At 48.5% G+C, this 144179-nt stretch overlaps 1 pseudogene; it reads left to right on the top strand.

The window, feature by feature from the left end:
• Window positions 1-33529: 33529 nt before the first annotated feature.
• Window positions 33530-131158, top strand: LOC146187829 (uncharacterized; annotated as a pseudogene).
• Window positions 131159-144179: the final 13021 nt, after the last annotated feature.

Below are 144179 nucleotides of genomic sequence, written 5' to 3'. Positions count from 1 at the left end.
AAAGAACGGCCAAACGAGCCGAAGCTCTAGAGCGACGGTTCAAGAACATGGGAGCGAAGGAAGTAGTCTACGTCGATGCGGCAAGTGGCAGAGCAGGTGCGGCGGTAACCTCGGTATTCGATGGCTGGGGGGCGCCGGTATCCACGGCAGCCATCAGAGGCCGCAACATAGAAGAGACTGCGGAGGAAGTTGCGATATCGCTAACTTGCGTAGGAAGGGAAGCCAAGTTCATAATTAGCGACCGCAAAACTGTCATCCATAGTTTTAGAAAGGGGAGGATATCGCCGGAGGCATCCAAAATCCTCACCCAAAAAATGCTGAATAGGAAAATTCAGTTAATTTAGACACCCATTCAAGCTGCCGTCCCTGGTAACGAGGCGGCTCACGAGCTAGCCCGAGCTCTCTACTTCTGGGTAGCCGTCGAGCACCCCGAACATTGGGCAGTGGGCACACGACGAGTGTCTGCAAAATCACGGGGAAATCACTGACCATTATAAATTTGGACGTAGACTTGTACCCCCGCCAGAGGTTACCCTAAATAATAGAGAAGGTGTCGCGTGGAGGCGGCTACAAAATAATACCTTCATGAACCAGGTCTGGGCGTTTCACGACCAGATCTTAGGGACAATGATCTGTACAAATACCGTGGGGCGAGCGAAACCCTCGACCACATAATTTCGGAGTGCCCGCAATCCCAGAGACGACTAAATATAACATGTAGAGAAGGCAGGGGTACAGGTGGGTCACCGCCACTTGCGGCGGGAGCTAGCCTGGCACCATAATTTTTATCTGTTGTTGGCCCTCATTGCACCCGCCACCGCTGGGGGTGAACAACGGCTGTCGCGGTGCGCGTCTTTCCCTCTTCCTTTTCTTTCTTCTCTATTTCCTCTTCTGTCTGCACGAGGCAGCGGAGGTGGCTCAGCTACAGAGCCAGTAGAAGGCCCGTGCATTTTAACGCGGTAGCGTTAAGGAGCTCGTGTCGCAGAAAAGCCGGTGTCGTCGGCTGCGTTGGCCGTGAGCGATAAATCCCGGCATGCACTTCATAAATAAAAAGCAACTTCCAAGATAGGCTGGGTGGGAATCGAACCAGGGTCTCCGGCGTTTGAGACGAAGACGCTACCACTCAGCCACGAGTTTTTTTTTTCTTTATTGCCGACTTGTACATTCAAAACAAGACGATTAACAATAAAACATGCCAGCACACTTTCGCGTGATACGGCGGGTTAAAACTTTTTCAGTTTTACCGAACTGTCAAGCACATGAATCCATTGTGGCTACTCGGGGAGTGTCATATGCACTTCCCTGAGTTCGATGCTTGAAAGCGGTACAAAAGCGCTTCTATTGAATGCGGTGTTGCCTTAGAAACGTGCCGTAGAACGTTGTACTGCGGTGTATATCTGTAATTATGAGCATGTTACTTACAGAAGTCGCAGTTACACGAGTAGCGAAGTACGTTTCCGCTACATTTCTTCTGCGCTCTGGGCACATGCAGAGCCATCTTGCGGCAAACACAGAAGAACCCCTCCTCGCAATGTGCGGCGCTGCCCCGACACGTGGCGCGCCACTCGCCCCTGACGCTTAAGAGAGTGGAACGCGATAGCGTTATTGCACCTCGTTCGCACCGCCCACTCATTCGCTCGGTATGCTCGGTGCGAACGAGGTGCAATAACGCTATCGCGTTCCATTCTTGAAGGCGAAGCTTAAGCGTCCTCCAAATTTTTTTTCTATTCCTTCTTCCTACAGCCGAAACAACAACAACATACCCTACTGCGAAGCGCGGACCCTGCGATCCAGCACCGCACCGTCTATCTGGCGAAAGAGACCGCAACAAGCCAAGGGCTCCCTACGAGCCTCGAATCCTCGGGCGCATCACTCCCCGTATTACCCGGAACGCGTGCCGAGGACCCAGATTTCCGATGGAAATAAAAGTTGTGCAACCAACCGATGCGGTACACTGTGCTCGCCTTGTCGAACACAACCAGCATTTCATTGAACGCATCAAAGTTCACGGGTGTTCTAATAATAATAATAATTGGTTCAGTGGAAGGGAAAAGCGCAATATCTGTCACACTTGCTCTGTAGACACCTGAACCGCGCCCTGGGGGAAGGAATAGTTAAATATCGTTCTTTCTTTCTTCTTGTTTTCTTCAAATTTCACTTCCTCTCACGATTACATGGACCAATCAGTCTAATTGCAGAATGCCTCGGTAGTGCAGTAGGCAGCGCGCCAGTCTCATAATCTGAAGAATACAGAATTTATTTACACTATATACACATTGCAGCACAACTTCACTTCAATCAGGGTGCGGCCTCTCGTCACGGCACCCGAAACGATAAAACAGATGCTTGGGCAAGTTGGTAACTCATTTTGACCGGAACAGCGCGCACTAAGACACAGACAAGAAGAGAGACACGACACACACGAGCGCTGACTTTCAACTGGTGTTTATTGTTTGGAACGAGGCATATATACACAGTTCCAACAACACAAGGAAAACAACCATCCTTCATACATTCATAGTCAATTCATGCATGTCACACTGAACAAGGACGATAACAACCATAACAAAATTATCTTTTTCCCTTCACTAAAAATGCCAATTCTTTTGAACTGATCGATAAAGAGGGGCTACTGACGCATGCGTCTTTAGACCAGGCGATATGCGCTGCTTCGATTATTTCGCGTGTTAATTGGTCACTGTGTTTACTTAAAATTTGTGTGCTAGTGAAGTCTGGGTGGCGTTTTGTTTTCACAGTCTCTACAATGAATCCCGAGATGCCCTTTTGCTGTGTTATGCACGTTATTATTGTGCTCCTTCAGGCGTTCATTGAGGCATCTCCCCGTCTGACCCACATACAGCTTGCCGCATGACAAAGGAATGGCATACACTACACCTTCTTCACATGACACGAACCGATTTTCATGCTTGCGACAGATTGCAACAGAGATTGCGACATCAAGCATGAAAATCGGTTCGTGTCGTGTGAAGAAGGTGTAGTGTATGCCATTCCTTTGTCATGCGGCAAGCTGTATGTGGGTCAGACGGGGAGATGCCTCAATGAACGCCTGAAGGAGCACAATAATAACGTGCATAACACAGTAAAAGGGCATCTCGGGATTCATTGTAGAGACTGTGAAAACAAAACTTGCCACCCTGACTTCACTAGCACACAAATTTTAAGTAAACACAGTGACCAATTAACACGCGAAATAATCGAAGCAGCGCATATCGCCTGGTCTAAAGACGCATGCGTCAGTAGCCCCTCTTTATCGATCAGTTCAAAAGAATTGGCATTTTTAGTGAAGGGAAAAAGATAATTTTGTTATCGTTGTTATCGTCCTTGTTCAGTGTGACATGCATGAATTGACTATGAATGTATGAAGGATGGTTGTTTTCCTTGTGTTGTTGGAACTGTGTATATATGCCTCGTTCCAAACAATAAACACCAGTTGAAAGTCAGCGCTCGTGTGTGTCGTGTCTCTCTTCTTGTCTGTGTCTTAGTGCGCGCTGTTCCGGTCAAAACCCGAAACGAATCTCCCTTGTCGTCTTCTCTCGTCCCTGCGTCCACCGTGCTCCCTCCAACCCCTCTCTCCCTCCGAGAGTCCTCCTCGCCAGGTCCACGGCTATGCTCACATCCCAAGCTTCCAACTCCTCGGAGGTTCGAACATTTCCCAGAAGCCGGCGACCGTTGAAGACACCCGCTCCCAGCCGCGGGCAGCGGCCAGCTCGGATGGCACGGGCAGTGCGCCCTGCGGGAGCCCATAAATATCTCCTCTTTGCCGTCCTCCCGGCACCGGTTCTCCGATCCCCACCGCCGCTTCAGAAGGAAGGCTGCTCTGATTTCGGAAATGTGTTGAGTCCACCAACACTTCGCGGGACGCACTGCACACACACAAACGCAAACACACATATGTCGCAGTCTTTCTATTCGTTCGTGTGTTCTGCACACGATCAGGTGTCACGAAATCGGCGCACATTTTCATCAAGCCGGTACGGCGCGAGGCCCGCGCGGCGTCGCGTGCAAAAGCACGGAGAGAAAAGCCTCCTTCCCCGCGCGGGAGAGCGCGTAGCTTTGTACGCGTTGCCGTCACCCTCTTTCCCATTGCCCGGGGAGGACGGTGGTTCATCGGACTGGAATACGCCAGAAAATTCCGGAATCTTCTATGGGACCTAGCCAATGACGACGCGCGGCTCGACGGGAGGAGAAGAGAGAGCTATAACCAGCGAAGCTATGTGTGTGTGCGCGCCAGCTTTGACGCGTGCTAACAAACAGACGCGGCGCGCCCTATTTAAAGCGACCGCGCCGCTTGTTGAGTCAGTCAGTCAGTCAGTCAGTCAGTTCGTCAGTGTTTTGCGACGTGCTCGCCTGTGCTTCGGCTGGACTCCCGGGGACCACCCGCTGCTGGCAAACCCACGGACTTTCAAGGGAGCGGCGCTCGTCTCCTATGGCGGCCACATCGTGACTCTTGAGGCGTCGGACTGCAACAGGGCCCGGTGAACAATTTGGTGTTTGTTTATGTAACTCTCTCGTGTTTGATCTGTTGTAAAGCCTCTGTGTTATTGAGTCATTCTGTAGTTGCATGCTTAGCGTTTGTATTCTGTGAACCTCTCGTCTGTTGTATTTCAAGCGATCTTGTGTATTCCTTTGTATCGTCTCTTGCTGTGCATAAATTGTTTTGTTTGTTACTTCTGACTCCGATCCTTACTCTGGTTTGAACCGGCGACCACTGGGCACCAAACGACCACCCCCTTCTGTCACTACAAGGTAGTTGAATTCCGGCTGAGCTTGCCACGCAAGTCGAGGGCATCTCCTTTGCGACCGGAACAGCTACCCCCACTCACTCTAAGGGTGTCTGGGAGTGTGCGCACCGTTAAGGGCGCATCGTTAATGATAACCCCTCATAATTATTAACGGGTGACATCAGGGCGCGCGCACTTAACAGGGATGAAGGTACGAGCGAAAGTGGAGAGAAAGGGGAGCCATAGTGGAAGGCTTCGGAGTAATTTCGACCACTAGGGGATCTTTAACGTGCGGTGACATCGCACAGCACACGGACGCCACTTCGTTTCGCCTCCATCGAAACGCAGCCGCCGAGGTCGGGTTCGAACCCGGGTACTCCGGCACAGTAGTCGGTTGTTGTTGCTGTTGTTGTGGCTGTAGGAAGAAGGAAAAGAAAATGCACGGGCCTGCTACTGGCTCTGTAGCTGAGCCACCTCCGCTGACTGATTGATTTATAGGAAGGGAAAGGCGCGGTAACTGACTCACTTGTTTTTCTGTGGACACCGCAACCGCGCCGTAAGGTAAGGGAGGAAGAGGGGAGTGAAAGTGGAAAGAGAGAAAGAGGAGCCGTAGTGGAGGGCTACGGAGTAATTTCGACCACCTGGGGATCTTTAACGTGCGCTGCCTCGTGCAGACAGGAGAAAATAGAGAAGAAAGAAAAGGAAGAGGGAGAGAAAGACGCGCGCCGCAACAACAGCCGTCGTCTACCACCTAAGCGGTGGTGGGTGCAATGATGGCCTACAACAGATAAATATTTGATCGCAGGCAAGCCTCCGCTGCAAGCGGCGGTGACCTACCTATCCCAGCCCCATCAGGATTCTCAGGGGGATTCTCAGGGGGATTCTGGCGTCTTACCACTGCACCACCCCGGCGGGGCACGGGCGTTCTATAATTCGTTTACAGGAAACGAAACACGCCGTATCTGTCACTCGCAGAATCCGCTAGCCCGCCGGGGTGGTGCAGTGGTAAGATGTCCGACTACTGTGCCGGAGTACCCGGGTTCGGTGTTGGTTCAAACCAACTCATGTCCGAATCCGACCTCAGCGGCTGCGTTTCGATGGAGCCGAAACGAAGTGGCGTCCGTGTGCTGTGCGATGTGAGCGCACGTTGAAGATCTCCAGGTGGTCGCAATTACTCCGTAGCCCTCCACTACGGCTTCTCTTCCTTTCCACTTTCACTCCCACCTTCCTTCCTTCCCTTACGGCACGGTTGAGGTGTCCACAGAAAACACCTGAGACAGTTACCGCACCTTTCTCTACCTATAAATCAATCCATCAATCAATCCTCACTCTAGATAAGGGGAATTAAGAGCGTTCCACGAACTCTATCAACTTTAAGATTGATTTATTTATTTATAGGAAGGGAAAGGCGCCGTAACTGTCTCACTTGATTTCTGTGGACACCGCAACCGCACCGTAAGGGAAGGGAGGAAGATGGGAGTGAAAGTGGATAGAGAGAAACAGGAGCCGTAGTGGAGGGCTACGGAGTAATTTCGACCACCTGGGGATCTTTAACGTGCGCTGACATCGCACAGCACACGACGCCTTTTCGTTTCGCCTCCATCGAAACGCAGCCGCCGAGGTCGGGTTCGACCCTGGTACTCCGGCACAGTAGTCGGGCGTCTTACCACTGCACCACCCCGGCGGTGCTCTATCAACTTTAAAATAGCAAGACAGAGATGTACTGGCTGAGCAGGAGACGAAAGTTGACGGCGGCGAAGAGACCAGGGGCATGGTGCGACGTTTTATGTGTAGGTATTTCGCTGTCGTTAGCCACGCTGTAGGCACTTCGGCGGGCTTTATTCTTTTTCTTAAGAAGTTCCTCAGCTAGAAGTTCAAGCTCATCATTCGTGTGTGGTGGGACGATGTGTGATTGTCGACTGTAAGTTGAATGGAACTGAGTGGCGGTTTTTCTTTGTGTAGGTGTCTAATGTAGTTGACGACCGAACAGCGTTTTTTTTTTTTTTTCAAAGTATGAAGAGCGCCTCTGCACAGACAGACAGCTTTTAGTCATGGGCGATTATAATTGTGTCCTCATTGCGCGTAATGAGAAACGTACGTAGCCGCGGTTATCGAGACAAAAGTGTACAAGCGTTATTGCAAATAACTGAGAATAATAAACTGGATGCTGTGGCGGAGTGTCTCGAAGGAGCGCGTGCAGTGAAGTAAGCGAGATTCCAGGACTCTAACCATGCTCGGCTGAACCGCATTTATGCATCTGTCGACAATGTATCTAGATGTAATAATTATAAAGTAGTGCCGGTATCGTTTTCAGACCACTATTTAGTTGAATGCTCCATATGGATTGAAAAGCCAGTGAATTATTTTTGTGGGAATTGTGGAAATTCAATAATTCAAACAAACAAACAAAAATACATTTACAAACATACAATACGCACAATGCTCTAGGACCCATAGCCAGAGGCTAGTTTCAGGTCCATCACAATATTGGAAATTTTAAATGCAGCATGCCAAGACGATACATTGCATTCATAAAATAAAAAAGTCACATTCTCTAGAGATAAACAAAAGCAAGCGTACACAATACACACTTCCTCACAAGAAGAAAAACAATACACCATAACTTCACATATTCATTAGGAACGTTTTCAAAGATTGCAAAAAGTTTCTTTTCAGTTTAATATCATCAGGTATACCATTCCAAATCAAAACTCCACTGAACTCTATTAGTCTTTGCCCGTAACTATTGCGACACACTGGTAAGTTGAAATGTGTGGCACTAGCCGCCCTAGTTTCCCTTTTAGGCCGTAAATATGCTATGTGGAAGTGGGTCATTAATTTGTAAGATTTGGTAAATTGTCTGAGCTACCTTTAAAAGGCAGAATGCGGGTTGACTTAAAGAGCGGTTTGCTAGAGTCAGATAATTTGAAGAAGTAATAATTTTTACCGCTCTCTTCTGTAATCGGATTACAGGTTCGTGATATGTAGGATACCTGTTACCCCATGACTGTATGCAGTACATTATTGGATCTGTATAAAGGCAAAGTAGAGTATGCGAAGGATTGAAAGATCAAAACATTCTCGCGCTTGCAATAAAACATGGCATCCATAAGCTAACTTTGTGCAAACCTCTTTTACCTGATTTTTCCAGTGCATGTGAGAGTCAAAATGTACACCAAGATATTTGAAATTATTTACTCTTTGTAGTGGCACGCTATTTAAATACAATGCAACATCGTTGTAGTTTAACTTTTTTCCCCTTGAACTAAATACAGTGTATTTAGTTTTCTGAATGCTGACCGAAAGACTATTGTTAGTGAACCAGTTAAAGATAATTTTCAATTCTTCATTTATATTATTGTTTAGTTCGTTTATAGTGTCTCCTGTAAATATTAAAGCTGTGTCATTGGCGTACATTAATGCTTGGGAATATTTTAATATGGTTGGAAAATCATTCACATATAACGAGAATAAAATTGGCCCCAAAACTGATCCCTGGATGGATGGATGGAATATATGAGCGTCCCCTTTGAAACGGGGTGGTAGCAGTAGCTATCATGCTCATTTTTCTGCCTATATCTTAACTATTGATTTAGAATGGTTAACTAAACCATCATTCTATTTATTAAATTTTTGTTCCTACATTACTAACATTATGTCACTTCTCTGCTTTTAAGCCACCAATCTTCCAGTCGTTTTTTGCTAGTTTCCACCGCCGGTTTATTCACCCGGCCACTGGTATCTCTAAACCCCAGAGCTTCAGAAACAGTGATTGCGCCTGCATCAACTTCCGGATGGATACCATTACATTCGAGTATAATATGGTCAATTGTTTCACTGGAGTGTTCTAAGGCACCTTGATCTAGCTTCAAAAAGTAGGGCACTGCCTCTTGAGGTATCAAAGAAATCTTCCTTCCTGATCTGCATTTTCCACTTTCGGTATAATTCCACACACTGTTTCTTTTCCATCGAATTTATCCAATTTTTACCTCCTGTGTTTTTCACCTGTTGCTTAACGCTCTTTATTATCTCCGTCCTTGTGTCTAGCATACTTACTAGTTCGTTTCCCAGTTCTTTTCCTCCATTGTGAGTCAACGCTTTTTAAGTACAGGTATTTAAATACTTTAGCTGCCCATCTGTTACTGTCCAATTTCCTCAGGCGTTCCTCATATAATATTTTACTCTGAGCTTCCCGTCCTTCGAACGATGTCCAGCCCATATCTCCCTGTACCGCATCATTTGTAGTATTGCCGTCGGCACCTAGTGCTAATCGTGCAACGGATCTCTGATTTATTTCTAATGTCGACTGTACCTCTGATTTAGGCACAAAACCGGATTTCCGAAAGTAGGTCCGGGCACCATAATTCCGTTCCAAATACCCCTCAAAACCTCATACCTGTTGTATCCCCACAATGCCTTATGCTTCGTTATCCCGGCATTCCTTCGCCTTATGACCTTAAGTGATTGCTCATGCTCTCCAATGTATGCCAATCCTTCGTTTACCCATATCCCTAGATATTTATATTCTGCTACTCTAGGTATTTCATGGCCTTGTATATTAAGACCCTGATCAGTTGACCCGTTGAAAATCATCAGACCCGACTTAACTGCGCTGAAACTGAAGCCTAGAGCGTCCCCTTCCTCTCCGCAATACTTAACTAGAGTTTGCAATTCCTCCAGACTCTCAGCTAGCAGCACAATATCGTCTGCATACATCAAACCGGGGAGGCGCTGCTCTACCGCCTTTCCACCTAATCTATATGACAGGTTGAAACATAGGGGACTGTCTTGTATCCTCCGTTCCAGGTTTATCATATAAAGCATGAACAGCACCGGTGATAGAGGACAGCCTTGTCTTAATCCTTTGCATACTTTGACATCCTCCGTACTTCTTATCCCTTTCCACGTAATTTCAACTTTGTTATCCCGGTATATTTCCTGTAGGAACTCTATTATCTCATAACCGATACCTTCTTCTTTTAATATGTTCCACAGGAGTTCCCTGCTTACGTTGTCGTACGCCGCGTTTATGTCCAGGAAGGCCAAATACAAAGGTCTATTTTCCACTCTAGATATTTCGATGCATTGGGAAAGCACGAACAGGCTATCATCTAAGCGCCTACCATTTCTAAAGCCGTTCTGAAGTTCTCCGAGTATCTTGTTACTTTCTACCCATGCTTGCACCTTTAATTTCACCGCCTGCATGGCTAACCTGTACATAGCAAATGTTATGGTAATCGGCCTGTAGGATTTTATGTGCATCCTGTCTCCTTTTCCTTTATAAATCAAATTCATTTTACTCTGCCGCCAGCTGTCCGGAATTTGCTTATTCGTCATGACTGTTTCCGGAGCTTTTAACAACGTTTCCTTACTTTTTGGACCGAGTTCATTAATCAGCTTGATCGGAATTCCATCTATTCCTGTAGATGTGTTTTTAGGAATATTTCTTTCTGCCTTTTTCCAGTTTAGATTGGTCAGTTCTAAGCTGCTTTGTATTCTGCTACCTTGTGTTGCTTCCTGATTTGCGGAGATTACCCTATCGTCGCTCTTAAATGACTCGGCTATAACTGATGTAATATAGTTCACTGCGTTCATCATCATCAACATCAGCCTGATTTTACCCACTGCAGGGCGAAGGCCTCTCCCATATTTCTCCACTTAACCCGGTTCTGTGCTAGCTGCATCCACTTGACCCCTGCGAACTTCTTAATCTCATCCGCCCACCTAACTTTCTGCCGCCCCCTGCTACGCTTTCCTTCCCTTGGAATCCAGTTTGTTACCCTCAGCGACCATCGGTTGTCCTCTCTTCGCACTACATGTCCTGCCCATGTCCATTTCTTCTTCTTAATTTCCACTAGAATGTCGGTAACTTGAGTTATTTCTCTGACCCACTCTGCACGCTTTCTATCTCTTAATGTTACCCCTACCATTGTTCGTTCCATAGCCCTTTGGGTTGTCCTCAACTTAAGTAGAACTCTCTTGGTTAGCCTCCACGTTTCAGCCCCATAGGTGAGTACAGGCAAGATGCAACTGTTGTATGCTTTCCTCTTGAGCGATACTGGTAAGCTGCTAGTCATAATCTGCGAGTGCTTGCCAAATGCACTCCATCCCAATCTTATTCTTGTTATTACTGCGTTGTCTCCCTTTAAACAATTTCCCTCGTTATCTTGAATCCGATCCTGCTTTCTTTGATTCTTCTTCCCTAGCCAGCTTATATGATTCCAGAATTTTCCTGCTCCGCCTCTAGAGGCATCGTGTATGTCAGCCATCCAGCGATCGGTGGACTGCCTTATTTTACATTGGACGAGGGCCTGCACCTCAAGTTTCTTTTGTCGATATGATTCCAATTTTTGGTCCATTTCCTCCTGAGATACCTGTGCTTTCTTTGCCACTCGGTGTTCCCTTAAAGCAGCCCGTCGTTGTTAAATAGCTTCCCTGATTTGCTTATTCCACCAGCTCCGTGGCTTCCTCTTTCCATTCCAGCGGTTTGGTACTTTAACCTCCTGAATTTTCCTCCTTATGAGTAGTTCTACCTGTTTACAATCCCAGTCTTCCATGGGGCTTTTCTCTATTGCTTCCTCTATGTCTGCTGCTATCTGCGCTATTTGATCGTCGTTTAATTTTGCGTTTACGTTTTGTCTAAGTTCTATTTCTCTTTTCATCAAGGGCCCCATCTGCAGACTAATACGTTTATGATCACTTCCCAGACTACACTCCCCTTCTTCGTCTATTTCCATTTTCCGGGACTCCGGTTAACACGGCCTTCGCCTCAGAGATTACGTTATTCATTACCACCTGCTGTATTCGGTTTGAAAGATAACTATTAAAAATTCTGATATTTTCCCTGTAAACCAAAGAATTGCATGATTAACTCTATCAAATGCTTTTTTTTTTACATCTAAGTACATAACTATAACAATCTTGTTGTCATGGAGGACTCTGTTTATAGTTTGTGTTAGCACAAGAACGGCGGATCCTGTTGATCTATTCTGTGTAAACCCATGCTGACTAGGGGATGTAATCTTGTATTTGGCGATAAACTTCTTTATTTGTATACACAATATTTTTCAAAGACTGTATTGATAATACTGAGGACTGAAATTGGCCTATAATTACTTGGATCGGTCCGTTCTGCATCTTTATAGATCGGTACGACTTTAGCGACCTTTAAGCTCGCAGGATATGTTGAGCTCTCGTTAGAGTGCATATATAGGTGTAGTAGATGGACTGCTAATATGTCAATGTTGTCCTTAAATAATTTCACAGGGATCGCGTCCAGCCCTGAGGCTTTGCTGACTTGAAGTGTACCAACTACTCTTATAATTTCGTTTAACTCAAGGTCCCTCATTACAAAACTATCTATAACTGGGCAGACCAAACTACCAGGGTCAGATGTGGGGGTGAGCTGCTGCGCTAAGGAAGGCTCTATATTCACAAAATGGTTGCTAAAAGTGTCCACTACGTTTTGCTCAATCACGTGAGGTTGCACCTGGTGCTTGGAGCGAAGGCAGACAGCATCATTTACAACATTCCCCATTTCTGCTGTATTGCCGTGTGCTTGCTGGATGAGAAAAGAATAATATTCCTTTCTCCTTTTCCTCATTATGTATACTGTGCTATTCCTAAGACGCTTAAATTGGCTCAGGTAGTAGTCATTAGTTTTATTCTGTTTCCATTTCTTATACCAATACTCTTTTCTTTAAGTCATCAAGAATGGATCGTGTCATCCATGGACAAACAGGTTTCTTGTATTTTTTTACACTTGTACTTTCAGTACTTTTTGTTATTATGCTTTGAAGAGCATTAATAAAACTGTTGAATTCTGTGTCTACATTACTGTCATATAAAGCAGAAACATCAGTTTGTTCTAGCAGGCTACGAAGAAGAGCGTGGTTTATCTTTTTACGCTGTTTATTGGAGTTATGATCCGACACTTTAAGATCTCTTGACTGCACGGCAACAAATATGGGCAAGTGGTCAGCAATCGAGTGGCAGCTAACACCAGCAGAAACACTGTCATCTATGTAACAAAGCGCATGGTCAATCAGTGTACTTGTGTTCGTGGTAATACGGGTAGGTTCAGTATGTGCATGTTATGCATGTTATGCATGTGGAAAGACTGCAAAAGGAGTGTAATCATTTTGTGTGTCTGAGGTCAAGTCAATATTAAAGTCACCGACAATAACCATTCTACTCTTTTTCCCGCGGGACAAAAGGGCAAGGGATGTTTCAAACTTGTCAGTGAAACACGTCAGTGATGAACTTGGAGGGCAATACACCACGCCTATTATTAAGCCACTTGCAAGTTTGATAAAGAGTGCTTCTATAGCATTGTCACTGACAGAGGCTGCAGACAAAACCTGAAATGGGATGCTATCTGTGACAAATATTGCTACTCCGCCTCCCCTAGCAGGTGAATCCCGTGGGAGAGAGGATAATTTATACCCTGAGATGGAGATAGCCTCGTTTTCTCTCAGCGATGTCTCGCTCACAGCAACTAAATCAAAAGTGCAACTATGGCGCGAAATATACGATGTCAACTAATTAAGGTTTTTTCGTAAACTTTGGACATTACAGTAAAGAATCGAAACGGTTTCCCCATTATTTATCAGTTGGTCTATTTGAGAAATTGTGTTTGTCACTTCCTTTTCCGCAACGACACTATTTTTGATTTACTTACTCGACTATTGCTACGTCTTCCTGTGAAGCGATGTGTAGGACCGACGACTTCTCAAATTTCCTCATCAAGATTTTGCCCTGATCTACCCAGATGTATCTCCAGTCTTTGTCTTTCTTGAGCTTTCGGGCTCTACTCAGTAGGAGCTTTGTTTCTGCACAAATGTGTTCGTTAATGTACACTGGTTCCTCCCCTTCAAAGATAAGATCCCCAGTATTCAACCAGTTCTTTCTGGTCGCAGCAATCAACTCGGGCAGTCCTTCAGCAAAATTTCACAACATTAGGCTTATTCTTATCCTTCGACCGCATGCGGTGCACCACATCAATGTCGCCCTCCGAGACCGAAACTCCGAGGTTGAGCGCAATGTGCCCGACCGTCTTACGCAGGTCTTCCCCTTGAACCACTGGAAGTCCTCGGATTTCGGCATTCATACTCCTGCTATACTGTTTTAGCTCCACGACCTCTTTTCTGGATTCTGTAAGCTCATGGTTGAGCCGTTCAATCTCTGCTTTGTTACCGGTGCTTTCACACTTCACCTCATCTAACTCTCGGCGGAAGACTTCAATGTCTGTTCTGAAATCCTCAAAGGTTACATTGATGTGATTCATTAACTCACAAGCGTCGGCAAGTTCCTTACCTATCTCGACATTTGAGCTCGTCACCATTGCTACCTCGCTCTTCATTTCTTTAGCAAATCCATCAAGCCTTGTGACTAGGTCTTTAAGAACTTCAACAACTTCCTTTAAGCTATATGGCTGCTTTTCTGCAATAGTTACAGCAAAGCCAACAAGTTCTGTTCGGTCCTTTCCACTCTTATTTCAGTTAGTTACGACAGCGTAATACCGGCAACCAAAAACATCAAGGGAATTGAGGAAGACAAAAACGCAGCACAATATAACTTTGGCAGCAGCAGCGGCAGGAGGGCTCTAGGTATACTATACTGAAAAACGATACGAAGTTCCTTCAGGATGTATTGTATAAAGAAGAAATTCGTAAAGTAGACGGAAAAACGTGCACATATGGCAACAGTGGGAGCTCTGTAAAGAAACTTTAAAAATTCAAACAATAAATAGAGCTACCTATATATGGTTTGAAGAAAAACACAGAGACGGAGCGATGGGCGCTGCTACTAAAGTTGGTTCAACAAGAATCTCGAGCACCAGGGAAATGGATGGAAGATGTAAATAAAATAAAACAAAAACTAGAAATAATGGAAGAAGAATGGTATCAGCGCGTTTCTTCCCTAGAACATTTGTTTGGTGTAAAGCGGAAAACGTACCGCGATCTGTGTGGTCTTCCCAGAACCCTTGTACAGGGCCATTATAGAGTTTAGGCCCTGGCACATATGTATTAGAGTAATGAAAATGCAAGTTCCGCCAGGAGATAAGAGCTTTTTGTTTAAATTATATACCGGAACATTACCAGTAAACAAGTTTTTGGAGAGTAGGGGCTTTCTTACCATGGGGAGAACATTGTTTAATCTGTAAGCAGCCGGTAACAATAGGTCTTGTATTTTACACTGTTGGGAAGGGGTTATTTTTTGGGGATGTATTTACAACGAACCGTAAAGAATTATTTTCCACTAGACTCGCACGGCATTCAATATTTAGGCATAGATAATGAGATTGGTGTTCCGTTTGACCTAATTATGCTTATGCGCCTCTACTGTATATGGTGCTTCAGAATGGCAAGCTATCACTGTGACACGGATGCCAGACCTGCTCGAATATATTTTCAAGAGAGTATGGAGTAGTTGATTGCTATTCAAAAAGTGGCTGCAGAACCTCTCGAATGGCTTTCAAAGGTACAGCCTCTGCTGTCGCTGCGGGAGTTTTGAAGCGACGAGGCCAGTCTAACACTGGCTCATCATGACATTCATATACATTGCCTTGTGTCTCTTTTTTATGTTTTTATCGGAGTTTCCTCAGGAAGCTTACCAAGCGGGTTCGAGCAGCAACTCGTGTCAATGACATTCTAGTAGAAATAAAGAAGAAATCAGGAATGGGCCAGGCATGTGGAGCGAAGGGAGAATAACCGATGGTCGCTTAGGTTAAGGAATTGGATTCCAAGGGAAGGAAAACGTAACAGGTGGTGGCAGGAGATTTTTGGGGTGGTTGAGGTTGAGCACGAGACCGGCTAAATTGAAGCAATATGGGAAAGGGTTTAGCCCTTCAGTCAGTATAGTTCGGCTGATAGGGATGATGTGATTGAAGCTAATGCGAACATTTTAGTTAGAGATGTATGCGGCGCTTGGGGTTTAGAAGGACAACGATTTACAAGCTGACACAAACGTTTGGGCGCAATTTGCTAAATGAGGTTTGTTCACTTAAGTGGAAAAATTGAAAGTAACTAGCCTGTGGCCTTACAGTGATAAACACAAATGGGGAAAAAGATAGTAGACACCGCACAGAAAAAAAAAGTGGAAAAGGGCAGGACATGAAAGCAGACGTGTGCGACCTGGCAATCTGAGGGAGCCGTCAGGGAGCCGCAAACCGCGGATGGGGGTTCGCCGGTGCCAGGCGAACTGCGAGGCACTCGTCCGTCATTTTCAGGTACGCCAGCCTAAGGCGGTAAACACTGACTGTCTCTTGATGGCCACTCTGCAGTAGATTGGCAGTTTTCTGGGTGCAGCGAATTACACGGAACGTTCGGTCGTAGGTTGGTGTTAGCGGTGCTCGGGCAGCATCACGGCGAACAAAAACATTTGTTAAAGAGGCAGAATCGGGGTTCACAGGATGTTATTGTGGCAGCATGTGTGACTCGGAACAGGGCGCAGGTCTTTAACGCAATCCTTAAGATGCTACGTTTACTCTTGCGGTTGGTATGGTAGCTGCACAGATGCGATGAATTGTCGTACCCCAGCTCTGTTCCAGAGCACTGTAGACCTGCTCCAGAGATGGCACTTAAATAGAGGAGCACAAGCGGCAAGGCATCAGCCCAGTTGATGTAGTTAAGCCTAGGTTGGGCTAGCTTAAGCAGTTAAGCAAGGGCTGCTTTCGATTGACAGTGGGCGTTCCACCCTGCTGTTAGCGGATAGATTGTACTCAGTATGCTGCAATGCCTCGCGCAGAGAATGCAGTTAAGAGAAGGCAACAGGGAAAACAGAAATAGGTGCCACAATCTGTTGCCACGGTGCTAGGACAAGCGAAACGGGATACACGCGAAGAAACGAAGGTCCGCAAAACAGTCTCAGCGATGATATCACTGATGACACTGGGCAGAGGACCCACAATGTCGAACAGTGTCGAGCCGACGGCGAAGTGGAAGGAAGGCTGATGAGGCACCTTTTTATGACGGGAGACCTCTGTCGCCTGGCAGGGGAGACATATGTGAGCGTCCAAACAAGGACATCACCGTGAATTCTCGGCAACACAAGGCTGAATGAAAAGGCTGGGTTTGGTTTTGGGGTTTAACGTCCCAAAGCGACTCAGGCTATGAGAGATGCCGTAGTGGAGCACTCCGGAAATTTCGACCACCTGGGGTTCTTTAACGTGCACTGACATCGCATGCACAAGGGCGCCTAGCTTTTCGCCTCCATCGAAAGTCGAGGTCCTCTACATTCTTTATCACATTTTAGATCATCACCATTTCAGGCGAAACCTTTCAGTAAAGGCAAGCACATCGTGGCCGCGTGTTTGGATTAAATAGGACCTTAAAGTGCGATATTGACCTAATAAATGCGGGTTTCCACGGTTCCGTGCTGTCCACAGAAATGTGTGCTCTTTCCTTTCGAGAAAATCCAACTTCATGAAAAAGTCCTCATGCCCGCCGCGCTAGTGCAGTAGTTAGGATGCCCGACTACTGTGCCAGAATACCCGGGTTCAGTCCCGACCGCAGGCGACTGCGTTTCGATGGTGACGAAATGAAGAGGTGTCCATGCACTGTGTGATGTCAGTGCATTTCAAAGATCCCCAGGGGGTCGAAATACCCTGTAGAACTCCACTACTCCTGGGAACAAATTATTTAATTTATTGTAGCGAAAGCTACACTAGACTAGTAGAAGCCCATTTGCGGGAAAGGGCAGAGACCATTATTGCGCATGCGCCGTTATCATATCAACTAGTTCAGCCGGAACCAATGTTGTGTGCTGTGCGCAGTCACTCAGCCGCGGAGAGAGGAGCACTCTCGATCACATATTCTGGCCGACACGGCCGCACATGACGTCATCACTTCGCTATACACGCCACCGCGCATGCGCCGAAATAGGCCAAGACGCTGGGATACAGCCTGGGCGATGCGTTCGTTCCTCCGACGCGCAATGGAAGGAGGAGGATGGCCGGGCTCGTTGCCGCAAAATACAGGCTTAGGGAAATTCAATCTTCGACCCAGAATTCATCACGTGGTAAAAGCTTGACCAACAGCGTAAAAATAATGCCAAATAGGTTAAGTGGGTGGCCGACAAGCCCGCAGAACGTCTCACGAAGAGACGCCACCAAGCCGCTGAATGACTGTGCCTTGTCGCAAATGTGAAGCCTCGGACCGGGATGTCAAGGCTCCTTTCGCTGACCGCGACGGCCAAGGAGACTCCGCCACGTCCACTCCAGGCGAACAGCACTGCACGCGACGACGCTCACGATGGTCTCGCCCAACCACCGGCCGAACGCCTTTTTTGCTGGTCCAGAAAACATCTAGCATTCGAACTGGCCAATTTGGAAGCAACAGCTGGCACGAGCCTAGAAGGCCCAATAGCGAGCGCTCTCGTTTCCCGCCAAGTATCTCCCACGTTGCGAGTGAGAGAGGAGAGCGCGCTAGAGCGCGCCGCTACTGCGTCGACGCGGTAGTGGAGGCGCATGGCTGTCTGGCCCGCTTCCACGGACTTGTCCGGCGCTGAGGGTCATGAGGCGCTCGCCAGCACCTGCTCAGCTGCAGTCGTCGACCGCTGCATGAGCTGCGGGAACAACGGCTAGAATTTCGATCATAACTGCACGCCTGCCACCTGAAGTGATCCCGAAAGAGGTCACGTGCACCTCCTCGGTGTCCACAAAAGAGGCCGTATCAGCTGGGCTGGTCTCCGGTCCTCGGTTCTGTCCAGAAGGGATGTGCAAGCAGGCCGAAGTGATGGCCACTAGTGATGAGCTATACAGAATACCTCCACCCCAAGACGGCAAGAGCACCACTTCCTCCAGAGCCATGCCAGGCAAACACCCAGTTTTAGAATATCCTACAATAATTGCAGTTTCTCTCTCCTGTATTCCTTCGCAAGATTGCAAACCTACCCTACTGTGAGGCACGGGTCACATTGTCCCTTCTGTTATTATGAAGCGCCTACTTTTAAGTGCGCCCTTCTGGGTCGTAGGCTGCCTCTTTGTGACTCTGCTTGCTGACTGGTAGGTTGCTCCCGCACGCTCCTTTAGAACAATGTTGACTCTCACAATTCCTACACTGGCAGGGTGCTCCAAAACTGGGAGAGTGTCATCGCTTGCCTGATCAGCCGCTATCGCATCCCTGTCCACTACTGTCGGCTCGGAAAAGCCATCCGATCGGGAAGAGGATAGAGAGAATTTAAAGCCCTTATTCTGAAGGGTAGAAGGCGTCTTATTCTCCAAAGCAGCTGTCGCATTCTCTACGTGAGCAGTTCTTTCGCAGGGAGCATGTGTTTCAGCTTCAACTGAACTTTTTCAATGGTCCGTGATTTCTTCATTCGATGAGACAGAACGCATCTCGTTGTCGAAAGCAACTCTCTTCGTGTAGAACATTTCTTTCGCACGAAGCATGCTCTTCAGCTTCTCATAAACGTTCTGTGTGGTGCGCCCTTTCTTCACTCAGTGGTGCAGAACGTGTTTCGTTCTCGAAAGCAGCTTTCGCTGCGTGAGCATCTCGTTCGTAGTGGGCATACTTTTTAGATTCATCTGGATGTTTCGTCTGACCCGCAATTTCGTGGGCTTCAAAACGCTTAAGTGCGTGTACAGAGCGGTCCCCGTAGATCACTCCCCTTTTCTGTAGCTGGGTCTCTGAACGGTTAGAAAAGAGGTAAGACAACTGCTCCAACAAGGCGCGCGCACAGCCGCCTCTATATGCAGTGCGCCAAACGGACCGTCAATTGCGGCGCGCTCGACCGTCACAGAAAAGCTTTCCTTCCGCGCCACCTGTTTGATCCGCACGCACTCGTCGGTGAAATTCTGAGATGAAACAAATGCAGGGTGCACCACATCCGCTGTGGCGGCTGAGTCGCGTACACCCTGATACCGCTTGACCATTCACGGTCAGTTCGCGCGTATACGGCTCCAGCAGGCTCAAGTTCTTCGCGTCGAAGGTGGCGAGCGAAAAAACCGCCCTTTCTCTTCAACAGCCTCTCGCGATGTGCGCAGGTTCGTTACAGCGGAAACAGACTCCAAGTTTCCTCTTCTCAAATGCGTGAGTACGTTCCTCCTTTTTTTCTCTTCAGTTTTGTCTTTTACGGCTGTGCAGTTTCGTGGTCCTCCTCGCTCGGTTCTTTCTCTACTCACGGGGCGGCTACAGGTTTCTCATTCTGCGATGGGCCCTTTAAAATTCCTATGGGGCTCCGCCGCCGCCTGCATGCGCTCTCTGCCTGCGTCGCGCCAAAATTGGTACTCTTCTGAGAGCTCCACGGCACGTTCCAAGCATTTTTCCGGGCCTCCCTTGCACCCACAGCCACATTTCCTCATTCAAAGTGTTGCAAAACTGTTCGAGACAGATGTTTCAGCAACATTGTCCCGGTCATCACAGACCTAAGCGGCATAGAGCCAATCGATCAAGCTTGTAGCAGAACGGAGGTTTGGGCTAGTTGGTGATCATCCATGTTTAAGCAGCAGCGCAAAAGGACAGAGACGAGTGGAAGGAGGCACACAACGACAGCGCCGTCGTTGTGTACCTCCTTCCACTCGTCTCTGTCCTTTTGCGCTGCTGCTTAAACATGGTCGATCAAGTTTGCTTTCAGACTATAAGCACACTCCCGAAAAGACTCTGAAGGTTTTTGCCTGCTTTCTTGAACCGTAGACGCAACTTTGCTTATCAGTAAGCAAAGCTGCCTTTACTTACTGATAATCGTCCGCCTCCTCTTTAATAAGCCAAGCAAGCAAGTTAACCGCTTCCCAAGGTAAAACTGTCTAGAGATGCTGGGACCAGGTGGAACGAAGAATCTCGTTTTTCACACAAATGCGCTCAAAATTGAGCAGAAACAGCCCAATATCCTAGCCCATTGTGAAGACTGAGAGTAGGTATTCATTTTGGGCGGCTTGCTTGCATGTTCTAAGGGCTCGAACCAGCGACCCCGTTCGCTTTCACCATTTCTGCCTGTGCTTTCGCTAGCCTCACTTCAAGTCGCTTGCTTTTTAGCTGCATTTCATCTTTCCCTTTTCTTTCTTCCATAGTCTCGTCTTCTTGTTTTCCATTTCTTGTTTCTTCTTCCGCTCTATCTGATCCCAAAATTGTACAATATCTTCATCTTGAAAACCGTCGCTTTCGATTGCGGTGATAATATAATGCTTTCTCTCACTTTCATAAATTCAAGCGCTAATGTCTGGCATATCAAGATTAGTTCTGCTACTCGTACCTTACGCAAGTCCGCGACTGCCCTATTTGGGACCGCACTAATTTCTCACATATCAAGATTAGTTATGTGACTCTTACATTACGCAAGTCCGCGACTGCCTATTCGGGACCGCAAGTCTCTCTTTCTACTCCGGCTGCGGCGTGTTCCTACCGCCCCCATAACAATTTATCTGCACGATACTCCCATACCACAAAGCCCCAACCTCCGCATTCTTGGTCTGAACTTACAGGACACGGGGAAAAACGACCTTACCCTGAAGGAACTAAAACAGTCTACTTACTCCGTCATCCATCTTTTCGTCATCCATCTTTTGAGAAGGGTTTCACACTCACGAGCCGGCCTAGATGAAGCTGACAATTTAAAGGTAATACATGCCTTTGTGCTCAGTCGCATTCTTTACACCTCTCCTTAGCTGAATCTCTCCTGTGCAGACAAAGATAAAATCAACGCCTTAATCCCCATGGCTACCAAAGCAGCGCTCAACCTACCGAAGACCACTAGCACGGACAGGCTCTTAAAACTAGGAATGCACATTGGTACACACAGTACCTTCGGTTGGCTGGCACGCAAACAGGACGACATATACTGGACTGGCATTCTCGGCATTCGCATACCCGCACATGCTGAAGAGTTAAACCCTCTCCCTCAGGCCGTGCATTCAACGCTTATCTTCAAACCTCTTCCTAAGAACGTCCACCCAGAACACCATCAATCCCGCCGCGTCGCGCGAGCCAAAGCTCTCCATAAACACTATGGGACTGCAGAGGATGTCCGCTGGGTGGACGCCGCATGTGGTTCAGACCGTTCGGTAGCTGTGGCCTACAATCCAGCAGCCCCCCACTCACTCACTTCATAGGCCCTCCCTGTAACTCGGAAGAAGCAGAGGAAGTGGCTATAGCCTTAGCAATCGCCCAAACAGCGACTCCAAAACAGCCATACTTAACTTTGCCCGCGGACGCGTCCATCCTCCCGCGTGGCAAATATTGAGAATGTGCACCCTGAATTCTGACAGGCGTATTGAGCTGATATGGGTGCCGGCGCACTCTGGCAATCCCGGAAATGAGGCCGCCGATAACATAGCCCGGGGACTTATTAGCCGGGCAAATGGCGACCCATGCCGTGATTTCTCGAGGGAGCGGGTACATACATTTTCTGAGCTCACACAGCAAGCACGCATTGCGCGCCGACTCTACCCCCCTCCCCACTCCCAGCTGTCTCACTCCCAACAAATCCTCTGGAGGCGTCTTCAAACCCGAACGCTTCTCACCCCTCAACGCCTATCCTACTACCGACCCGTTTCCCCTGAGTGCACTCTCTGTGGAGAGTTGCATGCCACCTTGGACCACATTCTTTTCGGCTGCCCTGCCGATCCTCCCCCGCAGGGACAGCCTGCCATCGGATCATGGGAGGAATGGGAGGCCCTCCTTACGTCGCAGGACCTGGACATTCAACTTCGCTGTGTGGACCGGGGTACCAGTGCCATGGCCCTACGTGACCTGGACACATGCGCGTAATGTGAGAGCCGTGCGGTGGCCCTGGGCCCTTGAAGGGTCCAAACTCGCTCGTGAAATAAAGTTTTTTCTCCTCCTCCTCCTCTCGGGAGTAGGCTGATGCAAAGAAAGGTTCAAATTTGAAGATTTCTACAACCCGCTTTGCCTACCACGAAGAACACCTTACGTTAAGCGTGGCAAAACTCAAGGAGAGGAAGCGATACACACCACAAATCGGAGCAAGAACACCGTGCAAACCATCCCAGCGCTGTCATGCCTCGGTCCGGGAAGTCAAGCCTCCTTTCGTTGACCGCGACGACCAGGGAGACTCACCACGTTCACTGCAGTCGAGCAACACTGCCAACGATCAGAACGGTAGCGACGGTCTCGCCCGACTACCGGCCGAGCGCCTTGTTTTATGGGCAAGAAAGCCGTTGGCATTCGAACTGTCCAATCCGGAGGCAGCTGCCAGCGGCAGCTTAAAAGGCCAAATAGCGAGCGCTCTCGTTTCCTGCAGTGTACAACCCGCGTTGAAAGGGAGAGAGTAGAGTGCGCCGCTACTGCGTCGTCGACGGGACGGGGTTGACGCGTCTGGCTGTCTGGCCCGCTTGCCTGGACTTGCCCGGCGCTGAGGGGCATCAGGCGTTCGCCGGCACCTGCTTCGCTCGAGTCGTCGACCGCCGCAGGAGCCACAGAAACAGCGGCTAGTAGCCCGATCATAAGATCGGGCTACTAGCCGCCGTTTCTAGCCGCGGTTTCCGCGGCACTGCCGAAATGTTCGCAGTCGAGTGGGGTAAGACGTCAAGATCGGCGAGGAACTTTAGTGCTTCTGTTGCTCTATGTCGAAGCGCGCGCCAGTGCGGAGAGAAGGAGAAGGGTAGTTTCTGTGCAATGAATGGTAGTGCTGGTGAAAACGTTTATTGACTTTTGAGCCTTATTGACTGTTTTGATGGGTCGGCTCGATATAGCGAAGGATGGCCGGGAGCCGAGCTCGAAACAGCGATCTCCCATCGCTCTATGTTAGTTGCCAATTGCGGGATGGCTGGAGCTCAGAGTACACGTAGAGGATGTGATGAAAATATGCTTCGGGTGCCCCGCAGAGGGGGCATACAGGAGAGGAAAGGCCGGGGTGGATGTGGGCAAGGTGTGCTGGAGATAGGAAGGTACGGGCCGGGAGCTGGCGCCAGGTCACCTGCTCGAGTTTAGATAGTGATTGGTGTGGGGGCGGATAGTGGAGTCGTTGTCCCTGTAGTGGAGAGTAATTTCGTTATAGGTAACCAGGCGTTCGCGTGCACTGCCTGGATCTGTAGCTGACCCTGTTCGGTTGACGTGCGCTGGAGCTGTTATGGGCAGCTTCATACCCAGGGTTGCCCGCATGAGCAGGTGCCCATAGGAGTTCAACTGATCTGGCCAAGGGTTGAATAGAATTGAGAGTTTTGAAAGCAGGCGTGTGAATTCTACCTCGCGCAAAATTGCGGATTGCTGTTTTTGAATCACTTAACATTAGTGCGGCAGTGGTTGAGGAGATTGCCATGGCAATTGAAGCTTCTTATACCTCCAACGAGGATGCAACTTTAATCGAACCAGAAACTCTAGCGTGAAGTGTGTTGGGAACCACGCTCAAGGCATAGGCTTGATGAGTAGCATATTCTGCGGCGTCCACATAGACTGCACTGGTATCAGCGTGGCATTGTTTTTGCAGCTCCGCGGCTCTGGCTTCTCGCCGAGCTAGGTGATGGACTGGGTGGACGTTTTTCGGAAGCGGATGGATTGTTAAAAGATATTTAATTTCTTTCTGAATTGAGTGCATGGGTCTGAGGGAGCTTATAGGGTTGAGGCCTAAGGACGAGAGAATATGCTTCCGTGTTGTGGTGGATGATAGGCGTTCAACTTGTGCTATGCGAGTTGATTCGCTAAGCTCATCTCACTGGCTCAATATTGTCACAGAAGCCAGTGAACCTGGTTCAGCAGGTTTACTTACATCTAAGTAAAAGTACCGGCAAGATCAGGCACGGAACCGACTGGCGGGCAAGCACCGAGAGCGAAGAAGACGAGCGCGTGCCTGTCTCCCGAGCTCGCCACATGGCGGTGCCAGTAAGATAACATTGCGGCATTGCCCCTCCCGGTGGAAAGAGAGAAAGGGGAGCCGTAGTGGAGGGCTACGGAGTAATTTCGACCACCTTGGGATCTTTAATGTGCGCCTTCCCTTACGGCGCGGTTCAGGTGTCCACAGAGCAAGTGTGACAAATACTGCGCCTTTCCCTTCCTGTGAACCAACCAACCAACCTCCCGGTGGGAAAGGCATCGTCCCGATGCCGAGTGGCGAGGTCGAGGATAACCGTAGTCGGCGAGGATGCGCGTTCACATCAAGTAGTTAAGGGAAGCAAAGAAAAAAAACACATATGTAGCTTGACCTAGCGGGAGTAGAAGGGCTTCATCCTGGCGACATGTACGACTTCCGATTGTGCTTGCCGTTGGGATGCGCGAACAGTTCCTTGCAGTATCACTTCGTAGCTGACGTCGCTGAGTTTGCGTTGTACTTCGTACGGGCCGAAGTAGCGGCGCAGAAGCTTCTCGGAGCGACCCCGCTGGCGAACAGGTGTCCACACCCAAACCTGATCGCCAGGGTTGTAAATTACCTCCCTGTGACGAAGGTTATACCGTCGAGCATCTTTACCTTGCTGTGTCCGGACTCAGTCTAGCCAGCTGGCGAGCGGCCTCGGCATGCTGGACGAATTGGTCGGCACCGGCAATCGATGGGTGGGCAACATGTGGCAGTAGCATCGCGTCCAGCATGGTGACAGCTTTGCGACCGCACACCAAACGAAACGGTGTAAAGCGGGTTGTTTCCTGGACTGCGGTGTTATAAGCAAATGTTGCATATGGTAGTATCTGGTCCCAGTTCTTATGATCTTCGTCGACGTACATAGAAAGCATATCGGCGATGGTCTTATTGAGTCGCTCAGTAAGGCCATTCGTCTGAGGGAGGTAAGCTGTTGTTCTGCGATGACAAGTGCCACTGAGCCGCATCACTTCCTGGGTTAGAGCTGAAGTAAATGCCGTGCCTCTGTCAGTTAAAACGACCACAGGGGCACCGTGACGAAGGACTAGATTAAAGATGAAAAAGTTCGCAATATCAGTAGACGCGCCGCTGGGAAGAGCTTTCGTCTCACAATAGCGGGTTAGGTAATCTGTGGCGACTATAATGTACCTGTTGCCCAATGATGATGTAGGAAATGGCCCGAGCAAGTCCATACCGACTTGGTGAAAAGGTACTCGCGGAGGAACAATAGGCTGCAGCAGGCCGGCCAGCTTGACAGGCGGTATCTTCCGACGTTGGCAATCGCGGCACGTCCTAACATAGCACTGAACCATAGCGGCAAGCTTGGGCCAGTAGTACTTTTGTCTTACTCGTGCCAAGGTGCGCGAAAAACCGAGATGTCCGGCAGAAAGCTCGTCGTGGCATGCCTGCAAAACGTCGGTACGGAGCGGCGTTGGGACAACCAGCAGATACTGAATGTCTGTGGAAGCGTATTTCTTTTAGAGGACGCCGTCACGCAAGCAGAACGACGACAGGCCACGCGTGAAAAGGCGAGGCGGCGATGAGGCGGTTTCTTCGAGGTAATCGATGAGGGGCCGCAGTTCGGTGTCGTCTCGCTGCTGTTGAGCGAGATCTGGCGTCGAGAGAGCGCCGAGAAAGACGGAGTCATCTGTTTCACTTGAAGAACACAGGATAGGGTCTCGGGATAGGCAGTCAGCGTCACTGTGTTTCTTGCCGGACTTGTACACAATAGTGACATCGAACTCCTGTAAGCCGAGACTCCAGCGGGCTAACCTGCCTGAAGGATCTTTAAGGTTCGCTAAACAACAGAGTGAGTGGTGGTCGCTGACCAATCTAAACGGCCAACCATACAAATACGGCCGAAATTTTGTTACCGCCCACACAACTGCAAGGCACTCCTTTTCGGTAGTAGAATAATTCGCTTCGGAACGAGACAGGGTGCGGTTGGCGTAAGCAATCACCCGCTCAACGCCTTCTTGCCACTGAACGAGAACTGCACCGAGGCCAACGTTACTGGCGTCGGTATGCAATTCTGTGTCGGCCTCCTCGTCGAAGTGGCCAAGTACGGGCGTTGCTTGAAGGCGCTTGCGAAGCTCCTCGAAGGCCCTTTGCTGCTCGTCGGCCCAGATGAAAGGCTGGTCGTCCTTTGTTAGACGAGTCAATGGTTCCGCTATTCGGGAAAAGTTGTGCACAAAGCTCCTGTAATATGCACAGAGGCCCAAAAACAGACGTACAGAACTTTTATCAGTGGGGGTCGGGAAAGCACCTACGGCAGCCGTCTTCTCTGGATCAGGGCTAATTCCCTCAGCACTCACGACGTGACCCAGGAACTTCAGCTGTTGGAATGCAAAGTGGCATTTTTCTGGTTTTAGTGAGAGTCCGGCCCCGCGGATGGCATTTAGCACGGCCGTCAATCGTTTGAGGTGCTCTTCGTAGGTCGCAGAGAAAATGACAACGTCGTCAAGGTAGACGAGGCACGTCTGCCATTTCAGGCCAGCATTCTTTGAAAGGTTGCGGGAGCGGAACACAAACACGAATGGAAACACCTTAAATTCGTACAGTCCGTCAGGAGTAATGAATGCGGTCTTCTCTCGATCACGTTCGTCGACTTCGATCTGCCAGTACCCGCTGCGTAGATCGAGCGATGAAAAGTATCGGGCGTGGCGAAGTCGGTCGAACGAGTCATCGATTCGAGGCAATGAGTAGACGTCCTTTTTCGTAATTTTGTTAAGCCTCCTATAGTCGACAAAGAATCTGAGTGCTCCGTCCTTTTTAGCGACCAGCACAACTGCTGACGCCCATGGGCTTGTGGACGGCTGGATCACATCATCGCGGAGCATTTCATCAACTTGCGCTCGAATAGCCTCTCGTTCTTTCGGCGATACTCGGTAGGGGTGTTGGCGGATAGGGCGCTCGGTGGGATCAACTATAATTCGATGTTTGGTTACTGACGTCTGTTTCACTTTGGAAGTGACGACAAAGTAGTCACGGTAAGTGTCCAGAATTGCTTGAAGGCGGCGTTTCTGGGTAAGAGACAAAGCTGGATTCACGTCAGTTTGAACAGTATGTCCAGTGCTCTCGGGAGGGTTCTCGTTGGCCAGCGAAAGGGCGCAATGGGCGGATGGCGCACTGACTTTGTCAAAATAAGCGATAGCTGTACCTTGCGGTAAATGGTGGTATTCGGCACTAAAGTTCATTAAAAGCAGTTCAGTTCGTTTACTTTTCAAGGCGAAGACTCCCCGAGCGACGCAGACTTGTAGGCTCAACAATAAATTCACGTTCGTTTCCGCGAGGCCTTAAAAGGCGGGGGGGTTGTCGCACTGCACTGTAACAAACAAGCTGGTGCGTGGAGGTAGAGTTACATGGTCGTCGCACACTCGGAAAACTGGCCAGTCTGTGTAGTCATCGCTGTGCTGTCTGTACTCGTCCGAAATTGCGCGGTGAGTGGAAAACGTCACCATGAAGTCACGGAGGTCGATGATTGCGTCGTTTTCTCTAAGAAAATCAAGGCCGAGAATCAGATCCTTGGAGCACTCTGCTAGCACAACAAAGCAGCACGAGAAAGTTACGTGGTGAATCTCGACGCGAGCGGTGCACACTCCGAGCGGCGTTACCACGTGCCCTCCGGCTGTCCTTATCGGGGCTCCGTGCCAAGGAGTCAGGACTTTTCGCAGAATGGTAGCAAGGCCATGACTCATAACGCAAAAATCAGCGCCGGTATCTACAAGGGCAGTCGTGTTGTGGTTATCAACGATGATCGGTATCTCGGCGGAATGTAGCTCACCGTCGACAAAGTGCGGCGTGTCAGGGATCGTCGGGCTGACGGGTGGTTCGTTGCGTCTAATTACGGCGTCGAAGGTAAGCTTCTGTGATCGTCGGGAGGTCGTCGGACTCGTTGGTTGTGCGGTGCGTCGATTGGGGGCATCGGAGGAAAGCTTCGGCGATCGTCGAAAAGTGGTGGGATTGTTGATCGGAGCGAAGGGTCGGAGGTCGGTATGTGTGATCGAATCGGTGAGCGGAGGATGTTGGTCGTAGTGTCCATCGACGGCAGCCCTACCCCCGAGGGTCGCCGTCTTCAGTTTTCCCGGTGCGGACTTGGGGACTGCCTGAGGAAAGAACGGCGGCTAGTTGAAAACTGTCTCGGCGGTGGTGACCTGGACTGGCGTCGCTGGAGGGACGCAGGTGGGACGTGGTCGCTGAGGTATTGGTCGATGTCCCGAGGTCGTTCGCTATAGCGCGGCCGAGGGGCATCCGGGGAAAATCCGCGCAAGCCCATCCGACGGTACGGGCAGGGGCGCAGAGCGTGACCGGCTTCGCCGCAGTGAAAGCACAAAGACAGATTGTTCGGCGTGCGCCACGCGTGTGCTTTGCGAACGGGTGTTCGAGCTTCAGGTACACCAGTCGAAACTGGATATTGGGTTGAAGGACGTGCGGGAGGAGTAGGGTTGCAGGGTGCCAATTGTTCAGGCGCAGGGGTACGCAACACGTCGTACCCCTGTGGCGCAGGCGGCTGGGGTGACGGTACTGATGGCACTGCTTGGCGGAGCTCTTCCCGCACCATATCCGAGATGCCCCCAACATGTGGATGTTGTTCGAGAGAGGGCAGCTTTTGCAGCTCTTCGAGCACGATGCTTCGGATAAGTTCGCGAAGGGCTTCCCTGTCGTTCCCGGCCATTGGCAAGCGGAAGTCTATGGCAGCGATGTTCGCAGAGCGATCAAAATGTACAAATCGCTGATTCAAGGCACGCTCGATGCTTGTTGCTTCTTTCGTAAAATCAGCAACAGTACGTGGAGGGTCACGTACAAGGCCAACGAACAACTGCTCCTTGACGCCTTGCAAATGTAGCGCACCTTCTTTACCTCCGACATGGAGGGATCCGCCCGGTTGAAAAGGCGAGTCATTTCTTCCACAAACATGGCGACGCTTTCATTAGGCCGCTGTGCTCGGGACTGTAGAGCGAGTTCGGCCATCTCTTTTCTTGCGTCGTTGCCGAAAGTTGCGAGCAGCTGCCGCCGGAAATCCTGCCAGGTGGAAATGGTAGCCTCATGGTTTTCAAACCACATCTTTGCGGAGTCTTCTAGTGCGAAATAAACATTCTGCAATTTTCGCTCCTCGTCCAACGCATTAAATACAGCGACCCGGTCGTAGCTGGTCAGCCAGTCCTCAACGTCTTCGAACTTGTCGCCATGAAACGGTTTGGGCATACGTGGAGTATGGCAGATCAGCTGCTGGGCACTCACGGGAAGCTGAGTGGTCTGAATTGCCGCTGTAGTCATCGTGGTTCGCGGTGGGGAAACAAGAGGACCACACTTGGGTGCTAAGCCTCTCAAGGGACGGCTCGCCTTGTGCACAGGTGTCGTGTCCATGGTGTGTAGATGGGCGTAGAGGGCAGCCAGAGGCTCTTCGTACATGGGATCTACCCAGCACCTCCACCAAAAATGTCACAGAAGCCAGTGAACCTGGTTCAGCAGGTTTACTTACAACTAAGTAAAAGTACCGGCAAGATCAGGCACGGAACCGACTGGCGGGCGAGCACCGAGAACAAAGAAGACGAGCGCGTGCCAGTCTCCCGAGCTCGCCACATGGCGGCGCCAGTAAGATAACATTGCAGCAATATATTCGGCGCAATGAATGCGCGCGACGCCGCGAAGAGCTGGCCGACTGGAGCAGGAAACTGCCGGCATCGCAAGCGCAGGCCATGGAATGGATTCTACCAATAACGCCGGACCCCACTGCGGTGGTGCAAAGGTTAGCATGCCCGACTACTGTGCCGGAGTACCCGGGTTCGAACTCGAACGCCGGCGGCTGCATTTCGACGGAGGCGACACGAATAGGCTCACAAGGGTGGAAACTTAGGCGAGTCGGTAATGGTGATCCATGAAAAAAGTGTGTAGCGCAAAAGGACAAAGGACACAGAAAAGGCACACCACACAGGTCCTAACTTCTGACTGAATAAACTCAGGCTACCAAGGCGAAACCTGACACGCAATGACTACCAGGCGCATGCGTCCTGAAACTCCGGTGGCTAAAGAACAGGCGAAAATCCGCTCAGTGATTAATGTGCCTAAAGGATACCAGCTTACGTTTGCACAAGGAGATAGCTTGCTGACACAAATATCGTAAAAGCAGCGATCTGTGCTGCTTCTATAATCTCACAGATTAACTGATCTCCGTGTTTAGCCACAATCAGGCACTTGTCCAAAAACGGTACACAACCACTAGATTACTGCCACTATAAATATTCATGTTACTTTTGTGTGCGCGAAGCTTTCATTTAAGCAACGCCCGGACTGAGCAACGTACTGCTTACCTGAAAAATGCTCTAGCTTAGCAGTCGCTCTGAGTCATACCCTCTTACAAAGAAGGCGGGCATGCTGTTTTTCCCCACGGCTTATTCAATTAGAAAGCCGACCATGCAGTTTCTAAAGGTTTCAAATGTGGAAGTAATGTTTCATTTCCCGAACCTAAGGCTGAAGCTGCAAAACATTGTCTCAAGCTAAATCTCGGAAAAGTAGAGGATTGGCAATAATAAGCTGCTCTTTCTAGGAGCATTCTTAAGCTCAAAACCCCACATGGTTGACGTACCCTTAAGGGTTATCATTTCTGAACAGGGCATCTGGCAAACGTCAATCTGTTTTTCTAAAAGAAAAACTCAACATGTTTACCATAAATGACCCTTTTCTATTACGTAGTTTAGAGAACGTGGTAAATTTTTTGAAGCCACTTTCAGACATTGTGTTCTCTTATTAAGGAAAAGCATTCGTGTTACTCCCTGCCTCATGACAACTTGCTTACGGTAGTAGAGGATTCTCTCCACGATTTAATCGCCATGCCCTTCAAAAAAAATCCGGATTATCCGTCAAAATTGCTCATAAATGTTATACTTTTATTTCCACTCCATATTCATAGCTTTGCAAGGCGTTCCTCTCATTCAGAAACAGGAAATGTGCATTGGGTCTTGTCATGGCCCCCATAGTTAGTGATCTGTACCTGGAATATCTTGACAGGATCCTCCATGATCGCCTTACCAGCCCTCAAGTGGTGAGAATCTTTAGGCTTATTGACAATTTCCCTTTTATGTTGATGTTATGCCATCGTGCCTAGAGCAGGAGGCTTTCGGTATTTTACCCACTGTAGAAGGATGTTTTGCGGCGGTCCAACTGAGTAACGAAATGGCCACTGAACAAGAGATCCGTTTCAAGATATCTGTTTAGACAATCACGTATGTTGGAACTTTTCATCGCGTGCAAACAAATCTGTGCTGTCTTACAAATCAGCGCATTCAAAGCTCGTAAAACACGGTATAATAAACATGTGCCTTAAAAAGCCCTAGGAAACGTTGTGCCCCCCCCCCCGCCCATCAGAAGACAACGCTTTCACGAACAATTTGTAAGGTTCTTCGAAGCAAACTGCCCAGCTGGCATACGTGTATGTCTCCGACAGCCTAATGAAAAAGTGTCAAGAACAGCACCTGCTGTCTCTGCCACCAGAAAGAACGAAAGGAAAAATTACCGTCCCACAATATTAGGAAAATTGGGAATAAAGCGAATATTCATGTGGTTTTCTCAGCCCTTAAAAAATTAAGTGTACTATAAAAAGCCTCGCCCACTGATAAACGTCCCATAAAGCTGGAGAACACCGCTACGCACTGAACAAAATTTGTCGAATGCACCGAGGGCATTGTTTACAGCATCCCACGCTCTTGTGGTAACGGTATGTCGGTCATTAAAAAAGAGTTGCCATCATTAGCATCATTAAAACATCATTAAAAAGTTGCCAACAATCACCCACCCTATGGCATCCGACTCTTCTGCAATCCCCCCCCCCCCCCAAGCGCCGACCTATGCGCACTTCGCTGCATCTCCCCTGCTTTTGCCCCGCGTCCCGACCAGCACCGCCCTACAATCACATCAATGCAATGGCGACGGCTCAACTTGCACCACGCTATTACGCACCTTGGCGCACCTCCCGACCAGTCTGCTACTACTGTGGCATTAGAGGAGATATATCCCCCTTCTGCCATCGCCGCCTTCAGAACGAGCGCCATGGTTACGACACCTTCGAAAGTGGCATGTCTTCAACTTCATATTGTCAACGCCGGTCTATTCCCAGCCCACCTCAGCGATCGCCTCTACCTCCAGTATCCTCGTCTGAACCATTTGCGACCCATGTATCCCGACGTCGGTTCCCATCCCTATACCGCCTCTCAGTTCCCCTCTCCGACCCGCAACAACTCTCCCTGCCCGCCATCCGGATTCTATGTGTTGCAGTTTCCGGAAGTCAAACTGCACTCTGCGAACATACTAGAAGTCCTCCTGATCGCCCGTATAATATGATTTGTTTTCGCTGAAGGATTACCGGTCAAAGCTTTGATTGATACTGGTGCTGCAATTTATGTCATTCAAGCTGATATTTGCTACCGTTTGCGAAACGTGACGACACTATATGATGAGCCTGGACTCTGTGGATCCAATTACGTTCCTCTGCGTCCTTCAGCAAAGTGCATCGCACTAGTAGTTATCGACGGCGTCCGCCATTACGTGCCGCTTTCCGTGCTCTCATTTTGTCACATCTGGTGATTTTTGGATGAAATATTTTGTCAGCCGCTTCAGCGTTGAATTTTTGTGGCGTCCGTGACATCCATATGACAGACAGCAATTTTTCCTGCCCCAGGTTTCAAAGTCACAAATTGCTGACTTCTCCACCTGCTGACCTTCTACAACCCCTTCCCTGTCCCGCCACACCATTCGAAGTAGTCGGCATCGACTTATATGCGCCCCTGCCTATCTCTTATCGGAGCACTCATTGGATCATCAGGCTGTCGATCACCTTACCCGTAAAGCGGAGACAGCACCCGTGCCAACTGGTTCGGCAGGGAAAGGAAAGCAGGTAGGTATGAAAGCGAAAAAAAGAGAAGTGGGTGCCGTAGTGGTGGTGGTGACAAAGGTTTATTTATTCCTGTGTATAAGGGGGTGTTTGGACCGAGGTCCTATTGGCCCAGGCGCTCACAAATCTAAGGTTGAGCTCCTAATCCGGAGCCCCAATGGCGTCTAACGCCGTTCACGCCCTGGTGACCAAGGCCCGCTGGAACTGTAGGTTATGGCAGATGAGCAGCGCCACCTCCCAGGCCTCCCTAGAAGGGTGGGTAATGGAGGATTGGGTACCGTGGGGATTAGATGGACCGGCTCAGACCATGTGGAAAAACGTCCGAGAAGGTCGCTCCACACAGGCTACAGCCCCCATCAAAGTTTGTACTGAAATGCTTCAAGACTGCCGGCCACAGCATTGTGGTTTAAAAATATTTAAGAGCTTTTCGTCCGCTCTCCGGAGACCTTTACAAGGTTCCGGAAAGCGGCGGTGGCTGTCCTTATAATATGTAGTAATTTCTTTGAATATGATTAGGTACTGGGTGGGCTCAGAGTAGACTTCCCGAGCGCGTTTGAGTGCCCGGGGATAGGAAAGGGAGCAGCAAAGTATGAGTGAAAGCGGAAAGAGAGAAAGGGGTGCCGTAGTGGAGGGCTCCGGAATAATGTAGACCACCTGGGTATCTTTAAAGAGCACTGGCATCGCACAGCATACGGACGCCGCTTCGTTTCGCCTTCATCGAAACGCAGCCGCCGGCGGTCGGGATCGAACCAGGGTACTCCGGCACAGTATTCGGGAGTCTTACCACTGCACCACCGCGGTGGGACCGCTAAAATGTTGAAGATTTCTTTTTGCGATAAATTGTGTAGCGACATCGCGCTTCCCGGGTGTTCCTAAATTACCGTGGGACGACCTTCTTATCGACAGTCGTTGCCGAAGTTCTCCATGCATCATACAACCTCCAAAGACAACTTCAAGCTACCATCCCCACACTAACGGTCTGACAACGATTTCATCGTATCTTACTGATATAATCTCTATGTACGTCGCACCGGATCATCCAAATTGGGACACTTGCCTCTCGTCACAATTGCCTATAATGCAGCAGTACAGCCGACTACCGGTTACTCTCAATTTTTCCTCGTTTATGGCAGCCCACCCACCAGCCATAATCATTGACAGTTCGTTCTTCTCTACGTCCGACTGTTGCTCCACATTAGTGCCTGCTCAGCTTGTAGCCCTCGCTGCAGCACAGAAGTCTGCCTGCAAGATCGCAAGAGTCACTACGATTCTACTCATCGTGTTTTCTCCTTCCGTCCACACCACTCCGAACCCCTGGCCTTAGCGACAAATTGCACCACGGCTACCTTGCTCCCTACAAGGTCATCAATCAAACTTCCCCAGTGAACTACAGTCACACCTGGGCCCGTATTCCGAGTTTGCGTCGTTATCGAAGTGACGCTGTGACTCCGAGTCATCTGAATGATGGAAACGCCAGAACCGGGCGGAACCGGCGGAACTACGGAACCGGAACAGGTGTCAACATCATGTGCCGGCGTTTCCACCAATCAGGTGACTCGAAGTCACGTGAGATAGCGACACTTCGATAACGATGCAAACTTGGAATACGGGCCTTGTTGATACTCCAGTCGATCGACGTCACTGTGGCACTGAAATTCTTAGTGCCTCGTTTGAAGCCATTTGTGCACTGCGGTTGCTTAGAAGCGGCCAGGCTGGCCGCTTCTTACCCCTAGAGAAAATGTGTCAGCCTTCTATGGATCTTCTTCGTTCACGCGTATATACTATTTTCATCATCCCGCTGCGGCGCCGGTGCACGCGCCTCGATTTGCTAACGGAATAAACGCCAGACACGGCATCCTTGCCTAGTCTCCTTGCCGTCTCGAACTGGCCTTCTCCAACAATATTTACTTTATAAAGCATGAACAGTAGTACTGATAAAGGTGAATCAAGTCTATCATTTGTGTACCTTTTTTGCACATCTTACTCATTCCCATGTAATTTGTACTTTTCTCCCGTATATTTTCTGTGGGAATTCTCTTAACTTAGAACCTATACCAGGGCATAAAAGTGAGCGGCTCTTCAATCCCGTCTAATTTACTGCGCAATCGCGCCGCTGTGACAGATATTCTGCCCCTCGCCAAACTTCGGATGGCTGTTTTTGAATCGCTGAAGATTAAGTAAGCATTACTACTAGTAATAGCTAGTGCTATAGCCGCTTCCTCTGCAGTTTCTGGGGAGCGGGTTTTGACTGATCCGGAGGCGATCAAGCGTCCCCGCCCGTCCACCGCCGCAATTGCAAATGCGTTCTTGTCCTTATACTCGGCGACATCTACATAGACTGCCCCGTTGTACTTCCCTTACTTAGCATGTAAAGCTTTGGCTCTTGCCTTCCTGCGGTCCTCGTGATGTATTGGATGCATGTTCTTGGGCAAAGGTTTTATGTACAAGCCATTGTGCATTTCCCGCCTAATCTGAATTTTAGTGTCACCAGCTGGAGCGTCAACTCCAATGCCGATCCTTTACAATATGTCCCTTCCTGCTTTTGTTTTTGAAAGCCTACCGAGCGGCATCACCAAGTGCGCCTCCCGAAGTTCTTCTAGGGTGTTGTGCACCCCTAATTCCAGCAGCCTTTCGGCAGACGCATTGTGAGGCAACCCAAGGGCCGCTTTATACGCCTGCCTAATCACAGCCTCCACCTTGCCTTTTTCCGTCGTGTCCAAGTTCAAATAAGGCGTCGCATACACTATTCTACCGAGCACAAACGCCTGCACCAGCTTACACAAGTCCTTTTCCTTAACACCTTTCTTACAATTGGCGATTCTCCTGATTACCCTCACGGTAGCATTGACCGTATTTTTAAGCCGTTTCAAGGACTCGCTATTCTTCCTGTTAGTCTGCAGATACATACCCAGGATCCTGATCGTTTGGACCTCAGCGACCGGTACTCCCCCCACTTTTACCTCTAAAGGCGGTGGCGGCACACAGGGCCTCGCATGTATCCCTCTTTGTTTGTCCCTCAGCACAAAAAGCTCGGACTTGGGCTGAGAGCGCGAGAGTCCTGCTTCCCCTGCTAGCTCTTCCACAATATCCACCGCGTGCTGTAGAGTTTCTTCCAAATGTGCGTCACTGCCTCTTTTTACTCAAAGAGTAATGCCGTCCGCATAAAATGTATGCTTAAGTCCCAATATCCCTTGCAGCCTGGGTGGTATCTTGATCAAGGCGAGATTAAATAGGAACGGCGATAATACCGACCCCTGCGGTGTCCCCCTGCCCCCCAATGGGAATAAATGCGGACAGAAGGTAAAATAGAGAAGGAAGGAAAAAGAAGAGGGAGAGAAAGACGCGCGCCGCTACAACAGCCATCGTCCACCACCGAAGCAGTGGCGGGTGCAATGACGGTCTACAACAGATAAACATCGATGGCTGGCTAGACCCCGCCGCAAGCGGCGTTGACCTACCGTCCCAGCCCCGTAGGGCCAGGAACTACGAAGACGATCATATCATAGGATATGTGCAAGAACCTCCGGGATCTATTTGGCAAACCGACCGGACGCAAGCTCAACTTTGAAAAAAGATATTCATCCGAAGCCCATTCTTCGACATAATAATATTTACCATATATTTAGGATATACAGCCAAGTCCAAGTTCAACGAGAAGAGTCAAATATTAAAGGGAATTGCAGAAGATGCTTTAATCTTCTGCATTTATACGATTGTATGCAGTTGACTCAGTCCTCCAAATTTGTCAGCAGGTTTAGCAAGCAAAACACCCTAGTATTGCTCCCCGCGTCGACCGCTTGCCACACAGCAGTTACGTCCTCTTGCGAAGATCTCTCAACACTTCAGTAGTCATCTAAACCCACAAACTTGACCAGAAAGCTCGCCAGAAGCTAGGAGCTGTGGCACCCGCTGAGTTCACTCCTCAACCGGAAGATGCTACTGTTGCCCTAGACCAAGCCACCGTTCGCCATGAGTTCGCGAATGTGGGCCTCCACGCGAACGTGGGCTTCAACTTTGGCCAGCCTTCCGCGGCAGCTGTAGCTCCAACGTTCCAGCCGTAGCTGCTGCGCTCCTAGTGCGGCCTTCCTCACCCCCTACTCGATACCGCTAACGTCACACGGCAGAATGGCGCACCTCAGACATTGCCTCATCGTTGTCGACAAAAAGTTGCCAGCAGAGGTGTTACGCTTTCGAGAGCGAGAACAAATTAATAAACCTTGTTTCCACCGGCAATCGAACCTCCATCTCTTGGATCCCCAGCCCAACACTTTACCAACTGGGCCATGCTTTTTTCTTTCAAATTCAAACCCAGATTTTACACATAAACATTATTACGCAACACACAACATGGGTTAAAACGACGCGAGCTCAGGCTGCATGATCCATTAAAATTCAGGCATATGCAGCAACACTTCCATTCTCGGAAGCCACTCAGGCATTTCGTTTTGTGTTTTGAAAACATCGATAACGCTTGCAACAGCTTCTCAAAAATATTGCCGCATAATAATGCGGCAATGTCTCTAATCAATGTCTGCATGCCTGAAATGCATTCTGGATTGCTAGATACTGTGCAGGTCCAATACCATGATCATGTCTAGAGGTAGCCCATCCTCAACTGGTAAAAATCTAATTCCGCATGCATCAGCGGGACACGCCGCGGTGGTGCAGTGGTGAGACACCCGATTACTGGGCCGGAGTACCCGGGCCGATAACTGCTGCGGCGGCTGCTTTCGATGGACGCGAAACGAAGAGGCGTCCGTTTGCTGTGCCACGGCCGCTCCATCGAGCGGCCGTGGCTGTGCGATGTTGTTGTTGTGACTGTACGAAAAAGGAAAAGAAAATGCACGGGCCTGCTACTGGCTCCGTAGCTGAGCCACCTCCGCTGATTGATAGATTTATAGGAAAAGAAAGGCACGGTAACTGTCTCACTTGTTTCCTGTGGACACCTCAACCGCGCCGTAAGGGAAGGGAGGAAGGTGGGGGTGAAAGTGGAAAGAGAATGAGGAGACGTAGTGGAGGGCTACGGAGCAATTTCGACCACCTAGGGATCTTTAACGTGCGCTAACATCGCACAGCACACGGACGCCTCTTCGTTTCGCCTCCATCGAAACGCAGCCGCCGAGGTCGGGTTCGAACCTGGGTACTCCGAGTACTCCTGCGCTGCCTCGTGCGGACAGAAGAGAAAATAAAGAAGAAATAAAAAGAAGAGGGAGAGAGAGACACGCGCCGCAGCAACAGCCGTCGTACACCACCGGAGCAGTGGTGGGTGCAATGACCATGCTGTGTGTTAAAGATGCAGGTGGCCGAAATTACTCCGTAGCCCTCCACTACGGCTCCTCTTTCTCTCCTCCCATTTTCTCTCCCACGTTCCTCCCCAAGGCCTCAGTGCTCCCGTCGTGACGTCAGCAATCGAGGCCACCGGGCGAAGCAGATTTGCGTGAAAAAGAATTGTCGACGGAGCTTACAGCTAGACATAAAATAATGGCCTATACGAGGATTTTATTAGATTGTTGAACAAGTGTAAGAATGCTGTGGCGAAAGCGTGGCAAGCGAACTGAAGGTGGGTTGCATTTCACTTAGTTTGATAAAGATGAATTAGGAAGGGTGAGTTTCTCTTGAGTTGGACGAACGGTAAAATAACTTTGATTAGTGCAGATTAAGACCATTTAATGGTACACTGGAATGAATTAAGAGTGGATTAGAGTAGATTAGGTTAGAACAATGATGGAATGCATTAAATTACAGTGTAGCACGACATATTTACTTTCATTAGAGAGTAAATGTTTTGCATTATTTTGAAAGCATTGTATAAAGATTAAGAGAGAATAAGGTTGGCTTATGTAGAATTAAGGTTGGAGAACGTAGTATTGCTTTGGTTCTTGATAAATTGACCTCAGAAATATTTCACCGCATCACTAAACACCGCAACATAACTCAGCGACGTCCACAGTGATATGGTGAAATCTATTTGGTGAAATAAAGCTCCATTCATTTACTTTTAGGAGTTTTAGAATTTCATTTTTAAGGTACTTGTCACCAACAGTTTTTTGTTCGTGCAGGGACAAAAGTTTTCGTGTAGAACGTTGGTGCTGCACCAAAGAGTATGCATCAAAACAAATTTAAATGTGTGGCCATCATCGCAGGCACGCAATTGGCAAAGGCCCTCGTTGGTCCTAATGATATTCCTCCTGAATGATGACACCTTCACTCAAGTGAAGTTGGTAGGCCTACAATTGTTTTTCGGCCTGCGTATAAAAAAGAATGGTGATATATTCAAGAAAATATTCCTCCAAGATCCTACATGTAGCCGACAAAATACCGCTAACATGCAGCATGCCCATTGTATCTCTGTCTTCATCAAACAAAAAATTCTAAGAACAAAAGTATCTCACGCTGCAATGCGACGAACAGACCAAATCCTCTGGAGAATGACGCGCAGCCTTGTGATCTTTTATGATGCTGCGGCGTTTCTGCTTAGCGAGCGGACGCGTTTCAGCTGGGTTCCGTGTTTTTTTCATTGAACTGCCGGATTTTTTGAGTCGCACCTTAATGAAAGTGCATCGACCGGATGCATGAAGCTCTGTGGACCACCGGGAACACAAATTCTGGGGTAGGGGACCGCTTTTTCCGATTTTAAAAGACTTTTGTGTGCCGAGAGGAGCGCCCGCAGCTGGGCCTAACGTCGACTCCGGCCTTGGCCGGAGGAGCGGTAGGCCCAACCCGAGCCTCGGTGAAGCCGCCAGTGGAACATCGAATCATCGGTGATTACACAAGTGATCATTGACCTACGATAACTGCCGCTATACGAGTAGAGGTGGACGGTATCGAAATTCCGCCGGACCGGTGCACAAGATCGCAAGGCTGGAAAACTGCCGGCGAGAGGGTCAGGCACAAAGGCGTGGGCAAGTTAGTCCTAAATCTCGTACTTAAAGCGAATTAAGATGGCTCCAAGGCCATGGCTGCAGATGTGAACAGCCGGAGCAACAACCTTGGCGGAGACGCTACTGGAAGCAATGTACGTCACTCAAGGGCGAAACGTATAAACAAGGGCGGACTTTCGAACGCTGCTGGAGGAGACGGACGCCACTTTGTTTCGCTCCGCAAAAGTTCATCTGCGAATGCGGTATTTGACTTTTCACCTTCTATCCTGTGTTACCAACGGATGGCTGAACCTTGAAACACCACGGGGACACCGGACTTTCGACGGTAGGCCCAATTTTCTGGATTTTATGAGTCTTTAAAAATTTCTGACCGAGGCCTAGGCCTAGCTCGACTCCGAAGCCTCGCTGGGCGCTAGGCGTTACCCGAAGAGGCTGGGAGCAGCGTCGCGACTTGAGACGAGCAAGATGATGGAAACCGTGGAGGGAAGAGACGCTTCCGCCAGCGATATTTTGAACGGACAATGGTTCATCAGAAAGAGAAACCGAAACGTGGCAGTGAACAACGCCCAAGCCGATAACGTTGGAACGCTGAGCCTACCCAAGCCCAAGCCCCCTCAAGGGAGGAAGCTGGCCGAAAAATCGATTGAGCGACAGCAGGAGCGAATTCCCAGCACCGCTAACAAGATCATCATTCGCCCCAGAGGCGGAATTAACAGTATTATCGACATTGCAGGAAGATTGAACTTGTCGCGAGTTATCATCCAAGCCGCCGGCCTGGATCTGACGACCACGAAGGGTGACATCATCTCCCCAAACTGTACTCAGCAATCAATACTGGTCGCTACCACGGATACCGAGAGAACATACAAGTACGCAGCAAATCAAGCTCTGAAGATTGGACCCAACATAATTGAAGCCAAGTCATACATCGCCATGCCGGAAGACGGAGGCAAAGGCGTCGTTCACGACGTACCACTCGAATATTCAACGGAAGAAATTAAAGAAATGATAGAATGGAGTGGGACTAATCCGCAAATCTCCGGTATTAGAAGATTGGGAGCGGGATTCAAAACCATTCTGATACTTTTCGAAGACTGGTTTGTGCCGAAATGGCTCAATTTCCAGGGAATCAATATGAGGTGCTACTTGTATAAGAAGAAGTACGAAGTCTGCACAACATGCGGCAGGCTGGGACACAGAGCCGATGTATGCCCAGATCCAACCAACGTGAAGTGTCGCGGCTGTGGCTTGGAACATCCAGGCGCTGAACACACATGTGAACCTAAGTGTCAACTCTGCGGCAAAGACCATGTCCTAGGAGACAACAAATGCCGCGAAATATACAGGATGCCCTACCTCTCAAAGAAGAAAATGTGGGAGAAAAGGCTAGAAAAACAACAACTGCAATCAACTTCAGGAAGCCAGGGATCCATCCTCTACTCTTCGGAACAAGAGCACCGGGGACGAGAACCCCGAGGAAGGAACCGGGCAAACACGGACTCACGGTCGGGGACCCGATCGAGATCAAGATCAAGCTCGAGAACCAGAGAGACCTCGAAATCCCGGGACACGAGCCAGGGACGAGGACCTGGCCTGCCTCCCAGAGATCCTAAGAATCCATGGGGCCAACTCAAGTCAGCAGACAGCAAGACGGTAAGCTTCGTTAGCAAAACCTCCCAGGCTGAAAATAGAGAGATGGAAAAACTCAGAGGGGAAAACGCAGAACTTAGAGAGATGATCAAACAAATGAGTCGCGAAATTCAAGAACTTAAATCTAAATTCACCGAAAAGCCCACGGCTAACAGCCCGCCTGCAAATCAATCACATGAGGTACCAAAAACCACAAATTCAATTACTACTAATTCTACTTCAGAGGAATCAAACTGTATGAACTTGGAATTCACCCGGCCGCCACCCCAGAAGCGTAAAGGGGGAGAGACCGATCCATTTATAACCCTTAATAGAAAATTTGAACAACGTAATGACAAATTTGATAAGCAAATCGAGAATATTAACACGCTAATCCAGCAACTTCTAGGGGCTCAGGGACAGATGCAAGTGCAGATTCAAAATCTCACTAAACAAATGCAGGAAGCATCACTAGCCTTCTCTGAATCCAGTAACAGAATCGCAAAACTAGAAGAAACAATGGGTAACAATCATGGGCAAAAGCCATAATCAGAAAGACAACTCCACGATCTGGCAGTGGAACTGCCGAGGGTACCAGAGAAAGCGAGCGCTATTGCAACAATACATAGAACAAACTGCCGACAAACCCATAGCTATCATGATACAGGAGACTGGGAAAAACCCAACCAAATTGTTTGGATATCAAAGCCACAGCAGCGATAGGGGCGAAAAATCCAAAGTCACGACTTTTATCCAGAGAAACATAGCCGCTACTAATCACGAGATCACATCTCGGGATATAGAAGCAGTTTTAACTGAAATCATCACCGGAAAAAAGACCGAAAGAGTATCTTTCTCTTGAACATATACAGCACTCCGAAGCAAAAGAAAGTTAGGTTTCAAGCCCTATTCCGAAAAGCCCTAAAGATCGCAGGAAATAACCCGCTTATCATAGCCGGTGACTTTAATGCAGCCCATCAGGAATGGGGGTACAATCGGCAGGATCCTAAGGGCAGACAATTATGGGAAGACATGCAAACACTAGGACTCACCCTGCACACTGATCCAAATGCACCCACACGCACGGGTAATAGCGTCAGCAGGGACACCACCCCCGACCTCACCTTAAGCAAGAATGTAAGTACAGCGGACTGGAAAAACACCGAGCAAAACCTAGGTAGTGACCACTTCATTATTGCACTCACATTAGGAAAAGGAATCAAAATTAGAAAACCCAAACAACCCAAAATCACGGAATGGGAAAGATTTAGGCAAATACGAGAGACCGAGGGAATTGAGAAAATCGACGATATCGATAAGTGGTCACAAACGCTAAAGAAACATGTGGAAGAAGCAACAGTCACTCTAGAAGACGAAGATGCACCGCCGAATATCGATAGCAAACTCCTAAACATGTGGAACAAGAAACAGGACCTAGAGAAAAGCCTAAAAACACAAAGATGGAACCGTAACATTAGGAGAGCACTAGCTCGACATAATAAAGAGATGGAGACATACGCCATCAAACTAAATGAACAAAACTGGTGTAGCAGATGTGATGAAATGGAACAAGGCATGAGCCTCTCCAAAACATGGAACATTCTACGACACATGCTCGATCCGGAAAAATCTAAAGCACAAGCCAACGTAAATCAAACTAAAGTTAAGCATGCCTTCGAAGGCTCGGACGAACAGTTGATGAGTAAATTAATCGAAATCTACATTGGACAAACGGAAACCGAAACGTTACCAGCATATGAGGGGAAACCTAACCTAGACTTAGACGCCCCCATTACCAGGGCTGAAGTCCGAGCTGAGATTATTGGATTAAAGACAAGATCAGCCCCAGGACCTGACGGTATCACGAACACTATTATCAGAAATCTAGACGACGATTCAATCTAAGCCCTGACAGGATACATGAATAAGGTATGGGAGACTGGACAACTACCGCAGGCATGGAAAAATGCCAGTATAGTCCTCATACCCAAACCGGGGAAGCCGCCAAAGCTAGAAAACCTTAGACCCATATCACTGACCTCGCGCGTGGGAAAGCTAATGGAACGCGTTATTCAGACGAGACTTACCAAATACATGGAGCAAGAGAACCTCTGGCCACACGAAATGGTGGGCTTCAGGCCGGGGCTAAGCACACAGGACGTCATGATCAGACTTAGATACGATATCATAACACATGAATCTTCAGATACAAAGACTATTCTCGGCCTTGACCTAACCAAAGCCTTCGACAATGTCAAGCATAAGGCAGTGCTCGAAGGTCTCCAAGAAGTTGGGGTTGGAATCAGAACCTATAACTATATTAAAGATTTTCTCACTAACAGAGAGGTCACCATGAGCTTTCAAAGCGCCAAATCACACACAATCACCTTGGGTAGCAAGGGAACGCCACAAGGCTCTGTCTTGCCTCCCTTTCTATTTAACATTGCTATGAGGGGGCTACCAGCACAACTAAAGCAAATACCGGACTTAAAATTTAGCATGTACGCAGATGACATAAATCTCTGGATAAATAAAGGTAGCGACGCAGAAATAGAGAGCAAACTCCAGGCTGCCGCAAATAAGGTGGTTGAGTACGCTGCGAAACGCGGTCTATCCTGCTCGCCGCAAAAATCAGAACTATTCATCTACAACCCCAAATATAAGAAGAATAAAGCAGACATAAAGATAAATGTTGAAAACTACCCGGTTCCACAAGTAGAGGAAATTAGAATCCTAGGAATGATCCTCCAAGCAAGAGGGCAGAACACAAACACCATCAAAAAATTGGAGAACTACGCAGCCCAAGTTACGGGCATATTCAGAAGAGTAGCGCTTAGAGGACACGGTCTCAAGGAACGTAGTCTACTCAAAATGACACAGGCCTACATCATCAGTCGCATATGTTATGCCACACCTTTTCTCAATCTCAAAAAGACAGAACGTGAAAAAATCGACGTCATAATTCGAAAATGCGTCAAACGCGCACTAGGCCTCCCTGTCTCCACATCAACAGAGAAGCTGGAGAAAATGGGGATTCATAATACATGTCAAGAGCTCACTGAAGCTGTCAGAATCTCTCAACTGGAAAGACTAAGTCAGACGGAGACAGGCAGAGCCATCCTAGACTGGGTCGGACTCCAATCAGACAGAGGCCCACAGACGAAAACATCTATCCCACCCAACATAAGGGAACACATACTGGTACCACCCTTACCTCGAAACATGCACCCAGACTACAACAAAGAACGCAGAGAACACAGAGCCAAAGCCATCGCTAAAAGGATGAAACGCAAAGCAGTCGATGAAGTTGCTTATGTAGACGCATCATGCGGACGACATGGAGCAGCTGTCTCGGCAGTAGTAAATGGAGAAGGTGCACCTAAAATTGCGGCCTCAACACGCACCCGTGACATTAGTACAGCTGGAGAGGTCGCAATAGCGCTCGCATGCACTGGTACACAGGCCAAAACTATAATCAGCGACAGCAAAACGGCTGTCTGGAATTTTGCAAAAGGACGGATCTCAGAGGAGGCCAAAAAGATTCTGCTCACAAATCCCATTACTAGAACCATATCCATCATATGGATACCAGCACATGAATCTGTCCCTGGCAACGAAGCTGCGCACCTGCTGGCCCGAGCTCTCTACCACCGGGCAGCGGTAGAACAGCCCGAATGCAAGGGGAATTGAACGGCGGCGCAACACGGAAACGGACACAGACAAGAAGGGGACACCACATGCGCACACTACCAACTATTTATTAAACGGAAAGGTGGCATATTTATACGTCCATCTCAAGCATCACACTCATCGCCACAGTCCGCTCCAAACCCAACACGTGAACTCCGAGCAGCACCAACAGGAAATCAGACAAGATATTTCTAACCTCAGTAGATAAACTATCAAAAAAAAAAAAAAAAAAAAAAAAAAAAAAAAAAAAAAAAAAAAGGAAGGCAGGCCATATCTCATAGCAAATGCAGTCTGGACCGAAAACAGCAGAGTAAGACATTAGAAGCGACCAGCCCGAACCCTAACAAATAAAAAGTAAAACGATAAAACAATCGTAGCAAAAGCAGAGTCAAAACAGTTAAGCAAAAGCAGTCAGAACCCTAAGCCAACAACAAAAGATGATCGTAGCACAAGCAGAGTCAAAGCAAATGAAGCAACAGCAGTAAAAGAAACTAGGCCAACAACAACAAAAGACGATCATAGCAAAGGCCGAGTCAAACAAAGGAAGCAAAAGCAGTCAAAAACCTAAACCAACACCAACATTTGTAGCTCAAGGAGAGTTAAAGAAATGAAGCAAAAGCAGTCAAACACAATCGTATACCAAAGGCATAGTCAAAAAAGGGGGGGCAAAAAACAGTCAGGAACCTAAAAGCAACTAAAAACGATCGTAGCAAAAGCAGAGTCAAAACAAAAGAAAACAACAGCGGTCAAACCTAAAACAACAACAACAAAAAGCACTGGTAGCAAATGCAGAATCAAACGGGCGACGAAATTAACAACCCGCCTAACTAAACATCACAAGGCCGTTGAAAATTCCGGGCTTAAAGTCGCACAATGCAAACCATCACAAAAAATTATCAAGGAATGAAACTTCATTTCTACGAAGGGATACAGACGAGTCGCTAACGCAAATGCTACCCTTCTTTTTGATCATGAAGGCTTCAAGAATTTCCCGTGCCACCTGATCGCGACTCCTGCCCAGAATCCTTATACCGTTAAGCATTGGCTCACAGTTGCAATCTTTGCAATGGGTAGGCAAATGTAACCCGCCTCCGTTTTCTAACGATTTCTCATGCTCCCGTGCTCTGTCGTTAATACAGCGACCCGTCTGGCCTATATAGACCCCTCCACACGTCAGTGGGATTTCGTAGACCACTCCGACGGCACAGGAACAGTAATGCTTGCCGTGCCTCTTTTCGCACGGGGGTTTCTTCTTCTGCCCGATTTTCGAGCACAAACCGCTCAGCTTTTTGGGCGCGGAGAAAACGACAGGTACGTCGTACCGGCCGGCGACTTTCTTCAAGTTATGTGCCACTCGGTGAATATAGGGGACCACTTGTGGTCGCCTTGATCCCGGCTTAGCATGGGATTTCTTCTTCCCTTTTATTTTTTGTAGGAGGGTCTCCGCTACGCTGCAAACAACAGAACACGGGAAACCAGCCATTCGAAGTCTTTCGATCTGATTATTGAAACTAGCCTCAGCCATGTGAGCACAAGACTTAAGTAGTGCGGACTCTAGGCAAAGCGAAGCGATCGCCCTTTTCACAGTCTTAGAGTGTGCTGATTCGTACGGAAGCAGTTCCTTTTTGGCACGGGGAGAATACATCCAACACACCCGCCCTTGAAGAACTTTGACATTGATATCTAAAAATTGCAAGCTGTCCTTAACTGGTAGTTCATGAGTAAATGCCAGCCCTTTCCCTTGTTGTCTGAAAACAGATAAGATACTTTCCACTTTGCTGGGGAGCGTCAGTGCAGTGTTAGTTCTTTTAAGAATTACCAGGTAGTCATCAACGTATCTAAAAATTCGCAGGACTAGGTCATTGTCAAGGGAAGAAGCTAAAGCACGGTCAATAGATGATAAAAATATATTACACAGGGCAGGGGCAACACAGGAACCTATGCAAATGCCTTTTTTCTGCAAGTACATTTCTGTGTCAAAGGAAACAAACGTAGACCTGAGGTAAAATTCAAGGAGTGATAAAAAATTGTCCACACTTAGTCCAGCTGAGTTTTGAAATGTTATAACGCCATTAGATTCAATACACTCCCGTACGGATTTGAAAAGGTCGCTGTGCGGAACTGAATAGAATAAATCTTCGACGTCTACAGAAAATAAGTATCCAATGGAAGACTGGTCTTTTAAAAAAGCTGTTACGTCTGCTGAATTCCTATCTGAATTCTTATCTGTTTTCAGACAACAAGGGAAAGGGCTGGCATTTACTCATGAACTACCAGTTAAGGACAGCTTGCAATTTTTAGATATCAATGTCAAAGTTCTTCAAGGGCGGGTGTGTTGGATGTATTCTCCCCGTGCCAAAAAGGAACTGCTTCCGTACGAATCAGCACACTCTAAGACTGTGAAAAGGGTGATCGCTTCGCTTTGCCTAGAGTCCGCACTACTTAAGTCTTGTGCTCACATGGCTGAGGCTAGTTTCAATAATCAGATCGAAAGACTTCGAATGGCTGGTTTCCCGTGTTCTGTTGTTTGCAGCGTAGCGGAGACCCTCCTACAAAAAATAAAAGGGAAGAAGAAATCCCATGCTAAGCCGGGATCAAGGCGACCACAAGTGGTCCCCTATATTCACCGAGTGGCACATAACTTGAAGAAAGTCGCCGGCCGGTACGACGTACCTGTCGTTTTCTCCGCGCCCAAAAAGCTGAGCGGTTTGTGCTCGAAAATCGGGCAGAAGAAGAAACCCCCGTGCGAAAAGAGGCACGGCAAGCATTACTGTTCCTGTGCCGTCGGAGTGGTCTACGAAATCCCACTGACGTGTGGAGGGGTCTATATAGGCCAGACGGGTCGCTGTATTAACGACAGAGCACGGGAGCATGAGAAATCGTTAGAAAACGGAGGCGGGTTACATTTGCCTACCCATTGCAAAGATTGCAACTGTGAGCCAATGCTTAACGGTATAAGGATTCTGGGCAGGAGTCGCGATCAGGTGGCACGGGAAATTCTTGAAGCCTTCATGATCAAAAAGAAGGGTAGCATTTGCGTTAGCGACTCGTCTGTATCCCTTCGTAGAAATGAAGTTTCATTCCTTGATAATTTTTTGTGATGGTTTGCATTGTGCGACTTTAAGCCCGGAATTTTCAACGGCCTTGTGATGTTTAGTTAGGCGGGTTGTTAATTTCGTCGCCCGTTTGATTCTGCATTTGCTACCAGTGCTTTTTGTTGTTGTTGTTTTAGGTTTGACCGCTGTTGTTTTCTTTTGTTTTGACTCTGCTTTTGCTACGATCGTTTTTAGTTGCTTTTAGGTTCCTGACTGTTTTTTGCCCCCCCTTTTTTGACTATGCCTTTGGTATACGATTGTGTTTGACTGCTTTTGCTTCATTTCTTTAACTCTCCTTGAGCTACAAATGTTGGTGTTGGTTTAGGTTTTTGACTGCTTTTGCTTCCTTTGTTTGACTCGGCCTTTGCTATGATCGTCTTTTGTTGTTGTTGGCCTAGTTTCTTTTACTGCTGTTGCTTCATTTGCTTTGACTCTGCTTGTGCTACGATCATCTTTTGTTGTTGGCTTAGGGTTCTGACTGCTTTTGCTTAACTGTTTTGACTCTGCTTTTGCTACGATTGTTTTATCGTTTTACTTTTTATTTGTTAGGGTTCGGGCTGGTCGCTTCTAATGTCTTACTCTGCTGTTTTCGGTCCAGACTGCATTTGCTATGAGATATGGCCTGCCTTCCTTTTTTTTTTTTTTTTTTTTTTTTTTTTTTTTTTTTTTTTTTTTTTTTTTTTTTTGATAGTTTATCTACTGAGGTTAGAAATATCTTGTCTGATTTCCTGTTGGTGCTGCTCGGAGTTCACGTGTTGGGTTTGGAGCGGACTGTGGCGATGAGTGTGATGCTTGAGATGGACGTATAAATATGCCACCTTTCCGTTTAATAAATAGTTGGTAGTGTGCGCATGTGGTGTCCCCTTCTTGTCTGTGTCCGTTTCCGTGTTGCGCCGCCGTTCAATTCCATCATGCACCAACTCGCCCCCCAGGCAGTTATTCTGAATGCAAGGGAATTAAAGATTGCGCTATCACATACAATGAGATCACAGAATCTTACAAATTATATCGAAAAGTATACCCTCCCCGGATCGGTCTCTCACTAACAATGAAGCACGCATCTGGAGGCGATTACAAGCCGATAACTACATCTGCCCTGTCTGGGTTTTTTTAACACAGACCGGGGAGGAAGAAGATTCTAAATGTAAAAATTGCGGACAAAAAGGCACGCTAGATCATATAATATGGCAATGCGCCGATTCCCCAGGCGCCGGCATTAACATTGATAGTAGAGAAGCCTGGGAGGTTTGGCTGCGGAGCGGAGATCCCACCGTTCAGCGGCACGCGACCCGCCTGGCGGCTGAGGCCGTGAAGAGTGCTTGTAACCTCACCTGACCTCAGCCTGCGGGGCCCTCCTGACCCGCTACCCGGCCTGCGTGCCGGGGGCGGGAGATGAAGGGCTCCTTTTCGGTGGAAATAAAGTTTTCATTCATTCATTCATTCATTCATAAACAAGGGCAAATTGTTGAAGGGCGCGCGCAAGCCACAATTGCGCGCGGGGACATAAAGATCGTATTACGACCACGAGGCGGGCTCCACGTGAGCAATGTGACCCGCGTTGAACTAAGTCGTGCAATAGACCCCTTTCATAAATGTTAAGTCGGCTTCACCTCTATGCTGCATTCCCCACTAATGGCAGAACTTCAATGTATTGAAACCTTGTATTATGGCCATAATTCATACGATTTATGCATCGGAACATATTCGCATAACTGCCCTATTACCACTAAATGCATCTGTGTAGAAGCAATATGCGATTTCAGGTCTATATCGCCGTTTTTCTGGCAGGCTCCAGTGATGCCATGTTTGGGGAAAGAAGCAGGGTGGGAAAGCCTACTTAACGATTTTTGCAAGGGGGACTCCATTGTGGCGGCGGCACAGATCGTCGCCAATGAAGCAAGTGAAGACGTCGTGTGCCCCAACCTCCAGCAGAATATCATTGTGGCGAGCCCCTCCAAGAAAGAGAACACTGCAGTCGGAAGCATCGAGATACGCGGCACGGCACACGAAGTAAGCACCTACGAAGCGGTCCCCCACGGCACGGTGAAGGGTGTCATAAGGGTCATCCCGCTCGAGGATACGGCCCAGGATATTCACGACAATGTTGTGCACAAGCAAGCATAACCCAACGGCCCTACAGGCAAACCGGATCGGTGAGACCCGATCAGTCGTCATTGCTTTTGAAGGGCATAAAGTACCCAAATACGTGAGATATGGCAACCTGCTCACGAGTACACGTTACATAGAAAACAAATCGACGTATGCTATGCGTGCGGAAGAGTGGGCCACAGAATGGACGTGTGCCCGGATCATTCGAACACGATATGCCGAGGGTGGTGCGGAATCTCCAACCCCGCCGAAGATGACGAATGTGTCCCGAAGTGTGGCCTGTGCGGAGGCAAACACCTGACCGCGGACAAGGTCTGCAAAGCCCGCTTCAAGACACCCTACATTGTCCGCCGGCGGCGCTGGGAACGGTGCCGAGCAGAGGAAGAAGACGCCGGGAGAAGGAACCGAGACAAGAGAGGTCCTGCAGGCGGACCCCAACGTAGCGCCTCCAAACAGCGGGGCCGGTCACACATGCCGGGCCGCAACAGCAACAACAGTGGCTGTCAACAACAGTCGCCAGAGTCAACCGGGCATGGAGAGATCGCCGAGAAAACGGTGGGCCGGACCAACAGGTATCCCGTCGCTCTAACCAGCGACACCGAATTCCCACCCCTAACCCCCTCCCTACCACTTAACTCACAAGCTAATCCGAAAAAGGACAGTAGCGAAGGGATAGAGTATAAAAGAGTCATAGAGCGCCAAAACGCTCAGATCCAGGAGCAGAACGCTCAAATACAGGCGCTTATGAATAAGATCGAAACGCTAGCGAGTAACGGCAGCTTGGAAAATTCAGGACCTCAAGACAACACGGCGGCAAGCAACGCCGCAGGCTCACACAGGGTGCCGTGGAGGGCCCACCACCCCCCCCCCCCCCCTCGCCCCACCAAAGGCGGACAGCGGGAGACGCTGAGGTCACGCAACGTGCAGCAAATAACCTAGAGGCGATGGACGCCAAAGAGAGCCGCGCGAGCGGAGAGGAAGCGGCGAACGCAGAGACGGCGACCACGGTAACGACACAGATCCCGAGAGAAGGAGAGCTGATGGCCATTTTGGCCGAAATATTCCAAATTACCGAAAGTCTAAGCAAAACAGACGACCGACCTAAAGCTGTCGAGTCAGCCTCAGACGGAATCGGTGAAGCACAAACGTCAAGCGCTAAAAGTAGCCTCAACATCGGTTGTTGTTGTTGTGGCTGTAGGGAAAAGAAAAAGAAAATGCACGGGCCTGCTACTGGCTCTGTAGCTGAGCCACCTCCGCTGCCTGATTTAATTACCTGATTTATTTATAGGAAAGGAAAGGCGCGGTAACTGTCTCACTTGTTTTCTGTGGACACCGCAACCATGCCGTAAGGGTAGGAAGGAAGGTGGAAGTGAAAGTAGAAAGAGAGAAAGAGGAGCCGTAGTGGAGGGCTACGGAGAATTTCCACAACCTGGGGATCTTTAACGTGCGCTGACATCGCGCAGCACACGGATGCCTCTTCGTTTCGCCTCCGCTGCCTCGTTCAGACAGAAGCGAGAATAGAGAAGAAAGGAAAGAAAAAATTACCGACGATTACGTTACTTCCTAATGCGAAATTTGAGCGCAGCAAATAAGCTGTTTCACCTTTTCGATAGATTGAGGCAAAGAAATCGAGCAACACATGTATGCGCTATCACAGAATTTTTTTTTATTTTTCACACGTATTCCTTTAACAAAGACGCCCTTCTCGGCGGCGGCGATGAGCTTCTGCTTCAGCCTCGCTTACACCTGGTTGCTCTCGACGGTGGCGATGAGCCTCCGCTTCGGCGGTGCGAACGGCAGGGTCTTCTCGACGGCGGCGATGAGCTTCTGCTTCAGCCTCGCTTACTGCTCTGGATTCTGGCGGCGACGGCGCTGGGCCTCTGCTCTGGCAGCTCGTTTAGCAGCAGCAGCAGCAGCAGTAGCAGCAGCAGCAGCAGACGGAGGACTTCCACCGGTCGTCTCGCTCATGGCTCAGAAAGAACTGGCAGATAATTTCGCAGTGGCGAACGGCAGCGGTAATTTCGGCTCGGGCGGTGCACATATACAGATCCGCCGCCATCGATCTGGCTCTCTGCCACCGCACAGGGGTTGCATTGGAGGAGGAGCGAAGAAAGGAATTAAGTTCGAGCCGGCGCTTTGACAACCGGAGACTCGCAGGAAGAGGGAGAGGGGGGCGGCGTGTACACCCAGCGGCAAACGATGGGGGCAGAAGCGCGCGCAGCAAGCGGACAACGCTATAAAGGGAGGAGGGAAGAGATAGCAGCGACTGACTGATGCTGCTGACGCCGATAGTGAATCAACCCCAGCTGCGGAGTTGGTTTCAGGGACAACGCCGCCGATGCCGACGCAAACAATATGATACCCTCGCTTCCGCAGCGCCAAGAACCAGGTCTAGCCGTGGGAAGGTGGTCACGTATTCGTCGACGTGCCGGGGCCTAGGTGAAATAACCGGCGCGTCGGCAACTGAAGAGCACCCTATCCGCCACACAGGAACAGGGGGGGGGGGGGGGACCCTCCCCTCCTCTTTCTGCATGGCGGCGACGGTGTTCTATGCAGTCACGTTAACTTGACTCTCTAGCGGCGTCAGCGGCATCCAGTGGTATCAGTCGGTCGCTGCTAGCGCTCGGGGGATGAAAGGTGGGCGGAGCTGGTTACGAGTCCGACGACGACGCCGACGCGAAACCCAGGAACGGACGCCAAAGAGCTGCGCTCTAAAAGGGAGAGAAAGACGCGCGCCGCAACAACAGCCGTCGTCCACCACCGAAACGGTGGCGGGTGCAATAACGGCCAACAACAGATAAACATTCTGTGGCAGGCTAGCCCCCGCCGCAAGCGGCGGTGTCCCAGCCCCAGCAAAAGAGTACAATACTTCTCAACATCGGTGAGGAACCGCTTCGCATCCCTGAAAAAGGAGCGGGGCGAAAAAATAAAAAACGCGATCGCGAAAAGGCGCAATCGGCTTGAGACGGCCGGAAAGGATGATGCAGAAGCCAAGACGCACAAGAAGACCGGGGGGGGGGGGACACCACCGTAATTTACCAATGGAACTGCCATGGAATTCTCAACAAAGAAGCGCAACCAATGCGACACATTAACGGGCAAGACAACAAGCCCGATGTAATTGCTCTACAGGAGACAAACGGGAAACCAAGACTTCCGAGGTACGTCACTTACACGGACCCACGGGAACGGAACGGCGGTGCTCGTTCGCAGCAACGTGGAGGCAACTCCACATGTTAATGGCGCAGGGCGGGTGCGAGCGCACGCTGATCAAAATTCATGCAATAGAAATTGGCAGCGCGAGCAATTTATTTGTAATGAGCGCGTACTGTCGGCCGTCCCAACGGCAGTACGAATTTGACCGCATCGTAAGCCAGGCAAAAGGGATGGCGGGGACCATGCCGCTCCTGATCTTCGGCGATTTTAGCGCCCCTCACACAACGTGGGGCTATAAGTTCTAGTCAAAAACAGGAAAAGCATTGGCCAAAGCAATGGAGGATCACGAGATTGCCCTCCTGAACGAGCCAGACGTAACTGCCAGAAGAGGCAACAGTGCCGTGAGGAGCACCACACCAGACCTTTCGTGGTTTTCGGGCACGCTAGACGTCTCCTGGAGAAGCGGAGTGGACCTGGAGTCTGACTACAGCGTGATCGGCATCACGATACGAGGTTCCCGATATCGGGCTTTGTTGGGGACAGCGTGGATCACCGATTGGGACAAGATGAGGAAGTTCACACAATAACAAGCACACAATAACAAGAAGAGGCATCTGAGGAAGAATCAGGGCAAGCTGAAATGCAACAGACCTACACCATATGGTCGAGAGGCCAGAAGAAGAACCTCCAAAAATTTGCCCAAGAAATCGCAACGACGTCGCAGGCACCATACGTGGACGCCACACTGACCCACATGTGGGCGGCCCGGCACTCGTTAACGCGGCGATGGAAACGTCAGAGGCACAATAGAAAGCTGGCCAAGCGCATAGCAGCCTTGAACAAACAGATCGCCGAGCACGTGGCCAAACTATGCAGGGAGAATGGGCGGAAGACCTGCGACGGCCTCCAGGGCACGCTCTCGACGTCGAAGCCATGGTGTCTCATGAGGCATCTGATCGACCCGCTGAGTAGCAAAACTGCGACCAATCACAACCTTACCAAAGTGTTTAACATGTACAAGGGAAACGGCGGCAGGCTTCTGGAAGACCTGAAGGCGAAGTACCTAAAGACAGAGAAGGAGCAGTAGCCAGTACCCGAGAAGTACGAAGGACCCGACAACGAAGAGTATAACCGACCGTTTTTCTTGACGGAACTGTGGACAGCGATAGATGAAAGTAACAAGAGAAGTGCACACGGCAGGGATGCCATAACATACAAACTACTCGATAACATGAGCGGTAAAGCGGCCCACGGCCTCCTAGGGCACATCAACGATCGAAGCCTGGGAGAGCTCGCGGTTGCCGAAGGAATGGAAGGATGCGAGGTCTCCTTCATTCCGAAGCCCGGCAAGGCCCTCACGATAGACAACATTCGGCCCATCTCCCTCATATCCTGCGCGGGGAAGGTGATGGAACGCATGGTCCTTCGCCGCCTGCAGAAGCACCTTGAAGAAACGGATCAGATGCCGGAGGCGATGTACGGCTTCAGGCAACATCTCAGCACCCACGACGTGATGATCCAACTTCACGAACTGGTCGTCAAGCCGGCAACGAGGCACGCGCCGCGCGGGATACTCGCCCTCTACCTGAAGGGAGCGTTTGATAACGTGTCCCACGCGAGCGTGTTGCGGAATCTGAATATGACAAGGTGTGGCCAAAAAGCATTCGGCTACAGCAAAGATTTTATATCAAACCAAACAGCGATCATAAAAATAGGGGAGAAGCTCGAGCTCGGTGATAGGGGGACCCCACAGGGATCGGTCTTGTCGCCCCTGCTCTTGAATCTGACCCACCTTACCATGCCCGGTCTAGTCAAGCAAATCGAAGGCGTGGACCATGCTTTCTACGCCGACGATATTACGGTGTGGACTGCTCAAGCCGGGTCTGATGCCTGGATGGAAGCAGCCTCGCAGAAGGCTGCAACGACTGTGCACGAGTACGCAAAGTCGTTAGGAATGAGCTGCGCCCCCCAGAAATCCGAGCTGCTTGTGATCTAGCCGGGAAGATCTAGGAGCTGCCGCCGAACGTGATCGTCACCATCGATGGAACGGCCATTAAACCAACACAGCAGATTAGGATCCTTGGCCTAACACTTCACACCGACGGGAAGGCACACGCCACCGTCACAAAGATCAAGTCTACAACCAAACAGATACTCAGTATGATTTGAAGGACATCTAACAGAAACCGAGGCCTCGAAGAGGACGATGCCATGCGCCTGATACGCGCGTTCTTCGTGTCGCGGGTTACCTACTCCGCCCCTTATCTCCAGCTGACGAATGCAAATAGGGACACCCTAAACACGATACTTCGTAAGGCAACCAAGCAAGCACTGGGCATACCCATATACTCGTCCACGCAAAGACTGCTAGACATGGGTGCCCACAACACGGCGGAGGAGCTCAATGAAGCCCACCTCTTTAATCAGAGAATCTGGCTCAGTCACACGAAACACGGACGAGCCGTCCTACGCAAGATGGCTGATTGAGCCAGTGCCCCTCAAGGAAGCCCTTCCGGAAGACTGGAAGACGACCATTCAGACCAACCCCTTCCCCGGAACATGGCGCCGGCCAATGACGACTAGAGGCGCACCGCGTGGTATAAAGCCATAGCCCGAAAGCTCGAAGAGAACCCCAGGGTCCTATACGCGGACGCCTCGCTCCGAAAACACAGTGACCGTGTAGCGGTGGTGGTTACGTCAAAAGACAGGCTGATCGTCAGCGCATCCATAAAGACAACAGACCCCGCAGCTGCCGAAGAAGCGGCCGTGGCCCTCGCACTCGCACAGCCGAGCGTGGACACCGTGGTCACTGACTCAAAGACAGCCTACAGAAGCTTCCGCAGAGGATAATCCACTATGCGGCCCGAGCCATTCTATTCAAGTGCACGCCTCCGGGAAGAGCCATAGAGCTCGTGTAGGTCCCGGCTCACTTGCAGCCCGGCTCACTTGCATGGTAGCCTGCGATGGCAATACCATCGCAGGCTACCATGCACGAGCCGGAAGAGCTACCGCATCAGGTTACCAGCTTTCGGGAGATAACCTGTATGTACCGAGAGGAAAGGTGCTGACTGCAGAATCCCACCCCAAACTCATCAGGGAACAACAGGCGATCCTGCGTCGAGCGCAGGCGGGATCGCTTCCGCATCCTGTACTAATGAACCGCATGTACCCTGCGGAACACGATATGCTCTGTCCTCTTTGCAAAAAAGAGAAAGTCACTCTGCCCCACGTTTTGGCAGAATGCACAAAACCCGTTCCTGCCAATAACCCCAATCCCCAACCCCTAGAGCGATGGGAGACCTTGTTATCAATCACCACCCTATGCATCAAGCTCGCACTGACAGACAGGGAACAGGAGCTACTGGGAACATATGGATCCAGCAACTAGGCAACCACCCCGTCAGGTGCCTACATGCACCACCGAATAATTTTGGGCTAATTAATGTTTATTCCTCCTCCTGCAGCCTTGTGGCAGGAAGTTGATCCTGATGGAACAGAGACTTTCGGTACAAGTATATAGTTGCCATAACAGCTGAGCACACAGCATTAGGCATGTTCCGTCTACAGCAAGAACATGACTACTTCACACACGACTACAGCACTTGTAGCTAACCAGCATGAACGCCAGAACCGCACATCTATATTCTTCAGGAAAAGCTCTCACAGCAAAGAAACGCAGAAAACAAGCACGGGCTAGATAGACACAGCTCTACTGTGCCGGCAACAGGCTGTCAGTTTGGTGCAAATGTTGCAACAGACGACAAACAATGAAAAAAATGCACGGGCCCGCTACTGGCTCTGTAGCTGAGCCACCTAATTGGTTCAGAGGAAGGGAAAGGTGCAGTGTCTATCACACTTGCTCTGTGGACACCTGAACCGCGCCGTAAGGGAAGGGATGAAGGTGGGAGTGAAAGTGGAAAGAGAGAAAGGGGAGCCGGAGTGGAGGGCTACGGAGTAATTTCGACCACCTGGGGATCTTTAACGTGCGCGGACAAGGCACAGCACACAGACGCCCCTTCGTTTCGCCTCCATCGAAACGCAGCCGCCGTGCTCGGGTTCGAACCCGGGAACTCCGGCACAGTAGTCGGGCATCTTACCACTGCACCACCCCGGTGGGGCAACCTGATTGATTTATTTTTTAAACTGATTTATTTATAGGAAGGGAAAGGCGCGATAACTGTCTCACTTGTTTTCTGTGAACTGATTTATTTATAGGAAGGGAAAGGCGCGTTAACTGTCTCACTTGTTTTCTGTGGACACCGCAACCGCGCCGTAAGGGAAGGGAGGAAGATGGGAGTGATAGTGGAAAGAGGAGCCGTAGTGGAGGGCTACGGAGTAATTTCGACCACCTGGGGATCTTTAACGTGAGCTGACATCGCACAGCACACGGACGCCTCTTCATTTCGCCTCCATCGAAACGCAGCCGCCGAGGTCGGGTTCGAACCCGGGTACTCCGGCACAGTAGTCGGGCGTCTTACCACTGCACCACCCCGGCGGGGCAGCCTGATTTATTTATTTATAGGAAGGAAAAGGCGTGGTAACTGTCTCACGTGTTTTCTGTGGACACCGCAACCGCGCCGTAAGGGAAGGAAGGAAGGTGGGAGTGAAATGGAAAGAGAGAAATAGGAGCCGTAGTGGAGGGCTACGGAGTAATTTCCACCACCTGGGGATCTTTAACGTGCGCTGACATGGCACAGCACACGGACGCCTCTTCGGCGAGGCAGCCTTTGGTGCCTCGTGCGGATAGAAGAAAGTAGAGAAGAAGACAAAAAGAGCGAGAGAAAGACGCGCGCCGCCACAGTCGTCGTCCACCACCTAAGCGGTGGCGGGTGCAATGACGGCCTACAACAGATAAACATTCGGTGGCTGGCTAGCCCCCGCCGCAAGCGGCTTTGACCTACTGTCCCAGCCCGGTAGGGCCAGGAACAGCCACTCTTCACCACCTCCTCAAGATCCCTCTTTGGAAGGTGCACCATCGCTCCTGCCGCGTGGCGTTTCTTGGCGCGCGTTCAAGTGTGGCATTGCAGATGGCAGGGACGCATCCCGCCTCGGCCAATCCAAACGCCGCAAAAGCGGGAGACACTTTGTCCACGACACCATGAGCCATTAAACGCTTTCGCCTTAAAAAGGCTTCCCCGCAAGCTGGAAACTATTGAACCAGCTGCGCCACGCCCCGGATCGGGACTCGCGTTCCAGGCGCGGAGCTGAACGGTCATGATTTGGATGGGCTCTAGGACTTTTGACCTTTTGACCTGTTCTACCAGTTCTCCCCAACGGCACACTGAGCACGGCTAAGACATGGCGTATCCTGAAAGCCATGATGGATCCGGGAAAAGCGAGGACCGAAAGCAACAAGACAATACAAAGACTAATCCACCAGTACGAAGGAACCGAGGACCAAATGATTGAGGACCTAAAGGCCAAATGTTACGGGAAAGAAAGCCCAGAAGAATACAAAGGAAGTCATCAGGGCAAAGAGAATCCTGAGATGGACAGGCCGATCACGCTGGCAGAAGTGCACGAGGCGATGGGGGCCCTCACTAAAAACACGTCAGCCGGGGGAGATAAGATACGAAACTCCCTCATACGCAACCTCAGCGAGGGGGCAGTAAACCAGCTGACAAACTACCTCAACCAACTCTGGGCCGAGGGCACAATCCCGGCCGAATGGAAACATGCAGAGGTGGTAATGATTCCCAAACCGGGCAAAAAATTGCAAATCGAGAATCTGCGGCCAATCTCCCTTACCTCATGCTTGGGAAAGCTGTATGAAAGAATAATTACGAAAAGAATCCAGCGGTGGATGGAACGAGAGCAAATCTATCCACACAGCATGTTTGGATTCAGGTCTAAGCTATCTACGCAGGACGTTCTCCTACAACACAAGGAGGACATCCTAACCAACATCCCAAAAACAGGGGAAAACGTGGTCATGGCCCTAGACATCAAAGGGGCCTTTGACAACGTCAGCCACCCGGCCATAATGGAGGGACTCAAAAATATCAACTGCGGGGAAACAACTCACAACTATGTAAGAGCCTTTCTAGCAGGCAGAACAGCCACCATAGGGCTGGAAGAGATGAGAAGTCAGCCTTTCAGCACCCCCCACAAGGGAACCCCACAGGGGTCGGTGATCTCGCCCGTGCTCTTTAACCTAGCCATGATTGGCTTGGCCAAAAGACTGGAAGAAATCGAAGACATACAGCATGCCATGTATGCGGACGACATCACGGTATGGACCAACCGGGGCACGCTAGAAGAGAAGCAGGAAAGCCTACACAGAGCCGCAACATGCGTAGAAGAATACGTAAGGGCAAGAGGCCTAGCGTGTTCAACAGACAAGTCGGAGCTACTCAGGGTGGCGAAGAAACCTACGAAGGCGAACCTGGAAATCAAGCTCGAAGGCCAAAACATACCGGAAAAAACGTCATAAGGATATTAGGCATGTGGCTGCAGAGTAGCGGAAAGTGCAGCCACACGATCAGCCTACTGCAAAAATCAACCGAACAAGTCAGCAGAATGATTAAAAGAGTCTCCAATAGAAGGCATGGCATGAAGGAAGACGACACCCTTAAACTAGTCAGAAGCCTGGTAGTCAGCAGGGTGACATACTCCCTTCCCTACCACCCGGCAATCAAGAAAGAAAAAGAACAGGCCGAAGCTCTGATAAGGAAAGCCTACAAAACGGCCCTAAACCTACCAAGAAACACCCCAAACAACAAGCTACTAGAACTGGGAGTTCACAACACCTTTGAGGAGCTGGCGACGGCCCAACTGGAAGCACAGCTAGAAAGGCTAGAACTCACGGAAACAGGCAGAAGACTACTGAGAAGACTAGGCTACCAGGCGGAAAACACGCCAGACCCAAACGAAAACATTCCAGACGAAATCCGGCGAACCCTCAGAATTCGCCCGATACCACGAAATATTGATCCCAACCTACACGCGACCAGAAGACAGGCAAGAGCAGAATACGTGGAGAACCACCTAGCTAAAAAGGCATATACAGTATAGACAGACGCAGGGCTATACCCGAGAGACAAATACAGCACCAACACGAGGATAGCAGCAGCGGTGGTTGACTGCTCAGGCAACACGATCAGCTGCGCATCCGCGAGAGGAAGATCGGTAGTAGACGGAGAGGAGATCGCTGTGGCACTCGCAGCGGCCGAGGGTTATCGAAGAAACGAATCACAGGTTATAATAACAGACTCCAAGACAGCCTGCAGAAGGTTCCAACAAGGAAGGATCTGCAGGGAGGCCCTACGCATTCTCCTCGGCGCAGGAGCCTCGGGCTATAAAGCAACACAAGTAGTTTTCTGGGCACCGGCGCACACCAACATAGAGGGCAACATGAGGGCAGACAGCCTGGTTCGCGAAATCACGCACCGAGCCTTGCTGACAGAAGACCTCGTGGACCCCGTGATGGTGGACCCGACGTACGCAGATATTTTAAATCACTACAGAGGCAGCAGGTTAAAATACCCTCCGCCCCACAAGCGACTCACGCAAGAAGAAGCGACCAGCTGGAGAAGACTGCAGGCTGGCACCTTCCACAACTTATACATTCTAAACAAAATGTTTCCCACACAGTATAGAGATAGCTGCCCCTGGTGCGGAGACAGTCCGACCCTATACCACGTCACATGGGAATGTAAACACAACTACACTTTCCACAAACAAACTAACCCGAGTGCGGAGCAATGGGAGGGCCTGCTAACCAGCTGCGAGCTCACCGCCTAAAGGGCATTGGTGCAGCACGCATGCGAGGTAGCCAGGACCAGTGGAGCTCTGGAATGAGGGAACCACCCGTGCTAAGCAGTCTCCAACGGTGGCGAAGAAGCGGCTGCAGGAAGACTCTCCGAGACTAACCAAAAGACCTCAATAAAGTTTTTTTTTCACTCACTCACTCCACACGCATCTTCACCAATGCATCCGTGAAGGTGAGAGGATCCATTTGGCACCTTGAGTGCTCGATTCCGTCCATCTCCGAACTTTCTGGACAACGTTTTGTGCTCTGCCACGCCACCGACGCGCTAAGCCTACCGCCTGGCGTTCGAGACCGAGCCCCTGCGGAGCGCGCAACTGCGTTCCGTGATACAACTGCGTTTGTCGCGACAACCACTGCTGGCGTTCCAAACCTGGAAGCCGCTGACATGGCCTACGAAGTCGAAGGCGTTTCTATCACCCCTGCCGAGCTTGAAACACTCGCACTGGGCCAGGCCAATGAAGTACACCATGCAGCTGCGTCCCACCAGCTCAGCGTCTCACAACCGCCCGCCTCGACCTCATCCAATTCCGACACTCCACCGTCAATCGCCATAACTTCTACTGCCATTCTCTGTCGTCACGCTCCCCTCCCTCGCCTCCCTGCGGAAGGCATCAAAATAAACCCCAGTGGTAAGATGCCCGACTACTGTGCCGGAGTACCCGGGTTCGAACCCGACCTCGGCGGCTGCGTTTCGATGGAGGCGAAACGAAGAGGCGTCCGTGTGCTGTGCGATGACAGTGCACGTTCAAGATCCCCAGGTGGTCGGAATTACTGCGCAGCCCTCCACTACGGCTGCGAGATCATACAGGCATAGCCTCCTCTATGATACAGGTCATGTAGACTAACGTGACGACTGTTAAAGCCGCAGAGGCTTGTGCGAACATTAAGGAACGCCGGGAACGGAAGGAGAAAACACGGAACGTCGCGAGGCGAAAGAGGACAAGGAAGGAAACTACACAATGACAAACGTCGCGAGGTGGAAATGCGATAGCGACAGGCAGTTACAAACTAAAATCTGTAAAATATTGGGTTAAAGCCCTGTAAAAACACCCCAGCACCTAGTTTTACTTTTAGGAGAGTTACGCCTAACGGTACAGAAATCTGCCACCGTTTTCGTCGGCGAAGATATGGCTAAATTTCTCGTACAATTTGAGCATATGTGCTGACGGAAAGATATCTGTTATCATGTATTCCTGGGTTGGCATCTGACATATTTTCGTACCTGTATGTTCCTGTCAAAAGAGGCGTTTGAAAGTTACAATGAGGTGAAGAAAGCGCTACTGCGGAAGTGCATTTTGTCGCCTGAAGCGTTCCGGCAGAGCTCCGATGTTCACATAAGGGCAAGGAGTTGCATGATGACTTCGCGCTCCGTCTAAACGCCGACTTAGTTGAGTGGCTCAAGGGTGAAGAGGTTTTCAATGACCGCGATAAAGTCGTAAGATTCTTCGCGTAAGAGCAGTTCTATCATTGTACTGATGATGGTGTCAGTCTGGTTGCTAGGCAGGCTAAGGGAGGTTAAGCTAAACAAGGCATCGTTAAAACTTCAAATTGCCCTATTTGGTAATGACATTGCTGGAATTATTTTGTTAGCGGTAAAAACACACCGCCACAAAAACATGACACACAAGAAACACCCTCTAGACTGCAACTAGTATTTACTGAACACGTACATGACCAATATATACCAATAAATGCGCACACGCAGGTACCTGGTCATTAGCACATGGTTTTACTTCACCCCCCTTTCTCCCGCGTGTCATGTGATTACGAAGATAAGTATTTTCTTTTCCTTCCAACGCAGAGAAAGGCGGGCTAACACACATGTCGCCCACCCTGTCAATTTGAAAGGCTTTAATAATTTCTCTTTCCTTTTTGTGGACTCCCACATACATCACCGACGTAGCATCACATACTGGGAAACAATTTTCGCAACTCTTGCAATGCTTAAATAATTCCGATCCTCCGGGCTGTGATTCAACGGAACAACGATGCTATCTTATGCCCTCATTCACTGGCCTTCCAATTTGGCCAATATATACTTTGCCACAGGCAAACGGAATTGTGTACACGACTCCCGTTCTACACGTCACAAATTTAGATTGGTGCTTTTTGCTGCAGCATAGCCATACCAGCTAGCAGATGCTGTGAACTGTACCCCCAGAAGACACTCCTGTGCCACTTTTGTGAGGTGGTGGGAAAGGCGGTAGATAGAAGGGATTGCCACCCGCACCACCAAGGGCGATGTTAAAGGAGCGATGCCAGGGTCCTTCGGCGTAATTGCCGTTTTATACTTCTGTGAATAACATACACCGCTGTGATTCTGCTTGCAGAGCTTTAGTGCATAGCGCGCGGCGCATATTACAAACAACGCGACAGAAATTGTAATCGAGAAGCTCCTCTCAACGAGAGCGACCGCCATTTTTAAATGCTCGTGTGACATCAGAAGAGCATACGCGGCGAAGCGTCGTCAGCAATGCAGGCTGCAATATCAAAGGACACGTCTCTTTTTTTTTGTGTACACTCGACGCAGTGGTCGTCCCTCATGCAGAAGTGCTTGATGAAGATGTTATCGCGCGAAAGCGATATATAAAAAAATGCGCGTTTCCTGCAGCATGAGGAGCACGGTCGCAGTCAGTGAGCTGCACGGTAGTTTCCTTAGCTTATCGACGCACTCATCTACCGCCTTACCCCAACGAAGACGTCCGCACAACCAACGGTCGCCTATCACCCTGTTGTGAGGTTTTCGGTCCCGCGGCGCCCACGGAACTGATCAGCGAACGGTCGCCCGATCTGTTTTGGTCGGATCGGAGCTGCTGTGCTTCTCTGTAGCTTACCCGTGTTAGAAAAAGGAAAATAAGCAGCGACACTTTATATGTTCCCTCTTCGCATCAGCAAAGGCCTTGGCCAGAAATGTTAGTCGGCGCCAAGCTGCTGGCCCGTTCCGCGACGTGTAGGCCTAGCACGAGTACGCGGGGTTCGGGTCTAGATTTCGGCGATTACAGAGCGCGCATTCACAAGCTTTAACGGTCGCATGTGGCCATCAAGTGTAGTTCTGGCAATAGTGACCACAAATCGACAACTGTTTCCACCACAAAGCGCGTGCGCATTGAGCGGGAATCATCGATGTGACCCTGTCTGGCGAGAGCAACCGGGTGCTCTCTGCGCCGCTTGTGGATACCCGGCGCAGGCAGCAGACGTAGCATGCTGTCCAGCATTTTGAGCATTCAGGACAGCATACTTGTGCAGGTGGACAGATTGCAAAAAAAAAAAAAAGTGGTTATCCAAACGTCCTCCTTGCGCCAATAGCTGAAAAAAAACAATAAAAATAACTAGAGGTAAGGCCAGGTAGAACGAAAGGAAGAAGATGGTTTGCACGGTACGAGGAAGAACTGAACAAGGGTAATTAGGGTACGCCTCAGTTCGCAAATGATCCAACGTTTCGACGAGTGGACTTGTCTTCGTCTGGGTAAGGCCGCAATACAAGAGAAAGACAAGTAGCGCGTCCTATTCTTTTACCATATATGCATAAAGTATCCCATGTGTTGAACACGACTGTCGCGAGGTATGGAATTCCTGTTGTGTTCACGGTACCGCAGAAATTGATAGGCATATGCGCGGAGGTAAGCACGAATGAAAAAGAAAAAGAAACGAAATGCAAATGCAGCATCGCCCACAAAAAGAGGTACATTGAATGCAACACACGAATAATTTACCGGATCCCCATATCTTGTGGCAAACATTATATTGTAGCATGCGTTGACGACAAAGAAGCGCAGAAGTGTGAGAGGAAGAAGTGTGCTAACCTCGAGCCTGAACTCTGACGCTGTTCGTAGAACCTTTGCCACGCCTTGGACCTCGGACGCAACTGTAAAGGTCGCTGTTTACGCGACATCTGGTGGAGCTGCCGGGTACGATTTTCATGAGCCGGACGCCCCCTACAAGCCCAGGACGCACCCCTAAGGTGGAGACCCCAGTACACCAGAGCAGCCGCCGACTGCAAGGTCTGCCTCCCGAGTGTGGTCCTCTCCCTGATCACAGACCAACAAGGAGCGTTTCTCTCAGCGCGATGAATCCCCCGGTATTGACAACTCCTGTCCTGCTCAACCACCAGCGGGATCCACCACATTTCCACGGCCTGCCACATGAGGATGCTGAAGACTGGCTGGAGCAGTTCGACCGGGTGGCTGCCTTCAACGCCTGGAACGCTGACTCGAAGCTTCGCCATGTCTACTTCGCACTGGAGGATTCTGCGAGGACATGGTTCGAAAATCAAGAAGCCGGACTCCGAACGTGGGATACATTCAAGGCAGAATTCTTGCGTATGTTTACCAACACGCTTCGCAAGGAAAAAGCGCAATTGCTTTTAAATAGCCGTATACAACATCCGAATGAAACTGTTACGGCCTACGCCGAAGAGATGAAGCGACTCTTTTCGACGCGCGGACCCAACCATGTCGGAAGAGAAAAAAGTGCGCTTTTTGATGCAAGGTGTTAAAGAGCAGTTATTTGCAGGCCTGGTGCGAAGTCCACCAACAACTGTCGCCGAATTCATAAGTGAGGCGTCTACCATCGAGAAGGCACTTGACATGCGCGCCCGGCAATACCAGCGCACTACAGTGTCTATGAACGCGGCGAGTGCAGGTGAAGCCGTACAGTTTTCGTCAGAATCGCTGCGTGATACGATCCGGGCGATAGTCCGGGAAGAGGTGGCCAAATACCTGCGGATTCCTCCACAGCCACAGGTTGCCACAGTTTCCGACATCATCCGTGAGGAAGTACAACAGGCGCTGGGTGTTCCCGCACCCGTCACCGTGCACGCACCCGTCACCGGGCCCGCACCCGTCGCCGCGCCTGAACCCGTCGTAGCTACACCGCTGCCCCAGACCCTGAGCTACGCCGCGGTCACCAGCCGCTACCTGCCGCCTTCGACAGCATCCTACGAGCCTCGCGCACCGGTCGCCCATGTGTCTTCACGGCCGAGCGTACGCCGCCGAAGGACCGATATCTGGCGAACGCCCGATCACCAACCGTTGTGCTACCATTGCGGCGAAGCTGGACACCTGTGTCGCCGCTGCCCCTACAGGGAACTCGGCCTCCGTGGGTTTTCTTTTGATGCCCGTCGTCCGTTGCCTGGTCAGCAGCCACGCGAAATCGCAGAATACATTTCGCGTTCCAACACAGGCCCAAGCCGCCTCCGATCGCCGTCGCCTCGCCGTTACAGCTCTCCTGGACGCCAGGAGCAACTCCAAAGTCCCCATAGGGGAAACTAGATGCAGCAGCCTCTGGAGGTGCGGCTGCTACAGTGCGAAAATTTCAAGATCCTCCACAGACCCACGACAGTTCTTCACTGCAAACTACAGTTCGTTACATACGGCCACCAGCAGAATCGACGCCGCTACGAAATTCCGCTGATCCTCAACGTAACCACGACGCCGACAGTCGCCCCACCACTCCTTCAGAGCATCGAAGTCGAGACCGAACCCCACGAAGCTGTCGCCGCCCCACACAACAAACTGCCGACCTGCAGATCTCCGTTGATGGCGTAGACGTCACTGCTCTAGTCGACACTGGCGCTGATTATTCAATTCTAAGTGCACACTTCGCTAAAGCTCTCAGAAAGGTCACAACATCATGGGGTGGCCCGCAAATACGCACAGCTGGCGGACATTTAATTATGCCCACGGGAGTGTGCACGTCGAGGATCACTGTACAAGGGCAAACTTTTCTGGCGACGTTCATCGTATTGGCTCAGTGTTCCCGTGACGTCATCCTCGGTATGGACTTTTTAACCGAAAATGGCGCCATTATCGATCTGCAGAATAAGTCCGTGAGATTTTCAGTTGAGAATGCTATCGAATCCAACAGCCTGCTCCCCGCTGCACTCCACATTATTGATGACCATGTTAGTGTGCCCCCACGTTCAAGCATTATGGTCTCCGTGGGTTCCCTCCCAATCCAAGATACAGAAGGCGTCGTCGAGACAAAACAGAAACTGCTTATTGAAAGAGGCATCGCCGTTGCCAGGGCAGTTGTTTTTGTTGAAAATGGCAAAGTTGATGTTCTTCTCACGAACTTCAGCAATGAACATCAACATCTGAACAGAGGGACAACTGTCACATATCTCGACGCCATAACTGACACTAGTTATGAATGCAATTTCACCAGCGCTTCAGCAACAGAACCCTCCGACAACACTGAACCTCTGTACGATATAAACTCGGCCTTACCTCGAAAGTATCGAGAGAAACTACGGCACCTCCTCCGTCGCTACTCTAATGCATTTGCCAAATCATCACGCGTCGGTCGAACCCACCTTGCAAAGCACCGCGTCATTACAGACGAAACTGTTCGACCACTCCGCCAGTCGCCTTATCGAGTTTCCCCTAAAGAACGTACTGCCATCCGAGACCAAGTGAAGGAAATGCTCGAAAACGATGTCATTCGCCCTTCCCGCAGCCCCTGGGCTGCATCTGTGGTACTTGTGAAGAAAAAAGATGGCACACTTCGTTTCTGCGTAGACTATCGCCGACTGAACAACGTTACGAAAAAAGATGTTTACCCTTTGCCCAGAATAGATGACGCCTTAGATCGTCTGTGCAACACAAGATACTTCTCCTCCATGGATCTCAAGTCTGGATACTGGCAGATAGAGGTCGATGAAAGGGACCGCGAAAAGACTGCTTTCATTACACCTGACGGGCTATACGAATTCCAAGTCATGCCCTTCGGCCTTTGCTCCGCGCCCGCAACCTTTCAGAGACTCATGGACAGCGTTCTTGGAGATCTGAAGTGGACGACATGTCTTGTATACTTGGAGACGTAATTGTGTTTGCCCCGAATTTCGAGGAGCACCTCCGTCGCCTAGACGCAGTACTAGACGCCATCCAAACGTCGGGCCTCACTCTGAAAGCCGAAAAATGTCATTTTGCTTATGAAGAGCTGAAGTTTTTGGGCCATGTCGTGAACCAAGCGGGAGTTCTGCCGGATCCTGAAAAAACAGTTGCCATCGCCAATTTTCCGACGCCGCGGGACCAGAAAGAGGTGCGACGCTTTCTTGGACTATGTGCATATTATCGACGTTTCGTGAAAAACTTTTCTAAAATAGCCGCCCCCCTTACACTTCTTACTAAGGCTGATATGCCGTTCACATGGGGCGACCAGCAAATGGACGCATTTCAGGAGCTTCAACGTCGCCTGCAGTCACCTCCAGTTCTAGCACATTTCGATGAAACCGCAGACACCGAACTCCACACGGATGCAAGCAATGTCGGTTTGGGCGCTGTCCTAGTACAGATACGGAACAGTGAACAACGTGTGATCGCCTACGCTAGTCGGGCTTTGTCTAGGGCTGAGACAAACTACTCTGCCACTGAAAAGGAATGCCTGGCCATCGTGTGGTCTATTTCGAAGTTTCGACCATACCTGTACGGCAGACCCTTCAAAGTGGTGACCGACCATCACGCGCTTTGTTGGCTGACAAGCCTTAAAGATCCTTCTGCACGTCTCGCCAGGTGGAGCCTACAACTTCAAGAATACGACATCACTGTAACCTACAAGTCAGGTCGTAAGCATTTAGACGCTGACTGCCTGTCTCGTGCTCCTGTACAACCAGCTTCGGACGCCTCAGGTGACGACGACGCATTTCTGAGTGCAATTAGTTCAGACAATTTTGCCGATGCCCAACGGAATGATCCCGAACTTCGCAAGGTAATCGACTTTCTTCAAGGTGCCGGCAGCATGGTCCCTAGCGCTTTCCGTCGTACTTTGTCTTCTCTGTGTCTCCGTGATGGCGTTCTCGTCAAGAAGAATTTTACAGCCAACAGTCGCCAATACCTCCTCGTCGTACCAGCAAGCTTAAGGGATGAGATTTTTCAAGCCTGCCACGACGAATCCACATCCGGCCACCTGGGAGTCACTCGGACGATATTCAGAATTAAAGAACGGTATTACTGGCCTCGTTTGCCAAGCGATGTAACGCATTATGTTCGAAGTTGCCGTGACTGCCAACGTCGAAAGGTTCCGCCTCTGAGGCCAGCCGGTCTTTTAAAGCCCATTACGCCACCGTCCAGACCATTCCAGCTAATAGGGATGGACTTGCTCGGACCGTTCCCTACTTCCACCTGTGGGAACAGGTGTATTATAGTAGCTACTGACTACCTGACTCGCTACGCAGAAACCGCTGCTCTTCCTTGTGCTACCGCTTTTGAAGTTGCGAAATTTTTCGTTCTTCAAATTTTCCTGAGACATGGCGCACCAGAAGTACTCATTACTGACAGAGGAGCTGCATTTTCTGCAGAGCTCATCCAGCATATCCTTGTTCTTAGTCGCACCAATCATCGTCGCACGACTGCATACCACCCGCAAACAAACGGCCTGACAGAACGTTTGAACAAGACCATTGCCGATATGTTGTCAATGTATGTGGACGTCCATCACAAGACATGGGACGAAGTATTGCCGTATGTAACATTTGCATACAATACCGCCGTTCAGGAAACTACCAACATGACTCCATTCAGCCTAGTTTACGGCCGACAAGTGACGACCACGCTCGACGCCATGCTGGCCCACATAGACGAAGGTCCAAATGATGATGTCGCCTCTTTTCTACAGCGTGCCGAAGAGGCCCGTCAACTTGCACGGGTGCGAATACAGCAGCAGCAAGGCCGAGATGCACAACGCTACAACCTGCGGCGGCGGACTGCAGACTATCTGCCAGGTGACCTTGTCTGGGTTTGGTACCCCATTCGACGACGCGGACTTAGCGAAAAACTCTTGCGCCGTTATTTCGGCCCCTACCGCGTTCTTCGACGCGTCAGTGAACTGGACTATGAAGTCGTTCCGCACGAGGAACCAGAGCCCCGGCGTCCCAAGCGTTCTGAAGTAGTCCACGTGGTCCGCTTGAAGCCTTTTCATGCCAGATAGCGGCCCCTTTTACCCTGTCCCTCTTTCAATATAGCATCGGGACGATGCTTTTCGCACGGGGGGGCTAATGTAGCATGCGTTGACGACAAAGAAGCGCAGAAGTGTGAGAGGAAGAAGTGTGCTAACCTCGAGCCTGAACTCTGACGCTGTTCGTAGAACCTTTGCCACGCCTTGGACCTCGGACGCAACTGTAAAGGTCGCTGTTTACGCGACAATATTAGTCAATCCGGAAACACTCCAGAAATTGTAGCCTGATTTGCAGAAATTTCTCTCTCGTTCTTCATGGCTATACCACACTGGCAAACGGCCCGCTTTATATATATATATATATATATATATATATATATATATATATATATATATATATATATATATATATATATATATATATATATATATATATATATATATATATATATATATATATATATATATGTATATGGAGGGGGTTGAATCTCGAATGGGTCCGGTAGGTCATAAACTTAAAGTAGGTGACACACGATGAAGAAACAACACTTTAATCCGACGTTTCGGCCGGGGTCCGGCCTTTGTCAAGGAATGTAGAAAGAAGCTGTCGGTTCCCATTTCTTATATACATGCACAATCGAAACACGTGACCAGCCACTGTCAACAAATAAACCCCAAAATATCAAAAACTAGATTTCACACGCGTGATGTAATGGCGGTGCAAGGTATATAGACCGAATGACACGTGTTGCGCTTAGGTCATGCATCTTAATATGTTGCACAAAGAAAAGAAGATATATCACTAAAGAGACTGTTGTCACTATCAGGGCACAAAACAAAATATCGCGAGGTTATAATGGGTGGAGTACATGTCACATTTAATCCTGCAATATTCAGGAGGGGGAGGGGGGGATTGATCAACTGAAATATCATTCTCATTGGTAGGCGACAGTAGCAGATAACACGTCAGTAGAATTTAACAGTGAAATATAACTGAGATTTAGCGGTACACACACACACACAAAAAGTAAACAGTCACTCAAATCGCGGCATGGTGACAAAACTCGATTTTCTGCTCAATGCTATGGGGACAAAAAGAAGCAATTAAAGTTAACTGTTCGTAACAGTGTTGATAAAAGGAATCGTGGGCAAGGTTATAGGATAAGTTGTAATAATCAGTGCATGTTACGGCGGGAAGCAATATGACAGTGAGAAACTGGCAAACATGAAAAGATCAGTGCAAGTAAAGCATGCTTTACTTGCACTGATAAGGTGTTCGATGGGATCCTAAGATTGAGGCTGTACCCAGCTTTATCGCGCCGAAATCATTGAAGGAGTTACGGAGCTTTTTAGGGCTATGTTCCTATTTTTGGTGTTTTCTGCCCAAATTCGCTGATATCGCCTACCAGCTCACGTGCCTTTTCAAAAGAGATGCACTCTTCAATTGGACTGCTGACTGCTATTCTGCTTTTTGCCATCTCAAGTTTCTTCTGACATCGGGACCTATTCTTACATCCCTTCTGCCTTTCTGTCCCCATCGACGTTCACACCGACGCTAGCGGCGCGGGAGTTGACGATGTGCTAATCGAGCGCAACGGCAGTATTCACCATGTGATAGCTTATGCTAGTCGTTCATTGAGCAAGTCGGGACGCAACTACACCGTTACTGAACAAGAGTGCCTCGCAGGAATTTTTTTGGCTCAGCGATTTCGTTCCTACTCATATGGAAATGTTTTTACCATCTTCACATATCATCATTCGCTCTGTTGGGTCGTTAATCTCCGTGGCCCTTGCAGCTGGCTTGGCCGATGGGCTTTGCAATTGCAAGAGCTTAACTTCACGGGGGCATACAAAAGCGGCCATCTACATGCTGTCACTCTTGACGCTTTCGTCAACTGGTAGTAATGGTGAAAACTTTGATGACCACCTGCATCTATCTCAGCAACGTTTCCTGATCCACAACTATTTCAAACAGAACACCGTAACGATCAGATTTTGGCGCCACTCTTCGCGGCCGCTCTTGCTTCAAGAAATGCGCGTTTCAGCGTTCGTGTCGCCCTACTTTACTAGAATTATTTTGACTATTCTGATAAGTGCTCTGAGCAGCAAACTGCACTTACCTAAGGTAGCAGTAGCAAGAGAATACACAATCAGAATTGTGAATCCGAGCAGAATCAGAACAATGACTAGAATCACGTACACCAGCGATGCGTTCACTTCATCCTCGGTGTCCTTTTCGAATAGCCTGTAGAGGGCGACAGTGTGATTCTGTAAGAGCTCCGTAAATCCGAAATTCAGCTACAAACAAGCTAAATTAATTGGAAACTAAACTAGATGGGTAATTTATTTTTCGAGAGCAATTTTAGTGTTTTGTCAGGAGCAGAAAGATGGCAGTCTTGCTTGGACAATTTCTGAAACTTTCTGAAACACTACCACATGCAAAGCGACAGCGAATAATAAATTGCCGTTTCGTTATTTCCATGACGTTTGAAGTGACGGTTTGCAACCAATCACAGCTGCCCCCTACAAAGTCTAGTAACGCAGCCAAGCTAGCTTGCCAACCCCGTGAGACGATCTGACCGGCCAGTTGTAAGCTGCCATGTAAGCTGCCGCCTTGGCCGTTCCGTTATAGGGAACCTGCGCACGAGTTTCCCGCGTACCACTAGAGCTATCTAGTGGTTGTTGGGCTATTCTCTAGTAGGACGATTACGGTTACCATGGCTAGAGGTGCAGAATTCCGGCTGAATCATCACAAAACTAAAGGCATGCTGCTGCGTTCACACATGTTCGACCATTATATATGGCTGCTCTGTATTCAACTCTATGTAGCCGTACAAAACAAAATAAAATAAAGACGGCGAAGCTAGATTCACATGGCTAGACGAGTACGGTATATCGCTTTGGACCCCGCCGGGGTGGCGCAGTGGTTACGGCGCTCGACTACTGTTCCCAAGGACGCGGGATCGAATCCCGGCCTCGGCGGCAGCTTTTCGATGGAGGCGGAAAGCAAGGCGCCCGTGTGCTGTGCGATGTCAGTGCACGTTAAAGAACCCCAGGTGGTCGAAATTTCCGGAGTCCTCCACTACGGCGTCTCTCATAGCCTGAGTTGCTTTGGGACGTTAAACCCCACAAACCAACCAACGTATGTCGTTTTGTTACTCGTTTGTGCGCTGCTTTATCACGCTTCATAATGTCGCTTCTCTTGTTACGTAGAACTTTACGTCCAAGGGACATTTGTTTAATTCACTTTTACAATTTACGAGCTCTTAGGTGGGAACTCAGAGTGAAGAACGCCTAATTGAACTGCTGCCAGTTATGGTCGAGTTCGCGCAGATCAGTGGTTTCAGTGTGGACCGTGAGGCATTTCGAGATAGACGAGCAGATGTCGCAGTGAACAAAAAGGCTTTCAAAGCTAAAGTGTGTGGCACTTTAGAGCGGACTTTGAAATCATTTAGGTGGAACATGGAGGCAGTGAACTACCAATCAAAATGAACGTCATTTTGCCTAAAGTGCTGAGAAGGAGACACGTAATGCACCAACCGGAATACGGTAAAATATTCCTGCTGCTATAAACGATTGAACCTCAACTATAATGACCTTTTGAAACTTTCTTTGAGGCACAGTAACTAGGTCGTTCTTTAAAAAAAATCGTCACCTATAAGGTTCTCTCGCGATTTGCTTCTGATAAAGGGTATGTCGTTTCAGCAGCACTTAAAGCATTTTTTGGTTTTAGGTTACTCTGTTTGGTCACTCGGAGTATACTGTTAGGCCAGTTGGTCAGAAATTAGTTCAACGAAAAAACAGCGTTTTAATAGGACAAGAGAGACGAGGCTAAGACAGAGCTACACACCGCAATGATTATTTTCGTAATCAATCTGGCAACTAGGTAAACTTTCTTCAGCCAAATCTACAATAATCGAGTTGTTGGCTGCTGTAAAATAAATCGCTGCTCTGAAGTATGTAGCTGCTGAGGCATTGCTTTGAATTTTTTTACCCGAAATTCTCAACGCCAATATTCGGTCGCTCAGGGTACACGGCGTGGGGGGCATGCGTTATGTACATTCACACAGATCACAGAGTTAGAACGGTACCTACCGCATATTTCATCTTATGAAAAGAACAATGCATAAAAATGTCTGCATTGCTTTCTCTTTTTTTTTCAAGTCTTCACTGATTTTCTTTTGCATACATGCAGTATGAGGTATAGGCGATCCTCGCATTGCTACGTTTTCAATGCGTGCGTTTGTCTCGGGCTGCATGTTTGTTCGTCCCGACTGCGTCTCAAATGGTCAAGAATCATAATTGAAATCAGCCGACGATTTCGCAACTCGGTAAACTAAAATTTGAACGCCGCTGCCTAGCCTTGCAAAATCTTGAGATAATGAATTACAGAGGCATGTTTTCCTTTACGTGCTCTTTGAACCTAGTCTGCCATGTCCCTAATACAATTCCTTCCACTGGTACTGAAACCTTTCACTGCGGTTTACTGCTGTACATAAGACGCTTTCATGATTCCTCATAAATCCCCACAACCATTCTTCGACGGGCTTGACATCAGCGGTCCGTTGTACACTTGGGCACGTTTCTCATCTACGCAAGATTTTTCACAGCGGATAATTTTAAGCACAGTGCAGTGGTGGAGTAGAGGATCATGGTTCGAATTCCGGTACACCGCAATTCTCCACCGGATCAAAAACAAAAATCCGCGTGTCGATGGAATTGCATAAACAAGTTTGGGGTGCGACCTCATGCCGGTGAACACCTGCGGCAACGCAATCCCTCACCTGAACACGAGTTGGCAACCCTGGTGAAGTAATTGGCCGCAACCTCCCATTATTAACTATAAAACCCCTGCTTTCAGTCACCAGCGGCTGCGGAACAACTGACCACGCCGGCGGTCAGACCTGTGACGCTGCAAGGGGGGCTAAGAATTTCTGGCTCCGCTGGACAAGCCGCCATTACAAGCTGACCCTGGCTACATTTAACTCTAGAACCCTAGCAAGTAAAGCTAGTTTAGCAGTGCTGTTAGAGGAACTATAAGGTATGAAATGGGATGTCATGGGGCTTAATGAGGTTAGGGGCCGAATGAGGCACATACTGTACTAAAGGATGGGCATGTACTGTGTTATCGAGGCTTACCGGAAAGGCGACAACTAGGAGTAGGTTTCCTTGTCAATAAGTATATAGCCACTAATATAAACGAATTCTGTAGCATTATTGAGAGGGTGGCAAGTATCGTAGTTAAACTTAATGAGCAGTATGAACAGAAAGTTTTAAAGGCCAACGCGCCTACATGTAATCATGATGACCATGAAGTTTAAAGCTTCTACGAAGATGTAGAATCACCAATGCTGAAAGGAAAGACGCAGTATACTGTACTAATGGGCGACTGCAATGCTCGAGCTAAAGAAAAAGCAGGCAGGATACCAGGCAGTGGGTGACTATGGCATTTTTTCTAGGAATAGCAGGGGGAGTTAATAGTTGAGTTTGCAGAGTGCAATAATTTATTAATCATGAATACCTTCTTCATCAAACAGAAGAACCACAAGGAGACATAGAAAAGTCCTAACGGGGAGACTAAAATTGAAATTGACTTCATGCTGTGTTCCTACCACGCCATTATGCAAGATGTACAGGTAACCAAAAAAGTGCGATGCAGTGACCACGGATGGTAAGGTCTTGAATTAGTCTACAATTTAAGAGAGAACGGAACAGATTAGTAAGAAAGAAGTCCTTTAACGAATTACCCGGGAGGAGCAGGGCAGAAGAGTTCAGGATCACGCCACAGAATAGATATTCAGCCGTGACCGAGGATGACGACATTAGCCTAGAAGCAATGAACGATAATTTCAGAGATATCATTACTGAGCGCGCTGTAGAAGTAGGCGAGTTAGAGAGGATACAGGTAAGCTGTCTAAGGAGAATAAAGGTTTGATTAAGAAACGCCAAATTATGAAAGCTTCCAATCCAACAGACCAGATAGAATTGGCAGAGACATAAGAGCTAATCAGTAAACGCAAAGTGACCGATATAAGCGTGGAGAAAATTAAACATACTTTGAAGAACGGGGAAAGCCTTAAAGCGGTGAAAAAGAAATTAAGAGTAGCAAAAAATTACATGTGTGCGCTAAGGAACAAGGCGGGACACGTCATCATGATTATGAACACGATAGTCAAATTAGCCGAGGAGTTCTCTACTGATCTCTACGGCAGCCAACGTAGTCAGGACAATAATGAGATTGGCAGGAGGGAAAAAGGACGAGGTTAAAATAGCATTAGAAACTATAAAAAAGGGGAAAGCAACTGGATAAGATCAGGTAACTGTAGATTTGCTGAAGGACGAGGCAGATATCATGCTAGGAAAACTGGCCACCCTGTATACACAGTGCCTGATTGTCACCCGTTAATAATTAGGAAGGTATTATTAACGATGCGCCCTTAATGGTCCGCACACTCCCAGACACCCTTAGAGTGAGTGGGGGTAGCTATTCCGGTCGCAAAGGAGATGCCCTCGACCTGCGTGGCAAGCTCAGCCGGAATTCAACTACCTTGTAGTGACAGAACGGGGTGGCCGTTTGGTGCCCAGCTGTCGCCGGTTCAAACCAGAGTAAGGATCGGAGTCAGAAGTAACAAACAAAACACAATTTATGCACAGCAAGAGACGATACAAAGGAGTTCACAAACACTAAAATTGCACAGAAGAGAGGTTCACAGAATAACAAACGCTAAGCATGCAATTACAGAGGTATTCAATAATATAGAGGCTTTACAGCACAGGTGAAACACGAGAGAGTCACACAAACAAACACCAAATTGTTCACCGGGCACTGTTTCAGTCCGACGCCTCAAGAGTCACGATGTGGCCGCCATACAAGACGAGCGCCGCTCCCTCGCAGGTCCGTGGGCTTGCCAGCAGCAGGTGATCCCCGGGAGTCCAGTCGAAGCACTGGCGAGCACGCCGCAACCACTGAGTGACTGACTGACTGACTGACTGACTGACTGACTGACAGCACAAGCGGCGCGGTCTCTTTAAAAAGATCGCGCCGCGTCTGTCTGTTAACACGTGCCAAAGCTAGCGCGCACACACACTTAGCTTCGCTGGTTAGAACGCTCCCTTCCCCTCCCGTCGAGCCGCTCGTCGTCATTGGCCACGGCCCGTAGAACGTTCTGGAGTTTTCTGGCATATACCAGACTGATGAGTCAGCTTCATCGCCGGGTGATGAGAAAGAGGGCGACAGCGACGCGTACAAAGCTACACGCTCTCTCGCGCGGGGGAGGAGGCTTTTCTCTCCATGTGGCGCCGTAGGGGCCTCGCGCTGCGCCGACTTGATAAAGATGTGCGCCGATTTCGTGACACCAAGTCATGTTGTGTAATTCTCATCCATTTTTCATAGATGCTGCTAAAAACAGTTTTACGCCCAGGCATTTTAAACGGATCTGTTCGTCTTTCCTTTCTGTATAAAGTTTTGTTTTAAACGACAAAACGCTTACTTCTAGCTGTGTTACGGTTCTGTTACGCTGTTATGTTTACGGCTCGAACAACCCTTCAGTATTGCATTTTCTGTATCAATTTTGTACATGGTTTAGTGAGTATAATTTCTTATATTTATATATTTATGAGAACTGTTTATGATGTGTCTGTTGTGTAAATGACGGTGAAGATTGCGTTTTTATGTTGTATAATGCACTAGCGCTTCTGCCGCTGCTGTACCAAGCGAGGTCAGGACCCAGTCAGTAGGTTCAGCACCTCATTTTGTCTTGCTCGTGGGCAATACCTGTGTGTTACCCGAAGGAGAAATAAATAAAAAAAATAACTTAAATTAGTGATATTTTAGTGGAAATCAACAAGAATAGATGGGCATGGCCAGGACAGGTGGTGTGAAGAGAGTATAACCGATGGTCGCTTATGGCAACAGACTGGATTCCAAGAAAAGGAAAGCGTAGTAGGATGGCAAGTTGGGCTGGTTGGGTTATGTTCATCTTGAGGAAATGCACAGCGTGAGCAGAGACGACGGACGAGGAAGTACACAAGACAAGCACTGTCTCGCAACTTAAAATTCATTCAGATGGAATACCCATAAATAAAACGCCTAGAAACGCAGCACATATGTCCAGTGAACATAAGACGTAATCAACGTAAGATTACACTGTATAGGAGGCTATTTACATGACCTAGGACACATCATGAGTTGTCTAAGAACCAGATGTCAAAATCATGGAACGTAACGGAGGGCTGACTGGTGCACGTGCTTATTGTTTTTTACATAAAAAAGCTTATATGTTCTCCCTTGTGCGCTGGTCACGATGCCGGTACAGTACCTCGGTTTAATCAAAAATCGCCTTACATTCTTTTTTCTTTCTTTCCGCACTCAGTGCAGTCTTTTGGTTTGAAGTGGCTTGTGGGGTGAAAGGTTCCACAGGGACTTCAGCTGAGACACGCCGTAGTGGAGGACTCTGGAAATTTAGACCACCTGGGTTCTTTGATGTGCACTGACATCGCACAGCATACGGGCGCCTTGGTTTTCGCCTCTATCGAAAAGCAGCAATTTAGGCCGGGATTTGATCCCGCATCCTTGGGAACAATACTTATTTATTTTATTTATTTATTTCTATAAAATAACCTTAGGGTTATTAGGTACGTTAAAGAGGGGAGGGGCGCATCCATGATATATATATAAAACAGAAGGTTAATACAATAAGCTTAATAACCGGGGGGGGGGGGGATATCATGCTAGAAAAACTGGCCACCCTGTATACGCAGTGCCTGGTGTCATCGACGGTACTGGAACAATGGAAGAATGCAAACATTATCCTCATTCATAAGAAAGAGGACTCTAAGGACCTTAAAAATTACAGACCAATCAGCTTACTGTCTGTTACGTATAAGGCATTTACTAAGGTAATCGCTAATAGAATCGGACAACCTTAGACTGCAATCAAGCAAAGGATAAAGCAGGGTTTCGGAAACGGTACTCTACTATCGATCATATCCATACCATCAATCAGGTGATAGAAAAATGCTCGGAATATAACCAACTTTTATACATAGCATTCATTGATTACGAAAAAGCATTTGACTCAGTTGAAACCTCGGCGGTGATGCAGGCATTGCGAAATCAGGGGGTAGACGAGCCGTACGTGAAAGTGCTGGAAGATATATATAGTGGCTGCACAGCAACCATAGTTCTGCATAAAGAAAGTAACAAAATTCCCATAAAGAAAGGTGTTAGGCAAGGAGACACAATCTCCCCAGTACTATTCACAGCTTGCTTAGAGGAAGCATTCAGAGACTTGGAATGGGAGCAGTTAGGAATAAGGGTAGAGGAGAATACCTCAGTAATCTGCGATTTGCTGATGACATTGCCTTGCTAAGCAACTCGGGGGATGAACTGCAAATAATGATTGATGACCTAGACAGGAAAAGTAGAAAGGTAGGCTTGAAAATCAATATGCAGAAAACTAAGGTAATGTTCAACAGCCTCGGGAAGGGACAGTAGTTTACATTAGGTAGCGAAGTACTGGAAGTAGTAGGTGAATATGTCTACGTAGGACAGGTAGCAACCGCAGATCCGGACCATGAAAAGGAAATAACAAGAAGAATAAGATTGGGATGGAGCGCATTTGGCAAGCACTCGCAGATTATGACTAGCAGCTTACCGGTATCGCTCAAGAGGAAAGCATACAACAGTTGCATCTTGCCTGTACTCACCTATGGGGCTGAAACGTGAAGGCTAACCAAGAGAGTTCTACATAAGTTGAGGACAACCCAGAGGGCTATGGAACGAAAAATCATCGGGGTAACATTTGGAGATAGGAAGCGTGCAGAGTTTGTCAGAGAAATAACTCAAGTTACCGACATTCTAGTGGAAATTAAGAAGAAGAAATGGACATGGGCAAGACATGTAGTGCAAAAAGAGGATAACCGATGGTCGCTGAGGGTAACAAACTGGATTCCAAGGGAAGGAAAGCGTAGCAGGGGGTGGCAGAAAGTTAGGTGGGCGGATGAGATTAAGAAGTTTGCAGGGGTCAAGTGGATGCAGCTAGCACTGAACCGGGTTAAGTGGAGAAATATGGGAGAGCCCTTCGCCCTGCAGAGGGTATAATCAGGCTGACGATGGTGATTTTATGAAAAAGTGAGAGGCGGAGTAGTTTTCTTCGAGTCGATAACAGCGGGAGATGTATGTATGCTTTCATATTAGTAACGCTGGCTGTCCTTTGATAGTTATTAAGATGAACCGGGCTGAGCGATTTTGTGCTGCCTCAACGGAGTGTATGAGTGTTGCTTGACCGGGGTCCCAAACAGATGAGGCATATTCGAGTTGTGGACGAATATATGTTGTATACATTATTAATTTTAATGATGACGGTGCAATGGAGAAATTACGGCGAATGTATCCGAGAGTACGATTGGCTTTAGCGATGATGGAGTTGACATGCGATTTCCAGGTTAGATCACTAGTAACGATTACACTAAGGTAACGGGGGGGGGGGGGGGGGGGGTGCCACCAGCGGCAGAGGACTACGGACGAACTCCACATGAGCTCCGCTGATTTCGTGTTTTTACCCTAGACAGTGAGACCCTACAATACTTCTGTTGATACCACCGGATTCCTGAAGACGAGCGGAATCCAGGAATACCAACCAGAAGTACGTACAACGAGGTTTGACCATTTTAGGTCAACTTTTCCCCGTGACCAAGCCAGATGCCTCGCTCGGCGTACTGCGCTGCGCCGAAGAATACGGAGGTCTCCGTCGCAGTGCCGTTCACCACCTGCGTCGCAGCAGCATTCGCCAGCTGGGCTGCGCCGTGGACCGTGCCCACGCGCCGTAGTTCGCCTTGAGGGTCACCGTAGAAGGCATCCCAATTTCTCGTGAAGAATTAGCAGCCAGTGATTGGTTGACTAAAGTAAACAAGCTCCGGTAAGCGCGAACAACATTACGGCCTGCCGTGCCAGATTTCCCTGGAGACAAAGCGGGACTGAAGCAAGCGTCCCAAATAGACAATGAGCTACGTGCGAAGACGGAAGCTGAACTCACGCCTCGGCAGCGAGGACGTTTACTAGCCAAAACATCTGTAGCACCGAACCAGCCTCGCTTACCCAGCAACGCTCTCAAGATAATTGTGCGCCCACGGGGCGGACTGCTACTTTCAAAGATTACAACCTACCAACTACTGGAAGCGATTTTCACAGCTGCTCACTTCACCAGGGACGCTGTTCGTCACGAAGACCTAATACAAGCTAACCTGATCCAGAATACGTTCGCGTACTGCACCCCAGTCGTCGAAAGAGCTGAACGGGTGGTGCAACTCAAAGAGATCGCCGTTGACAACAAGGCGTATGAGATATCCGTCTACTGCGCTCCAGATGATAGTTCGAGCCGTGGTGTGATTCGCGGCGTCGACCTCCGACTGGATCGAAATACAATCGAAGCAGAGTTACAAGACAACCATAACCCATTCATTGTGGACACCACCGCAGTACTCATTACATTCGCTCAGCGCCAAGTGCCTACCTTGGTCTACTTTTGCAATAGTCGCCACAGATGCAACTTATTCAAGAAGAAGTACGAGGTGTGCTATCGCTGTGGCGAGCTCGGTCATCGAGCCAATGTTTGTGCAAGCACAACTACCAACTGCAGAGGTTGCGGACTATCCGATCCTACCAACGACCACACGTGCAAATCAATCTGCCGCCTGTGCGGCAAAGAACATCTCACGGGCGATAGTCGCTGCAGGGAAATCTTCAGGATTCCTCACGAAGTCAAGCGCAGGAAGTGGGAAAAAATTCGAAATGCTGAGGAAGAGAAACTCAAGACCCAAGAGACCGCCAAGCGGATCACACTCCAGCGCACCAGCCGATGGGACCGGCAACGCTCCAATAGCTAGCAGCGGCAGCTCCGAGACCGCTCGAGCTCTTTTCCACCGCTCAAGTCTCCCGCTCCAAGGATGGGTTCTCAGAGGACCTCCCGGACCGATTCCGGGCCACCTGCAGTCGTCCAGCAGACAGGGGACTCTCCTCATCCTTTGCAGCAGCCACCTGGGCTACCACCATCTCCACCCGATCTACGAGAACGTCAAGAACCGGTGAGTACGCAGGAAGGGACTCCCACTACTCTAGACACACACAAAGCGATTATGGAACTGACAGCAGTCATCCAACAACTTATACTCAGAGTAGAGGCTCTCGAAAAGCCAACGGCCACATTCACTCCGTCTCCCCCGCATCCGCAGGGATCATATGAATCAGTACCTATGGATATCGTTCCTTCCAACCGATCCGCACAAAACCGCAAAGCAACGTCCGACACCGACTCCCCCGCGGAGGGTTGGCAGGCGCGTTTTACCAAAATTGAGGAAAGCTTCAACCTCAGTCAAAATCGCATCAAGGCTTTAGAAGCACACATCGAACGCTCACACCACACAATCGGCTCACAAGTCACGCAACAAATTGAGATGCTGAGCAAAGCTATAGAAGCACAGGGCAAACTCCTCTCTGCCGTGGTACCCGCGGCCCCTGCGCCGACACCCGTTAAAACCCCACAACTATACCAGCCTAATCATGGCGAGCAGCTCGGGTAACACCACCGCCTGCCAGTGGAACTGTCGTGGGTTCACGCGTAAGCGTCCGGTCCTCCAGCAGTTCCTCGCCGTGAGTGATCGCCCCGAACTAATAGCTCTCCAGGAATGCGACAAGAACACGAAACTTGCCGGTTACAGTACATACCTATCGGAACGAGTAAAACCTCGAATAGCTACTCTCGTCAAACGTAATCTCACTGTCCTCCAACACAATTTAGATCCAACTTTCCCCGAATACGTCGTCTTAGAAATATTACCTCAACCCTAGCGTAACCGTTGCACTAGTTTGTTCATAATTAATGTCTTCAGCTCTCCCCGAGCTCATAAGGATATTTTCGGTCCGCTTTTCCTCAAAGCCCAGCAGTTGGCGCAGGGGCAACCCCTCCTCATTCTCGGTGACTTTAATGCGCATCACCGCGCTTGGGGCTATCACTATGACTCTGCTAAAGGTCGACACCTTTGGAATGACTGGCACGTGCACCAGCTGACCCTTATCATGGACGTATCCTACCCCACTAGACACGCTACGGGCCTACACCGTGATACAACGCTGGATCTTGCCTTTACGACCTCCGGAGGTAAAGCGACTTAGTGTTACACTCACGAAAACTTTGGGAGTGATCACCTCGTACTCGAAATCGTAATACACGAGCCCACCAGACAATTTACGCGGCCGGGTCAGGTGAATGACTGGAACCCCTTCCGGACGCACAGGAAACAGCAGGACAAACCTCCGGCTATTACTGATATCAAGGCGTGAACAACGGAAATTGGCAAACAAGTGGCCGACGCCACTCAAACCGTCGAGTTAGAGGACAGTATCCCACACTGCGACCGCTACTACGCCCATCTGTGGGAGCGCAAGAAGTTGCTCGATGCTCTACTTGCCACTCGGAAATGGGACCGCGATATCCGGCGTAGACTGGCGCGCGCACATACGAATATCGAGAACTACGAACAGAACTCACTCGACAGAGCTGGCACAACATATGTGACCAGATGAACAAGACTCCAAACGCTCGTAAGACGTGGAACCTCCTTCGACATTTACTCGACCCAGCAGTAGGCAAGCTCCAGACACGCCAACAGCTCGAGCGAATGTTCCACCAGTATCCTGGCACGTCTGACGAGCTCAAACAAGAGCTTATAAATACTTACAAACGCCCTGAACCAACAACCAACCTCCCCTTCTATCAGGGCGCGGACAACCTCTGTCTAGACGCTCCAATCACTTTTGCGGAGGTCCGAGCAGAACTCAATCGCCTCAAGACGACTTCGGCGGCCGGCCTTGACCGCATTTCAAATAAAATGCTTAGGAATCTAGACGACGCATCCATTCATGCTCTTACCGGCTATTTTCAAGAATGTTGGGCTAGCGGTACCATCCCTCAAGAGTGGAAATGCGCCAATCTAGTCCTCATCCCCAAGCCGGGCGAACCACCAACCTTGGCCAACCTCCGTCCCATCTCCCTCACGTCCTGCGTTGGGAAGCTGATGGAACACGTTATCCAGATCAGACTCTCAAGATACCTTGAAGACAACCATCTTCTACCAGACACAATGTTCGGCTTCCGCCCTCATTTAGCGGCCCCGGACATTATGCTTCTTCTCCATCATCAGGTAGTCATGAGACGTACACTAGACACGAAAGTCATCATCGGCCTCGATGTTGCCAAGGCATTCGACAACGTCCTCCATGAAGCGATTCTTCAACAACTTCAAGCTCTCGGTGTTGGACATCGCATGTATGCGTACATCCGAAACTTTCTCACCAACCGCACAGTGCAACTTAAAGCCGGCACTGGAGATCCTTCCATCATCTCTCCGGAAAACCGTGGCATGCCGCAAGCCGCCGTACTTTCGCCGATACTTTTTAACGTCGCACTAATAGGCCTGCCGAAGCTACTGGCCGACATCCCCCACCTGCATCACAGCATTTATGCTGACGACCTCACACTTTGGATCACGCGCGGCAGTGACGGCCAGATTGAAGAGACTTTACAGACCGCGATCGAACGGATTGGAGATTATCTAAGTACAGTTGGCTTCACTTACTCGGCGAGAAAGTCCTAGTATATCATCATCCCTTCCCCGGGACGACGCACTTCAAAGATACTTCCTGAAATCAACCTCCAGGTGCAAGAAAACCCGATTCCCCGAACAGACATCAGGATCTTGGGCTTGCATCTACAGGCCAACGGCAGCAACAGCATCACGATCCAACGCATCGACCAGTCGGTTGTACAGATCGGACGCCTCCTTAAGCATCATGACATGCGAGAGTACAACCTCCTGCGCCTCATTCAAGCTTTCATCTGCTCCCGCATCACCTACTCTGGACCCTACTTACGTCTCACTCGTGCTGAAAGCGAACGGCTAGAGGCGTCACTTCGAAAAGCATACAAGACGGCCCTAGGTCTTCCCATGTCCACAGCTACCCATAAGCTCATGGCTCTGGGAATCTCCAATACCGTGAGCGAACTGATCGAGGCAACCCTCACCGCCCAGTATGAGCGGCTCTCACTCACACACGCTGGCCGAACGGTACTGCAGCAAGTTGGGATCTCCCTGCCGAGATCGGCCCCAAGTTACGCTGAACTTACACCGGAATATCGCCTAAATCTCCGCATTCCTCCCATTCTCAAATGGATGCACCCGGAACACCACGCCGAGAGACGGGCCGACCGGGCTCGTCAATTCGAGAAACGCTTCAGCGGACGTCCGGATGTCACGTATACGGACGCCTCTGACCATCCATCGAGGTCAGCGATGGTGGCGGTAGCTCTCGCCGCTCACCGCAGCTGGTACACAGCCTGCAGCATTCGCAATGCAGAAACAGTCACCGCAGCTGAGGAGGTTGCCATTGCGCTAGCGCTAGCCGACCCTAATACCAAAGTCGTCATCAGTGACTCTCAACAGGCTATCCGCAATTACGATGCTGGCCGTATCTCTTGCCAGGCGTTACACATTCTACGTTCTACAGCACCTTCTTCCACATCTCGCTTACATCTTTGGGCTCCAGCCCACGAGTCGCTCAGCGGAAACGCCCAGGCACACTCTCGCTCGAGATCTCAGATGCCGAGCCGTGAGTATGATCAGCCACCCTGCTTCCGCTGACACTAATATCTCACGCGCTTCTCTACTCACCACTTACACGGACATACTCCAGCACTAGCGACTCCAAAGGTGCACATATCCTCCCGCACACCGCGATCTAACAAGACGCGAGGCCGTCCAGTGGCGCAAACTACAAACTGGCAGCTTCCCACACCCCCTCTTATACAGCAGCATCTTTCCGGATCAGATAGCCCCCATGTGTAAACACTGCTCAACTCCGGCCACACTCATACACATGGTGGGGACTTGTACACATTACACCACAGACAACTCAAACACCCCAAAGACGTGGGAGTCTCTCCTGTGTAGAGCCCGCAGACTAACGCTGGCTTATCCAGCGCGCGGTGGAGGCCGCGGCATCCCAAAGGATCCCCGCCGACCTCCTCTAAGTCAGCGCAACTGGTCCTTTGACTGGTCCCCTGTCTTTTGGCGCAATAAAAAAGTTCACCACCACCACCAAGGTAACGGTATGACTTTACAGATTCTAATGGGACGTTATTGAGCATATACATAGGACTTGTTACATTAGTTCGAGATACCCTCATTAATTTGCATTTGTTAATGTTTAATTGCATGCAACATTTACTGCACCATTCGCTAATAATATTAAGGTCGTTCTGGATTAATAGGACATCAGAATTGTCACCAAGTATACAGAACAAGACACACTCGAGCGCCGTAATCACTGTGCCACTCCGACGGGGCTCAAGGCAGTCTTTTGACACATCTGACGATGTCTTCACATGTTTTTTCAGGCGAATATTTAAACACCGTCCAGTTTTTTCAATATTCACCTTTTGGCACGTGAGAGGGATCTGATACCCCACCGACCGCACAAAATCGACAAATCTTGATCTATGCCGCACTGAACACTTGAAGGGTTGCACTTTGTCTTTACTTCCTCTATATCTCCTGTTAGCGGTGGTGTTAGCTGAGAAAATAGCGGCATCCACCGACAAATGGACAAAACGACAACGGAGAGGCGGGACCGATAGATCAAGTATCGGCGAGAGAGTAGAAGAGGAGGACGGAGGAGAGCATTCGTGACAAACGGGCGTAAGGTTGGAAGCTCCATTATGTAACCATTGTAATCCAGTTCAATCTTTATAAATTGTATTGCTTTGTGAACATCGATCGTGTCATCATGAACTGCAAAGGCTGAGGTGGCGACGAGGACGTTTCTGAACGAACCCAGAGCATACAAGGGACCAAACCTATCGTCAACGGCAAGCATCGCCACGTGCAGTAGCGCGACGAAGACGCAAAGGCTGACATGGTGACGAGGACCATTAACGAAACCAGCGCGGATAAGCAACTAGAAAATACGATTTAACAACGGCTGGAATAAAGACGTCACGTGCTTTGGACCCGCGTCAAAGCTGAACGAGGTAAACGACGCGGAACGACATCCCACTGTTCTAGCGGCTTCCACGGTGTCAGTGAACGAAGACGCAAAAGAGTACTTACGGACCGACGTCAAAGTTGAACGAGGTAAACGACGCGGAACGACATCATACTGTTCCAGCGGCCTCCACGGTGTCAGCAAACGAAGGTACTGACGGACCAACGTGAAACTTGCACGGGGTCAGCGACGCGGAACGACATCGTACTGTTCCCGGCCTCCATGGTGTAAGCGAACGAAGCCACAAAACGTACTGACGTACTGAGGACAAAGCTGAACACTGTCAACGACGCGGAGCAAAATCGCACAGTTCCTGACCTCCACGGTGTCAGCGAACGACGTCCAGAACGTACGCAATGAGCAAGCAAGCGGCATAGCTAACAACAACGAGGTGAAGCACTCGACGCTGAACACGGAAGCGAAGATGATCTACAACGAGGCCCACAACCAAACGCACGTTTCGGCGAAACTCCCACGACCTCACGAACCAATACTTCGACTCGCACAGCAGAGCTCACGATGCTCGCGACAACAATGCAGATGATGGCACGATTCCTGGAAAGACAAATGGGATCGCCTAGAAATCTATTCAACGCGGCAGAGAGCAACACCGACGCCACACGACAGGCTAACAGCGCTGCAATCCAAATCACGACAACGCCAGATTCCACGGCAAGTCTTCCAACGTTCTCCAGGAAAGACAACGAAAGTCTAGACGAATGGGTTAGTTCTGCGGAGAACATGCGCGAAAGATGTTCATGGAGCGAAATGGCTATGCTCAATGCCGCAAGTTCCAGACTTCGCGAACGAGCATCAGCTTGGCACCGAACGGATGGCGTAAGTCTCAAAGACTGGACCAGCTGGATAACGGTATTTGGAAAAGAATTTGACAAACAGCCACTGTTCTGCGAGTAGGTCGACAACGTTAACGCCCGACGACAAAAAGAAGACGAACCTCTTGCCGACTACATGTACAGCCGACTGCAACGCATAAAACGCGGCAAGTGCTCACTAAGTGACGCCGACCTCGTGGATTGGTTAATTCAAGGTGTACGATCGGATAACGCGAAACTGATGCTAGCAGCATTCCATGTCCTGCAAAAAGGAACCGTGTCTGAATTCATCAACTACGCCCGACAATTCGATCGGCGCACGATTGCGATGAAAAGCGAAGGCACAAGCGCGAAGTCATTCCCACGGAACGAGCAACCAGAGAACGCAGTGAAGGACGAGCGCGGACCATGTAAGTCCACAAGACTACCGGCAGGCACCTGCGCTCGCTGCCTGCAAAAGGGGCACCGTGCCCTGGATTGCACGAAACCCGAGGTGAAGGCAATCGCGCGTCGGAAAGAAGAAAAGGCTACGGGAGAGCAGCGAACGAACTGTATCGTGACAGCGTGCTCAGAGGATAATGTGATCCTTGTACCCGTGAAAATCAATGGCATAGAGACTCAAGCTTTGTGGGACACAGGTTCGAATACAATTTCAATATTGTGTCAGACATGGACTGGTACTCAAAGGGCCTTCGGCGATAACACAAGCACATATCGCCATATCGGATGCAAGCGCAACTTTGGAGGTGAAAGTGGCCAAAGACTTGCCACATGAAGCCGTCATAGGCACAGACTGGCGACAGTGCGCCAAGTTCGACTCCATCCAACGCTACAAGTATGGTACACATACTTTTCAGGGGATAGCGACGAACAGTTCGCAAGAACGACAGACGGAAGTCGACCGACATGACATTCCGCAACAATCGCAATGCAGCACTCGGAAAAGTGGAACCACTACAGCAGTTTGGAAATATTAAGAACAACCTTGCGATCCAAGAGAGTCCCAAACTTCCATCGCGAGAAGATAGAGCTCGTCAAGGAAGTGAAGCCACAAGACTTCATAGAACACGAAACAGGCAAACTCCAATCCATACTTTTCAATAACATTGATGTTTTCACGAGCCCTCAAATTGATCTTGAACTATGCACACATGTGGAGCCCAAAATTGAACTCAGTGATGACAAACCCATCCAAATGCAGCCATATAAAGCCAGTGAATCATCATCATCATCAGCCTGATTATACCCACTGCAGGGCGAAGGCCTCTCCCATATTTCTCCACTTAACCCGGTTCTGTGCTAGCTGCATCCGCAGTGAATCAAACAGAGTTTATATGAGCGGAAACGGAAGAATGGCTGAAGAAGGGATCATCATCATCATCATCATCAGCAGCAGCAGCCTGACTGTACCCACCGCAGGGCGAAGGCCTCTCCCATATTTCTCCACTTAACCCGGTTCTGTGCTAGCTGCGTCCACCTGACCCATGTGAACTTCTTAATCTCATCCGCCCACCTAACTTTCTGCCGCCCCCTGCTACGCTTTCTTTCCCTTGGAATCCAATTTGTTACCCTAAGCGACCATCGGTTATCCTCTCTTCGCACTACATGTCCTGCCCATGTCCATTTGTTCTTCTTAATTTCCACTAGAATGTCGGTCACTTGAGTTATTTCTCTGACCCACTCTGCACGCTTTCTATTTCTTAATGTTACCCCTCCCATTTTTCGTTCCATAGCCCTCTGGGTTGTCCTCAACTTAAGTAGAACTCTCTTGGTTAGCCCCCACGTTTCAGCGCCATAGGTGAGTACAGGTAAGATGCAGCTGTTATATACTTTCCTCTTTAGCGATACCGGTAAGGTGCTAGTCATAATCTGCGAGTGCTTGCCAAATGCACTCTATCGCAATCTTATTCTTGTTATTTCCTTTTCATGGTCCGGATCTGCGGTTACTACCTGTCCTAAGTAGACATATTCGCCTACTACTTCCAGTACTTCGCTACCTAATGTAAACTGCTGTTCCTTCCCGAGGCTGTTGAACATTACCCTTAGTCTTCTGCATACTGATTTTCAAGCCTACTTTTCTACGTTTCCTGTCTAGAATATCAATCATTATTTGCAGTTCATCCCCCGAGTTGCTTAGCAAGGCAATGTCATCAGCAAATCGCAGATTACTGAGGTATTCTCCATCTACCCTTATCCCTAACTGCTCCCATTCCAAGTCTGAATACTTCCTCTAAGCAAGCTGTGAATAGTACTGGGGAGATTGTGTCTCCTTGCCTAACACCTTTCTTTATGGGAATTTTGTTACTTTTTTTATGCAGGACTATGGTTGCTGTGCTGCCACTATACCGGGTGTCCCAGCTAACTTGAACCAAGGGTTACAAAATACTATATTTGAGGTAGGTCAGGGAAATCGCGCCATAGACGTTCGTCTGCGTCTGAACGTTTCGCATGTTTTCTTCCAAAGCAGACGTCGTGCCCTTAAAGGTTCGTCTGCTATTATCGCGCCATAGACATTCGTCTGCTTGTAAACGTTTCGCATGTTTTGTTCCAAAGCAGACGTGGTGCCATTACAGGTTCGTCTGCTTCCATCGCGCCATAGACGTTCGTCTGCTTCTAAACGTTTCGCATGTTTTCTTCCAAAGCAGACGCCGTGCCCTTACAGGTTCGCCTGCTTCCATCGCGCAATAGACGTTCGTCTGCTTCTAAATGTTTCGCATGTTTTCTTCCAAAGCAGACGTCGTGCCCTTACAAGTTTGTCTGCTTCCATCGCGCCATAGACGTTCGTCTGCTTCTAAACGTTTCGCTTTGCTTCCGAATTCAAAGTCAGATGGTCTCGGCTCCCTGAGGCTCAACCTACGCCTTGTTTTATTGCAGTGAACACTTTGCTCACCAGGCGGCGCTGGCAAGCACCTCGAATATATCCTCCACCGCTAATACATCATGCAAAATAATTTGTGTACCGTTTTTTTAAAGGCTATAATAAAACTCGCTCCGAGGGTGAGTCTTCTGCGGCACGCTAATTTTATTTCCGTTAGCACCGCTATTTATGCTAACACTAAACTAAACATCTCTAATGTGCGAGCTTTACATGTCGTCAGGCTCCGTAAGCAAACATGGCCTGCCCCGAGCCAGTTTCATAGCACCCATCTCTGCGGTGCAGGTCTGACCGTTCCTACAGGTCCAGAGCCATAGCGTCCACTGGGGGCTGAAGGATGGGGTTAATTGGTGTAATAATATTGAAGGTTTTGGTGAAGTAATGCACCAGCAGGCCAAATTGTGTTCTGGTGAGGGAGTAGGTTTTCGATGGCGTTCACCAGGATCACGTCGCACAGGGTTTCTCGTTACGCAGTTCGATTTGATAAACGCATATATAATTTATAACGTAGCCAACTGCGCGACATCGGGAATCAAACCACGATCGTCTCGCACATGAGGTGAATGCTCAAAATCTACGCTATTGCTATGTGCCTCCAAACATGCGCGGAACTTTTGACACTGCTAGTACAATCGTACTCATTTAGGGCAAACCCCTTGTGAGTAATTTCTATAGCGATATTTTTTTAAACGTGAGGAGAACAGTATTTTCACTTTTGAGAGAAACAAGACCTCACATTTTATGAAAAAGCCACTTTCTGAACTAGTACTTTTTTTGAACATCTTTGTCAAGTGGCTAAGCTTTCTTGTCACCTAACTAATGTAAGGCGATGCATACGGTATAGCAGACCCAAACGTGGCCACTTACTCAAGTTCGACCGAAGAATCCCATTTACTGTAGGTGCTGGGATCTGAAATGAAAAATATAAACATAACATACATTTTCAACGTAATCAACGTAAGTGGAAATGCGACCCGCAAATACCTATGAACGTAGGTGAGTCTACCGTGCTCTCTGAAAAACGTTTCCACCTGAGGCTGGTAGCCCATAAGTTCCGACTGCAGCTCTTGAGAGAATTCCACCAATAATTAATAGTAATTGTAGATTGGACGAACCGAAAAATTTCGGTGGCCCTCCGTCAATTTAGTGTTTCAAAATTAAAACTTTGTCTATAAATTTTTTGACTGGTCTTTCATTAGCACGCTCCTTTGCATAAAACCGTGTAACGATATACTTATCCTGATTACGTATAAACATCAAAGTCCAGCGTAGGTTTGCCAGCTATAATATGATCGGTGACAATTTTCTCTTAAAGGCTAGTTTAATTATCGCCCATCTTTCGGTACAAGAGAAGGGGTCATGAAATAGGCACGAGATCTTGACAACGTCTCAGTAGCTGTGGGTAGCAGCGTACATGCTAGTCCGATAGCTTGCTTCCATGTCACTCCAGCATAAACCTCTTCATGCTTGAAAGTAATGCCAATTGATGTCGCCAGGTTGAAATTTTGCCGGGTCAGCAGAACGATCTTTCCCCCAGATTTCTCCGCAAGCTGAAATTGCCGTAAAATTAATTAAATGGGCACGATGAAACACTTATTAATCACTTGTTATCAATCGCCATTTAGGCTGTAATTTGTTGTATTTTATTGTATTGGGTTTATTGGCGCATATGCGGCTCAGGCTATATTGCTCCAGGCACAAGGTTGTATCTTGAGTTTAGTGGAGTATGTGTATTCATTCTAAAGTTTCTTTAAACATTTGCTTCCTTTAGAAAGCTAAAAACACATGACAGATCAACAAGACCAGTTTCACCTAAAATCAATGCTGGGTGGAACGGCATGCGTTCATTGTAAAATCTAGACAAATACTTTTTCATTTCTGTTTCAAGTCCTGTGCATGAAAATAAAACATTGTTTATGGTGAGTTCCTCTCCGCATTCTTCACACGATGGTTTGTTTTTTCTCAACAAAAAATTATGCGTCAAGTGTGTATGACCAGTTCAATGATGGCTGCGATTGGGTTGAATTGGTGGTGATGCACAGTGAAAAAAAGGGGGGAAACGGGGTGCATAAAGGAAGACGCAATAGAAGCGCTGACTCGGAACTGAATTTTATGCGAAGAAAACTGTCTTTAAATGCTTTCCTTCTTTGCTAAAAATCACAAAACGTAAAAGAGAGGAAACCAATACTACTACTGAAACATGACAGTGACAAGGCACACACACGCACACCATCGCCGTGGTGCATGTGCGAGACAGATGTCTTTACTGGATAATTAGAAGATTTTTTTTACCTTTCAGAGCGGTAGAGAGGTAGTTGATGCAGCCGCCACTATTATCGTGAATAACCTTAATAACGCCTCTATAATTTTACCATTAACTGACGAGAATAAAGGGGGTTAGAAATATGTGGAGTACATGTGTCTTTATTCCAATGACGACCAAGATTGCATGAAGAATCATACAGGGAATTGCAACGCTCACTAAAACGATATTTTGCATCGCTCGTCGGTCCTCTATATAAACCGCTCCACAAGTACAAGATATCCTGTACATCACCCCCCACTGCATGGTACGAATCGAGTGTTACGGTTGATCTGGCAACCGCCCATCTTCTTTCTTTACGGATTTGTTGCCTTCGCTTTTATCTGCCCTAGCTTGCACACGTTGTGAACTTTTCTCGGTACTGAAAAAATATCAAAGTTTGCATCTTCTAGCGAAACTATTTACACCTATGCGGGAAAGGCACTAGCACAAAATTCATTTTTTTTTTCTGTTTCAGTTTATTAGCCTTCTTTCCCCACTGTATCTTCGTGTTTCCTGTTTTCCGTGCTGTTATTCACTAAGGCTGCAATAATGGCTTCGTGCAACTTATGTGCCTAACAGCAATCGGCAAGCATATCACAGGTGATACTAGATCCCATGCATGTAATCTACTTGGAGGCCTGATACGCCAATCCGTATGCTGCCAATCAAAGTTTTCAGAAAAATGTTTGCTTCGTTAGTTTGCGCACAGAAATTGGACTTATGTCAGTGAGAATGCGATCCAACATTTTAGTGACCACCCACTCCTCGAATGCATTTGGAAACACGCGCGACATAGAGCAATGTGAATACAATTTAGGTCGACAGTTCGGCAAGGTTAGTAAGACACGAGTTTCGGAAAGGCTGAACTTTATTTATTTGAGCATACTGCAGTCCCAGTGAAGGGCACTGGCAGGAGGGCAGCAATCGCAAAACAAAGGGCAAAGCATAACGTACAAAAATATGAACACAAAATTTAAACAAGTACAAGCCTAGGTGCAGAAAAACAGCAAGTCAATGAATAGCCTTTTCTAAAAGAGAAATTTTAGCCTTTGTAATCTGCGCCGAGATTCAAGGGACTGTGTGTTATGTTGAAACATTGGGGTAGATGGTGAATCCGCGGTGCGATATTTATAAAATATAAACCGAAGAGCCTTGCGTTGAATTCTTTCAAGAGCATTAATGTTATATTTTGTGTGCGGATCCCAAACAGTGCATGCGTACTCAAGTTTAGGTCTAATCACGGTGTTATATGCCAACTGGCTCACGTCGGATGAAGCTTGTTTCATCTTATGTCTAAGAAAACTAAGGTTACGAAAGGAAGACGAGCATACGGTGTCAATATATTTATTTCACTTAGAGTTATTGGTTAGTGTTACAGCGAGGTATTTGTATTCTTGGACTTCTGAATGGTTCCGGGTGTGAAGACTATATGAGAAAGAATGTTCTTTTTGGTAGTGATCCGCGTAAGTACTGTTTTTTTTCAGCACTTAGTTTCATTCCTCATTTATTACACCATTCGCTAATACTATGTAGGTTAGAATTAAGTAAAATCTGGTCACCTGCAAAATTAAGTTCATTATAGAGATCAAAATCATTGGCAAGCAACTTAATTTGAACAGTGTGAGTAATGATGTCGGCAATGTCATTGGTATAGATAAGCAGTAGTGGCCCAATGACACTACCCTGCGCGACAACGGAGGTTTGTTCCGGCGATGTCCGCCATCTTCGTACCAGTTGTGTCCTCGGGCGCGGTTCCCAATGTCTTCGACGCTCTGGTAGAACCCGTTTCCCTTTCTGGTGCCAAAAACAGTGTGTTGGTGGCCCGCAGCGTTGTTCGAGTGAACAAGGGCCGTACCACGCTTTGGACTGTCGACCATTCCAACGAACCTGCCGTATTGCCGCATGACTTGAACTCGCCGACTTTGAAGGCCTTTCTATGCACATCGCCGCGTTCAGTGACAGCGTTGCTCGTTCAACTAGACGTCCTGATCATGCCGATTCTCAGTTTAAGTCCATGATAAACGAATCGCTACCCACCAACGACCACCAAATATTGATGGAGGTTCTTATGAAACATGCGGACGTGTTCGACTTTGCTCGAGATCAGCCACCACCGATTCCCCCTTCCCGCACAAATCACAAGATCGACACTGGATCTGCACACCCGATTAGACAGACGCCATACCCTGTCTCGCCTTCAGAACGTAAGATAATTGACAAACAGGTCCATGATATTGCCGCGAACTGCTTAAATCTTTATTTGTTCGAACAAGCATGCGGCATTACCACTGTTATTCTGGCACGCTTATCTATTCTGTATCTGTTCATGCTCGTTGTCGAGATACGACGCATTATCATTTTCTTTGTCGCGAACGATGCGCCGAGATCTGTCTCGAAGATTCCGATCACTCGCGTATGTTTCTACAATGTTCGAGGTTATGCTACTAGCAGTTTGCGACGTTATCTAGATTGTTCTGAGCAGTCTTTAAATTGAGCGTTGACGAGTGCAACGGGCATTCTTTGTTCGACCATCGACGAGCACGTTTGTTGCTATCGCCGCCGCCGGGTTGCTTAGTTCTTTTGCGGGCGCAATTCAGCCCAATAAAGACTTTCCTCAGTGCAGTCACCGACTCTTCATTTGGGTCATCGACCTTGTCGCCACCACTTGACAATATGACGCAAACAGGAATTATTCAGGAATCACCTAGCCTATGAGCCGTCCCTGTGATTCTCAAGAAAAAGAAAGATGGCGTGTGGCGATTTTGTGTCGACTATCGCCGCCTCAATACTGTCACAAATAAGGATGTTTACCAGCTCCAGCATGTTGATGATGCCATTGACTGCCTCCATTCAGCTTCGTACTTTCGATCTGTTGATTTACGGTCCGTGGCAGATACCGATGCATCCGAAAGACAAAAAGATGACGGCACTCGTGACTCCAGATGGGTTATATAAATTTAACGTTATGCATTTCGGCCTATGCAACGCTCCGGCTACCTTTGAAAGAGTATAGACAGTATTTTGCGTGGACTGAAGTGGCAAATTTACATGTGTTACCTAGATGACGTAGTGAATTTCGGGAGGACCTTCGCCGAACATAACAGCCGTTTAGCTGTGGTTTTTAACTGCATGGAGAAAGCGGGTCTCGTGCTGAACTCTAAGAAGTGCCGCTTCGGTGAACGCCAGATCATTGTGCTTGGGCATTTGGTGACAAAGACGGTGTTAGGCCTGACCCAGAGAAGATTGAAGCTGTCAGCTGCGTCAAGGAGCCCAAGTCTGTGAACAAACTCAGGAGCTTCTTGGGATTTTGCTCTGACTTTTGACGCTTCATCTCTAAGTTTGCAGACGTAGCCTACCCGCTCACATGCCTCTTGCAGAAAGATATTCCTTTCAAATGGACTCCTGGATGGGATTCTTCGTTTCGCCAGCTCAAGTTTCTCCTTACTTCGCGGCCCATGCTGCGTCATTTTAGCCCGAACGCTCCCACTGAACTCCCCACTGACGCAAGTGGCATCGGCATGGGTGCTGTGCTCACACAACGACATGACGGAAGCCTGCACGTTGTCGCTTATGCAACTATACAGTGACGGAGCAAGAGTGCCTTGCCGTCGTTTTGGCGTACAGCGGTTTCGTTCGTACCTATACGGACATGCCTTTACAGTCATCACCGATCATCATTCGCTTTGCTGGCTGGTGAATCTACGCGACCCCTTCGGTCGGTTGGCCCGCTGGGCATTACGCCTTCAGAAGTTCAACTTTACAGTGTCGTACAAACGTTGCTGCCAACACGTTGACGCGGACTACCTTTCGCGGCTGCCTTTCGCAACTGCCCTCTGCGATGACTATCTTGCCGCCGTTTCCTTATAATTTCCGGATCCTGCCACTTTCCAGCGACAACAACAAATAGATCAGAACTTGGTGCCACTTCTTGAAGAAGCTCGTGATGCGGCATCTGCGAACCTGAACCCTTCCTGCATTCGCGATGGTTTGCTGTATTGAAAAAATTACTCGTCTGGCGGTGCGCGCTTTCTGCTAGTTGTTCCGGCTACAGCTGGGCGCGTTACAGCTGGGCACTTGGGCTTTGCCAGGACTTTTACCCGCATTAAGGAACGTTTCTACTGGCCTAATATGCGTCGAGCAACTAGTTAAGTTTGCGGGCTTCGCCCAAAGCGAGATCCCGAAGGGGCGACCAGGGTCAAGGGGCAGCTTGACGCGGACTGATTTATGAAGGTCGCGCAGGCGACCGCTTCTCTGAAGTGAGCCTAGAACACATGGCAGCGGGCGACGCTGCCGGCTCTGTCCGTCCCGTGCCGCCGGGGAGGCAGAGCAGTGCAGTTAGAGCGCACAGCGTAAGCGCGGTGGTTGTGGGTTCGGCGCTAACTGCTGTCTCCCGGTTCGAGTGGAGAGGGCGCGGAGGCCATAAATCCCGAAACGCGGCGTAACACGGGCCTGGGGAGAACGCGCGGCAGAGTGAGCGGTGTAGCAGAGTTTAAGAGTCCCTCAACTAAAAGGGAACTACGTAGCGCTTTGGGACTCTTCAACTACGGGAGTACACATCTTACTCCGAAGCTGCACGCCCCCTCACCGATCTCACGAACCGAAGCGTGTCGAACAATCTTCCATGGAGCGTAGATGCTGAAAGAGCCTTTAACAATGTAAAGGTTGCGTTGAAGGCAATCCCGACATTAGGTGTCCCACAGACAGATAAGGCGTTCGTGCTAACTACTGATGCCTCGGAAAAAGGGGTAGGTGCATGTCTGAGTCAGGAGCTGGATGGTTCTGAGAAACCCATCGCCTTCCTCAGTAAAAAGCTAACGCCCCAACAGGCGAAGTGGTCTGCTATTGGGCGTGAGACCTTTACAATTGTGTGGGCGCTAAGCCGCCTTGACACATGGCCTTTCGGTGCTAAGATCAAAGTGGTCAGGGACAATAATCCGCTGACTTATCTGACCCAGTCCACACCCTCCAGTGCACACCTAACTCGCTGGGTTCTAGCGCTGCAAAAATATCTGCAGTTTTCGCACATCAAAGGATCGCTTAATCGGTGTGCCGATGCCCTGTCTAGACTAGAGAGTGGTATCTAGAATGGACGGCTCAGGTCGCCGCTCATCGGGGTGTTGGAAGCTGTAACAAGCCCCGTTGGCTTGTTGAGTATGGGGAAGATCGCGGTGATTGTGCTAGTTACCTAATATTGGTGAGTGTGATTACCATGGTGGACCAAGGAACGTACAGGGCAGGGTCCTGCCTGCACTTGAGCGTTGAATAAGGATTGCTAGTTTGTCTGTGTGCATCAGTATCTGGCACTCCTATGTTCTACTATGTTTTATGTATGATGTGGTTTACGTGTGTTACTTTGTATTGCTTTGTGTGGTGTCGTATACGCCAAGCAGTGTTGTTTAGGGTTTCGGCACATGCATTAGTTACCGTTTGCGAATGTGCACACGGGGTATTGTCGCTTAGGGCGTGCACGCCTCTGTACGGAGTGTTGCACTTTTGGTTTGCATGCTGCGTTGATTCTGGCTTTGTTTGGTGTACGGCACACCACAATGCCCCCCCCCCCCCTTTCCCGTCAGAGGAGATTTATGTTGAGCGCACACCAAGTGTACGCGCAACATTCTCGATGGGGAGGAGTTAAGTTTGCGGGCTTCGCCCAAAGCGAGATTCCGAAGGGGCGACCATGGTCAAGGGGAGCTTGACGTGGGCTGATTTATGACGGTCGCGCAGGCGACCGCTTCTCGGAAGTGAGCCTAGAACACATGGCAGCGGGCGACGCTGCCGGCTCTGTCCGTCCCGTGCCGCGACGGAGGCAGAGCAGTGCAGTTAGAACGCATAGCGTAAGCGCAGTGGTTGTGGGTTCGGCGCTAACTGCTATGTCTCCCGGTTCGAGTGGAGAGGGCGCGGAGGCCATAAATTCTGAAACGGGGCGTAACACGGGCGTGAGGAGAACGCGCGACAGAGGGAGCCGCTGTTGACATGTCTTCCTTGGAAGACGCCTGTACGTCCCTTTGAATCCGCCGCCCGCGCGCGCAACAGACCAAGGACAGGGATCGGAATGTTTGGACCTGAGGTTGGCGTGTGTGTTTATATGTGTGTATTTTCGGAAGTATAACCGTCGACGCCGTTTGTCTTTGCGACTGCTTGGCGCCTCTTGCGTGGGAGGATTTTGGAGAGGGAGTAAATCGCAGATGTATGTGTTTACATACGTAACCGCTCGCTGCTGAGTGCGTTCGTTATGTGTGCTTTATTTGACATGCGTAGGAGAGGGGTATATGTGGCACAATGATTGGCCAGTCCATTTTGAAGCACTAGATGTTATTGGCCACAGAGTGGCTAGTCGTTGATTGGTCAACGGACTAGACTGGAATTTTGAGCGCTAGGGAAGAAGCGTTGGGGCAGTTTGGCTCGGAGGAGAGTTGGGCTCAGACGAGAGTCGAGGGCAGACGGGTTGTTCGAGGAGGGCGGCTAGGCTGACGGAGGTCTCAAGGGACTCTGGCCTAAAGTATAGCAGGAGGCCAAGGCCTGATTCTGCTAGCCTCTGACCTCCGATCGTGTACCTAGTTGCAGTTAGCGCGTTATGTTTTGATGTCGCATTCGACGACATTATTGTAAATACGTTGATGTAAAAACTATAAATAAATGTGTACAATCGAGAAGGGAAGTCCTCATCTCCACACCGCAATGTGTCGCTGAGCCACAGGACGCAGCAGTGGTCACCAACACCCCTCTGTACGAACGAAGGCAGCAGAAGAAACAGCAAGAAACACCTGCTGTACAGGGAAGCCCATTGATTCCCCACGCCTTCGCCCGAGAACTTTAACTCAACACAGCGTTACGTGAACTCCTACGTGCAGTGCCAGCGGTTCATGCTCCCCACGACGTCTTCGCCTGGCCACTTACATTCGATGACGCCACCGACCCCACCATATCAGCAAGTGGGTTTTGACCTCATAGGCCCGTTTCCCCCCTCGTCCAAAGGCAATCGTTAGGTCATCGTGTGCGTAGATCATCTCACGCGTTACTGTGAAATTGCCACCATCCCTTCCGCCACCACCGCTGTCTCTTTCTTTATTCTTCACGCTGTCGTCCTCCGTCATGGGCCTCCTCGTGTCATTATCAGTTACCGAGGCCGTCAGTTTACGGCTGATGTTGTGTAACAGCTGCTGCGCTATTGTACTTGCCAGTTGCGTCACTGCACGCCGTACCATTCCCTGACAAATGGCTTCGTTGAACGTACAAAGCGAACACTGACGAACATGCTTGCGATGCATGTTGACTCGCAGCACAAGAACTGGGATGACGTGCTTCTATTCATTACTTATGTATATAACACCTCGATGCATCAGACAACTGCTTATAGTACATTTTTCTTCCTTTTCGCCCGTCCGCCTCGACGTTCTCTCGACACCATTTTGCCGTTCTCTCTCAACACCGAGCCTTCTGTTTCGATCACCCTCTGACGCGCTGAAGTGGCTCGTCGGGTCGCCCTATTACGCACTCTCTCCTCGCAGGACCGCTCTAAGCAGCGCTACGATCGTCGGCATTAAGATGTCTCCTACCTTCCCACTCAATGTGGCTGTAGACACCTCTCCGCAAGCGTGGTTTGTACCAGAAGCTGTTGTCGCACTACACGGGCCCATTTATTGTGCTCGCACGCATCAATTAGTAGAATTACGTCGTGTCTCGCAAATGTTCCTAAGGCCACCCCTCTCGGAAAAAAACATGTAGTCCATGTCGCAAGAATGAAGCGCTGCCACTCGCGGGACTTTGACTGACAGCCCAGGGGCTTCGTCTGCGAAGGGGGAAATATCAGGCACGCGCGCAGAAGAGGACAAGGGAGTGGGAAAAAAGGCACACAAGAAAAGACATTGAAGAGGAAGTTCACCATCGGTTGGTTAGTGCACCAGGCTAAGGTGAAGATCCACTCTGCAAATAAACCTTAACAATGTTAATGACCTTCCTAACTGTGTTTCCTCATCCATCAGGCTTTACGCCGATGATTGTGTTCTTTATCGTGTAATAATCAACTCCCATGACAACTTTCTCCTGCAGCCGATCTTGACGGAATCTCAAGTGTGTGTAACAATTGACTTATGAGCAAAATTCTAGTAAATGTAAAAGTATGACAATCTTTCGTAGTAATAACACGCCTCTACCCTTCGGCTACACAATTACCAAAGAATCCCTTGAAAATGTTACTTGCTACAAATATCTTGGAGTCCACATAAGCAATAACTTCTTATGGCATGTTCATGTAAAATATATTACTAACAACGCCTATCGCACATTATGTTACCTCCGTAGAAACTTTTCTCAAGCCCCAAAACATCTCAAACTAACCTTGTATCAAACTTTAATTCGGCCTAAACGAGAATATGCCTTCGCTGTATAGGATCCAGTTCTTTCTACCTTAAATGACTATATCGAAGCAGTTCAAAAGCGATCAGCGCGTTTCATTCTTTCTAATTATGCCCGTACCACAAGTGTTTTTTAATGAAGTCACAAATAGGTCTTCCAAATTTAAACCTTCGAAGAAAATTCGTCCATGTGTGCCTCATTCATAAAATTTATTTCACTAACCCATTGCTTAAACGAGAACTTCTTTCCGAACCTACCTACTTGTCAGCACGCGTCGATCATTGTCACGAAATCGGCGCCCATTTTCATCAAGCCGGTACGGCGCGAGGCCCGCACGGCGTCGCGTGGAAGGCATGGAGAGAAAAGCCCCCTTCCCCGCGTGGGAGAGCGCGTAGCTTTGTACGCGTTGCCGTGACCCTTTTCCCCCATTGCCCGGGGAGGACGGTGGTTCATCGGCCTGGAATGTGCCAGGCCCTTCGAGAACTTTCTATGGGACCTGGCCAATGACGACGCGCGGCTCAACGGGAGGAGAAGAGGGAGCTATAACCAGCGAAGCTATGTGTGTGTGCGCGCTAGCTTTGGCGCGTGTTAACAAACAGACGCGGCGCGCCCTATTTAAAGCGACCGCGCCGCTTGTTGAGTCAGTCAGTCAGTCGGTTAGTCAGTCAGTCAGTTCGTCAAGTGTTTTTGCGACGTGCTCGCCTGTGTTTCGACAGGACTCCCGGGGATCACCCGCTGCTGGCAAGCCCACGGACTTTCAAGGGAGCGGCGCTCGTCTCGTATGGCGGCCACATCGTGACTCTTGAGGCGTCGGACTGAAACAGTGCCCGGTGAACAATTTGGTGTTTGTTTATGTACTCTCTCGTGTTTCATCTGTTGTAAAGCCTCTACGTTATTGGATACCTGTGTAATTGCATGCTTAGCGTTTGTATTCTGTGAACCTCTCGTCTATGTATTTCAAGTGATCTTGTGTATTCCTTTGTATCGTCTCTTGCTGTGCATAAATTGTGTTTTGTTTGTTACTTCTGACTCCGATCCTTTCTCTGGTTTGAACCGGCGACCGCTGGGCACCAAACGACCACCCCCTTCTGTCACCACAAGGTAGTTGAATTCCGGCTGAGCTTGCCACGCAGGTCGAGGGCATCTCCTTTGCGACCGGAACAGCTACCCCCACTCACTCAAAGGGTGTCTGGGAGTGTGCGCACCGTTAAGGGCGCATCGTTAATAATACCCCCTAATTATTAACGGGTGACAATCATACACATGAAGTGCATGCCCCATTCTGTCATACAAATATGCTTTATTCTTTCTTGCCGAGAACTGCAATAGAATGGAACCACCAGTCCCTTTATATTGCCTGCATTGATGATCCCGCGGCATTGAAATATGCGATGGAACATCTCATTTCTGTATAGCCCCGTCACTTTTTTCTTTTCTTTGGTGTGTGTGTTTTTTTTTTTATTTCCTTCTTCTTTGAGACATGCATTTTTTTTCGCATCTCGCAAGACAATGATGTTGATCCCTCGTACCCAACCCCTCTGTAACCCGAAAGGCCTTGTGAATAAATAAATAAACCGTTCACAATTCGTATTAGTTAACGATCCTAACTCTTCGCTTTCTGATGTGAACTTCGGTGCACCTAAAGAATCCATATTAGGGCCTTTACTCTTTTTTTTTAATTTGCATCAACCACCTGCCCTCTGAGACAACTTCTAACATGCACCTCTTTGCCGATGATTGCGTTATTTTCCGCGAAATATAAAAACCCGGATGATATTGACAGTCATCAAACTGATCTCACTGCGATTGCTATATGGTGTGAGGAATGGTTAATGCCACTTAATATTAGTAAAAGTAAATCCATGCGTGAAACAAGGATCTCTCATGCCCCGCGTGTTTACTGTTTGAATAACGTTCCTTTGGAATCAACAAACTCACACAATTTATTATCATCATTATCATCATCAGCAGCCTGACTATACCCACTGCAGGGCGAAGGCTTCTCCCATATTCCTCCTATAAACCCGGCCCTGTGCGATCTGCATCCACTTGACCACTGCGAACTTATTAACCTCATCCTCCCAACTAAGTCTCTACCGCCCCTTGCTACGATTTTCTTCCCATGGAATCCAATTTGCTGCCCTAAGAGACCATCGGTTATCCTCTCTTCGCACTACATGTCCTGCCCATGTCCATGTCGTCTTGATTTTCACTAGAATGTCAGTAACTTAATTTGTTTCTCTGGCCCACTCTGCACGCTTCCTATCTCTTAATGTTACCCCTACCATTTTTCCTTTGTTGTGACCGTGCATGGTCCGCGCTTGCGCGCACTATTGTGCGCCTGTGGGCATGGTATTAATATGCGCTATTTGTGCAAGGGCTCTAAGTGAGCGTGTTCACATGAATCGTTTTGTGTGAGCATGCTTTGCTTTGTCATGACCCTACAAGTGCCAAGTTGGCCCTGTCAAGGGAACGTCAAGAAAAATACAAAGAAACGTCGCCCTGTGAGAAATAGCCGGAAGTGCTTTTGTTCAACTGTTCACCCTTCCTGTCGAGTAGCGCTATTGTCAAGTGACGAATGCCTATTGTCCTTAGGAGACGATCGGAGTGACACGTCTGCTGACGTACAGGAGAAGAAAGGAGCATGAAGATTACGGCCATTAGAGGATTTCCCGTGAATGCAGAAAAGAGTTGCAATTGCCGGAAAGGGACAATGCTGGGAGCAGTATTCGTGGCGCGCACGTACACTTGGGTTTCTGAGAAGGAAATCCACTTGCCGGAACCAACATAGCGGATCTTTGCAGAAGAATCGAAATTTACCTCCTCGCCGTTCCCAAGCTCTACCCGACAACAAGTTACCACGCCCGACGAAACAATACTGGACCAGTCAGTGCATCAGACCATCAGTGCAGTGATGTGTTCGATTGGTTGCCGATATCTGAGGGGTGTGCCCTGGAACTGACTGGTCAGCATCTTCAGAGAGGCGCTGAACATAGGGGATTTAAGGACATTGCAGAGCACGAAATGACGCTATGAATCCTGGGTAAACGGCTCATCCAGACGCTTCTCGCTATGAATTCTTAACGCTTGCCATTTTGCTGATATACCCTTTTTTTCATGTAAATAAGTTTTCTCAAAGTGCCGTTAAACCTGCTTGTATATATTTTACCAACTTCGAAGATTCAATCCTTCATCAACCCGGAGTCTCTGCACGCTACCAAGTGAAGGCTGGGTCGACTTAGTCCCAGCGTCACGACAACTGGTGACCAGCGTTGGGATCTGAATCTACAAGCCACAACATGTGTTGATTGGAGGTGGATCAGAATCTACACGCCACAACATCTGGTGATCGGAGGTGGCATCTCAAGCAACAAGCAGGAGCAAGAATCGACCAACAAGAGAGCAGCTCGGAACATCGATCGCATGTGTGGGTGAGTGCTTGGCTTTTCTTCTGATGTGGACCAAGTTCTAGAACAGGGTTAGATTTTAGAACTGGTAAAAAGTGTTGAAACGCCTTTAGGTTTAGTAGTTTGCACAGTTGTTTTGGAAGTAGACGACACTCGGAGCGATCATGGACCTACAAAAGCTGCAGAAACCGGAGCTGTTGCCATTGTGTGAGGAATTGGGAATTGATACAAGTGGTTTAGCACGAAAACCCTTTATTTTAAAGGCAATCACTGATTTGGGAACAGATGATGAGGAGCTCAGTGAAGCATGGAACCTCATCGGACAAAAGGGGGAGGAGCAGCTCAGACAGCAGAAAGAGCGGGAAAAAGAGGAAAAGAGGCGTGAGCGTGAAATTGAGAGAGAAGCAAAAAGGCTGGAGCAAGAAATTGAGCTCCAGAAATTAGAAGTAGAGTTGAGCAAGAGGTCCGGCAATTGTCCCCAGCTAGCGGTACCTCTTCTCAACAAGGAGGCAGATTTCAAGATGTCAAAGTACATGCAGCCATATGTGATATCAGGGGATATCCGTCTGTATCTGGCTAACTTTGAGCCAACCTGCGAAAAACTGTCCTTCCAGCGAGACAGCAGAAGAACGGAAATCTGAGCTAGTTGGTGCATTGCAAGATCAAAAAACAGCGCGGCTACTTGGGACAAACAGAGAGGAGAATAACGGACATGCATGTCCGTTATTCTCCTCTCTGTTTGTCCCAAGTAGCCGCGCTGTTTTTTGATCCAGCGAGACACTTGGTCTCAGGGATTATTGACGGTTCTGCCCTGCGAGGCAGCGGAGGGTGTCGCGCGGCTAAGCAAGGAGGACGCGGGAAACTACGAGAAGGTCAAGGATTGCCTTCTGAGAAAGTATAAGCTTAGCGCCAAGGCGTTCAGACAAAGTTTTCGGAACGGTACTAAGTCCAGGGACGAGAGTTACCCTGAATTCCTATACAATTTAAGAGTCAATTTGGGCGAGTGGCTCAAGAGCACTGATTCCTACAGTGATAGGGACGCTGTAGTCGAGCGAATTCTTTTGGAGCAGTTTTATAACTGCCTCCCAGGAAAAGAAAGAAATTGGTCACAGGACTGAGGCGACATTAAGTCGGCAACTGAAGCTCCCGAACTCATTGAGGAGTACGCTTCGGGCTGACAATTCAGCAACCCAGCAGTGGATAGGCCCCGCAACCCCAAGTTGAGTGTGAATAACCGTCAGGAAAGGCCTTTTTCTAGAGTTGCGAACAAAGAAAGGAAGGCATCTTCAGGCAAACTCCCTAGAAAGGACGGCAGTGAGAAAAGTGGGGAAGTGACCAACGCGCAAAACACAAAGAATAAGTTTGAGGCTAGGAAGCCGCTCACATGCTTTAGGTGTAATGAGCAGGGTCACATTGCCGTCAACTGCCGGAAAGAAAAGATTGCTTTCTCGTATGTCAGTGACTGCGATGAAAATATGCAGCTTTTGGAACCCTACCTGCATGACCTAGTAGTCAACGGGAAGCCCTGCAAGGTACTGCGCGATTCGGCCGCAACGATGGATGTTGTCCATCCGGCGTATGTGTCGCCTTCCGACTAAATAGGACAGTGTGCATGGATCCGCCAGGTAGTGGAGGAACAGAGTGTGTGCTTGCCAATCGCGAACGTGGTCATCGAGGGCCCTTTCGGCGAGTTAAAAACCGAGGCTACCGTTTCAGGAAAGCTTCCTAAGTGCTATCCGTATTTGTTTTTCAACAAATCGGACATGCTGCTGCGAAAGAGGGGCATCCTTTTCGGAGGCAGAGTTGTGCAAGCCTTAACACGTTCAAAGGCGCGAGAACTAGCTACACTGCTCATTCCAGAAAAATCCACAGCGGAGGAAACGGCAGTTAAAACAGTGGTCGATGCGGAAGATAGCGGGTCAGAAAACTTTGAGAGCGAGGCATCTCAGATAAGTCAACTTGAAAGTGAGCTTGATGAGACGCGGAATGAGGACGTTCTTGAGAGTAACCTCTTGCCGTCAAGGTCTAGTAATCTCACGAGACTTCTAAGTGGAACCCGAGAGGACTTAGATATGGAGCAAGCCAATGATCCCAAGATACAGGAAATAAGGGAGCGCCACCGCGCCACTAAGACAGCAAATAATATTTCTTTCGAGATGAGAAAGGGAGTGCTGTATCGCTTATTCAAGGATAAGCGCGGAGTAGAGCGGGACCAATTAGTCGTTCCCCAAAAGTACCGCGAAGACTTACTGCGACTTTCTCATGGCAGCTCGTGGTCATGTCACCTTGGAATAAGAAAAGCAAATAAGAGGCTGCTGCAAGAATACTATTCTCCTGGATGTTTTAAAGACACGGAAAATTATTTTTTACGGTCATGCGACCCGTGCCGGCGGGTTGGAAAGGCGCAAGATAAGTGGAAAGCTCCGATGGTGTTAGTACCAACCATTGCCGAGCCGTTTCACCGCTTAGTAATAGACGTAGTTGGGCCACTTCCTGTGACAGAGTCAGGGTACCGTTATATCCTCACTATGTTATGCCCAGCCACAAAGGTTCCAGAGGCTGTTCCGCTGCGCGAGGTGACGTCCGAGAGTGTAGTGGATTCGCTGCTGTCAGTGTTTGCACGAGTTGGATTCCCTTCCGAGGTCCAAAGTGATCAGGGTAGCGTTTTCGCAAGTGTCCTCACCACCTCATTCCTCGAGCGATGCGGCATTAAGGTAGTGCACAGCTCGGTCCATCATCCGCACAGCAACAGCGTAGAAAGATGGCATTCTGTTCTCAAACGCGTCCTGAGGGGACTGTGCTGTGAAAACAAGCGCGAATGGGATACCTGCCTGCCTGCAGCACTTTTCGCTTTGCGGTCAGTGCCGCACGAATCCACTGGATTTAGCCCAGCCGAGTTGGTTTACGGAAGGTCACTGCGCTCACCTTTGCGAATGGTGCGCGAAGCCTGGGAGGGGCGCGGAGAAGACCCAAGAGTAGTAGAATTCATTCTCAACCTCCTGAATCGCTTACATAACACTAAGGAACTCGTTGAGGCCAGCATGAAGTCAGCCCAGGCTCGTTCCAAAGTGTACTATGATAAGTCAGCCCGTCAAAGGACGTTTCGTATCGGGGACCAGGTGACGTTGCTGAGAGGTTCAAGGCAGAATAAGCTCGAAGTACAGTGGGAAGGACCTGCTGAAGTCGTTGCAAAGCTTTCTAACACTAACTACGCAGTGAAAATCCCCGGTAGGCGTAAATAAGTGCGCTTGCATTGTATGGGCCATTCAAAAATTGCAGTGCTATCTTGGAGGGGCCAAATTCACCGTAGAGACGGACCATTGTCCCCTGGCTTGGCTGCAAACTGCGACATCGAAGAACAGTCGCCTTCTTAGGTGGAGCGTGATTTTACAGCAGTACAATTTTGAAATAAGATAGAAAAAGGAGAAGTTAAATAGGAATGCGGACGCGCTTAGCCGATGTTTCTAAGGGGTCAGAGGTGCTCCTCACCTTGTATCCAAATTGTTACTGAGGTTCTTTTTTTTCGTGCGCTTGTACATATGTGACTAAGTAAAACCGCACATTTGGTTTTCTAGGCATACGTGGGTCCTGAGCGTCGTGAGTGTGGGCTTTTCTCGGACAACGATGGCAGTTTTCTTTTCACCTGGTCTCTTCAGACGGGAGCCGAGTGCTTGCATAGACATGTGTTTGAGTTTCAGAGACAGCTCCAGCAATTCGGCGTACGACAATCAAGACAACGCGACAAGCGACAGCGAGCTTCAAGCGTTCATGTGCAGGCCATTAAGTCGTCTCTTCATGCAGCAGCTGCGACTGCTGCCCTCCGTGACTCTTCTGGCGGGGGAGGAGGCTGTTATGACCGTGCATGGTCCGCACTTGCGCGCACTATTGTGCGCCTGTGGGCATGGTATTGATATGTGCTGTTTGTGCAAAGGCTCTAAGTGAACGTGTTCACATGAATCATTTTTTGTGAGCATGCTTTGCTTTGTCGTGACCCTATAACTGCCAAGTTGGCCCTGTCAAGGGATCGTCAAGAAAAATACAAAGAAACGTCGCCCTGTGAGAAATAGCCGGAAGTGCTTTCGATCAACTGTTCACCCTTCCCGTGGATGGCGCTATTGTCAAGTGAGGAATACCTATTGTCCAAAGGAGACGATCGTAGTGACACGTCCGCTGACGTACAGGAGAAGGAAAGAGCATGAGGATTACTGCCATTAGATGATTTCCCGTGAATGCAGGAAAGAGTTGCAATTGCCGGAAAGCGGCAATGCTGGGAGCAGTATTCGTGGCGAGCACGTACACTTGGGTTTCTGAGAAGGAAATCCACTTGCCGGAACCAACATACGCGAATCTTTGCAGAAGAATCGAAATTTACCTCCTCGCCGTTCCCAAGCTCTACCCGACAACACATGACCACGCCCGACGAAACAATACTGGACCAGTCAGTGCATCAGACCATCAGTGCAGTGATGTGTTCGATTGGTTGCCGATATCTGAGGGGTGTGCCCTGGAACTGATTGGTCAGCATCTTCAGAGAGAGGCTGGACATAGGGGATTTAAGGACATTGCAGAGCACGAAACGACGCTCTGAGCCCTGGGTAAACGGCTCATCCAGACGCTTCTCGCTATGAACTCTTAACGCTTGCCATTTTGCTGATATACCCTTTTTTTCATGTAAATAAGTTTTCTCAAAGTGCCATTAAACCTGCTTGTATATATTTTACCAACCTCGAAGATTCAATCCTTCATCAACCCGGAGTCTCTGCACGCTACCAAGTGAAGGCCGGGTCGACTTAGTCCCAGCGTCACGACACCTTCCATAGCCCTCTTCGTTGTCCTCAGCTTAAGTAGAACTCTCTTGGTTAGCCTCCACGTTTCAGCCACATAGGTGAGTACAGGTAAGATGCAACTGTTCTATATTTTCCTCTTGAGTGATACCGGTAAGCTACTAGTCATAACCTGGAAGTGCTTGCCAAATGCGCTCCATCCCAATCTTATTCTTATTATTTCCCTTTCATGGTCCGGATCTGCGGTTACTATCTGTTCTAAGTAGACATATTCGCCTACTACTTCCAGTGCTTCGTTCTACCTAACGTCAACTGCTGTTTCTTCCCTAGGCTAAGGAACATTACCTTAGTCTTCTGCATATTGATTTTTAAGCCTACCTTTTTACTTTTCCTGTCTAGGTCATCAATCATTCTTTGCAATTCATCCCATGAGTTACCTAGCAAAGCAATGTCATCAGCAAATGACAGATTACTGAGGTATTCTCCATTTACCCTTATACCTAATTGCTCCCATTCGAAGTCTCTGAATACTTCCTCTAAACAAGCTGTGAATAGTACTGGGGAGATCGTGTCTCCTTGCCTAACACCTTTCTTTATGGGAATTTTGTTACTTTCTTTATGCAGAACTATGGTTGCTGTGCAGCCACTATATATATCTTCCAGCACTTTCACGTACCGCTCGTCTACATTCTGATTTCACTATGCCTAAATGACCGCCGAGGTTTCTACTGCGTCAAATTTTTTTTAATAATCAATGAATGCTATGTATAAGGGCTGGTTATATTCCGAGCATTTTTCGATCACCTGGTTGATGGTGTGGATATGGGATATGATCGATAGTAGAGTATCCTTTCCGAAATGCTGCTTGATCTTTTGATTGGTTGCAGTTTAAAGTTGCCCTGATTTTATTAGCGATCACTTTGGTAATTACCTTATACGTAACAGGCAGTAAGCTTATTGGTCTAATTTTTCTAGTCCTTAGCGTCCCCTTTCTTATGAATTAGGGTAATGTTTGCGTTCTTCCATGGGTCCGGTATCGTCGATGACACCAGACATTACGCATACAGGGTGGCCAGTTTTTCTAGCACGATATCCCCCCGTCCTTCAACAAATCTATACTTACCTGGTGCCCTCCAGCTGCTTTCCTCCTTTTTATATTTAACTTTGTCCTTCTGACTGCATTTCCCTACCGCCAATATCAATATTCTCGGGACTTCAATTGACTGCTGTAGAGGTCAGCATAAAACTCCTCGGCTACTTTGACTATGTTGTCCATATTCGTGATGACATTGGCCGCCTTGTCCCACAGCGCATACATCTGATTTTTGCCTATGCCCGATTTTTTATTCATCGTTTTAAGGCTTCCCTGTTCTTTACAGCATGCTCAATTTTTTCCATTTTATACCCCCTTAGATCGACCACTTTGCGCTTATTGATTAGCTTTGATATCTCTGCCAAATCTAGCTGGTCTGTTGGTTTGGAAACTTTCATACTTTGGCGTTTCCTAATCAAGTCCTTTGTCTCCTTAGACAGCTTACCGGTATCCTTTCAAGCTATCCTAGCGCCTATTTCTACAGCGCTCCCAGTAATGATATCTCTAAAATTATTGTTCATTGCTTCTAGGCAATGAACAGGATATAACTACCTGGGTATAATTATTTGATCTAACCAGACGTGGGCAACACATATCGAATATGTAATTAACAACGCTAACCGCATGCCTGGTTTTTTTCCGGCGTAACGCATCTAGAGCTTAATCCTCATTAAAGTTATTGCTGTATAAAATACTAATACAGCCAAATTTAGAATATGCATCACATTGAATGGGATCCAGGTTTTAAAAAACTAATCATTGCCATAGAAGGTGTTCAAAATAACTCCGTCCGGTTCATATGTTCGATTTACAGCCGAACCGAAAGCATTCCAGCCATGAAATCCGACCTTCATCTACAATTACGTAATGAAAACCTAGAAAAGCTACCTTCGACTTCCATCGGTAACATCACGTCGCAAAATATCTCGCTTAGTCCTGTTCCACAAGCTGTATCATCATTCTTGCCTGAGCAACTAAATCGGCATCGATAGATGTAATACACATGCTTTCCTACAGTCATTCATAACCCGAACATCGACTGAATGGAACCACCTTCCCGCAGATATTGTTTCCATCAATTATAACTCAAATTTTCATGCTGCTTTAGCTAATATTGACCGGATTTTAGCGCTGCTTCTTATTGTATATACTTTTTGTATTTATTGTATCATTTTAGTTATTTTTGCAATTCATACCCCTGTAAACAATATGGTTATGCTTACTTTGTTTTGCTGTTAACCCACTCCCTTTTTCAATGCCTTTGCGGGCCCTGAGAGTATTGTAAATAAATAAATATGAGCCACGCTTTTGGCATGTAAGTCCAAGACTAGGGAACAAATTATCAATCATAATTTATCGGTCTATATAAGCTCACGTGCTTTTCAGTCGAAAGCATGTACATGGGTCAACAGCTGGAAAAATCTACGCACTGCCTTCCACGTTACGGACTCTTCATTTTTTCTCACCTGCACCTATAGGTGACGCAGGCTTCTGAGATACCTTACACGATGCACCGTTATCCTAGCGCGTGTTCGATATAAATAATAAAAGAGGTACAAATTTTATTTGGTAACGCGCACAATATAATTATTTTGTTGCAAGTGGAGTTTTCCACATGCAATAATAATAATGATGTTAGAATTATATGGTGTTCTCAAATAATTAGATTTGAAAATTGGCGCTTGCAGCGACGTCTTTCTGTGCATCGCCCCTTTCTGTATTCGTGGGTCTCACACTCACCCCACATTGTGCCCTAGTCAAATAAAAAACGTGATATGAGCGTAAAAACAGCGCATGCACTAAAATAAATACCTCTAATTCTTAAGGTCAGTTCCAGGTATCGTTAAAACACGACGTATTGACGCTCACATAAGCATTAAATTTTGTTGCTAGCTACAGAATCTTTTTCAACCAAATTATTCAGTTAGGCTAAGGCAAAACTTTCTTTCACATACTCCCTTGCAAACAATTGCTTTACCTTCAATACATCGGCTCTTATTGCATATTATTAAGCGAAGTCCAGATAGCGCCAAGGAAAACGCCCCTAAAAGTTGATGACAAAAAATTTATGACAAATAGTGCAAGTGTGTGATACACTGTGAATATGCAACAAAAGTTTTGCGCAACAAATTTCACAGTAACCTCAAGAATTGTTTTGCGCTGTTTAGCGCACAGAGGAGTTTTGAATGACACAAACCGCGATGAGTAGCGCGCTGTTCTCGCGTTACAGTATGATCCTTGTGGAGGACAGAAATAAATCAGGAGTATCTCCTTTCCTGGATTTTTAACCATCAAGATATTCTCATTGAGCCAATTCTCGAAACGACGCGGAAAGCATGTCGAGAAAGCTTTGGAACACTCCAGGATCGGTGTCTGAGTGTTAGGCCCTCGAAAAGCGCCTAAGGCTTCCTAAATATACACTTGGTTTCCGAACGCGTGCCAGGATTGCTTAAGAGTTTAGGAAAAAATATGAAGGTGCATGGCTTACCTTGCTCCATTGTATTGCTTTTACTGAGGGGCACCAAAAGCCGAAAACCTGACCAAACCGCCTCTGCCAGATGAAAAGGCCCAGGAAAGGCGCTGTGTTCGATTCTCTTCTTTGTCCTCGTTACCACGGTGTACTGCCTCTTAGAAATGACAGAGCTGTAAATTTCTTTCCCTTTATGCTTTATTATTCACTCCCTATTTTAGGTATTCTTATGTTTAGCGCATTTCATAAATGGCTCTTGCATCATAGCCACCATTTCGTATTCTGTACAAAATGTCTGTATCTATCATGAGAAGCGTACACAGCTCTTTCGGTAGAAAAGCCGCCGGCGTCCTCGTAGTAGTATTCGGCACCGCATGTGGGAAATATATTTGCGAAAAAATCCTACTTACTCGACAGTGTTATGAAACCACAACCACACGGCTTATAGTGGGAATTTCCTGCGCCCCAGTTTTAAATACAGCTATATAACGGATGCAGAAAGGTCGACATGGAGTTGAAATTGGCTTCGTATTTCTTCTAATTGAGCTGTTTTTGAAATTCAAAATATTGCAGTGGAACAAAATTGTCGTCTTTAGGGTTAGAACAGAGGTCTTCTATATGCCAGGCTGGCTTTGCAACGCATTGGCTATGAAGGGTCGTTGCTACCGAGCTGGTTTGAGGGGCGCTTAGTTAACGCGTTGTTATGCGTACGACTTACTCACGTGCGTTTAGTATGAGTAGTGATGTTGCAGTAGTAATACTTTTAAGTTTGAAATAATTTAAAGAAGAAAAAAATTTAAAATTTGTGAAATAAAAAGGTGGTGCTAAAGGCTCTTTGCATATGGCCGCATAGAAGACGACGCCAAAGATGACCGGGACCACAAGCGCGAGCCTGGAAGAGAAAGAAACTTGAACGTAAGACTCCTTCTGGTCGACCATTAAAAGTAGTCGGTAGGCTAAGTATGGAGCCCAGCCTTGCTCGACGTTTCGACAGGCCCCTCGCGAGTCGGAGATAATTATTTTGGAATCAGTGTGGGTAGCTGCTAGCGCAATGGCGACCACCTCCGCGCGAGTTATGTCGCGGGCGCGAAATGTAAGCCCGTTAACAGTGGAGCACTGCGGCCGAGTACCATCCTCCAGGGTGGGTGCCGGAGGTGTTCACGTAATAAGTGCCTGATTTCACCCATAACAGCGGCCCATGCCTTCCGCCCGCTATAGGCACCGGCCGTTATGGTCTTCACGTGTCATGTTGTTAGTGAACACCTCCAACCAGCGTCCACTTCTCCGCACTTCGCGAAGTCTTCGGACATCTACCACAGGGTGTAAGCTTGCCCATCCAACCAAGCCATTCCTCCTCACCCCAGCCCCACTCGGGAGGCCTGGGAGGCGGCCCTGCTCGGCTGCTATGACCAACAGGCCCAAACGACCTTGCTCGAGCACGCCCGGGCAGCGGCTGACGCCACTGGGATCCCACCTAGTATTTGTAAGGGCCAGATCTTCAAAGATGCGGCTAATGCATACCTCCCCCCTTTGGAATCATTAAACGTTTTTCACCACCACCATGCGCAAGGTTATAGAATGCCTCAAGTGTATTCAGGGATTTTAATTAAACGAAGTATAATCGCTGTTTTCGTCAAGCGCCCTTTTCAACGTTATTGAGAAGAGCCCTTATCATTTAGCTTTACAACACCAAGATCAGTGCTGCTTTCGTCAGAGAACAAATAACGCAAGCCATTATTTGTGGCATTCTGGCATGAATCCATGAAAGTTTGTGAGAATTTAAAGCCGTAGGTGATACTCTGAGGGGTATAATAATCTACGTGCAGGCAAAAGTGGACTCTTTTTAGAGCTCTGATGCCGGGCTTATAAGCACAAACGTTTGACGCAAAATTTACAATAAATCTTTATGTACCTCTTTTCAAAATAGTATTTTACATCTCATATTGGTATAGGAGCTTTTGGAAAAATATTAATAAATAGGAGCTTTAGTAGTGAAGTCGAAGCGTGATCTTCCGAAATTCGCAGCTAACAAAATTGACAATACCTTAGTTCAGCTACGCTATATACGTAAGCGACAGGTACGTATGTACGTTTCCCCGGCTAAGCTTGTTGTGATCATTAATGCTTAGCAATAAGAAACAGCTTTATTTATGCTATAGGGGACACTTCGCACCACCAGAGCGTCGTCGCAGCTCGAGGCGGTCACATTTCAGTGTCGATTCTAAAGCGCCCAATTGCAACCTTACGGTAGTCATAAAACCAATAGACACCGGATACCGTATTACTCGCTTTAATCCGCTGGCAATGAGGCGAGCATTTGAATATATGACCCCTGATGGCGTCCTTCAAGTTCAACCCAACGAGCTGCTTAATCTTCTGGCAGTTGACACCCGAACCGCGGTTGCTACTGAACTCCTTTTACAAATGCGATCATTAGAGGGAATCGCAGTGCAAACATACGAGCCGCGGTTAAACAACTGTGACGTAGGATTAATCAAGGGTGTGCCCCTGGATCTTTCTCAAGAAGATATCTATCCGGCACAACTGCAGAGAGTTCCAATAAAATCTGTGCGCCATCTGGGAAATTCAGAAAATATCCGCGTTGTTTGTGTGACAGAATCTGCGCCGGAATACATTATTCTTAGATATACACGATATCGTGTGCATGAACACATCCAAAAACCACAACAATGTGGTAGATGTTAGCGCTTTGGCCATGTGACTGTTGCTTGCCGACTAGCCTTGCGCTGCCTTCACTGCGGTGGAAATCACGAAAGTACAATGTGCCCAAGGGACAACCACCTTTATCCCAACTGTGGAAAGAAGCATGAGGCGTCGTTTTCCCGCTGCACTGCCTACCAAAAGGAGAAACTAATCTATAGGTACAAGACATCAAACAATACCGACTACAAGTCAGCAAAAGCAGATTTAATTTCACAAAATCAAATCAGGAGAAGTCATCGCAGAAAAAATAATTGACGGGGAAGAAAACCACAACAGCAGTCACAGAAAGATGCTGCTAATTGATGACGTGGTTAAATTTTCTCCTCTACCACAACGATCAGAGGTTCATCAACCATTTGTACCAAGCCCACAAAACATTACTGCACAGCAGCCTCATTCGAGGTGTGCATGCCGGAGCCGCTCTTGCGACACCTCTATTCGCAGAAATTCTCTTATTACAATTCCCAACTGTGCTCACTTATTGAGGCTGTTCATGCTTTTCTTATAGCACTCTCCTCGCCGGCGGAAAAAGCCATCCTTACAATTCTTGATTTCATCTCTCTTCTCCTTGCGCAATGGTGGCAGTAATCAGTCGACTGCTCCACCCAGCGTGCAAGTCATCTAGAATAAGGCCACAATCTTTCAATAGAATGCCTGTAGCCTCCGTCCCCGCCTCTCGGACTTTCGAAACTTCGTCTTCAAGCATCGTTTCCATATATTTCCTATATTAGAATCTCGGCTCAAAAGTGCAATCCGCCTGTCAGGTTACATAGTACTGCAATCAACAACTGGTACAGACCTCAGTAAAGTTCTTCTGGCTCTCCGAAAAAACGTCAACTGCATCCAGCATCCAGTACCAACTGATCCACATAATGGGTACGTTGCAGCCACTTTAAAGTGCATGAACATGCAGTTTACAGTAATTTTTTATTATTGAACGCCTGCAAGATGTCATGCGAAGTACACCAGCGCCACACATTATAACGGGAGATTTAAACGCACATCATCCTGCTTGGGGAGCTTTCAGATCGACAGTCAGAGGCCGGCAGCTATTCCACTTCGCACTTTCTAACAATTTAACATTTCTCAACAACGGCCAAACAACTTACTACCAAGGAGCAAGGTTCAGTGCTCTTGACATTTCCACAATCTTTGCTGAGCTGTCAGCTTCAGCAACGTGGTCTGTGGACACCGAGACTCACAGCAGTGATCACCTAACAATATACATTGAGGTTGGTGGCTTTTCTGTCGCCTCATAGCGGCATGACGTTCACTACACGAATGTGGAAGCTTTTCCTGATCACCTAAATTATTAATCCTTCATTGCTGTAGCAGCCCATGCTCAAACGTTGCACGCAAAAGTCCTCCACATGCCAAAGGTGTACTCAGTTGTTGACGCTGGCGATGAAAAGCTTCGAGCTATACGTCCCAGAGCAGAACGATCAGCGCGCAAGCCGTTTTCTAGAGACGACATCCGGACTTCTAGGCGAGCACAAAAACACGTTCAACGCCATTAGCAAGAAGAGAATAGAGATCTTTTTGTGCAAACTTATATCCTAGAAAGCCTCTTTCTAAAGTATGGACTGTTGTACGAATGTTTAGAAGCCACCCTTCACAACTACATCCTTTCGAGTGCGTGGCTCTAAACGCCAATATGACTTGTCTTCAAGTTGTAGAGGCTTTCTGTTCAAAGATCACTGCTCTTTTAGCAGCTTCTTCACTGCAAAGTGTGCTCCCCACCTTTGTCCCATCGTCAAACACTTCTTTCCTAGGCGAACGGTTTGCTATGCAAGAACTTCAAGCCGCGCTAGCAGTTACCATCTTGCCCAGAACCTGACCGTGTAAGTTACATTTCGCTGTCGCGAAAGCCAAAACTCATCTGCTTACCGTACTCTCGGATAGGCGGCAGTCCTCTAGAGAGCTGGAAGACTGCGCGCGCAATACCAGTCCTTAAACCTGGTTAGCTATCAGTTTACCTGAACGCTTATCGTGCTACTGCATTGTTAACGTGTGTCGGGAAATTGATGAAAAAATGGTTCAATCATGGCTTACCTGAAACATGACAAATAAGGAAATTTACTCCCCATCAATGTCCGGCTTTTGAAAAGGCCGAAGCAGTACTGACGACGTTATTGCTCTCGCCAACTGTATCAGGCGCAGCAAAGCTGAGCGGTCTCTAACCATTGCTGTCTTCCTTGCCGTTAAACGAGCTCTTGACAATGTCATGCATGACGCAATTCATACAGCCTCGCTTTCGATTGGAATTGGTGGACGAATGTACAACTGGCTCTCTGATTATCTTCGTGATAGGACAATTTACATATCAACTGATCAAGGGGACGCGTCCCTACATCACGTGTCTCCTGGCGTTCCTCAAGGAGGGATTTTAAGTCCAACCCTCTTGAATATCTCTCTTCTTTGCTTGGCCAGTTTCTTGCCACCTACTGTTGAAATCTCCCTCTGCGCAGATGACATCTGTATATGGTGCACAGGAAGAAACAGGCGCATTGTACATGCTCGTTTACAGAAAGCAATACAGAATTGCATTATTTCAATTCTACACAATTGCATTATTCTTAAACAAGCGCGGTCTTGTTATATCTCCTGAAAAGTGCGCAGCAATTTCATTTTCACGACGTGATCTCTCTCGGTACGTACTGAAAGTTGCTAGCACTCCGATACCATACGTCAGCCAGCCACAACTTCAAGGTCTGACCTTTGATAAGTCTCTTTCATGGTCACCACACTTTCAACCACTTAAGATCAAACTCTTCTCACACGTATCTATATTCCGTATGCCCGCAACAACCAAAAGAGGCTGCTCTACCAATTCCTTATTACGACTTTATGAAGCACTTTGCAAAGGTCTTCTGCGTTATAGCCTACCTGTTCTTCAAGGCCTCTCGCAGGCAAGCATAAAACTACTTGAAGCCATGCAGGCCAAAGCTTTAGAGGTTTGCCTTGGTCTTCCAAAGAACACCTCCACAGTGGGTACTCTGGCGAAGAGCGGACATCTATCTGTAACCGTGCTGATACTGCAGGAGCTGCTTCGTGCCCAGCTGCGTGTTTGTACGTGAGCCTACCCATCCATTTTCAGAGCAAAGTATGACAGCCCTCTTTCATCTACTGCCTGTGCAATATCAACGCGATGACTCAGCTCATTCTATGTTAGTAAAAAGAAATATAGTCCAGGCTACCTTTAATAACGTGCTCCTCAAATCCTGCGAGCATAGCCTAGAGCAGACCTTCTTGAACCAAGACCACGGACTACTTAATTCAGGGTACCCGCCCTTACTTCTGTCCTCAGTAGCGGAAAAAATGTTACGAGTTAAGCAAAGTAAGAACCCAACTGGAAGTGATCACAGGACTCGCAGCAAAAAAGCGGCTGTAATACCCTACATTCACCTGCAGGTTTCCCACAACCTGAAACGAATCGGAAAAAGGACAGGGCTTGCGTATTTTTCTCCGCTCCTCACCGTCTTTCTAGCCTTTGCAGACGTGTCAATGAATTGGGCGAAAAAGTCCCAGAATGCACAACCAGGCATCGAGATCCCTTTCTCACTTGCTCGTCAGGCGTCGTGTATTCGATCCCGTTACCCTGCGGTAGGAATTATATCGGTCAGACTGGCCGTTGCTTAAATAAAAGGCTATTAGAGCATCAAAATAATGCCGAGGGAAAAACGTCTGGCAATTTGGCGATCTACCGTCGAGACTGCAGTCCCTGCCGACGCCTCTCCCCGATGTTCAAGGAAACAGAAATTTTGGCTAAGAACAACAATGAACTTACCCGTGAAATCATTGACGCCACCGCTATCAACAAGCAAAAACACGAGTGCGTTAGCACTCTTTGACTTGCGTTGTTAGAAAAAGAATTTTCATTCCTTTCCTCCTAGGTCTGTTTTGTGCATTCTTTTAGTCTTCGCCTGTGTTGGTTAGTTCCGCGTTCACCTGTCGTAATTGTTATTCGAGCAATTCTGCCTTTGCCCCATCGTTTTATTGCCATAAAGTTTCATGCATCTGTAGTTGGTTTCTTTAGCCCGTCTTGTTTTTCAGAGTGCTAGGCGTATGGATTTATTTCAGTGTGCTTTCACTGCCTTTTTTGTTTTGTCTGATTATTTTTCATTTAGCGACTTTTAGTTGTTCATGTTTTCCATCCTTTTTTCTATTTTAGCGCCTTTACCTGCGCTGACTTTCCCACCCTTGCCTTTTAGACTGAGCTTATGCCGGCGCTGTTTTGTTGTTTTTGTTATTGGTATCATGCTTTCATTTTCGCTTTTAGCCATGTTATTTGTTGGCTCCCTTCAATTATCGTTTTATCTGGGCTTCACGTGCGCCCCCGTTCTATTGTCTGCATCTGCCCCGCCCCACACTTTCCATGTCAATTTCTGTTCAATATCAGATGCCGTTCCTTGGATTTTTGAGCTCTGATAACCGCGCTCATGCGCACTTTTAGTCTTTGTGTGTATATAAGGCGCGGATCGGCTGTTTTCCAATATAAAGTTGTTAGTGAGCGCATATGTGTCTGTCCTCTTCTTTCTGGTCCATCGTCTGCTATAGCGTTCTTTCTCTGACACTGAATAACCAACTCGCCCAGCAACATACCCTGTTCTATTTTTATGTCGAATTCCCAGCTTCGCTTACATCGGAGTAACTTTGAGTTATAGATGAATAATTAAGATTTTTGCGGCGAGCATGACAGACCCCTACTGGCAGCATAATCTGCAACAGTATCCAACGCCGCCTGCAGACGCTGCTGAATGCTCACATAGCTACCCTGGTTAATCCAGAGATTGACGTCATCCGCATATATACTGAAATTTAGCCCCTTTACGCTCCTCAGAGCTGCTGGGAGGCCCCTCATCGCCACGTTAAAAAGGAACGGGGAGCAAACCGAGCCCTGCGGTGTCCCCCTGCTCCCTAACTTCACTGTGGCGGACTGAATGCCTTGAAACTGAATGCCGGCAGTTCTGCTGACAAAGCGTCCTTGATGTTTTCGTATGTTCGTGCACGTACCCCCATTTCGTTAAGACCTCGGAGGATTGCTTCGTGTTCAACTTTATCAAAACGTTTTCAAGTCCAGGCCGAAAATCACTTTGATGTCTCTAGAACGCGAGTCGATTATGTCGTATTTGAGTCAGAGGATCACGTCCTGCGTGCACAAGCCCGGTCGGAAGCTGACCATCTCGTGCGGCCACGGGTCGGTTTTCATCCAAAACGCGCCAGTCGTGTCCGGACTACATGTTCCATAAATTTCCCCACGCATTAGATTACAGAAATAGGTCTTAGATTTTCTAGTTTCGGGGGTTTGCCCGGCTTTGGGATTAGGATGACATTTGCCGACTTCCTCAAGAGGAACGTATACAACAGTTGCATCTTACCTGTACTCACCTATGGGGCTGAAACGGGGAGGCTAACCAAGAGAGTTCTACTTAAGTTGAGGACAACCCAGAGGGCTATGGAACGAAAAAGGATAGGGGTAACATTAAGAGATAGGAATCGTGCAGAGAAATAATTCAAGTTACCGACATTCTAGTGGAAGTTAAGAAGAAGAAATGGACGTGGGCCGGACATGCAGTGCGAAGAGAGGATAACCGGTGGTCGCTTAAGGTGACAAACTGAATTCCAAGGGGGAAAGCGCAGTAGGGCGCGGCAAAAAATTAGGTGGGCGGATGAGGTTAAGTTCGCAGGGGTCAAGTGGATGCAGCAAGCACAGAACCGGGTCAGTTGAAGAAATATGGGAGAGGCCTTCGCTCTGCAGTGGGTATAGTCAGGCTGATGATGATGATGATGACTCTTGAGGTAACAGCGCGGAACGTAGACGGGAGCACAAGATTAGAAGACGACACAACGAACAACGAGCGCTGACTTCCAACAACATTTATTTTGAAAAACCCACAACTTCTTATACCCTTGCGCCACACATCACGCACAAGTGACTTGCACATCTCAACATAGTTAGAATAAAAAAATACACGTGCCGCATAACCTTCTCTTGCACACAGCGTGGTACACTCACTTCTGAACACTCACGGAAAAGATTGCACATTTAGCAGCTCGATTTCTTTTTGTGTTAGCAGTTGGGACGGTTTGCTTACACATCGATCCCGCAGTCTGGCTATCTCAGCGGCTTCAATTATCTCACGAACCAGCGCCTCATTATGTTTTGATAGCACTTTACATTGTGTGAATTGCAAGGAGCAAGTTTTTGACTCGCAGTCTCTTAGATAGGCCCCCAATTGCCTTTTCGCGACCCTGAGAGAAACCGGTTTGACTGGGCTGTGAAGTAGGCGGGTGGGGAGAATCCGCAGTTTTTCCTGGGCTATGAGCACAGCCCAGTCTCTAATTTGACAGCGCCCTTTGGCCAATTTTGAAAAGGTTTATACGTAGTTCCGGCGTGCGGTCCGCCTGCATCCCTGCTTACGACTTTACTAGTGCCCCGAAGCGATTTTATTTATTTTTATTTATTTAACAAATACTGCAGGCATATTAAATGCCCAAACAGAAGAGGTCGTTTGCATCAGATGTCATGTAGTTTGAAAACAATAAAACAAAGAATTTTACACAGCGATGAACTGATAACACTAAGAATACAATGCACCGTAGAACATATGGCACTTCAATTGGGAGGCGATAAAAACGACGAGACTAAAAAATTTATTTAGTTGAGTAATCAGTATGTGTTTTAAGAGTTTGCAAACAGTATATGTTAATGAGATAGGACGGTAATTATTGACGTCTAATCTACAACCCTTCTTAAATACAGGAACGACTCTTGAAACTTTCCAGTCATCGGGTACGGTGGCAGTCTCCTTGGATTGTTCATGTAGTATTACTAAATATGGTGCTAAAGATTCAGCGTACGTCTTGAGAAATGAATTTGAAATGTCAACCGATCCTGATGCTTTCTTACGATCAAGACGCATAAGTAAGTTTAAAACACCTTCTCTGGTTACTTTGAAATTAACTTCACTTGAACTACCTTGAGTGGCATTGCTTATCTCAGCGTTTTTGGAAAATACACTTTGAAAATAGCGGTTGAAAGCATTTGCTATCTCATTTTCATCTGTGGAAGTGCGGTTATCTAGAACTATTTTGTCGAGCTTTGAATTATCTTTACGGGAAAGAAACTGCCAGAACTTCGCTGGATTTTCTCTTACGAAACGTCCAAATGTTTCCGTAAAGTAACGGTTCCTACTTTCGCGCAATTTAGTAGCTAGGGTTGATTTAAGGTGCACAATAAATGTGCAGCTGGTAGATTTATTTCTACGACACCGTCTAAGTTTACGTTTTAAATGGATTATTTCTCTGGAAATCCAAGGATTAGTCCTGGCAACCCTCTTTCTCTTGTTGGGGATAAGGTTTCGCATACAGTAATGGTCAATGGACCAGAAATTTCTGCAGAGTGTGTTAATGTCCGTGGAGTGAAATATGTACAAGGAATCTTCTAGCATGGTCAGCCAAAGCTTAGTTTTTTACAGTGACGTATTTTTCTGTGGTGGGTTTTGAAATTCTTAGAAGAAGGCAACTGAAAGATACCAGCTTATGGTTCGATATTCCCTCATGTATATCTGTATTATAGTTGTGTATGCTATTGGAACAAAAAACTAAATCTAGAATAGACTCCCCAGTTGGAGTTACACGTGTAGGTGAATGGACTGTCTGGGTTAGGTCAAACGCAAGGAGCATGTCAAACAGAGCCTCCGTGCTTTTAACATCACTGGTTCCTGTAGCCATTGTATCCCAGTTAACGTGCGGAAGATTGAAATCTCCTGCGATTACAAAACTACGCTTTTTGAAAGTACTCAGGTGCGGCAGGTTTTCTATATACAGCAAACAATGACAGGGTTTCCAAAGAAATCGACCGCGCAAATGACACTTTCGGGATCATCACCAATATCAGGCATCACGCGTGAAGAAATGCTACTCTTAACCAAAATAGCAACGCCCCTTGACCCTCGATCCCTACTGTAGCAAGTGTACGATAGCGGAAAAATTGCGATATTAGGAATGTCAGAGTGCAGCCATGTCTCGCTTATGATAACAATATGAGGATCGCAAGATAATAGGATATGCTCGATTGGTTCTTGCTTATTGCATATGCTTTGTGCATTGAAGCTGATTATACGAAGGAGCTTTTTTTTTTTTCAGAAACGACGTTTTGATCATGATGTCAATTTTGTTGGCCATCATCTTCGCCGCGCAGCCGTATTCGACAGCTTCTTCCTTCGTCCCAAATGTATACTTCGTCCTTTATCACCAGTTTATTGTGAACTAACTTCGGTTTCGTTCCAGGCTGTTTATCTGCTTTTGTGGGCTGACATAACTTTTTCCTTCTTTGCTGCGTGGCATATGAATAATCGTGTGAAACCGATATGCCGGTCTCTTTCAGCTTATGGCAGTTCTTAAAGATGGCCAGTTTTTCGTTGTAATTCTACACTCGGAAAATTATTGGCCGATGTCTGTTATTACGTGCCCTGCCAATCCGATGAATGCGTTCGAATGTAGTAACCGTTACCCCAAGATTCTCATAACATATTTCTTTATTTACTTTTTCTTCTAAGTCTGACCGAGTTTCATTAGGCAATTCCCGAATCCCAAACACCACAACGTTGTTCCTTCGAGCACGGTCCTCATAATCTATCAGTTTTTTTTTCCTGTTCCGCTACAGTTTTTTTTTTTCAGGCGCAGAACAGTACCTTCAAGGTTTCTAATATTTTCCTCGTTCGCTTTTGATAGGTTCCGAGCTTCATCTAGTTTAGACAGTTTTTGGTTTATCTGACTATGAGGCTCATCCCGAGCACTATTAGAAGCTTTTAATTCTTTCAATTCTGCCAAGATATTCTTTAGTGTTTCGTCTTGGTTAGGGCCTGGACTGGTTTCTACGTCCCCACACAACAGTAAGAGAAGAGTAGACCAGCAACCAGCAATAAAACCAAACCACTTTTGAAGGCACGGCAGAATCACAATCCCATAGCAGCTCATCTTAATAGAAGCATAGGAAGTGTAATAACCAATCTGCACAGCCAGCCAAGCGTGGTTAGACATGATATCCCGCCGGACACTGCCGTGCCCTCTGAGGTTGAAGGGGGAAGTAAGCGCCTTTATTGCGCTGTCCGATGACGTCACCGCAGTAGGAAGCCAGAGATGGCATCCATGGTGACCCCTGCAGTCTGTCGCCTCGCTGAAGTTGACGGAATGATAGTGATAAGATGAACTGTTCCACTGGCTTGAAGGTTCGCAGATCCACTGCGCATATCCGGTTAGTCCGATGCCGTAAGAACTTTGCAAATGCGTCAGAAACAGCGCCTGCACAGCTAGACAAGCGTGGTTAGACATGATATCGCGCCGGACGCTTCCGTGCCCTCACGGGCCGGGACGCTGACTCAAATGTCGTACTACTGACTCCAAGCAATGAGCTGGGGCGTGCGGCAGAAACGGAAACGTCCGCGGAACCTCGTCTACCCTCAGAAAACGCTCTTTTCTTTTTCTCTTTTATGGTGAGCTTCTTTCAAACTTCGACGAGTCCATGCCAGCTCCGTTCTGTGGCCCGATCGCAACGTCACCCCGCATCAGCCTTTGGCTGCAGGCCAACTGTTTTCTTGCTTCTCAATGGAGCCGATGGGCTGCCAGAATGCACTGGGATGAAGTGAGCATATCCCGCCTCCATGACCTCACTTTTCCAAGCTAGAGGAAACATTTGCTTGTTGAGAGCTTGTCGCGCATGAAAAAAAACGGATTGAAAAACCACTTAATGCTTTGACTCCGTGCACTGGCAATTTGCAGCCAGGCATTGTTTTGCCCTTCTCTCTGCAATTTCACGCACTGGTAGTAGGGAGCCGGCCACTGCGGAACTTTTTTTTTCAGGCTGATAATTACACAGCAAAGATGATTCCGCACTGCACATGATCAAGCCGCGGACAGACACAACACCAATAACACCGGCGAGCCGAGACATTGCAGCAGAGTAGGAGCGTTGGATGATGTCGCCTACTAGCTGGTTTGCACGCGAAATCTGGCACGACCGGAAGCCCCGTGACCGGAAAGGGAAAACCGATACGGCTCTGCGCATTGGTCGCTTATGCGCTTTTTTGCGCTTATGCTTACGATTCTTATGGACGATACGTGCGTTGCGCACGTAGTCTGAACGCGGCTTAAGATTACGGTTTCATTTTTGCTTCTTTAGTCTGCGCTCAGCTATCAGCTATCTCCGGGGCAGGAGTCTTTGTTACCTCTCTAACGTGACGCATGAGGGCCTCCGACCATTTTTCTATGTTTGTAATCCGTGCGGCAGCTTTCTCTCGTATTTCTCTAAATTCTCCCATTGTGTAACCTTCGGTTGACACACACGGCGCATCTTTACTCCTTTTTTAAGGAACGGGGCCAGTCGCTGCCGAACTTCTGCTCCGAATTTCGCCAGTTAAGATCTGTCACGTTTTTAGAGAAGGTCAAGTCAGAGGAATTATCTGCGCAGACGCTGTTACTCACCCTGGATGGAATACTAGGGTCCGTGTACAAGCTGAGTCCCAGCTCCTGCACGTCCTCTTATAACTGCCTGCAAGTACCGCGTGCGAGTACCGTAACTACTTCCTCCTGAGTGTTACACCCCTTGCTCAAGTCAAGTGGCGTTTGGGGAATGTTAGACCTAATGTATATATTAGGTATATATTAGGCAGCTTTTCGTGGAGTTTCCGTCTCGGATCTTGCTCATTTATTAGCAATGGAAGGGCATGGGCACCCTATGTAGCCTGCGATTGGACACAACCGATTATGTTCCTGTGTGAACAACGCCCAGGAATGTAGCTTGCCGTATAATCTTGTTTTAATTTCCCCAAGCTTATTAGAGAGGCCTCTACAATTACATTGTGTAATCTCTCGCCGATTTTTCCGGCTATTACTATTCATGATATATACGATTTTTAAGGAGCTGTGTCAGTTGTGTAAGAGTGTCTAGTACCGCTTGCCATATTGTTATGCTAGCGGCAGGCTTACATTTCCCCACATCCACTGAACTTGCTGCTGTACTAGGCGCTGATGCCTCCTTCTGTTTTTGTGAACTTTCCTTTCGGCGTTCGACTATACGCGCTTTCTTCTGACGCAACTGTGCAATTTTTGCTGCTAGCTTAGCAATTTCTTTGTCTATTGAACCCTGCGCACTTGTGCACTCCTCAAGTTCTGAAAATTCATCAGCAGTGAATGCCGGTGCCCTGAGTTCTGTGCATCACCTAGCCTTCAGGGCTGAAGCAAATGAGGTAAAGTCCTATGCATCCGACGTGACAGGCTTTTCTTCTTGAGCCTCACCATCAAACAACTCTTGCGGCAGAGCAGAAAATCTGTTTTTAACCACTACTGGCGCAAACTGCTTCCGTCGGCCTGCGCTTGCTAGCTGAATCTTTCGCTTTTTCGTCGGGCACTGAGAGGAAATGCTATCAATGGCAATATATTTGCATATTCCGTGCTTGAATTTTGGCTCGCCCGATTCATTTACGCAGTCTAAATTATCTGGATTCGAGCAGACGTATTGCAAATGTCTTTCTCCGTAACACCTGTAACAGAACACTGGTTTAGATTTGCACGTTTTAGGGGGCACTATGCAGCCGTGGTAGTAGAATTTATCCGGAAGAGAATCCGGCCCCTGTAATGTGATCAGAAATGTGCCTCTGTTCCCCATTCGACGTGCGGCTAACACAGTGTGTGTTCCTGATACGAGGTCTCTTGTCACCGTCTCCGGGGAATCGTGTAAGTCTAGGTCATAGACGACACATCGCAAAGTGTTTGGGCCTGACGCAAAGTCTGTACTGGTAGATGCACCTCTGACGTGACTGAACTCTGTGTCACTGTGTACATTTTTCGTGCGTCCTCAAGAGTGGCTAAATGCGCTGTGATCCTGTTATATATATTATGGCTAACAAATCCCTGGTAGCCTGTTGTACAAAGTGCTGCGTCTATCACTCTCTGTATAGCTTTGGTTGGACTTTTTTATGTCAAACTGCACTGTTGGTCTGACATACACTCTGAAGGAGTGTGGCAATGTTGTGGTTGGATAAGTAGAAACCGGCTTATCAGGGGCGGCCCTTACCTTCTTCGCCGGTGGTGCGCCGACAAGTGACCCAGGTAATTTCATAGCCTGAAAGAAATCTTTGGGCTCGGTTAGTTGCCCGGGCGCTGTTCTTATATTGGACGTGACGTCCAGTTGCTCTGGTGTCAGGTGCTCGTTCCAGGTGTCGGCTCGTTGCTGCAGCCTGCGGTGATCAAGTCGACGCATAGTCTGGTACTTGCCGTTGTGCACGCAGAGATCGCAGCTCCGACGCGAGGGTCCATTGGCGTCCCCATACTTGATTCCTCATCAGCGGTAAGGCTCAGCCCAGCCCGAGTAGGCCTGCCAGCCAAGCCGGAGGGCTGAGTCCTGGTGTCTTATTGCCGCTCACAGGTTTTATGGCCGCTGTGGGGGCGCGAACTACTGAAGAAACGCGGAGTCTTGGTGGACACGAAGCCGCCACGGTGCACACACTTCTTGATTACTCGTACACACAAGTGATATGTTTTGCGGCATTGCGGTGTTTCATGTGCTTGCCATTCGACTGTGGGTATCTAGGGCTAGATGTAATGTGCTGATAATCATATTCGCTTACAAGTGCACCGAAATATTAGCTTGAGGAAGGGGGTCCGTTGTCTGAACATACCTCCATTGGTATGCCGTATCTAGCAGAGATGCCGCTTGTTGCTTGAATGACAGTCCTGGCCGATGTATCCTGAAGTAATTCCACCTCCAGAAAGCTTGACAGCGCGTCATAAACGCGAAGATAAGGTTTGCCACCATAGTAACAAAATGTCGATTCCAACTCGGTGCCACGCTTGCGCGGGCACTGAGCGCATCTGCAGCGGCTCACGTTGCTGGCTATATGCATTTTTCCAGCAGACTGCGCATTTCTGAACAAAGGCTTCAAAGTCACTATTCATGTCCGGCCAGAATATCGCTTCCCGGGCTGTGGATTTGCATTTGGTTATACCCAAGTGGCCTTGGTGAATACTTTTCAGAATTTCGCGCTTCATGCTGGCGGGAATCACCACTTTGCAACCCTTTAACAAAACGCCCTGAACTTGCGAGAGCTCGCCAGTACATGGCTTCAGCTGGCCTTCAACCGGTTCACCTTCTCTCAGACTTTTGAGCACACTGCATAGATATTCATCTCTGCTTGTCTCGGCTACCAGTCATTTTAAAGTCCTATGACTCACGCGAGACGAAACTACACTCATGGCGTGTACTTCTGCATCTTGACTGTCGATGTCGGCCTTGTCACAGTTGAGTGAAGCCCGGGACAGCATATCGTCCAGGAAGTGGTGCTTTCATAGAACAAAAATAATCTTGATATTGTGACGAAGTAGTCGCAGAAGGAAGAGTTACAGCCTTGGCTGCATGTCAACAATCGCTTTTTGGGATATCGCAATCAAAGGCCGATGATCGGTTTCTGTTGAATCTTGCGACACGGCATGCACGTACTTGCCGCGAAAGGCGTCTAAGGCGTTCGCAGGCTTGAAGGCTTGCTTTCCCTTTCCGCGCGATGAAAACTTGCAGAATGGCATTGTGACCATTAATCTTCACTTCTGTAGTAATGGTACCAAAGAGTTGAATTCCACTTCCGCCGAAGGACCGCAATGTCGCGCAACTTGGCTTCAGCGGTGGCTTTGGCAGCATCTTGTTTAAGACACTGAGGGGAAGAATATTGGCTTGTGAACCGGTGTCAACTTTTATGCACACCGACAAGTTACCAACTTGTGCTTGAGCAAGCCAATCGCGCTCACGGACAGTGCTTCGGACAGCCACGTTGAGTACATCGAACTCTTCCTTGGCACCAGTGAGCTCACTGATTTGCTCCTTTGCTTTACAGCAGATCGCAAAGTGGTTTTTTCGCTGGCATTTGTAACAAGTACGACCAAAGGCAGGGAAGCTCAGCTGTGCGGGCGTTCGTGCGTAGCTTTGGCAGATATAGGCCTGCTGTCTTTTACGAGGGGTAGATCACATTTTCTGAACCAAGTCCACCTGTTCATTGTCTCGTTCCCATATTTCTCGATGCACCGCGGTTGCTTCGGCAGTCTTGCTGATCTGTTCCGCTTTTTGTAGGGTGAGCTTGTTATCTCTCAATAACTTCTCGCGTTTATTGTCATTTATACCAAAAAACAGTTTGGTCTATAACCACTGAATCGAATAACCTAGCTGTAGGGCCGCGCTCGAGGCTAATCACTTGCAGGTGCGCGTCTCTGCATGCCGCCGCCGCCACCCGCCTGCTTGCTTCTTGTATTGTGGGCGTGGTCCCCCTTCTACAAGCGTGCCGCGTGTGGGGAAAGCCGACCGGAACGTCGGCGCCGGATTCGCGGGACCGTTTTAGCCCGAAGGGGAGAGGCGCAGCGGAACGTGTTGCCGGGTGCTCGCATGTATGGCACCCTTCGTATTGGTTGGTAGCGAGCACCGAAATGGCCCTTAAGCCTTTTTTTTTTTACACTTCGACTTTGAGCAGTGCGAAAGGCAGTCTCGTTTATCCTGTCTGCAGATGCGACATCGAGCGCCAGAAGAAGCACTCAGGAGTTGACTCGAGTATTGTCCTCAGAGCAGGCAAGTCATAAGCTCCCCTTTAATCCTGCGCCAGGCCTTCAGCATGGCGGCAGGTTGATCTTTCTCTTTCCATGTCGTTGCTCATAGTGGCAAACACGGGTGGCGCTGGGCAATGCACTGTGAGCAGCGGCCGCGTGGACGGGGCGACGGTGTGCAGGAGACAAGCGGGAAGAAAGCCTCCTGAGAGGAGAGGGTTTGACACCCTCTCCGGAGAAAGAGTTTCGCTGTGCTCTTTATTTGTTTAGTTTGTATTACTAGTGGGGCTATGGGTTAAAGGCTAAGGCCAACCCATAGGGCTGTGCTCTAGCATATTTCCTTATTGGACAGTTGATGTGTGGGGCTGGCCTCTGAAAATGACCGCCCCTATTTCTTTGTTTTGTGAAGGTGTAAAATGAGACGTGATCCAAGTGAGTTCAGTCCAGTCTGAGCTGGGGCTCCATGCGTAGGCATGTAACGCGGCTGTTCTGCTTAGGCTCTAACCAGTTAGGTCGAAGGGTAAAGTAGCGCAGAGTGTTCTTTTATGTACATTCATTTCAACTTCCAGTTTTACTCTGTATATATATATATATATATATATATATATATATATATATATATATATATATATATATATATATATATAGAGAGAGAGAGAGAGAGAGAGAGAGAGAGAGGGGGAGAGGTCGCCAGCCTGCGACCTCTCCTCTTGGTCGCAGGCTGGCGACCAAGAGGAGAGGTTAGGGGTGCCTTTCAAGAGCTGTGTAAGGGGGGCTATGATGGTTGCGAAATTCCGAACAAAACGACGAAAGTACGAGCAGAGGCCCACGAACCTTCGCAGTTGTTTCAAAGTGGTCGGTTTCGGAAAGTCAGCGACGGCACGCAGCTCTCAGGATCAGGCAGAACTCCATCTTTACACACAACATGTCCGAGTATTGTGAGCTGGCGGGCACCAAAGCGGCACTTTTTGAGGTTCAGTTGAAGACCGGCGCGGGTTAGGCAGGTGAAGACCTGGCAAAGTCGAGTCAGGTGGGTCGGGAAGTCGGTTGAAAAGACGATATCATCAAGGTAGCATGAACAGATGTTCCATTTCAGGCCGCGCAGTACAGTGTCCATCATTCTTTCAAATGTGGCTGGGGCGTTACAGAGGCCGAATGGCATAACATTAAATTCGTATAGTCCATCTGGAGTAATAAAGGCGGTCTTAGGACGATCCGCCTCTGCCATGGACACCTGCCAATACCGGGAGCAGAAATCGAGTGAGGAAAAGAAAATTCTGCGCCTTGCAAGCAATCTAGGGCATCGTCGATTCGTGGGAGGGGGTACACATCACGACGAGTGATTTTGTTGAGACGGCGATAATCAACACAAAATCGTATGGAGCCATCCTTCTTTTTAACTAGGACCACAGGAGACGACCATGGGCTACAGGATTCTCTAATTACTCCGCGTTGGAGCATGTCATCGACTTGTTGGGCAATAACACGGCGCTCAGTCGGGGACACACGATACGGCCGCTGATGGAGAGGTGGATTAGCGCCAGTGTCGATGAGGTGGGAAATGGTCATCGTGCGGCCCAAGGAAGATTGCGGGATGTCGAAGGAGGAGCGGAATTGGTGTAGAAGGTCAAGAAGTCGCTCGCGGTGGCGCGGCTCTAGAGCGCTGTCCACAGAATGGTCAAAAAGGTCCCGCCGTAGCGGATCGGAAGCCACACGAGTTGGGGTCAAGGCGTCAACTTGGCAAACAGGGAATGACTCATCATCAAAGGCGAACAGAAGGTCCACGGGCTCGATGCGGCCAAGGCACTCCCCTTCGATCAACATAGCGGGAGACGCAAGACGATTGGCTACCAGAAGTGTGCTAACGCCGTTGTTCATGTCAAGGACGGCAAACGGCAGCGGTAAGTGGCGGCGGCAGACAACGTTAGAGGACACAAAGAGGACTGTCGCGGCGGTGGTAAAAGAGGCAGTGAGGGGAACCAGAACAGCGCTAACGGGTGGGATGGTTGTGTCATGAGCTACGAGGAGTTTGGTCGCGAAACGAGGGCACGGCTCGTGGAGCAGGGCATCAGACGGTGCATCACTCGATTCAATGAGCTCTACTTGAGGACTGGCGCATTCAATGATAGCATGATGCTGGGACAGGAAATCCCAGCCGAGAATGACGTCATGAGAACATGTGGGGAGAACGACGAATTCGATGATGTACAAGGCTGCAGCAATGACGACGCGAGCAGTGCAGATAGCTGTCGGCTGTATACTGTGAGCGGATGCGGTACGAAGCGATAGTCCCTCGAGAGGCGTAGTCACTTTTCGGAGGGAGCGGCAGAGTTTTTGGCTGATAACTGATACAGCGGCACCGGTGTCGACGAGCGCAAGAGTATGAACGCATTCAAAGATGACAGCAGTAACATTCGCGGGATTAAGACGAGGACTTTGAAATTCTGTCGAATAAGCAGTTCGTGCCTCGCGAACTGCGGCGGTTAGTTTTCCGGCTGAGTAGCGGGTCGTCGGCGCATTGGCGAAATGGAGCGGCGACGTGGTGATGGCGAACGACGAGGCAGGAAGTCCGGAGGGTCAGGGGATGCTGTTGGAGGACCCGATGGGACGGGGAATTGGGGGGCCAAATAAGGTGGCGCAGGCCGCGCAGCAAAGGCCATATTTATTCGGCGCCGGCAGTAGCGTGTAGTGTGCCCAGGGATGCCGCAGTGGTAACAAATAGGCCTGTTGTCTGCAGTGCGCCATGGAGATGGTGTCTGACGCAAGGGGGGAGCAAACGCTGTTGGTGCCGAACGCATAGGTGGCGAAGCATAGGCATATGCTGGCTCAGGAGGTGGACTTGAAGTAACTTCGGCATATGAGCGACGCAATACCTGGGGAGGAGCCGGCGCGAATGCTGGAGCATAGCTCAGTGGCGCAACGCCGGACGATGAAATTGTGGGCGTGCGGAACGGCATTGAGGGTGCGACCGGAGGTGATTGAGGAACAGAATTAGAGAGGACTTCAGATACATGCTGTTGGATTGCACGGCGAAGCTCCGAAACAAGGCCAGTTGGTGGCGACTCCTTAACATATGGCTGCAGGGACAGTTGTCGCGCGACCTCCTGACGTACAAAAGCCTTGATGTTTTCAGAGAGGCTAGATGACTCCCTCTCCGCGGCTAGTCCAGCAAGTGATGCTTGAGGCTGGCGAATCAAAACACGCTCCTTGCGGAGTTCGTCGTAGCTTTGACATAGGTCGTAGATTTCCTTGACTGTCGTGGGGCCTTTGGCGACGAGCATGTTGAAAGCGCCGTCATCAATTCCTGTGAGGACATGACGTATCTTAACGGCCTCGGTCATGGTCGGGTCAACGCGACGACACATATCAACAATGTCCTCAATGTAACTGGTGGACGTTTCACCGGGCAGCTGCAGTCGCGACCGAAGACGCTGTTCCGCGCGGAGTTTTCGGACGGCGGGGCGGCCAAAGACATCAGAAAATTTCGTCTTGAAACTCGCCCAGGTAGTAAAGTCCGACTCGTGGTTTCTAAACCACAGATTAGCGACGTCGCTCAAGTAAAAGATGACATTGGTGAGCTTACAGTTGTCGTCCCAGTTATTGTGACGGCTGACCCGTTCGTAAGTGGTCAGCCAATCGTCGACGTCGTCATCGCTGCCTCCACTGAAGGTAGCGGGGTCCCGTTGACGAATCGCACCTGTGCAGGTGACGGGCGGAGGTAGGTGCAATGAAGTCGGCTCCGTCATTGGTGTAGTTAACGTTCTGCTGCGAAGTTCCAGGGCGAGATGGGTACAGGGAACCTCAGATTGACCTCCACCAAGTGAGATGTGGATTTAATAGTTCGTTTGAACGTCTAGCGCTGCCAATAATTCGGGCACAGCAGGGTCGAATTGCCAGCCGCAGGGCACAGCTTCAGCACGAGAGATGGGCGCCGGAGCCAAGCGATGGTGATGGCGATGCTGCAGCGTTTTCCGTTCTTTGTCTTCTTTACAATATATATATATATATATATATATATATATATATATATATATATATATATATATATATATATATATATATATATATATATATATATATATATGTCATGCTGTAAATATATGCTCTACCATCATAACCTTCAAGTACGCCTCCTGATCTTCCCTACGCCGAACTACATAACAGGAAAGGTTTGAAGAACCTTCTGAAAAGGAACGAACGACAAATTATACTCCAGCTAAGGTACAAAGGCGCGCTTTAGTTTCCCTCAAAAAGTGATCGCCAGGTTCCTGCTGAACAAGTAGCGCTCATATACTGCATTGCTCTGGGCTGCGCAATACTCGTCAAACGTTTTGATCAACGTCGCATAGTTACTAATGCTTTCATCTTCTGACAAAATGAAGGTGTTAAATACCTCTATTGCTTCTTCACCTGAAATAGTAAGCAGTACAGCTGTTTTTGTTGACTTTGGTAGAGGCTTTGCTGGTTCTGTCGCCGTCAGGAAAAGCCGGACCTTCTGCTTGAACAGCTGCCAACAGCTGCTAATTCTTTGCAATGTCTCCTTTGAGGTGAAGTGCTTCCGGTGGCCTTAAGAAATCCATTTCGTGGCTTATTTCTTCGGTCTGCCCGTCGGCGTTAGCCGCTTCTGACACAATGTATCAAAGTCATTGTGCACCAAATTCCAGGGTGGAAAAGAACGTAGCTTTACTTGAGCGGCGCGTATTTATACAGATGGCTTATACAGACTGCAGCTTATCGGCTGTTGCGTATCAGTTATACATTTGAGACCGCATTGCGGTTGCTTTCCCTCACGCATACGATACACATGGTTTTCAAACCCAGACCGACGGTACCGGACGCTAGCCACTGCATTAGACTAATATGCCTTCGCCATATAACGAAAGACATCCAACTGGCCCAGCTTTCTCTGTTCAGAGAGCGAGTGCAAATCCTGTTCAAGTAAATGAAAAAAGCAGTTCAGCGCATGTGTGTTAATCAACGGAACCTTCAAACTCCGTTGCTGTATGGGTTCGCCTTTACCCTTCGCAGTTACGCTTGTCGTTTTGTGCTCCCGCCGCGCTGCACGGTACTGCGGTGTGTGGTTATCTCGTTTTCATGTGTGTGTGTTTTTTATGCTTTCTTTAGGTGTGTTTTTTAAAATGCGCCGTTTTTTTCCCCACAGCTATTTCGCCGCTGCGATCTTTCTTGTGTACTGTTTTGATGCCTATTCTATCATCTGCTGTTATTTTGAATCCCCAAGACGTCATCCAAAGCTTGGGAATTTAACTAAGGGACATGAAATGACACCAAGCCTTTAGATTCGAGACACGTGGTAACTAGCGCAAAAGACAAGGACAGAAGAGAGGCGGACACCACGATTGCTACTCTCTCTTCTACCCTTGTCTTTAGCGTTGGCTATCATGCATCACGAATAGAAAGATGATCAACTAGACTAGTTGTCCGCTTTAAACGCGAAGCTTTTGTGAACATGACAAAAGACACTTCATTTTACGTCTCGGCTGTGTCAGTTGTTTTTTACAGTAGAGCACAGTTTCCGGGCCTCGGTGTTCTGTGCTGCTCTACCATTTCTATTCCGCAATTTAAAGGCTCCCTGCGACATCGTCAAGCCTCAGGTGACGCCTGACGACGCTCCAGCAGTCACTGTCGAGGTCGTCCAGCTGCTTGCATTCATCCTTGCTCGAGTGGCACTCGACTCTTTCCTTGACGACCCCTGCAAGTCGCATGAAGTCGTGCAGTCCTTCAGTCTTCGCCAGACCCTGTCGAAGCAATGCGGTTGCCTCTGCCACACTTATCGACTTCTGCTCGGCGACCTCTTCCACCAAGGCAGGCTGGCGCCAGACAGATTCCAGGCCTCGGGCTGAGTAACTGTTGACAATGAAAAAAAAAAAACATTAAGCAAATGCTTAAGTTCCGTCATAAGGGTATGATACAATAGCGGCCTGTATGTTCCTTGGGGTGCTTCAGTACTGAGAAATCCACATAGACGCAGAGTCTGACATGCGAAAGTCAGTTTCGAACATAGAATGCGGGGGCGCCATCTGTCTCGGCAACAACGCATCAGATCTCGATGGAGTTTTGACAGCCGTCGCACGCCAGGGTCACATGATTCTTCCTACACGTATCTGACTCGTCCTTAAAATCTCCTCTCAATATAGGGTGCGGCAATTGCTTTTCGGCCGAACAAGAGCTCTATCTTTTCGCGTAAAAATATTGTCGGGCAAATTACCTTGAAAGCGCAGCAGCTCACATATTGAAGGGAACAAAATGTAGCGCACCAAGACAAGGACAGAGAAAGAAGACACGCACAGCGCTAACTTTCAACTAATATTTATTCAAGAAAGTAATCTCCTTTGGCAACAACGCGACAGAAGGGCTACTTGTACATTCATCTTTCAAAAGAGCAATCTATTCAACTTCAACTATTTCACGCGTTAACCGCAATTGCAAAAACGGCGAAGAGCCGACAGACCTTTCTCACTCATGTTACTAACATCCCGGTCTTGCTCACGAAGCCTAACACTGAGGCATCAACCCATTTGACAAATATATTGCTTACCACAGGATATAGATATCTGATAGACTACATTTTTATGCCATTAACAAAGTTTTCCTTGTGTTTCTTTGTTTAGCCTACCACGTTTTTGACTTCTCACGAAGCTTTAGAGCATAGAAAAATCAACGTACTCGGAGCCAAAAAAGCCACTCTAGATCCCGAACGCTGCGCTATTTTCTTGAGATTATGAGACGGCCTATGACTGTAAGGCATGACGGCAACTTTTTCCTTCTTAGACTTTTTCCTCTTGACTGACACCCATTTTTTCTGGCAAACATTCTTCAGAACATCTTCGGCCACAGACACCACAAGATGGGAAGGGTACCCGGCGCATTCCAGTCGCTTGCACTGTTGGGGAAAAATATCATGCATGAGGTACTGACAAGACTTCTTAAAAGAAATGAGAAATGAAAGGCGAGCAATGGAGCGTTTCACAAGTTTAGAATGCGATGAATTGAAAGGTAAATGGTTTTTCGCCACGAGGTTTGAGCCTCCAACACGTTCGATCATGGTTCCGTATGAAGTTAATATATAGGAAGTGATTACCACCTGTTTCAGGTAATTCAAACGTTAGCTCTAGAGGTTTGTACTGGTCACGAAACAGCGCAAGGACATTAAAAGCGTCATCCATGAAGGAACCGCCAATTCTGGTAAGCACAATATCAACAAACTTAAAAATCGTAACAATATTGATATCAGTTACTGTATCAGCAAAAGACCTGTCCAGCCGGGTAAAACCTAAATCGCTTATTTTTGAAGGTATGATTTTGGGTAACAAAACAAGGCATCTGCATTGGTTTTTGCATAGCCCCCCCTTAAACGATTTATTTTAGCCCCGCTGGACAGGTATTTTGCTGATACAGTAACTGATGCCAATGTTATTAGAATTTTTAGATATGGGGACAGCTATCTCATTGTACTTAACAGAATTGGCGGTTCCTTCATGGATGACGCTTTTAATGACCTCGCGCTGTTTCGTAACCACTCCAAGCCTCTAGAACTATAGTTTGAATTATCTGAAACAGGTGTTATTCAACTCTTAGATAACAACTTCTTACTGCATCATGATCGGACGTACTGGATGTTCAAACCTCGTGGTGAAAAATCATTGTTACCTTTCAATTCATCGCGTTCTAAATTTGTGTGGCGTTCCATTGCTCGCCTTTCATTAATTCTCTCAGGAAGTCTTGCCCGCACCTCATACATATTAGCTTTCCCAACAGTGTAAGCGGCTGGAATGCGCCGCTTACACTTCCCATCTTCCGGATCTGTGGCCGAAGCAGTTATGAAGAAAGTTTGCCAGAAAAAAACGGATTTTAGTCAAGAGGCTCCGTCTAAGAAGGAACACGTTGCCGTCATGCCTTACATTCATAGGCTGTCCAATAATCTAAAAAAAAATAGGGCAACGATCAGGAGCTAGAGTGGCTCCGGATAAGTTGATTCATCTACGCACTAAATGTTCCTCAGAAGTCAAAAAGGTGGTAGGTTGCAAAAGAAACACAAAGAAAATTTTCTTAACTGCATCCAAAATGAAGTCAATCAGATACCTATATCCTGTGCTAAGCAATATATTGGTCAAACGGGTAGATACTTCAATGATAGGCTGCGTGAGAGTGGCTGAGATGTTAGCAATATGAGTGAGAAAGGTCTAATTACGGTTAACGCGTGAAATAGTTGAAGCTAAAAGAATTGCTCTTTTGAAAGATGAATGCACAAGTTGCCCTTCTGTCTCGTTGTCGCCAAAGGAGATTGCGTATCGGGCTGATACGTTTTGCTAGTGTATGTTCTTTAGGCGCATGTGACATGCGGTGGTATAAAAACCATCCTTCCTTTTTTGAATAAGTATTTGTTGGAAGTTATCGCTGTGTGTGTTTTCTTTCTCCGTCCCTGTCTTGGTGCGCTACATTTTGTTCCCTTCAATCATTTACCAACATTCCCAAGTCCTTCTGAGCTCATATATACGTATGCGACCCACAAATCACAATAAGATGCGCAAATTAACGTATATTCATTCCTTTCCTTATTCTATGCAATCCAACGCTGCTTTCAAACGAAATAATAAAAACCATGTTCTGTACAATGTCAGTGCACGTTAAAGAACCCCAGGTGGTCGAAATTCAGAACCATGCACTTCACTACGGAGTCTCTCATAGCCTCAGTCGCTTTGGGACGTTAAACCCCGTAAACCAAAGCAATATAATAAACTTCTTTCGTGCGTAAGATAATGTGCAAACGAGTTCGTTTGATTCAAACTTCGCTTACAGAGTCAGAACTACGCCTATTTGAAAAGGCATGTGCCCTCTCACTACGCCCCAGAGTGGGAACGTTTATTTTTTCTCAATTTTTACGCAAAGATGATCATGTCTTAGCTATTCATTTCTAAGCATGCAGGTACGAGAACTTGTTAGAAATTCTGCAAGGTGATTGTCAGGCCCTACCCACTGCCGTGTTTTTCCATAATCTGAATTTAGGCTGATAATTTAGCACCGCTGTACATCATACGTAGCGGTTCTAATCCAGCGTGGATATCTACGACTGAGACATATTCTTAACACGTACTTCCAAAAGCTCTCTTTACGAATTGTTTATTGAAATTTTAACGCAGCCATCAGCTTCTTGCCAAACTACCATTATAACAGGAGAGAAACGTTGGTTGACCATGAATTGCTGACGCTGTTCTCTCAGCTCTTGCAGAGAATGAAAAGGTTTGGGCTTAAGACCACGCAATGAAAGGCACCTCAGAGCTTAATCTGAATCACGGCATATGCCCTGCTACTATCCGAAGACACAATTAGATTCAGGCAAGCTTTTTTCTTTAAAGCGCAGCTCTTTGGCGCCCGTTCCTGGGTTTCGCGTCGGCGTCATCGGCCTCGTAACCAGCTCCGCCCCCCTTTCATCCCCCCCCCCCAGTTCGAGCCCGCGCTACGGCAACCGGAGCCTCGCAGGAAGAGGGGGGGGGGTACACTCGGCGGCGAACGAGAGGGGCAGGAGCGCGCGCAGCAACCGGAGAACACGAGGAAAGAAAAGGGGGGGGGGGGGGGCCGCCAGAAGCAGCGCTAGCATCAACTGACTGATGCCGCTGCCGCTGCTAGCTAGTCAAGACAATGTGGCTGCGTAGAACACCGTCGCCGCTATGCAGAAAGAGAACGAGGGGGTCCCCCCTTCTTGCGTGGCGGCGAGGGTGCTCTCCGGTTGCCGAAACACTGGCTCGCTCTCAGCGGATCACGGTGCATCCCGTTCACACTCGCTTCACTCGCTAGCGGCGTCAGCGGCGTCAATCAGTCGCTGTTATATGTTCGTCGCGCCACGTTCCTATGGACCCACGCACTGACTCCCGCAACCTCCCGATAACTCAATTGCTCTCTTCATTTCTCAGACCCCAAAGCTTCTTTCATTACAGCCAAGAACTGTTAGTGGAGTGTTTCTTGAAGGAATACGCGTGAAAAATAAAAAAAAAAGTTGTCTGTTTTTGTACATACGCGCATTGCTCGAAATTTTTGCCTCAGTCTATCGAAAAGGTGAAACAGCTGATGAGCTGCGCTCAAATTTCGCATTAGGAAGTAACGTAATCGCGGGCAATTTTTTTTTCTTGCTGTACAGAACGCATCCAGCGAAGTCCTGCCATGTTGTTAGCGTCACGTGGTAGTTACAGTGACACCAAACGAAGAGGTTGGTGTTACGCTTAAATTAACACTTTATTGAGCTAGCTTGCGCCCGCAAACCGAAGCGTGCTTGTCGGTCGTTGAAGTACGAATGCGCGTTGCATTCGGCTATCTCGAAATCACCGGACATGTTTATTGGGTCAGCGCGGCGCGACGGAGGCCCGCGCGACGTCTGCGTGGAACGTTCTGGCACGGCCGCTCGATGGAACTTGATGTTCTTGAAGAGGGGGCGGGGGGAATTAAGGAATGTAAAGAATTGAGGGCACAGCCTTATGACTGCCTCGTAGTAGAATTTGGGGACCACCGCAATGGGCTGTGCAGGGAAGGTGTAAGTGGAGAAAAGTGATAAACAGTGGGGGAGGAGGGAGGGATGGGCAAAGGGCAGGTAGGGGGAGGAGATGGCGCGGCGACGATGGAAGGACACACCCACGGTATTTAGAGGCGGGGGCGAAGATGGGAGTCCTCCAGAAACACTAGAAGGAGCCTGAGGGCGGCAGTTTGTTTCGCTGGCGCACAGGCGAAAGTAACAAAATTCCCATAAAGAAAGGTGTTAGGCAAGGAGACAAGATCTCCCCAGTACAATTCACAGCTTGCTTAGAGGAAGTATTCAGAGACTTGGAATGGGAGCAGCTAGGGATGAGGGTAGATGGAGAATACCTCAGTAATCTTCGATTTGCTGATGACATTGTCTTGCTAAGTAACTCGGGGGATGAACTGCAAATATTGATTGATGACCTAGACAGGAAAAGTAGAAAGGTAGGCTTGAAAATCAATATGCAGAAGACTAAGGTAAGGTTCAGCAGCCTCAGGAAGGAACAGCAGTTTAAGTTAGGTAGCGAAGCACTGGAAGTAGTAGGCGAATATGTCTGCTTAGGACAGGTAGTAACCGCAGATCCGGACCATGAAACGGAAATAACAACAAGAATAAGATTGGGATGGAGCGCATTTGGCAAGCACTCGCATATTATGGCTAGCAGCTTACCGGTATCGCTCAAGAGGAAAGTATAAAACAGTTGCATCTTACCTGCACTCACCTATGGGGCCGAAACGTGGAGGCTAACCAAGAGGGCTTTACTTAAGTTGAGGACAACCCAGAGGGCTACGGAACGAAAAATGGTAGGGGTAACATTAAGAGATAGGAAGCGTGCAGAGTGGGTCAGAGAATTAACTCAAGTTACTGACATTCTAGTGAATATCAAGAAGAATAAATGGGCATGGGCAGGACATGTATTGCGAAGCGAGGATAGCCGATTGTCGCTTAGGGTAACAAACTGGACTCCAAGGGAAGGAAAGCGTAGCAGGGGTCGGCAGAAAGTTAGGTGGGCGGATGAGATTAAGAAGTTCGCAGGGGTCAAGTGATTGCAGCTAGCACAGAACCGGGTTAATTGGAGAAATATGGGAGAGGCCTTCGCCCTGCAGTGGGTATAGTCAGGCTGATTATGATGATGATGATGATGACAGTTCGGGTACAGGACTTCAGCAAGGATCGACGAGGGAAATCTCAGGTGATGGTATCCCAATTGAAGGGCGGCTCGCTGCTGTTGCAGGGAGGGGCAGACACAGAGCAAGTGCTCGAGGGTTTCTTGCGGGGCACCACACAGAACACGCAGTGCACTGGCAGCACAACGGAGGTGGAACATTCTATCGGCAGTCCATACACAACCGATGCGCTGTCGTAGTAAACAGAGAAAGTCGCGATGGTCGAAAGCTTGCGCGTCGAGTAGGCCGATGCGCTGGTTGGCGGCCACGCGCTTGTCAGGGTGGTGGCGGCGAACGTAGCGAGCGATGATGAGCCTCGCTGCATCGTAGGGAGAAGCTGATGTCAAGAGGGGCACGGAGAAGTGGTGCGCCTGCTTGGCCAGCTGATCGGCGGTCTCATTCCCATGGGCGCCAACATGTGACGGCGTTCATTGGAAGACGACTTGAGGTCCGCATAGCTCCAACTCTTCGACCTTGGCAACGATGACGAGGGGAAGGTTGTGGTCTCTCTCGTAATTGAGCAGAGACTGCAACGCCGAACGGATATCGGTCATTATTGCTGCATTGATGCGATACTGCATATCAAAGACGAGGTCAAGAGCAAGGTCGATGGCGGCGAGCTCTGCGACGGTTCAGGAGGTCGGCGTTGGAAGCCTGCCCTGTTTTTTCAATCCCAAGGCAGGGGCAACCCAAGCTACTGTTGCAGAGTTTCCCTTGTTGGAAACAGATCCATCAGTGTAGATGAACTCGAAGTTGGCGTAGAGTTCATGCTGCGGCCACCTCTTGCTGGAGAGCACAGAGCGGAGTGAAACGTTTAGTTGTTACACCCGGGAGGTTTGTGGCGACTTGTGGTGGTCGGTAAAGGTGCGCTGAGTTGGGAATAGGACTCTGTCCGTTCGACTCCGCTTAACCTACTTTGCTTATGCCTTCCATGCCAGCCACGTGGCCCGCGCTGGAATGTCCATCATCGGTGCTTCCAAGGACGTCGGCCATTTTCTTTCATTTGAGAAAATTGTCCAGCAGTTGGATTTTCTGTCCTTAATAAACCTAATTAATTTTCTAAGGCTTCCACATGAAACGCTAAACCGCCCTTTTCTAGTTCAAATCTATCTAGGCGCGGACTCAGCACGCAACGCGTTTCCTTGAGATTAACCTGCGCCTCACACTGATGACACTTTACCTTCTTTTCATTGCATATCTTAAGCATATTGACACGCGCCTTCGCAGAACGTCGACGGAAGATGAAGAAGAACGGTCGGGTAGATCGATGAAGAAAAAAATTGGCAAGAGCTTAACTCTGGTTAAGCCTGGTAAATTGCGTTAGCAATGGCCGCATGGCTACGTTTGCGTGTTCGCTTGTGGC

Source organism: Amblyomma maculatum, chromosome 5 (assembly GCF_055883805.1).
Source record: "Amblyomma maculatum isolate TAMU_Amacu chromosome 5, ASM5588380v1, whole genome shotgun sequence".
Classification (NCBI taxonomy): domain Eukaryota; kingdom Metazoa; phylum Arthropoda; class Arachnida; order Ixodida; family Ixodidae; genus Amblyomma; species Amblyomma maculatum.
This window is presented reverse-complemented; position numbering and strand designations above follow the sequence as displayed.